This window comes from Leopardus geoffroyi, chromosome B3 (assembly GCF_018350155.1).
Source record: "Leopardus geoffroyi isolate Oge1 chromosome B3, O.geoffroyi_Oge1_pat1.0, whole genome shotgun sequence".
Lineage (NCBI taxonomy): Eukaryota > Metazoa > Chordata > Mammalia > Carnivora > Felidae > Leopardus > Leopardus geoffroyi.
In genome coordinates this window covers 146,522,182-146,658,557 of record NC_059337.1, presented here as the reverse complement: position 1 = coordinate 146,658,557, position 136,376 = coordinate 146,522,182, and the positions used below count along the sequence as shown (strand labels likewise).

General features: G+C 62.0%; 5 protein-coding genes and 1 long non-coding RNA gene across 8 annotated transcripts; 4 read left to right on the top strand and 2 right to left on the bottom strand.

Moving 5' to 3' along the window:
- Window positions 1-29,835: 29,835 nt before the first annotated feature.
- Window positions 29,836-43,585, top strand: GPR132 (G protein-coupled receptor 132). Of its 2 annotated transcripts, none has more exons than XM_045452183.1 (3): window positions 29,836-29,947; window positions 35,969-36,086; window positions 41,223-43,585. In XM_045452183.1, exons 2-3 carry the CDS (start codon window positions 36,080-36,082, stop codon window positions 42,344-42,346), a joined length of 1,131 nt encoding a protein of 376 aa, XP_045308139.1. In that variant the 5' UTR covers window positions 29,836-29,947; window positions 35,969-36,079; the 3' UTR covers window positions 42,347-43,585. The 2 variants fall into 2 exon arrangements, with proteins under 2 accessions (XP_045308139.1, XP_045308140.1); XM_045452184.1 differs by lacking the exon at window positions 29,836-29,947 and adding an exon at window positions 30,022-30,447.
- Window positions 43,586-55,606: 12,021 nt separating this feature from the next.
- Window positions 55,607-65,800, top strand: CDCA4 (cell division cycle associated 4). Of its 2 annotated transcripts, none has more exons than XM_045452180.1 (2): window positions 55,607-55,802; window positions 63,335-65,800. In XM_045452180.1, exon 2 carries the CDS (start codon window positions 63,341-63,343, stop codon window positions 64,022-64,024), a length of 684 nt encoding a protein of 227 aa, XP_045308136.1. In that variant the 5' UTR covers window positions 55,607-55,802; window positions 63,335-63,340; the 3' UTR covers window positions 64,025-65,800. The 2 variants fall into 2 exon arrangements, with proteins under 2 accessions (XP_045308136.1, XP_045308137.1); XM_045452181.1 differs by lacking the exon at window positions 55,607-55,802 and adding an exon at window positions 61,576-62,007.
- A 5,045-nt stretch (window positions 65,801-70,845) lies between these two features.
- Window positions 70,846-78,064, bottom strand: CLBA1 (clathrin binding box of aftiphilin containing 1). The gene is made up of 5 exons (XM_045452178.1): window positions 77,192-78,064; window positions 75,484-75,629; window positions 73,795-73,924; window positions 72,612-72,725; window positions 70,846-71,646 (listed from the first exon to the last, which is right to left on the bottom strand). The coding sequence occupies exons 1-5, from the start codon at window positions 77,639-77,641 to the stop codon at window positions 71,482-71,484; spliced, it is 1,005 nt and encodes a 334-aa protein (XP_045308134.1). The 5' UTR covers window positions 77,642-78,064; the 3' UTR covers window positions 70,846-71,481.
- A 34-nt stretch (window positions 78,065-78,098) lies between these two features.
- Window positions 78,099-79,527, top strand: LOC123584359. Its single transcript, XR_006705378.1, has 2 exons — window positions 78,099-78,960; window positions 79,185-79,527. It is a non-coding gene; the product is annotated as an uncharacterized LOC123584359 (long non-coding RNA).
- A 4,305-nt stretch (window positions 79,528-83,832) lies between these two features.
- AHNAK2 (AHNAK nucleoprotein 2) lies at window positions 83,833-115,554 on the top strand. The gene is made up of 17 exons (XM_045452179.1): window positions 83,833-83,910; window positions 96,527-96,585; window positions 96,680-96,778; window positions 97,455-97,565; window positions 98,381-98,531; window positions 98,805-98,989; window positions 99,133-100,776; window positions 100,819-101,847; window positions 101,890-102,927; window positions 102,970-103,464; window positions 103,507-104,544; window positions 104,587-105,594; window positions 105,637-106,152; window positions 106,195-108,840; window positions 108,883-110,457; window positions 110,500-111,537; window positions 111,601-115,554. Exons 1-17 carry the CDS (start codon window positions 83,856-83,858, stop codon window positions 115,552-115,554), a joined length of 16,641 nt encoding a protein of 5,546 aa, XP_045308135.1. The 5' UTR covers window positions 83,833-83,855.
- A 1,769-nt stretch (window positions 115,555-117,323) lies between these two features.
- PLD4 (phospholipase D family member 4) lies at window positions 117,324-125,253 on the bottom strand. The gene is made up of 10 exons (XM_045452177.1): window positions 124,744-125,253; window positions 122,800-122,993; window positions 122,248-122,431; window positions 121,986-122,106; window positions 121,473-121,600; window positions 120,704-120,904; window positions 120,176-120,315; window positions 119,868-120,033; window positions 119,683-119,779; window positions 117,324-119,179 (listed from the first exon to the last, which is right to left on the bottom strand). Exons 1-10 carry the CDS (start codon window positions 124,768-124,770, stop codon window positions 118,977-118,979), a joined length of 1,461 nt encoding a protein of 486 aa, XP_045308133.1. The 5' UTR covers window positions 124,771-125,253; the 3' UTR covers window positions 117,324-118,976.
- Window positions 125,254-136,376: the final 11,123 nt, after the last annotated feature.

Sequence of the window (136,376 nt, the reverse complement as noted above, 5' to 3'; positions counted from 1 at the left end):
GCTATGTCTGTCCGGGAAGCTTTGCTGTGAGGCGTTTCTCACGTGCACATGCTCAGACCTGCCCACTCTCCCACCGTGTGTGTTGCAGACATTTCCGCAAGTTCAGGGTCAACTGCGGCTTCCTCCTCTGAACGGAAGTGTTAGACGCGTGTGGTCAGACCCCTCGCTTCGCTGTGTGTTGCACGCTGTTGCCCGGCTGGTGCCTGTGGCTCTTGGCTGATCCGAAGTGGTCGGGTCTGTGGCCTCTCTCCGTGGCTCCGGGGGCCATTCACTTCATGATGGTTCTTCCCCCCCCCCCCGCCCCCCCAGCCGGGACCAAACGAGGCCCTCGAGTGAAGTCGGCAGACGGTCCAGTGCGCGTCTGGTCCCTCTCCGGTGGACGGTGGGTGTGGTTGGTACCTGGCCCCCGTGGGCACCCAGGCACTCGACCTTCGCTGGAAAGGGAAGCAAGGTGGGGCGGCCCTCCCGCGGCTGCCACCGTTTCCCGCGCAAGCCCGAGCGGGGACGCTCTTCTGTGGCCGCGGGAACAGGCCCGAGTCTCACCCCGACAGTCCAGGTCATGGGGCCTCCATCTAGCGGCCTTTGGTCCTGGCTCGGTGGGGTCCCGGAGCTGAACGTGGGGCTGCGTCTTCTGGTTCCCCAAATTCCCAAGTGCAGCAGGAACCGCAGCCTCCTTGAGGGGCCCCAATCACCCCGCGTGTGTAATAGGCCCCCCGGAACCCGTGGGTTAAAACAACAGCCGTTCACGTGTTCGTGTCCTGGGGCGACGCTTCTGGCTGCGGGAGCGGTTCTCCCCGAGTTGTGGCCAGGCCGCCCCTGCCTCTGCCGTCCGTGTCCCCGAGGGCGTCTGAGGGGACTGGGGGCCCGCCGGGGTCCGGCCCGTTCCTGGCGGCCCCACACACGGGCCCGGCGGCTGAGCGGCCCGGGGCTGGAGCACGGCCGTCCTTCCCCAGGCTCCAGCCAGGGCTTGCACTCCGGGGGCAGCTCCCCAGTAATGGGAGCAACAGTGGCAGTCCCCTCGGACACGCTCTCCCGTCAAGCGAGCCGCGAGGCCAGTCTCTGTGGGAGCAGCGAGGCCTCGCCTGAGGGGGGCCTCGGGTGTCTGCGGTCACGTGAACTCCAGCACGGGGCCACGCCGGCCGTGGGTCCTGAAAGCCGCTTCTGAGACTCAGCCGAGGTCCCTCCGAGCTTCCACGGTCTGTACACTCCACGCCAGGAGAGCTCTGTCCCCGAGACTGACTCCTGGCCCCGACAGCACGGGCGGCGGAAGGGACTTCGGCCTTGGGCAGCCGCCCGTGCTCGCCGGGAGCGAAGTACCCAGAAACGTGTGTTTCGGCGGTGCGAGCGGCCTGGGCCTGCACTGTGGTCTAAGACGTAACGTGATGTGGTCGGGGGTTTTGGATGCTGAGCTCAAGGACCAGTCAGAGAACCTCAAGGGTCTCTGGTCTCCCGTGGCCCTGCGTCAATGCATTCCCAAGGGAGACGAGCATCATCGGGGCTGGAGGCTGCCGGTTCCCACACGCGGGATTGATGTCCCTCCCCAGGCCCCTCTGTGAAGGCTGGGGCCCTGATGGGACAGAGCAGGACCTCAGAACTGGGAGGGAAGAAGATTCGGATCGCCAGGACGGCAGGATAATCGTGCTGAGCGGGAACAGCGCCCCGGGTCCCTCGAAGGGCCTGGTCCCGCCGTGCTGGCCGTGTCCACCCCACCTGGGGGGGGGGGGGGGCTGCTCTGCAGGCCGCCCTCTCCGCTCCCTAGTCTGCAATCCAAACCGATCCCGGCAGGCCCCGGGGGACAAGCACAAACCTAACTGGGGAAAAGACGGCTTACACATCAAAAGATTTGCAAGATCTGTCACCTAACGGTCGGGTGACTAGGGCTGAGGTTTCTGCAAGTCCCAGGCCAGTGAGCGTGTGGCCCCGATGGCTTCTTTGGAGATCCGTGCGGTTACAAGGGATTTAGAATTCCACGTTTTAGCTCAGAAGCTGGGGGTGCCCTCACCTTTTAGGGTGGTTGACGGACACCTGAGCCCACGGGCACCCGCTGGCCGAGGCCGGGGGACTGGCGGGGCCGGGCACGACTCAGAGGGAGGCAGGAATCCACAGTAAGGGAGGAAGGGGTCCCCGGTCTCCCGACGCTGCTCCCACGAGGACCCCCCGCGGCGTGCCTGCGGTCAGCGAGGCCCCGAGGGCCCTGGCGAGGAAGGCGCAGGGGGCTGGGGACAGCTCGGGGCGTCCTCTCCAGGTGGCGGGTGGAGGGGCGCGCTGACTGCAATGCCGACGGATGGGGGGCAAACCTTTGGGGAGGGCCAGGTGGTAAAGACAAAAGCAAACATGAATGGATTTGAAAACCAGAAGAGCTAACCCTTTGGGGGCAAAAATCACAAAGAAGCAGAGCGACAGTTAGAAGGCCTAGTCAAGAAAAGGAGAGGGGCGCCTGGGGGGCTCGGTCGGTTGAGCGTCCGACTCCGGCTCAGGTCATGATCTCCACGGTCTGTAGGTTCGAGCCCCGCGTCGGGCTCTGTGCTGACAGCGGGGAGCCCACTGCAGATCGTCTCCCTCCCTCTCTCTGCCCCTTGGCTGCTCGATCGCTCTCAAAAGTAAACAAACATTGAAAAAAAATAAAGTTGTGGGCTGCAGACTCTGGTCACCTGAGACTCTGTTTCTATCAACTCTGTCCCCCTTGATCGTGGGCCGCCTTCTCACGCTGCTTCTCCATCTGGTCGTTGTTTACTGCGTTCCAGACACGGTGGTTGTTACGTCGAAAGGTGTCTCGACGACGGGACCATCTTTTAAAAGATGTTGTTTTGCTCTGGACGGCAGTTCAAGTCCCGGAGGACCGTCTGGTCACGTCAGGCTTGGCTGGATGCTGGGTGGGGCTGTTCCGCGTTTGTTCTTGGTCATATGTTGTGGCCTTGATTGTGGAGTGTGTTTCTTATTCCTAAACCCTGGCCTTGCTGGGGTCTCACCTGATCTCCCCAGGTGTCCAGCGGGGACGCTTCCCTCCGGCTGGGCCAGAACACAGTGTCGCCCAGCCCTGTGTCCCCGGCTCGGCCCACAGCCCTGCGCCGCCCCCCCCTCCCCGCCTCTCAGCCCACGGCCCTGTGTCCCCGCTTCCCTGCCCGGTACAGCCTGGACCCCAGGCAGGCGGCTGAGGAGAACCCCCACGCACACACGCGCAGGCGCTGTGTGTTGCGATTTACAAAATGAGAAATCTGCATTTGGCTTTGTCCACGTCCCTGGCACCTGCCCCAGAAGCCCTAGAATCCCCGCGAGGGGGACCAGGGAGGTGCCTTCTGTGATGTTAATGAGGTGGCTCTGGAAACCACTTCGGGTGGGGGCTGGTTGCCTGGGGGCTGTCGGCTTCCTCCCGCCCTGACCTCTGGGGAGGGGACGGCGGCTGAATCTGTCACCCAGCGATGTAACCAGGCCAGCCTACGGAAGGAAAGCTCCAGGAAACCCAAGAGGACGGGGTTCCGAGAGCTTCCAGGTGGGTGAACCCTGCCAGCCGCGTGCCCCGGGTGCCGCGCGCACGGGACGCTCCTGGGTCCCTACGCGTCTCTTCCTCTGGCTGTCGCTCCGTGCTTCAATGCCTCTTGTAATAAAGTGGTTTCCTGAGTTCTCTGGGCCACTTAGCAAGTTAACCGAACCCAAGGAAGGGGCACGAGAACCTCTGATTTACAGCCGGTCGGTCAGAAGCACAGGTGACAACCCGCCCATGGAACGGGCATGGGAAGTGAGGGCCAGGGGACGACCCTTGGGGCCTCTCCAGGTGGTCTGAACTGAGCTGGGTGCAGGACATCCAGCTACTGGGGGGGGGGGGCGTCGCTGGGTGTGGGGAAAAGCACCCCCCCTCCCCCCGCAAGGAAACCGGCATCAGGCTCCCACCACATGCCCGCGTGGCGCGAAGCTGCCTCCTGTCCTCTGCCTGCTGCCCCTCCAGCAGCACTGCACTCTGATGTCGCTTCCTCAGCCCGTGAGGCCGCCGGCCCGTGATTGGGTTCCAACCCTCTGTACCCCGGAAGGAACTCAGGACAAAAAAACAGGGAAGGGGTGCCCGGGTGGCTCAGCGTGTTAAGCGTCCAGCTTCGGCTCGGGTCATGATCTCGCAGTTCGTGGGGCCGAGCCCCACGTCGTCGGGCTCTGTGCCGACAGCTCGGGGCCTGGAGCCCGCTTCGGATTCTGTGTCTCCCTCTCTCTCTCTCTCTGCCCCTCCCCCATTCATGCTCCCACTCTGTTTCTGTGAAAAATAAATAAACTTTTAAATAAATAAATAAAATAATCTTTAAAAAATAAACAAAAAATAAAATCTTTTTAAAAACTGCAAAGAAAGAAATACAATATTAGCTTTTGCAGACGATACGATTAAATATCTGGAAAATCCAGGAGGATCGATTTAGATTCTTTTTTTTTTTTTTTTTTTTTTTTTAGTGTTTATTTATTTTTGAGAGAGAGAGAGACAGAGCGTGAGCAGGGAAGGGGCAGAGAGAGAGGGAGACACAGAATCCAAAGCAGGCTCCGGGCCCCGAGCTGTCAGCCCAGAGCCCGACGCGGGGCTAGAACTCGGGACCAGCGATATCCTGACCCAGGCCGAAGTCGGACGCCCAGCCGACTGAGCCACCCAGGCGCCCCTCGACTTAGATTCTATCACCAACTCTATTTCGGTGCTGCGGCTGCGACAAAAGCAACGTAATTATTGGCTTGGTCTCTACAAAACCAGCTTGTTTGCAGGAAGGGTCCTGAGAGGGAAGATCCCGGTGGCCAGAGTGCTACCTGGTGACAGTGCCCAGGAATAAGGTTAACAAGAAACTCCTAAGATCCAAAGTAAGAGGACTCATACCGCACTGAGGGACACACACGGGGATGTAGCATGGTCCGGGTCAGGAGACTGGGCGTCCTAAAGATAACAGTCTCCATGCCCGGGAATGTATCTCACGGATGTGACTTCACAGGTGTGGAATGAAGCACGTGTGCGATCCATTCAATGGAGGCTTGTCTGCAACCGCAGAAGGCCGGACACGTCTCCGAAGGCCAGCGGGCCGGCTCAGCGAACCGTGGTGCACGTATAGCGGCTGATGTCGCCACCGCGAACAAATATAGCGGCTGATGTCGCCACCGCGAACAAGGCTGCCTTCTAGGGACTGATAGAGGGCCGTCTCCCAGACTGACGGACACGTGAAGGAAACCAGTGTGCGGAAGGTACGATATGCGATCATCTGTGAGCTGTGCGTGTGTTGGAAATTTATAAAAGGTTTGGCTTCAAGCAAAAGAGAACCGAACTTAGCGTGATGTCAACAAATAGCCGTTTATTTCCCCCCAAGAGGCCCAGAGGAAGTGGTCTCCCGGCAGCCCGGCGTTTCCCCTCGGCCTTGTTGCCTCGTTGTTACAAGACGGCTGCCTCTTCTCCCCAAGTGGTGGCCGTGCTCAAGGAGGGAAAGGAGAAGGGAAAGGCAGTTTCAGTCACACCTGTCCCACGTGTTACGGAAAAGCAAATGTTTTCTCTGTCCTCTCCCGGGCCCAGCAGCAGCTCCTGGCTGCAGGGAAGCCTGGGCGGTACAGCCACCAACCAAGGCTGGGGACTGTGTGACAGACAAGGGCAGGGAGACAAGGCAGAGAAAGTGTTGCCGTGTTGGTCATACCGAGGGTGTCTTCAGAAGAACGCATTAGAGGTTGTGGGGCTGGTCGGCTCTGGGAGGGGACAAGCTGTCTGGAGCAGGGCAGCGGGGGCCGACTCTATCCCGTGGATCTAACACATTTACTACCTATGCAAGAAACCAAGAACAATATAATTTTCAAAACAAGAGACCAGTAACCAAACCATGGCTTTAAAAATGCCACATTCCAGGGGCGCCCGGGTGGCTCTGTCAGTTAAGTGTCCGACTTCAGCTCAGCTCATGATCTCACGGTTCGTGGGTTCGAGCCCCGAGTCGGGCTCTGTGCTGACAGCTCAGACCCTGGAGCCCGCTTTAGACTCTGTGTCTCCCTCTCTCTCTGCCCCTTCCCTGCTCACTCTCTGTCTCTGAACAATTAATAAACCTTAAAATATTTTTTAAAAAAGCCACATTCAGAAACTTTTTTTAAAAGTGCTCGGTAGTGATTGGGTTGAAGAGAAATTCATAAAGTAAATCCCCAAATGCACAGAATTTAAGAATAAAGGAGTTTCTTTTTTTTTTTTTTTTTTTTTCAACGTTTATTTATTTTTGGGACAGAGAGAGACAGAGCATGAACGGGGGAGGGGCAGAGAGAGAGGGAGACACAGAATCGGAAACAGGCTCCAGGCTCTGAGCCATCAGCCCAGAGCCTGACGCGGGGCTCGAACTCACGGACCGCGAGATCGTGACCTGGCTGAAGTCGGACGCTTAACCGACTGCGCCACCCAGGCGCCCCGTTTTTTTTTTTATTTTTATTTTTTTTTTTTTTAAGAATAAAGGAGTTTCAATGTAAAATTTGTGGGACACGTTTAAATAGTATTAGAATCAACTGTATAGCTTTGTTAGAAATAAAGAAGAAAGGAAATAAAGATACAGACTACGATGGAACAAAGACAAAAACAGAAAAGAAATCGTGAGGAAGTCAAAGCTGGCTTCAAGACTGATGGCAAATAACAAAAGGAACAACAAAACGTAGGACAAAAGGGAGAATTAACTATAGCTGTATGAGAGTTATTGTTTTTTATTCTTTTCAACATTTATTTATTTTTTGAGAGACAGAGACAGGGTGTGAGCAGGGGAGGGACAGAGAGAGAGGGAGACACAGAACGTGAAGCAGGCTCCAGGCTCTGAGCTGTCCGCACAGAGCCCGACATGGGCACGATCCCATGAACCGTGAGACCATGACCTGTGCCAAAATCAGGAGTCAGTCCCCCAGGCACCCCTGTAAGAAACATTTTGTAAAGAGTACACACCAATAAATCTGAAAACCCAGAGTTATAGAAAATTTAAAATACTGAAACTGGGACCAGAAGAAATAGAAAGCCACAAGAGTCTAATAATCATTTGACAATCACAATAATAGCCAAACCTCCCCACCAGCACGCACACGCCTCCCAAAGCCCCCACCCTGCGGGTACCACAGATGAAATCCACCAAATCCTTGGGGACAGATAACCCATAGGACATATAAGTGTTCCAGAAAAAGAGAGAGAAAAGTGGTCCAACCCATGTTATGAAGCTAGTATAGAGATAGTCTAGGAAGCACTCGATCAGTGAATTCTACACCAGTTTTAAAAATCCTAAAGTATTGGGGCACCTGGGTGGCTCAGTCGGTTAAGGGTCTGTCTTTGGCCCAAGTCATGATCTTGCCGTTTGTGAGTTGGACCCTTGCATTGAACTCTCTGCTGTCAGTGCAGAGCCCACTTTGGGTCCTCTGTCTCCCTCTCTTTGTCCCTCCCCTACTCGTGCGTGCTCTCTCTCTCTTAAAGTAAATATTTTAAAAAATCTCAAAAAAACCCTTAAAGTATTAGCTAACTAAAATCCAACGGTGTGTTAAGGTCACACAAACTTGATATCAGGAATGTAGGCGTAGTTCAAGTTAGAAGATTTAACACAGCAATTCACTAGGTTAAAGAAGGAAAGTCAGATCATTCTTACATTGATGCAGATTAAAGTATTTGACAAAGTTTAATGCATACTCATTATTAAAAAAACAACAAGAAACTTAGAAAATAAGAACCAGAGGGAATTTCCCTAATGTGCAAGTGTTGTCACAGCCAAACCTGGCAAATGTAACAGAAACACATTACGCATAACATAAGAGTGTTTATTCTTACAATTTCTGTTCAGTGTTATTCTGGATGTCCCACGTGATAAGACAAGAAAAAGAAATCAGCAATTTAGGGACTAGATGGAGGGAGACCAAATTATAACGTCATGTATTTTCAGATAACATGGTAACTCACACTGAAATGCCAAAATAATCAACAGATTAACTAGTAGTACTATTCTGAGTTCAACAGGGTTGCTTTGATAAAAAACAGTAAGCAGAGTTCCCCTAAGTCACTGGAAAAAAAGAAACAGGAAAAATGTTACTTAAAAAATATATGGCTGGCTCAGTCAGTAGAGCACGAGACTCTTGATCTCGGGGTTATGAGTTCAAGCCCTGAGTTGGATGTGGAGATAACTTAAAATAAAATCTAAAAAAAACCCCATATATATATATATATATATATATATATATATATATATGTATATATATATATATATATATATGATATTCCGGAATTAATTTGGAACCCACAAGTCCTTTATGGAGGAAATCCCCCTAAAAACCCCCAAAACTCGAACTATCCTTCCAGGCCTTAACAGGAGACTGGAATAAACGCCATCTTTCTGGCATGTTTGTGGGTGGGGCCAGGCTGTGAGGCCCATGCTTGCCAGGCCTAGCACCTCACTCTTGTGGGTTTGGAGGCCTGCGGGGGCTCTGAGCAGTGGAGCGGGTCATGGTCCCTCTGGGTCTGTCTTTGATCCCCGCTGGCTCACGGCCGGATTGAGTTGCCCTGGACCCCAGCACCAGCCTCCATGGGTGCTGGGACCTGTCCTTTCCTAAGGATGCCACTCCCATACTGGCCTCTCCAGGAACGAGAGGCCCTGGCCCCTCTACCCCACATGGCTGGTCACGGGTCAGCGGGCTGTGTTGGCATTCTCTGCTCAGCTCTTCATGGCTTGAACTCCTGAGAGAGACATCCGGGTGGTGACCAGGCCTGCCTGGGTTCTTCTCAGCCTGTGAGGAATGCCAGGGCGTGCTGGAGCATGCCCACCCACGGCCTGGCTCAGCCGAGCTTCTGTGTGTGTGTGTGTGTGTGTGTGTGTGTGTGCGTGCACGCGGTGGGTTTGGGGGACCTGGGGCTGACCCTGCAGAAGAACCAGAGTCAGCTCCTCCCTGAGCCTAAAGAGCGGGGGTGGGGTGGGGGCTTGAACTCCCAGGGGCATTTGGAGCAGGCAGGCCAGGGGGTGTTCCCTTCTGCTCAGCTACGTGGACCCTGGAGTTGCTGCATGACACCCAGCCAGTCACGAAAACTCTCTGGGGTGCTGCGCCCAGCCAAGGGCCCGGCCCTGGCCAAGGGTCCTGTTCTGTGGACTTTGGTCCACAGAGGCTCTCCCTCTGCCCTGGGCTCAGACACGGGACGTGCAGACGCGGCAGGCCCTGGGGAGGCCAGAGGGTTTCTCGGTGATTCAGATGCAGCCTGGGCCGGGGGCAGGGAGAAGGTGTGGGGCTGTGGGGGGAGCATGCCAGGGATGTGTGAGCATAGACGGAGGCAGAGGAGGGCAGCGGCCGGACGGGCTTTGCACAAGAGGCCACGCCTGAGCTCTGGCAGGGGAAGGGAAGGGTGGGCACCGGAGGGGGCGCTGCTGAGCAGAGGCTCCATGGGAACTCGAGTTTGATCTGGGGGCTCTGGGGAGCTACGGCCAGCTTTAAAGCAGACTGTCAGATGTCTCTTGGCGGGTAGCCAAAATGGAGGGGGTTTCGGGGAGCAGGAAGGGGAGGGGGCCGGTGAGGAGGGGGACTGGAGTGTAGGAGGTTGAGGTCAGAGGACGGAGTGAAGGAGGTGCTCAGTGATGGGGCCTGTGGGTAGGATCCTGAGAGAGTCCCGAGGCTGGCTGGTGGTCCCATTGGGGGTCAGGAGTCCCGGGCACATACGTGGGGGCTCCACGAGGTCGTCCAGGAGGGTGCCAGGTCCCAGCGACAGAAGAGGCTGGGGAGAGGCCAGAGGAAGCTGTGTGCCTCCAGGGGTCCCGTTAGTAGGGTGTCAGGCTGGCACAGCTTTGTCAGCCGCAGCGGAAGATCACTGAGTCCTTACTCACCTCTAGAAATCTATCTTGATGACTCAAAATTCAACCAGTGATGGACAGTGATTTTCACTGCAGAATTATCTGGAAGCCACCTTAATACCCAACAATAGGAGATTTATTCAGTAAAAACTGGTCCAACCTGAAAGATGGATTATTCTACGACCCTGTACACCACACCCTCTCCATGTCTGTTGGGCTGGTCTTCCTAAAACTCACACTTGACGATGTCAGTCCCCCCTGCTCAAACACCTCTGTGGCTCCCCACTTCCCTCAGGACCACGTGGGAGCCCAGCCTCCTCCATGCTGACGTCCACAGTTACATTCTGCTTGGGGAGGGGGGGGGGGGCACCTTACCTGCTGATCTGTTTGCTTCTGGGAGCCCTGTCCTGTGCCTTTTAAGACCCACCGGACTCCCCCTGCCCTCGGAGCACTTCCTGCCCAGGTGAGCCGGGCCTAGGAGTGAGGGCCCGCCTGGGGCCTGAGGACGGCCTGCGGCCCAGCCGGCCCTCCAGCCCACCCCCAGGCCCAGCCGTCTCTGGGGGGCCCCTCACTTTCCCCCAGGGCCCCGGATCCGTCCCGGTCTCCCCAGCCCTCCACGACCTCGGCGAGAGTCACGGCCCTCGAAGGCAGGAGGGGTGCGGCTCCCAGCGGACCCGGGGCGCCGGCAGCTAGGTGTTAAATGAATTAACAGGGGCCCGGAGGCGGGGCTGAGCGGTGAAGGTCAGCCGGTCGGACACAGCGTCGCGAGCCCCCGGCCCGCTCTCACCTCCTGCCCCAGGCCCCGCCGCGCCCCGCGCCAACCTGCTTCCCTGACCACGCGGGGCGCCTCACCCTTGCCTCCGCGCCCGGGCCCTCCCCGCTCACCCCCCCTCCCCCCTCCCCGAGCCCGCCCCCGCAGGTCCCACCCCCCAGCGCGCCCGGGCCACCGCCCTGGGGGTGTGTGTGTGTGGCGGGGGGGAGGGGGGTGTGCTCCGGGACGGCTTCACCCCTTCCCCGGGGCCGTCCGTCGGCCCGCCCCCGGCCCGCAGACCCCTCCCGCAGCTCCCTGCCCCGCCAGGAATGCAGGAATGCGCGCGGGGCCGGGGCGGGGCGCGGGCCGGGGGCGGCCGCCGGGCCCGCAGCGACACGCTCGGGAAGCCGGGCACGGAGGCGCGTTCGGCCGCCCGCCCCGCCCCGGGCGCGTGGAAGGCTCCGGACACCCCGTGGGTCCTGCCACACTCCATTCTTCCACTTGGGCGGAGGCTTTGCCAAGAAGCGCGCCTGCACCCAGGGGACCGTGCCTTGCCCCCTCCTCCAGGAAGCACTCCCCGTTTGCAGACCTGAGGACCTGGCCCGGCTCCGCCCCTCTCCCACATCCCCAGGGGAAGGCACCGCCGTTGGGAAAGGACACCCCAGGTCTCTGGCAGGGCCTGGGAGCCAGGCCTGACCAGGTGGGCAGTAGAACAGAGCCTGAGTCCCGCTGAGACACACGCAGGGCCCAGACGTGGGCGGGAAGGTTCCCCAAGGGCCAGGCTGCTCGGGCTCGGGGCGCCTGGGCGCCCCCCTTTCCGCAGGTGGTGCCCTGCTGGGGTCCCTTCTCCCGGCAGCAAGGGGTGGATGGAGCGGGTCCCAGACAGGCCTCTGGGGGAGGGGGGGATGCCAGCTGGCGACGTCCATCCGGCAGGTGAGCAGACCTAGGACGGAGCCTGGCCATCCTGCTGGGGCCTCTGCCCCTCAGGAGCCCCTGATGAGACCCGACCTGCTTGGGGCTTTGAGCCTCCGCTCTCTCACCCGGGCTCAGAGGGCGGCCCCTCGTTCCAGACTCAGGGGTGCTCAGCGGCAGTGACGCGGGGTGCACGGAGTGAATGGGCCGTTGTCACAGGTTCAGGGGGGCCATTCCAGTCAGGAAACAAGCACAGAAGAGGGGAGGCCGGTGGTCTCCTGCGGGGCTGGCTCCCCTGCCATCAGGGATGAGGCCCCGGACGTCCCGGGGCCCCTCCTGGTACTGGCTGGTCCAAAGCCCTGACCAGCACGAGGCGCCCCAGGGGTCGCAAGAGGGGACGTGGAGGTGGGAGGTGCTCAGAGGGCGGCCTGGCAGGTAGGGAAGAGTCAAGGCCAGGTTCCCCACCCCACCCCCCCCCCGGGGCGGGGGCAGGCTGGGGGAGGGGCAGAGCGCTGCGGCACTGACAGGCTGCAGGTGGGGAACAGACCCGGGCCCACAGGTGAGGGGCCAGGACCGCCACCCAGCTGGGAAGAGGGGGGTCAGGAAAGTCCCGGGGCACCCGCCTGGCCCCCCCCCCCCCCGCTTCCCCTGTGGCCTGGCTGGCAAGGCCCGGCGCGCCCGGCTCCCTGGAGCTGGCAGGGATCAAAGGGCGGAAAGCCGTCCTCCGCCCTCGCCCACTGAGACAGGAATCCGTGGCCCCAGGGGACGGAATCCACAGCCACATGCCGGGTGCCCTGGTGGCCACGAGGCAAGGGCGGGGCAGGGCAAGAGCGCCAAGACTGGCACCACAGAGCGTGGGAACCAGGCCTCCGCCGGCTCCCAGGTAGGCGGCGCCCTCCGCCGCCCGGCTGTGGCCTTTGCCCCTCGCGCCCTCCCTCGAGGGCCTCAGCAGGACCGGCGAGGGGTCCACCTTGCCAGGAGGTGGGGGTTCCTGGGGAGGGTGGGGACGCTCTGCTGCCGGGCAGCGGGAGGGGCGGGGGGCGGTCGCCATCGCTACCTGAGCCCTGACCCCCACCGAGCCCTCTGGGCCCACAGGGGCAGGGAAAGCATCTCGGGAGAGGGGGCCATCCCCGGCAGGCGTCATCACGCGGAGCACAGGATGCTGGCACACTCACACGTGCACACACACGTCCACACACAGCCTGCGGCAACTTGCTCTCTGGCAGGAAGGCGGCCTTGCCTGTCTGGCTGCAGCCCCAGAGCTCCCTGGGGGGGTGGGGAGGGGTCAGTGCGCGTCTGGCCAGAGCTGAAGCTCCTGTGGACCCCACAGGGCAAGGCCACGGCCGCAGAGACATGCTGTGCCCGGTGGGGGTGGAGCCCTGACCCCCAAGGGCACAGACCAGCCAGGCGTCACCCTCTGCCCGGGGGGTCGGGGGTCGGCCCTTCCCACCTCCCACCCCCACCTCACAGGTGAAGAAATAGGCCCAGAGAGGTCAGGCGACTTTCCCAGAGTCACACAGCAAGGTAGTGGCGACGCGGCAGATTCAAGGCGAGCTCGGTGAAACCTTGAAGACGCAGACCTTAGGCTCCCGAGAGCCAGGTGGGTCGCGCCCCTTCTCTGGCCTCAGTCTCCTCGCCTGGGAAGTAGGCTCGCAGTGACCACCTGGCAGAGCTCTCCAGGAGCCTCTCCTCTGCTCCCAGGCCCAGCCCAGCCCCCAGCTCAGGGGTCCTGATGCGCTCTAACGCTGCACCTGAAGCAAGCGCCCCCTGGTGGCCATTGATGGTATGAAGCCACCCGTCCTCTGTGCTTGGTGATGGTGGCACAGGTTGAGAAGGCACCTGAGGAGGGAGGGGAAGGAGTGGGCCTGGGGGAGAGGGGCTGTGGGGGGGCCACAGGGCACAGGGGCTCCTGGGCTGGAGCGGCGTCCCTGGGGGCTCGCGCATGCTACAGACGGAGGGCCTGGGGACAGCGTCACTCCCCCTGGGGCGTCCGCAGGGCAGGCTGCAAACACCAGGTCAGGAGCTTGGAGCAGATCCTGTGGGCAGCTGAAGGCCTCTGGGCCCGACGGACTCATCCCAGGGTGGTTGCAGGGGAAACAGGGCCTGGGGCAGGGTCCGAACTCCAGAGGAGGGCAGCCCCAGCTATGGGAGCTGGCAAGGCTCCCGGCAGATGACCCAAGGGCCCCAGGGGCGCTCAGATGTGGGGTGTGGTCAGTCTGAGGCCTCCAGGCCACCAGGCTGGGGGAGGTGGAGGCCAGCCCTCGGGGCCTTCAGGAGATCGGGACATTGACCCCTCTTCAGACCTTAGTACCAGGTGGCCTTGGGAGGCCTCCCCCTGCCCCTCCTCCCTCCGAGGCCCACCCTTTCCCGTCCTCCGTGGCACCTACCGAAGCACTGGCCTGGGAGGCCCACGGTCCGTGAGTGTGTGGATGGGACTTTGCTAAATGAATGAATGAAAGGGGAGCCTCGTGTGGGGGTCCCAGTCTACCCTTTGCGCCCTGCTCGTCCCAGCCTGGGGTCCAGCCACCGGCCCTGCGCTGCCCCTCCTGGTCAGAGCCAGTGGGCCGTGACGGTCGAGCACTGAGGAATCTGGGGCAAGAAGGACGAGGCTAGGGTGGGTGGGAGGCAGGGTCATCGGCCCAGCACCCCCAGCGTAGGGGTAGGGAGGCAGAGGAGCCATGCGGGGTGGAGGTCACACGGGCACAGGGTGGGCGAGGCAAGTCCATGGGGCCTCTCTGGCTCTGGGCAGGGGGCTGAGCCCGGGTTCAGGCTGGGGGAAGGGGCAATTCCTGCCCAGTCTCTGGGCCCAGGGCAAAGGGACGAGTCTTGGCTCGTATCTTGCCTTGTGGCCCTTGCTCCTTAATCTACCGTCACTGTGAGGGTGGTGAGGCACCGGCTGGGGTGGGGGCAGGTGTCATGGCAGGGACAGGAGGAGGCTGAGAAGCAGCTCTGGGGAGGGGCTCCCGACTTTCCAGCATCCCCTGGGGAAGGGGCTCTGGGCACCCTTCTGGCCTCGGCAGCGAGCATCCCACCCCCCCTACACCCCCACATCCCCAGCTCCCAAGCGTGGGACTTCCTCCCCGGACCCTCAATCCTGAGTGCCCCCACCTGTCCTGTGGCCAGTAAGCTTCCTGGGGACAATGCGGGGCTGGCCCTCCTTCCTGGGCCCTGTTGTCAGCTGGGACCCCTTGGGTGAACATCTGTGCTTGGGGCTCAAGCCTGCCTCCCCCTGGAACCGGGTGCCTCCTACTTCCCTGGACCCCGGATGAGAATGTGCTCCTGGTGAGGGTGTGTGTGTGGGGAGGCTGGGCAAGCCCGAGGGGCCAGCGCCTCCAGGGGCTGGCACATGAGAAATGCTTACGCAACTCCCCAGCTAAGGAGTGGGCTTGGCAGAAGTGTTCGTGTGCGTGTGCACGCGTACGTACACGCACACACACCCGAGGGCAGACACGTGCACGGAGGTGAGCACGCGTTCACACCAGCACCTTCACACTCACGAGAACGCGCGTGCATGACACACGCGCACCCCACGCACGCGTGTGAGCCTACCCAAGCCTGAACCCGGGGGTGGGGGTGGGGGTGGAGGGTTGGGGGGAGGGGAGGGCAGGCGCTCGGTGGCTTTGGACGCTGAGTGCTTCCTTTCTCTCCATAACTGTAACAAGAACTCGCTTCCTGAGCGGGCACCAGGCACCTCTCCCCAGCTCCAGCGGGGTTCCCCCCCCCCCCGCCCCCGCAAGGCTTTGGTGGAAGTAACGCCCTTTGCACAATGGGGACACAGAGGCACAGACTTTTCGGCCAGGTGTCTGGGCTGCAGGGCCCTGGGGGGAGGGGTGGGGGCCGCCGGCTGCCCCCGGGACTTCCAGGCGCGTGTGTCAGCGCGCTCGGCTTCGCCCCCACGGCCCCAGACGGCGGTTTGGCGCGGAGCGCTGGATTCCGAGGGGGCGGCGTGGCCCCAGGGCTTAGGGCGGGGTTGGGGGCCCGCCCCTGCACCCCCAGAGCGCCCCGGCAGGAGCGGGTCTCCGCCCGAGCCGGAGCGCTCGCCGTTTCCCCGGGAGGGAGGCCCGGGTGTCCGCAGGGGTGCCACGAATTCTCACCACCTTCGGGGCAGGCCCTGCCCTGCGGGTCGCGGGAGGAGACCCTGGGGCTCGGTGGCGATCCCCGGGGTCGCAAACGCCCGCGCGCTTGGGCGAATCCCCGCGTGCGTTGGGGGGCGGCGTCTGGAGCGTGAGAGCGAACCCAGTTGTGCCTCGATTTCCGCATCTGGAAAACGGAACAGCGGCCGCTCTACCCGAGCTCCTCTGCCAATAAGATACGGCGGCGGCGGGCGCCGTGCGTGCCCCCAGGGGTGCCGCCTGGGAACCAGGGCGCGGCCAGCCCTCCCGGGCCAGTCCTCGAGCCCCCCCTCCCCCCGCCCGCCCTTCCCCGCCCCGGCAGAGCTCAGCCAGCGGCCACGACAGGCCCCGGCGCGCTCAGGCCGGCTTGGGTGGGGGGAGGGCAGGGGGTGGGCACCAGGAAGCCCCCGGCCAAGCCAGGAGTCTGGGCAGCTTCGGGCAGGAGGGCTGGGGCGGTTGGGGCAGGGGTGCGGGGTGTGGGGGCTGCAGCGAGGGGGAGCAGTCCGGGAGGGGTGAGCGGAGGGAGCCCGGAATCTCTGAATGCGCAGGGCGCAGGGAGCCCCGGGACCCCTCCGCTCCCCTAGGGCAGATGCCCCCTCCTGACCACCCCCACTCCCCGTACCTCTGGGCTCTGCACGCTCCTTTCCTGCTGGGGAAACCGAGGCCCCGGGTGTGCAGTGCATCTGGCGGGAGCAGGGGCTGGAGGCGAGGGAGTCGGAGCAGCGGAGGGGTCCCGAGGAGCCCCCAGGAGCCGGTGGGGGGACGCGGGCGGCCCTGGCCGGAGAAGCAAGCCCTGAGCGCCAGCGCCGGGCCGGGGGTCGGGGTGAGCCCGCGCGCGGCCGGCCGGGAGCGACCCCGGAGCCGTGCCCGGAGGCGCAGTGCGGGCAGCCGCCAGCAAGTGGCGGGGCCGAGCCGGTTGTGGCTGCAGCTGGGCCCAGGAGGGGGCCGGGGAAGTCCCAGGCGGCTGTTCCTCCCGGTTCCTAGGAGAAAGGGGGTCCCTGCAGCCGGGAGGGCTGAGCCCGGCAGGCCGAGCTGGAGGAGGGGGAGGTGAGCCCTGGGCTTAGCTGGGGAGTGGCTGAGCCAGGAGAGTGTCGTCTGGGACTAGAGGCTCCTGCCCTGAGCCTGGGGGTCTTTTGATCGGGGCTGGGCCGCCGCGAGGGCACATCTCCCACCAGGGCCTGGCCACTCACAGATGGGGGTGCCACTGAGCGTGCCCAGACCGGCCGGCCCCAGGCCGCTGCACGTTGTGTCTCCCTTCCCAGGCACTGTGGCTGGGCAGGAATGTGGGCCAGGCTCCCATAGAGCAAGCACTTAGCCAGGAGGTGGGGTGGAGGGATCTGGGGGTCAGAGGCGCTGCACAGGTCAGAGAGAGCACAGGAGGGGCACTGAGGGCCAGACCTCTGTGCCTTGGCCCGCTGACCCTGACCTCAGCACCCCTCCCTGGTCTATGGTTTGGGGAAATGTCAATCACAGGGGAGAAGGATCTGGTAGGCTTTCTATCTGAAGGTAACCGTAAGCGGGGGATTCCCTGAATCACGAAGAAAAACTTTCCAGCTGGCTTTCCAGCAGGTGGCAGGGCCTGAGTCATTAGTGGTTCGCCGTCCGTGGGCAGCCTGGGTGGGGGTGAGGGAGCCCAGCTGTCCGCAGTAACCCCCTCACCCCGTATCAAAGCTCAGCCACAGAGCCAGCCCCGCGGCACTGTGCCCAGTGGGGGCTTCTCCCCCCCTCCGCCCCGCCCCCGGATGTTGCCAGCCTTGTGCCAGGAGACCCCCCGCCCAGACGCCTGCCTGACCAGGCCAGCTCCGTGGAGGGAGGAGGGGTGGGGTTGGACTCCCCTCTTCCAGCCACTGCCTGGGCCCCTGCCACCACTCAGAAGGAGTATGAGGTCATGACGGGAGCCAGGGGGCTTTCCAGCCTCAGGCTGCCAGCAGCGTCCCTTCTCTGGACGTGGGGGCAGAATTAGGGGTCAAAGGAGAGGGGAAAGGGGGCACCTGGGTGGCTCAGTCGGTTAAGCGTCCGACTTCAGCTCAGGTCACGATCTCACGGTCCGTGGGTTCGAGCCCCGCGTCGGGCTCTGGGCTGACGGCTCAGAGCCTGGAGCCTGTTTCCGATTCTGTGTCTCCCTCTCTCTCTGCCCCTCCCCCGTTCATGCTCTGTCTCTCTCTGTCTCAAAAATAAATAAAAACATTAAAAAAAATTAAAATAAATAAATAAATAAATAAGCATAAAAAAAATAAAAAAAAAAAAAGGGAGAAGGGAAAGGCCAGGGGGGTCCTAGATACTAGCCACTGCCGGCCCCTCTTCTCCTCTTCCGCTGGTGTTCTTGGGGGTAGTCAGGGCCAGGTGGGGTGCAGGGATGTGGGCCCTCACTGTCTCACGGCAAATGTGGCAGCTGTGGGGATGTGGGGAGCAAGGGACGGGGCAGGTCTGTGTCCCCAGGGAGCCCCAGGCTGCCCCTGGCCCCTCTGTGCCCTGCTTGCCAGCCCAGACTTTGGGCTCAAGTGATTGCTGTGGCCCCTGGAAGCCGCACGGTGTGGCTGCCGCTCACGGTTTAATGAGCGTGATCAGGAAGCAGGTGACCCGTCACTCCAAGTCGAGCCACGAGGACCCAGGCCCTGGGCTCACAGGGCAAGGTGCCCGCGGTAACATCCTCTCCGTCCTGAGAAATGTACAACCGCTTGATGGCGGGAAAAGTTGCCAGAGACCCCTGGGTCGCGGTTGGAATGATACTTACATGGAGCAGCTGAGGCAGGTGTATCCAAACCTGAATCTACACTTTCACAGAACACACACTCCCTTCGGTGGCCAGGCCCCACCCGCCTGCCCCTCTCCTGCCCACCTCACTCGCGCCCCGTGTCCGTCGACACCTCTGTCTTTTGCCTAAGCTCTTCCCTCCACTCACCCCACGGGGCTCGGCTTCGGTGTCCAAGAACCCTTTCCTGAGCCTGTGCAGTGAAGGGTCTGGGTGGTCCACAGCCTGCAGTCCCAAAGAAGGGTCTGGCCCGGCACCTAGAAAGCAACCTCTGAGCCTTTGGAATGTCGGAGACCCCTGTCCCTTTTCTGGTCTGGAATTTGTACCCAAGAAGAGGCAATGCAGGCCCTGGGGGGGGGGGAGGGGTGCGGGGAGGAGGTGGCCATGGGCAACAGCCGTCTGTAGCAGCCCCAAGGATCCAACCACAGGACCTTTCTCTCGGTTTCCCATTCACCGGGGCACCAGAGGTTCTAAGACAGAAGGGAAAAGAGGTATCGACGTCCTCTGGAGCTAAGTAAAGGGACAGGGGCCTGGGTTTCTAAGAGGAGGAGGGCAGTTCCCAGGGTGACAACAAGGAGAGCAGACAGTTGCTAATTAGATGCTCGCCCTGCCACGTGGATGGGTCACGTAAACTTTCTCTCTGATGACCACTCTTATTCTGGGAAAGGCTCCCAATTTAGATTCTTCTAGGTATTTAAGAAAGGGCCAGAAGTTCCTCCTGAGGCCACAGGGTCTTGATTGCCTTCGGCTCAAAACAGTTCTCATACCAAAATGGCACAGTCTGGGGACACTTGGCCTGAACGCCTTCAGATCCAACCATCCCTCCCTCCTTCCATCCAACCATCTCCCTTGTATTCCCCCCTCCATCTAACCATCTATCTGTCAACCACCCACCCATCCCCTCGTCCTTCCACCTGGCCATCTCTCTATCCGTTCACTCCACCTCTCCCTTCTCCTGTGACCCCCGCTTCTTATCTTATCGTGGGGGACTGGCTTCAACTGAGAGCACCTTCCAGGCCCCGTGCCCTGGTGACTGGGAAGCCAAGAGAAACGTCCTGCAGTTGGATCCTTGGGGCTGCTACAGACGGCTGTTGCCCACGGCCACCTCCTCCCCGCACCCCCCCCCCCCAGGGCCTACATTGCCTCTTCTTGGGTACAAATTCCAGACCAGAAAAGAGGGCGTGGTTCCTGTACATACAAAATTAATTTGTTTTTCTTCTGTCTTTTTAATCTGTCTCCTGTCGATTTTATTTGTAGACCAGCCGGAAGAAGCTTTGAAGGGTAGAGGACACTTTTTCCTCCCCAACAGGTGGATGGAGGAAGTGCGGACGGAGGGATGTGTGAAGGAACAGGTGCAGAGCAAGGTGCGAACTACAGGGTGTTAAGAGTGAGCATAGGGGCTCTCAGTGTGTGATCCTTTTAACTGGGCTGAGTGTTTGAAAGTACAGGCCAGCGCTGGGGAAAGTTTTATAGATGTGCACTATAACACATACACTCGGACTGCTGCATAGCCCACAAGCTAAAGAAGAGATTGTAATGAGAGATTTAAAAGACCCAGAACCGCATGGTAAGGAGACAGTGCGTCTGCGGAGGGGAGAGCGGTAGGGCGGCCCCTCCGGGGAGCCAGCACAAAGCCTGCATTCGGGGGGGGGGGGTGGAGGAAGTCTCAGGATTTGCAAGCTGGGCCCCCACCTCGGGAAGCCAAGCAGACGGCCCGGGTGAGGCGGTGGCTGCAAAGGGGCTTGAGGCAATTCGGGGCATGATGGAGACGTTTTAATCTGTGGGGCCAACACTTACCCAAACGCATGCATTTGTCAAAAGTTGGAACCACGTCCTGGACAGGGTGAACCATACGGTGTGTAAGCTATCCCCAATTTTGTAAATGAAATAAAAAAATGTTGGGAGGAAAAACAGAGGAAGCCCAAAGAAAGTTGGAAACCAGAGATAAAGGCGTGCCTGGGTGGCTCAGTCAGTTGAGCGTCCAACTCTTGATTTTGGCTCAGGTCGTGATCCCGGGGTTGCGGGGTGGGGCCCCCACGTCAGTCTCTGCACTAGTCAGGTTCTGCACTAAGCACAGAGTCTGCTTGGGATTCTCTCTCTCTCTTCCCTCTCCCCAGCTTGTGCAGTCTCTCTCAAAGTGTGTGTGTGTGTGCGTGTGTGTGAGAGAGAGAGAGAGAGAGAGAGAACCAGAGATAAAGGTAAGATTGGAGGGGTGCCTGGGTGGCTCAGGCGGTTGAGTGTCCGACTTCGGCTCAGGTCACGATCTCATGGTTCGTGGGTTCAAGTCCCGCATGGGGCTCTGTGCTGACAGCTTGGAGCCTGGAGCCTGCTTCAGATTCTGCGTCTCCCTCTCTCTCTGCCCCTCCCCTGCCCTGTCTCTCTTAAAGATAAAAAATAAACATTAAAAACATTATTTAAAAAAAGTAAGACTGGAGGTCCGTGAAATAGCGAACAAAGCTGCAATAGAGGTCAATGAAGACAAAAGTTAGTTATTTGAAAAGTCAAACAACCAATGGAAGAGGCCGGCGACAGAAGCAACCAGAAGGGTCAGAAAAGGCACCAAGGAATGAGATGCAGTATTAAAAGATGATAAGCCACAGGCAGGAAGTGTCTGCAAACGTAAATCAGGTAAAGGACATGTATGCAGAACGTGTGAAGAGCTCTCAGGGCTCAACAGTGAAGAAACGACCCAATTTAAAAACGGGCCGCAGATGTGAGCGCGGTGCCGAGGAAGGCGCGCGGCAGGAAGGAGGCCCGTGAGCGCAGGAGCCGTTCCCCACCGCGGGTCATTAGGCGAATGCAAATGAAAGCCACCGAGCGGTCCCAGGGCCGCCAGCTAGGACCTAGGACGCCCCCGCGCGCAGTGGCGGCCGCGAGGGCTGAAGATGTGCGGGGGTGTGGGTGGTGCAGCCGCCGTGGTCCCCGTGGGACGACTCCGGAACCCCGTGCCCAGCGCTCGCTGGAGAGGAATGAAAACTCACGATCACGCATCCTCTACAGCAGCTTCCTTTACAACCACGAAAGACGGGAAAAACCACGGGCATGTGGATAACACACCGGTCCGTCCATGAGACAAATGCCATCCAGGCCCGAGAAGGAGGGCGCTACTCACCTGCCAACCACGGACGGGTCTTCACGCGTTTTCGGTGGGAAGCACGCCGGATTCACAGGCTGTACAATTCTGTTCGTGATGTTCTGGAAAAGGCAGGAGCAGAGAGAGGGGGAAACAGACCAGCGGTTGCCAGGGCTTGGGAGCGGGGGGGTAAGCACCGACCCACAAGGGGCTGCAGGCCGAGGGGGGGGTGGGGGTGCCCCTGTTCTGTGTGGTTCCCCTGTGGCGGGGACACAGCAGTGTGCCTCTCTTAAGACCCGTGGGACCGAATACCAGTGTGACTTCTACTGTTCGTAAATTAAAAATTTTTTAAATGCAAAAAAAAAATCAATTCCAAACAAGGGTGAACAGGAGAATACTGTAAACAGGCGTATGTCAGCATTTCTGGAAACACAGACGAGACAGACCCATTATTAGAAAAATAGAAAGAAAAAGCTTGACTAGTCCTATGGTCAGCAGATCCATGGAAGCGATGGTTCAAAGTCGTCCGTGTGGACGCCTGGGTCTGGCAAGTGCGGATGTGGAGGTGGCAGAGAGCGTCGTCGCAGCACAGCAGCCCCGAAGCCAGCGCGGGGCCAGCGGTCCTGCCCGCGCGTGACGGGTCACCCTCTGCTCCCGCAGGCAGAAGAGCCAAGGAGCGCCCCGCCCCCGCTGTGGCCGCAGCCTGGACGGAGGCCTGTTCCCCTGTCCCCACCCCACCCCCACCACACTGACCGGGCTCTGAGGTGCGGCCTGGGGCCGCGGACAATGTGCCATCACCTCTGCTGCAGGAAAACCTCGGGGCTGGACGGCGGGGGGGACCCCGAGGCACCCAGGGTGGCGTGCAACCTCCAGCAAGAAAGGAACATTTTCGGTGGCGCTGGGGCGGCTTCTCGCGGGTGGCGGCCGGGATGTTCGTTTGCTGAGCGGGGGTCACACAGGGAAAGCAGGACGAGGGGGCTCTCCGTGCAGACACAAGCCGCGTGGGCGTCCCAGCGAACCGACCCGAAAGGCATCCAACGTGGCAGGAGGAAGGAAGACTGTTTGCCGACGACGGGGTCCCGCGTGTAGAAAACCCTCCAGGTGTCACGAGAAGCCTGTTCCAACAAGCGCAGCCGGCGAAGGAGCGCGACACAAAGGCGGCGCGGGGGTCCCGCGGCATTTCCGGCGCTCGTGGCCAGCTCCCGGAAGGGAACTTGCGACATCAATTTCCTCTTGGATAACATCAAAAAGAATGAAATACTTAGGAGTTAAGGTATCCAAGGAGACCACAGATTTGCACAGTGGAAAGAAATTACGGACGACGTGAGTATGTCCCAAGTTCACGGACTGGGAAATGCCCGTGGAGTCTCGAGGGACCCCCAGTGGGGAGAAAATTGACAGGGCGAGGGGCGGTGGGGGGGGGGGGGGGGGAGGGGGGGCAGGCCCGGAGCAGACCGGTGAGGCTGGAGGCCAGCCTCCCAGCTCGCAGCCCCCAGCCCTGCTTCTGGGCTCAGGGGCTCCAGACGTCCCCCTCCCCGGGGGCTGCTGAGGGCTTCGCAGGTGACCCCTCACCCCCATCCCCCCCCCCGCCCCGCCCTCACACCCCCCCCCCCCCCGTTTGACCCGCCAGGAGCCGGTTCCTGCACACGTGATGGTGTGCAGGTGGGTGTGTGGTGTGTTTGTGTGTGCACACGTGTGCAGCCACGCATGCGTGTGAAGGTGAGCAAGGCCTGGTCTCCGGGTGGGTGCTGGCGGGGCTGGGGTGGAAGGCTTGACCGAGGCCTCTCCCCCTCCCCCCTGGGCGGCAGGTGAGGGGCAGGAAGTGGACACGGCGCCTGCCTCTGGCCTGGATTTTCTATGAGGGGGAGAAGCGGCCCCTGCTGCCCCCGGGGGAGCCTGTCAGAGCTTCACGCCTTCCCCCCGCCCCCCCCAGCATAACCTCTGCCGTGGGCCAGCCTCACCCCTGCACCCCCGCCCTCTGGCCTGGCCCCACCTCACCACAGGCAGCTGACCTGTAGTGCCCTGAGGCCCCGGGTCTCCTCTGGGCAGCCCTCCGCGCCCCCCCGGCCTAGCCGTCCCCTGGGCAGTGCCCAGCTCCTGCCTCCGCCTCCCCTCCTGCCCGTATCCAGTGGGTCCCCGCCCCTGCTCTTCTGTCTCCTGGTGCGGGGGCCGCAGGCCTGGACGCCGCCCTCTGGCTCTGCCCTCACCCTGACGAGGCAGGGCAGCGTGTGACGGAGCGCTCGGCCCCTCACAGAAAGGATCTACTCGCCACCAACCCCCTCCCCCGGGAGACCCTGCAGGCCCAGGGGGCACTCACCCCTCCCAGCCTCACTGTCCCTGTCCCTCTGCCCCGACGCCCTTCCAGGCCCCAAGTCCTTCTGCAATGCTTCTGGTCGCACTCCCGGGGTGGCCGCAGCGGCCTCTCTCTGGCGCCCGCTGACGTGAGGGGGCCCCCTCCGCGGGCTGTGGGCTCCCGGAGGACCCGCCTGGTCTCCAGAAGCTGCGCAGGGTGGTGCACAGGGCAGGGGCTCTGTAAGCACCCCGGCCTGGCATCCTGGGCCCCCTCCCCGCCATCCCACCCCCCCAAGCTGGGCGTTACCAGACTGCCGAGACCTGAGGCTGGCTAGAAGCCCTGCAGAGGAAACCAGATTGCTTCCTGTGTGAGTCGTAGTGTCAGATGTCAGCAGTGTGTTTGCAGGGGCTGCTCTCTAGGAGGTGTCAGCCAGCTGCAGGGGCGGGGGGCGGGGGGTGGCTAGCCGCAGCCCCCACCCCACCCCACCCCTGGCATTCCCCGCCCGAGGGCACTTCTGCTTTTCTCTGTATTGCAGAGGGTGCAGGCGGGAGGAAGGCTCCGGGTCCCAGATGCCACGGGCCGGGGGAGGCAGGAAGGTGGGGGAGGGGGGTGGCCGGGGACAGGGTCGCATCCAGGCTCCCAGGCAAGCCGCCCTGGCTGGGGGCGGGGGGGGGGGGTGGGGGTTCGGCGGGGGGCGGCGCTGCGGGCCAGGGGCCTCCTCTCTGCAGCAGGCGGCCTGTGTGCCCGGCCTGCCCTCCTCATGGGGACGGGGGCAGAGCGGTTCCCAGCCCTCCCCTGGTGCCCACAGGCCGTCAGGCTCTCTGGAAGCACCATCACTGCCAACGTTTGGGGCCGGGTACTTCTTTGTGGTGGGGGAGGGGTGTTCTGTGCATTAGGGGACGTGTAGCGTCACCCATGGCCCCCCAGCCCCAGACGTTAGGAGCGTCCCGCCCCAGTTGTGAAACCAAGAATGTCCCCTTGGGTGAGACATTGTCCTGCCTGGGGACCACCGGGGAGGCCCTGGCCTGAACGTGCTGCAAGGGGGCGATGGTGGCCGGGGGTCTCCAGAGGCAGGAGGAATCCGGTGGGAAGGACCAGGTTTTTGTCTCCCGTCTGGGGCCGACCTCGGCAGTGTGGGGACTGGAGGAACGAGCCGGAAGAGAAGGCGCTCCGTGAGCCTCACCACCTGGCCGCCTGGACAGCGCTTCCCGAAGTGGCCAGGGGAGGGACAGCAGGCGGGGGCCTCCTGGTGCGTTGGGGGGATTCTTAGGTCCTTTCGTGTCCCGGGGCGGCGCGGCGCCCTCCGGCACAGTCCTCCCCGAACGGCCTGGTTCTGCACCTTCACGCGCAGCTCGCGGGTGTGCCGGTCGCCTCTGTCCCGCCAAGCGGGTGGCCGTCCTGCAGCGAGGGCCCACGGTCGCCTGCCGTGCCCCGCCCCCGACAGCACCCAGGACGTGAAGACCTCCGCTCTCTTCTGATGCATATTGTTTGCCACTTGGTCTGCGACCCCCCGGGACAGGTTTTCTTGGGCGCAAGGGACCCTTTGTGGTGCCCCAAACGCCCCATAATCCGAGGGTGGGCGTCCTCCTCCGCCCACCCGGCAGCAGCTCTGACGTCAGGAGGCTGCACCCACGCGTAATCTTTTGAGACTGGTTCCCACTGACGGGGAGGACGCTCAGGGCACGGTGGGCTCGGGGGCACCAAAGTGGATGGGGTGCCGACCCGCGGCCCGTGGGGCTCGCGGACTGAAGAGACAGGCGGACAGACAGGGCCGACGGCTGGTCACAAGAGCAGGGTCCGGTGTGGCTGTGACCCCCTCTGCAGGGCTCCGGGATCCTCTGCGTCCCCAGCGGGTAGAGGCGACACTGTGTGCCCCCCCCAAATATCACCCGAAGTGACACTTGATGCTTCCTGCTGAACAGCTGGTGGCCCTCGGAGACTCCGGGCTGAGCCACGAGGCTATTCGGCATCACGACCTCCCCCCGGAAGGGTGGACCTCTGTCGGTGCACACAGAGGCCAGGAGCCACGCCCATCCTGCTTCCGGAGGCTGGACCACGGAGGGGTCGCGGGGGCCTCCCCTTGTCCATCACGCCCCGGGGGCCTCCCCCGGACGCCCCTCTCCCCAGCTCGTCTGGTCCCTAGGCTCCTCCGTGCTTTTCCCAGCTCGACCCCTTCTGGTCCACTTTCATCCCAGGGCCTGCCGAGTGCACACCCCCCGACCTTGCCGGGTCGAAGAGAAGCTGGTGACCGCGTGTGCCCGAGGCAGCGTCTGTCCCCCTCTCTCTTAGGCATCGGCAGACACAGCAGAGATCACGCCTTCCAGTCTCCCCTGCAGCCAGGCGTGGCCACAGCACCGCATTCCCCAGGACGCAGGGCTGGAAGGACTGGGCCAGAAGTCTGGGACGCCTCCTTACAGGCGGGGGCCCCACCATCCTCCACTGTCCTCCTTCCTGATGCGTGAAATACAGCTGTGAAGGCCGGAGCTCAAGCAGCCACCTTTGACCACGAGATCAGGCACCAGCTTCCCAAGGCTGGGGACGCTTCCGTGTCAGCTCCGAGAGAGAAGACCCCTGTGTGTCGAGGGTGTTTATCCGTGGGGGTGGGGGCAGCCTGTCCTGGGCTGAAGGAGGGTTTATGGTTCACACTCAGCGTGTGGCCCGGTGGCAACGAGGGTTTCAAAATCACTGAGCTCTTGAGATGGCCCCTCTTGGAAGCCCCGTTGTTCCCCCGCCTCCTCCTTCTCAGGGCCACTCTCTTCAGAGCCGCGTCTGGGGGAACTCCTGTCCTTTTAGGAGGAAGCCCCCGCAGCCCCCTGCCTTCCCCTCCTCCATCACGACGGCCGAAGGCGGCAGAGCCACAGGAGGGTGGGGAGACGCGAGGAGTCGGGGAGGCTGGAAGGACCATTCGGAGCCGCAGAAACTGAGCATCCCAGCAAACAGGACCAGGCGTCCGCGGACAGACCGACGCCCACGACAAGGGAGGGTTTGTGCCAGGCACGTGGCGTGGGCAACCGACAGAGAAAGTGCACCTCGAGGGCAGGTCTAGGGACACAGACCGTACGATCAACCCCACAGAGGCAGCGTGGGCAACTGCTCAGATTTGGGGCAAGTTTGGCATCTTTCAGAACGATGACCGCGCCTCACGGAGACACGCTGGAGATCCGGAGACCCGTGAGCCTCGTCCCCCAGGCCCCGGCAGCCGGCGGGCGACAGCAGCCCAGCGTTTTTCGACACGGGAACGGACACGCGAGGTGCGGTCCACCCGCACGCCGGGCGTCCCGACACCTGCTCCGGCACGGGTGAGCCCTGAGGACGCTACGCCGAGTGACACACGCCCGTCACAGGGGGACAAAGCCTGTCTGAGCCACAAATAGAAGGTCCCCAGACTGGCCAGCTTCGCGGACACGGACAGCAGAGTGATGCCGGCCGGGGAAGGGCTGTTTGTGTTTCACGGGGACAGGGCTTCAGCCTGGGACCTTGGACGTGTCCTGGAGGCGGTGGCGGCAGTGGCCAGTGTGGACGTACTCAGTGCCACTGAGGCATACACGGAGAAGCGGTCGGAACTGTAGGTTTTGTGATACCTATGACTTCCCACATTCAAACAGACCGATGAGTCCTTAATGAGAGAGAGAGAGACTCTGAGTGCTCAGCCACCTCTGGAGAGCTTCGCCAGAGGAACATCCTGGGTGACGGTGCCTCCCACACACGCCGGCCAGCGGATACGCGTGGAAGCGTCACGGAACTGCAACATCGGCACTTAGCACAGCAGGTGAAATGTTGCCTTGGCGGGACTCCGAGTGACGCTGAGGGTCCCAGGGTGAGCGAGGAGGGGAGGGGAGGCGGTGAAGAGGGGAGGGGAGGCGGTGAGGAGGGGAGGGGAGGCGGTGAGCCTCTTGTGTTACCACACGCTCTGCAGAGGTGCGGCCGCCAGAAACGCCAAACTGCCCCAAACCAGGCGGGAGAACCTCCCTTCCTAGTTTGGGAAACAGGTGACAGAAGAACACGTTCAATGACACCAGAAGGACCCAAGCGAGCAGATCCAACCGGCCGGGTCACTTTAAACCGTCGACCCTATGGGCGGCGGGGGGTGGAGGGGCCCAGCAGATATGGGCGGGGGTGCTCCACCCTCGCTCGGACCCTGGCTCGAGGGACCCGCTGTCAGGCCACGTGGGGGCAACCGGGGAGGCACAGAGCGCGGGTGAGAGGTGGGGTGGCCGAGTGCACTGGGGGGGGGGCCGGAGGTGGACGCGCCCGTGTCCCGGGGGCTGAGTCGGGGGCCTGCGTTCTACTCAGATGCGTGGATGCTTCTAGACCAAGCCCGTCTGAGGTCTTCGCATCTGTTGAATCCAGGTGGTGGCTCCTCGAGGGCTCGTCAGCCTGCCTCCTTTTCGTTACGAAGACTTTAGGACTCGGGAGGAGAATAGACACCCTTGAGTCCCTCGGCTGGGGGTGCAGACCGCCCTGGGCAGACACCCCGAGAGCTGGAGCAGGTGGGAGAGCGTCGTCCCGCCCACCTTCCCTACCTTCTGAGATTCAATCTGAGACAATAGGACCTACTCGAAATGGTGAATGACTTCCGCTTCTGGTGAGACGGTGTGAATGAGGTGGCCCCGATGCGTGCAGAGTCCTTCCGGGTTCCGTGGGGGACCTTCCCAGCAGGAGTCAGGAGCCAGTGACCCCCGGGGGCACTGTCAGGTGGCTACGGCCCCCTTCCCCCCCCCTGGAAGGCAGTCGGCCCTCGGGAATAGGCCCCGGGCCCCTCGGCCAGGTGAGCTCACCCCTGCCTCTCGGCAGCCCCGTCCTCCGCTGAGACCTTCGTCCCACACACGCACGCCCTTCGCTGGGCCGGAGTCCGTGCCCCGGAAGAGGCCCTACCAGCGGTGGGGGTGGAGGGCTCAGCGGACCTAACTTGAACCGGCCGCCGTCCCTGACCCGGCCACCAGGGCACAGAGCCGATGGTGGTGCAGGTTGGAGCCGTGTCAGACCTGGACCCATCAGCGGGGCCGCAGGGGAGCCCCAGAAGATACGGACCCCTCCGCGGAGGCCCGGCCCGGACCCCGCCATCCCCGGCACACCCGGCCCGGTGGGGGCTGTGGCCCTGCTGAGGCCCGACCTCCCAGGCCACCCCGAGCCACGGCCCCACCCGCCGGGGGCCGAGACCCGGGAGGCGCGTGGTGCTCGTGGGCAGTGGCCAGGCCCCAGGCGGGTGTTCCCGGGAGGCTGAGGTGGGCCCTGCGCCCAGACCTGTGCGGACTCCAGGCCCAGCGTCCTAGATACTCGGCAGCCACTCACGCCGAATTGCTGTTCGGGCCGGGCCCGAGCGGACTCCGGCCCGGAGCCACGAGAGCCTGCAGGGTGGCAGGCTGAGTCCCGAGAGTCCCTTAGGGAAAGGGCGGCCTGGGGGGCACCCCCCACAGGGGCCCTCCCGGCCCCGAACACGCCTGGGGGTGCGGCTGCCTTAGATCCGCCCCCACGTACTGTCCCTGCTGCAGGGCTGGGCACGGCCACCCGAGAAGTGCGGGGGGCCCATCCCTGCGCCCCCTAGACCGACAGAGTCAGGACCGGGTCAGGCCTTGGCAGTGGGGGAAGGCAGCGGATCACCTGCAGCCCCCTAGCGTTTCCCGAGGAAAGTGGGGTGGGGGTTTGGATTGCGGGTGCCTCGGCCTGGGGTCCTGTAAACCGGACGGGGAACCGGCAGCTGGGCCCGCCAGGGCGGGGCGGCGCCTCGGTGCAGGACGCTGTGTCCCAGGGAACCCGTGGGGCCCCTCACAGAGAATCCCACCGGCGAAGTCCGCTGCACCCAGCCGGGATGAGCTCTGGGGCCAGACGCAGAGCCAAGGACAGGGCGCGCAGGCCCCTTCCCTCCAGCGGGAGCCCCGCCCCGGGCACGGGAAGTGAGGAGGGAGGTCACCCTGTGAACCACCGCCAGGGGAGGGCGCACCGGGGGCCAGGGCAGGAGCCGTGTGTCTGGGTCAGCTACGCACCAGCGGTCGCCCCAGCTGCTCCCGCCTGTGGGCCGAGCCAGCTGGGAAGGTCCTGAGCAAATGCGGAGCGTGTGGCCTGTGTCTGAGGTTGTCACCGCCACGAGCCACAAGGAGAAGTAGGTCTGGGCTGCTTCCCTGCATCTGCCTCCAGGAGAGTTCAAGGCGCCAGGCGGATGACGGACGCCCCAACCCCGCCAGCCATCCTGGGCCCGCCCGTTTGCAGTTAGGAGAGTTTGAGAGAGATCTCTGGACCCCTGCTACTTCCTGAAAGTTCACAGCCGAGCATGAGGTCTGCCTCCCTGAGTAAGTCGTGGGCTCCATGTGCTGGGGAGCGAGCGGTCGGCAGGGGGGCGCCCGGACAGGTGGGGGGCTGGGGTGGTTTGTTGCCACAAAGGTGGGGGCTTGGTCGAGGGTCTTAACCTGGGGTCCTTCGCTCGGCCTCTTCCGAGTTCTCGCGGTGGTCGCTGCTCCAGGGGGCCGGCGAGTCGGAGCTCGGAGGCAGGTTCCTCTCCGGGGCGGGGAGTGGCACTTCCTGGCCGCTGTGGGACCGCGGCTGATTCTCAGGGTGTTTGGCGGGTGATATACAAAGCGCCTGGCTCCCTGACCTCCAGGGCTGCTGGGGCCACGTGGGCATGAGGAGGACAGGCGGGACAGCGGGGTCTCTGCTGGGGCGACAGTCAGCCTGGCCGCAGGGCCTGGTCCTGGGGCCCCTCAGGACGCTGTCCGGTGTGGGGCCAAGGCCAGCGGGGTGTTCCGTATCTGCCGAGAGCCGGGACGGGGAGTGAGACCCCACGTTCCCCCAGGTACGTGTGTGCCCAGGAAGGTGACAGGATGGTTTCAGGGGACCTGCCAGGAGGAGGGGGGAGGCAGCCACCTGGGGCGGAGGGGGACACGTCAATAAAGACGGGTGGGCGGGGGGGGGCATCAAGCTTGTTGCCAAAGACATGAAATGAATTAAGACAATTTTTTTTTTAATTTTTTTTTCAACGTTTATTTATTTTTGGGACAGAGAGAGACCGAGCATGAACGGGGGAGGGGCAGAGAGAGAGGGAGACACAGAATCGGAAACAGGCTCCAGGCTCTGAGCCATCAGCCCAGAGCCCGACGCGGGGCTCGAACCCACGGACCGCGAGATCGTGACCTGGCCGAAGTCGGAGGCTTAACCGACTGCGCCACCCAGGCGCCCCAAGACAATTATTTAAAAAAAAAAAAAAAAAAAATTTTTTTTTTTTTCAACGTTTATTTATTTTTGGGACAGAGAGAGACAGAGCATGAACGGGGGAGGGGCAGAGAGAGAGGGAGACACAGAATCGGAAACAGGCTCCAGGCCCTGAGCCATCAGCCCAGAGCCCGACGTGGGGCTCGAACTCACGGACCGCGAGATCGTGACCTGGCTGAAGTCGGACGCTTAACCGACTGCGCCACCCAGGCGCCCCAAGACAATTATTTTTTCAACGTTTTATTTATTTTTGGGAGAGAGAGAGACAGAGCATGAACGGGGGAGGGGCAGAGAGAGAGGGAGACACAGAATCGGAAACAGGCTCCAGGCTCTGAGCCATCAGCCCAGAGCCCGACGCGGGGCTCGAACCCACGGACCGCGAGATCGTGACCTGGCCGAAGTCGGAGGCTTAACCGACTGCGCCACCCAGGCGCCCCAAGACAATTATTTAAAAAAAAAAAAAAAAAAAATTTTTTTTTTTTTCAACGTTTATTTATTTTTGGGACAGAGAGAGACAGAGCATGAACGGGGGAGGGGCAGAGAGAGAGGGAGACACAGAATCGGAAACAGGCTCCAGGCTCCGAGCCATCAGCCCAGAGTTCGGGGCTCGAACTCCCGGACCGCGAGATCGTGACCTGGCTGAAGTCGGACGCTTAACCGACTGCGCCACCCAGGCGCCCCAAGACAATTATTTTTTCAACGTTTATTTATTTTTGGGACAGAGAGAGACAGAGCATGAACAGGGGAGGGGCAGAGAGAGAGGGAGACACAGAATCGGAAACAGGCTCCAGGCTCTAGGCTCTGAGCCATCAGCCCAGAGCCCGACGCGGGGCTCGAACTCATGGACCGCGAGATCGTGACCTGGCTGAAGTCGGAGGCTTAACCGACTGCGCCACCCAGGCGCCCCAAGACAATTATTTTTTCAACGTTTTATTTATTTTTGGGAGAGAGAGAGACAGAGCATGAACGGGGGAGGGGCAGAGAGAGAGGGAGACACAGAATCGGAAACAGGCTCCAGGCTCTGAGCCATCAGCCCAGAGCCTGACGCGGGGCTCGAACTCCCGGACCGCGAGATCGTGACCTGGCTGAAGTCGGACGCTTAACGACTGCGCCACCCAGGTGCCCCTAATTTTTTAACATTTATCTTTGAGAGAGAGAGAGAGAGAGAAAAAGAGAGAGTGGGGGAAGGGCAGGAAGAGAGGGAGACACAGAATCAGAAACAGGCTCCAGGCTCTGAGCCATCAGCCCGGAGCCTGACGCGGGGCTCGAACTCCCGGACCGCGAGATCGTGACCTGGCTGAAGTCGGACGCTTAACCGACTGCGCCACCCAGGCGCCCCCCAAGACAATTATTCTTAAGGACACTCAAACCCCAAGGTCGGGAGACCTGTGCTCTACTCACTGAGCCAGCCGCGCGCCCTCGCAAATGAATTTTTAAGACTTTCACTTAAAATCTATGCGAGGAGGGGGTGCCTGGCCGGCTCAGTCGGCGGAGTACGTGACCCCTGATCTCGGGGTCGTGAGTTCGAGCCCCACGCTGGGCTGTAAAGCCTACTCAAAAAGAGTCTATCAAAAGGGGAAGAGTAGCGGCCTGGCCACCGGGCGTGGGAAACACACGTGGTCTGTGTGCCATGAGGGCCGGGAGTGCAGAAACTCCCAGCTGGGACACAGAAACGAAGTCGGGGCTGGGTGTGAGAATGCGGGGGACGTGGAAGAACCCGAAACGTCCAGCAGCGTTCGTGAACCGGCCCCAGAAACCACAGACGATCCCCGGGGCTTTCAGCAACGTGTCGGGACGGGGGCGACAGTCAGGGCGGGGTAAAGACGGTGTGTGTCCCGTGGCTGTGCCTTGGGGTCTGTTTGAAAGTCCTGTCGTCAGAGCTGAGGAATATATTTGAGAAGCTGGGGGGACGGGCTGCAGGTGTGGCACGTGGTGGGAGATGCGCTCGTTCAGCGGGTTGTGTTGGAACAGCGGCCGGTGAGGGCGCTCGCTGGGAGCGGAGCCGGGAGACCAGAAGGAGCCGCGAGGGGACTGGAGCCAGCTGTCACCGGAGCCCCGGTCAGGCTGGGGGGAGGTGGGGCCTGTGGGCCCCTGGGGATGTGGAGGCGCAGGGTCATGCCCGGGGCTGTGTGGCTGTCGTAGCTCCCCGAGAGAATAGACCAAGGACAGAGCCCCCCCCCCCACCCCCACCCCAGGCCACCAGGCCCAGGCTGGCATTCCAGGCATGGCGGGCTTGTCCCTTCCCTGCGTCCCTGGGCTGGGAGCCGCCAGCTGGGTGAGGCCTGGCACCTGCAGCGGGCCGTCCCGCGGGATCTGTCACTCCGCCTGCCCCACAGCTGACACCCGCCTCTGTGGGTCCCCACGGCCGCCCGCACATGCGGTGGCTCTCGGAAAGAACTGGCCACCGTGCGTGACCACGAGCTGCTGTGGAGGGACACGGGGAGCCACCCCCGCCGCTCTTGGCCCCTCCCCACCTAACATCCAGCCCCGCGGGACGGCCAGGGTGCTCTGCGGCGGGTGGGGTGGGGACGCCGAGAGGGCACGGCCACTGCCACCCTGGCCGTGCTGGGTGCTGCGGCCGGCGCCCCCAGCCCCCACGCAGGCCTGGGCTGCCCCGTGTCCCGGCCACCGGGATGATGCAGGGACCCGCCGAGGTTGGGCAGGAGCAAGGCGCTGGCCGGCTCTGGGGCTTGCTCGCCTTCAGGGGCGGGGGAGGGGGGGAGCACAGGAAAGCAGCAGAAAGTAGTGGTGGCGGGCGGGGGACGACGGAAAACGGGGTCACCGGGTCCAGGGAGGCCCTGGGACGCCCGTGGGCTGAGATCCGGAGCCATGCATCCACGGGGCAGGGAGCAGGACAGGCTGTGGGGGAGGAGGCGGGCCGCACTGCCGGTGCCTGCCGGTCAGGGAGGTGGCCCGGACCTGGACACGAGCACCGGGCCCCCGCGGGCCACGTGAGCACGCTGCCCCAGGACCCCCCTCGCCCCGCACCCGTCTGCTCTCCACGCGGCCCCCGCAGGCCTCAGCTCAGAGGAGCGCGCTGTTTTGCTCGGGCACCACTTCCTCCGGCGTTTGCAGAAGCGGCTGCGACAGACCCCACCCCTCCCCGCTCCTGTGTGCGCGGGGGAGACCGGGCAGTGCGGCCCCCGGGGACGGGCTCAGCCTCACAGCTCCCAGAATACTCGAGAGTTAGCGTGAGGGCGGCCGGGCCCGGAGCCCCTGCCGCAGGCAGCTCACCGTCGTGAGGGAGGAACTCGGGCCCCGGGGCTGAGGCCGCTGGCACCCACGCTCCCGGGGCTGCAGGACGTCCTGACGGCTTCCGGGTGGCCTGGCGTCCCCGCAGCTCCTCCGTTGGGGGCCCCCCTTAGTCGGGCCCACCCCCTCACCCCTGGCCGGCCGGGGCTCCGTGCTGGGGGGTTGCGCCACGCGGGCCCTGCTGGGTCACAGCCGGGAGCGCCTTAGACCATCTCCTGCGGGGGGCAGGGCCTTCTAGAACAGGCCACAGACCTGTCAGGGAACTCCCGGGGGCCGCCCCCCTTGTAGGGCCTTCCCAACTTGCAGGGGGCTGACCCGAGACCTGGGGGCGGGATGGGCAAGGCCCAGCGGCGGCCCTCCGGGCCCACGCCTGCCAGCGTGTCTGGGAACGTGGGCTCAGAAAGTCAACGTCACTTGGGAAACAACCTTCTAGACTCACCTTTGTTGACTTCCAGGAGCTACTTTCTGTAGCTTCAGGCAAACCCTGGCTTCCTGTGACCTCTGACTGCTGGAAACACGCCGACAAGGGGGGCTGGGCGGGTAATCTACCGCACTCTTAGGGTGCACCTCCCCTGCCCAGGCAGCTTCGGGCGGGACTGGGGCCAGCACAGCAGCCCCTCTGGGCCCAGCCTCTGCCCCTGCAGGACAGAGAGCCCCATGGGCCTGCCTCACGGAGCACAGCAGGAGCCCACGGCCCCTTGGGGCTCCGGGCGTGCCCCGCACACTGTGGGAGCGTGGGTTTCGAGCGCTCGCCTTCTCCCAGACCCTCTCTGGCGGATAAGGGCGCCTCTGGTTAGGGAAGGAAGTATCGAGATACGGTGCCGAGGACGCTGTCCCCCACCTGCCAGGGCCCTGCTGTAGCTCAGGCCCCTACAGGCATGGTGGGCGCTCTCCTGGGGGTCCTGGTCCTTTCCGGAGGGGGGAGGTGCCGTGACATGCCTGCAAGTCACACGCACTTCACATTTGGGGTCATTGTTTCGCCAGGGGAAATTCCTAGAAAGGATTTTACATGATCCAAAGTTAAGCGCGTCCCAGACTTTTGGAAGCATGCTGCACAATCGGGCCCAAAACATTCGTGCCGGTTTACGCTCCCATCAACGCAGTAAAGACACCCGCTTCCTCACACTTTCGCCAACGCTGAGAATTAGAGTCCTTTGTTTTTGCCAGCCTGATAGGCAAGAAAAGACTGCCCTTCTGACGTTGATGTTCGCATTTCTTTGATTATAAGTAGAGTCGAGCACTTTTTGGGTTTTTAGGAGCTGTTTGTTACGTCTTTTGCAAAGTATCTGCTCATGGGCTCCGAAACTTCTTATATTCATTCATTTTTAATTTTTTTTTTTTGATGTTTGTTTACTTTTGAGAGAGACAGAGACAGAAGGCGAGTGGGTTGGGGCAGAGAGAGAGGGAGGCACAGAACCTGAAGCAGGCTCCAGGCTCCGAGCTGTCAGCACAGAGCCTGAGGCAGGGCTCGAACTCACGAGCCGTGAGATCATGACCTCAGCCGAAGTCGGACGCTCAACCGACTGAGCCACCCAGGCGCCCCAAAACTTCCCATATTTATTGATTTGTAGATGTTCTTTGTATATTGAGGATCTGCTGTTATATCTATATATATCAAAACATATCTATATATCATATATAGATATATCTATATATCATATATATCATATATCTATATATGTCCTGTATATCATATATATATCATATATATCATATATAGTTATATCTGTATATCAAAATACAAGACTTGACACATAACAAATGCTCACTAACGGTTGAGTCATCTGTTGAATGACTTAATTTCTGATCTAATCTGATTTTCCTAAAGCCATTCCGTCCTACTCTTTGTCCAGGTCACTTTGAACTCTTGGAGCAAACTGCTCAGTAGGATCGAGAAGACACGTGACATGTACTAGAAACCGGAGTGCGTGTTAGAGCCTCTCTGAGATCGGAGCAACTCAAGTATGCCAGGTGAGCCCCCTTCGCGTCTCCGTCGACTTTAACCACTTCGGAGGGACTGCGAGAATTTTTCTAGAATGCACGTCACCTCAACATGGGGGTAATTACTTCAGAACTTAGCGTGAAAAATAGCCTTGTCTAAAAAAAAAACCGTCTCCGAAACAATAAAGGTGTAGGGTCTCCATCAAGACACAGGGAAGCATCTGTTTCTTTGCTCTCGAGGCGCTAGGAAACACCGGGAACAGGACCGCGAGGGACCGGGGTCTCCTCTCATGCCCATCTCTGGCCAAGTGCCGAGCCCCAGAGCTGTCACCTGTCACCTGTCTCCCGCCCTTTTCCCAGGGGGTCGGGGCCCTCGTGTGCGCCTGCGGGGGGGCGGGGGGGGCAATTGACAAGTGGGCCCGACAGCGCCCAGGCCCCCGTGCCTCGGACCCTCGCCGGTAAATGGGGATGGCTGTGCCTGTCCCGGGGAGGGGGCGGGGAAGCCACCTCACACCCATTAGGACCATTAGGACGGCGACCCTCACAAAACAAAACACCAGAGTGTTGGCGAGGACGCGGAGAGACCGGGTCCCCGTGCAGCGTCGGTGGGAACGTTAAGCTGGCGCGGCCGCTACGGGAAACAGCCCAGTGGTTCCTCACAAAGTCGAAAACAGAACTGCCGTGTGATGAGCAATCCCACTACGGGTATTTACCCGAAAGAAGTGAAAGCCGGGTGTCGAAGTGACGTTTGCACGCCCGAGTTCTCGGCAGCATGCGTCCGAAAGGGGGGGGGGGGGGTGGAAACGACCCGGGCCTCCATCGACGGAGGACCGCGTGAACGCACGCGGCCCAGCCTTAGCGCCGAAGGACGTTGGGACACTGGTGGCGGCAGGGACGGGCCTTGAGGACCTGAAGCCGAGCGAGGGAAGCCAGACGTAGAAACACAAATCCTGCGTGACCCCACTCCTGCGGGGGCCTGGGGGGGTCGACTCCCAGGGACTGAGCAGAACGGGGCGCGGGCGCTGCGGGGGCCGAGGGGACTTCGGGTTTAACTTCCGGTTTAACGGGGACGGTGTGGCAGTGTTGCAAGCGTCCCCAGCGTCTCCTGAGGAACTGAAAGGCAGGGGCCAGGGGCAAAGGCTCTGGTAAGCGAGTGTCACCAGGAAGGACACAGACGTTCGTTTCTGTGACAGGTCCCAGAGGAGGCGGGGGAGGGAGGACGGGGTCCAGGGTGGCCCCGGGCGCAGGTCGGGCGGTCAGAGGGGGCCCAGGAGAGCAGGCTGGGCGGGAGAGGGAGGTGCCCGGGACGCGGCAGCTTCCTTCCCCAAGGCGGGTCCCCAGACAGTGCGTGCGTCTGCAGTGTCCCTGTCGCTTACAGCTGGGGGCTCACGCCTGACGGCACGCTTCGTCCTTGTGACTCGTCCGCCCGCCACATCGCCTGCCCCTCAGGAGCACCGGTGAGGGAGGGCAGTGAGGACCCACCTCGGGCTCCGGCAGCTTGAGCCGGGGCTCAGGGCTGTTCTCCTCACTGGCTTCTTGCTGTTGGACGGGGTGGTGACTCAAAGGTCACGCCTTCCTCCAGGGGCCCCCGTGTCCGGGCGTCTTCCCAGTTGAAGGGTGAAGGGACACTAGGGCACTCCCTGGGGCTCCCACTTCCCATGCGGTGGCCCGTCGGCCAGCCTCAACACGTTCCTGCTATGAAACACCTCAGAGCTGGGTCACACATCGGCCGAGCCCTGTGAAAGCTTGTCTGAACTCTCGAGGGGAAGGAAAACCCTGAGCAGGGGTGGGGAAGGTGGTCAGCGGCACCGGGCCGGGTGGGTGTCCGAGGCTGTGCACCGACGCGGTCCCTTCCGTCCCGGGGCGTTGGGGTCCCCAGAACTCCAGAGCCCTGAGCGTCTCTGGCCCTCAGACTTCGTGTGATGCCACGTGATGTTGACTGTCCCCTGTCACTGAATCTCAGTGAGAATCGGCACAGGGACATTCACAGGCCTAAGACGGCACAGAGGCCGTTCTACGTTTACGCCCTGACTCGCTGCTGTTCGTTGCCTAATGGGCAGGGACGGCAGGTGAGCCGTGGCTCTGGTGCGGGAGTGGGTGTGGGGCTTGAAAGGGGTCACCTGCATACGGGACCCCAAAGGACAGCCCTGGGCAGTGAGGGCTGGAGTGAATCCGAGGATCCCTGCCCGCTGCCTGCCAGAGCTCGGATGGGGGTCCCAGGTGACTGGTGACGGGAGGCGATGCCCCTTCCGCTCAGGCGATGCCCGCAGGTAATGCCCAGCAAACGTGGGCTCAGAACCACCTCCCACCTTCAAGGGAGCCGGGCTGTGGCGCGTGGGCAGGGGCCAGAGGGCTAGTGCCTCGGGGTTAGAGCCCTCAGCCCTCGGTGCCAGCTGCTGGGACGGCCTCATGGGTGCGACAGGGGCACCTGGGGCGCGTCGGGGGCACGCAGGGCCCGGACTGAGCCAGAGGCCATCCGGCCAGACTTGGAAAGGAGCCAGATGGAGTTTCCAGGAATGACGGCTGTATCACTTGGACGAGTTAGACACCGGTGAAGGGACCCCTACCCTGTAGCTGGACACCAGCAGGCTCCTTGGATGGCACGGGCCAAGGGGGCCAAGGTGGAGGAGGCCCCACAGCGAGATGAGACTCGTGTGTCCGACACAGCCGAGCAGAGCCCCGAGGGCGAAACCCGGGGTCCCTGCACTCTGGTGGGATCGACACATTCTCGGATTCCACAGGTCCGAAGGCAGGACAGCCAGACCGACGGGTGACTGCTCCCCGCTTCGGAGGCCAGAGGACGGAGCACAGGGCGTCCATGTGCTAAAGCCGCAGGGGACCCCTGGGTGAAGAGGGTGTCTCAGGCGGACCCGCGGGGGCTCCTACCAGCAAGGTCCTGTCCTTGGCAGAGGACGTCCTGAGGCAGGACGAGGGGTCTCAGGAGGGCGGCCCAGAGGAGGCAGGTGAGCCGGCAGGAGCCCGGTCGCCGCGCGGCTCGTCGCACAGGGCGGGCGACAAGGCCAACGTGCGAAGCTAGAAACGCGCGACCCCCACGCGACTGGAACCCTGGGGGGAGCGGTGCGTCGGCCAGTCGGGCCCAGAGAGATAGCGCTCGGGGCTCCCGGGCCACACGCTCAGGAGGGTGCAGACTCTGACGAGCTCCGGACACACGGAGGCACACAGTTCGTTTCCAGGGTAGTCTCTGAAAACCTAAAAATAGACTTGATAATAACTTCCAAATGAGTAGAGGCGGGAAACAGAATTTAAGAAGTAAACAAATCCAGAAGATGTGTTTGCTCACTTGGCGGGAAGGGAGAGTCTGTCCTAGCCGCTCTCCTTGGCTGGTGGAGGGCTGCCGTCTCCCTGTGTCCCCACACCGTCTTCCCCACCCGTGTCCCTGTGTGCGAATGTGCCCACTTAATAAGAACACGGTCCCAAGGGATTAGGGTCCACCCAAATGGCCTCATCTGAACCCGGCCGCCTCTGCAAAGACCGGCCCCAAATACAATCATGTTCTAAGGTGCTGGGGTCAGGGGTCCCCCACGTCTTTTTTTTTGGGGGGGGGGTGACACAGCTCAACCCATAACAAAAGACAAAAGGGGAATAAAAGCAAACAGAAAAAGCAGACAAAAGAGCACAGAGTAAGGTGGAGAAAACCAACAAAACCATATCAGTGATGTCAAGAGTACAAATGGATTGCAATCAGTAACTGAGAGGCAGCGAGCGTCAGATTTCTAACTCCAGTCGGAAATATCACATCCAAAACATAAGGATGCAGGCAGTCTGGAAGTAGAAGGTGGGGAAAAAAATACCAATGACTACTCATCGAGAGAGAGCTGCTCTTTTTATATTAAGTACTAAACAAAGACTTAGTATTAAAAGCATTATTAGAAATTACACTGCCTTCCTGTGGTTGTGTTACAAATGACTACAAACATAGAGGCTTATAAATGCCCATCTTCATAGTTCGGGGGATGAGAGGTGAGAAATGGGCTAAAATCAGGGTGTCACAGCCACGTTCCTTCTGGAGACTCAGGGAGAAGCCGTTTCCCTGCATGTCCGGCTCCCAGAAGCTGCCTGCATCCCTGGGCTGGCAGCCCCTTCCTCCCTCTTCAGAAGGGCCAGTGGCCCCCACGTCCCCACATTCCGGGACCCTGTGACAGCACCGAGCCTGCCCCGGCAATCTACGGCAGCCTCCCTCTTTTCCTAGTGCCGGGCAATTCACAAACCCAATTCCATTTGCAACTCCTTTTGCCACGGAACCAGAGTTGCACATGAGCCAGTCAAGCTGCTAGATTCACAGGTCCTGGGATCAGGATGTGCGCGTCTTTGGGGGGTGGGGGCGTTATTCCGCCTACCCCAGAGATAAAGAGACCATGACATAATGGTACAGAGGTCGATTCATCAGGAAATCAGAACCTTTTTTAACTCACACGCGCCAATCAACAACGGCTTAAAACACATAAAGCAAACCTTGAGAGAACTACAAGAAGTACACAAATCCCCCATCACGACAGGGGGGTTAATCACTTTTCTTCATAACTGATGGTTGAAGCAGGCAAGATGGTGCTGTGCACGAGCCGGGGTCAGGGGTAGGGGTCAAAGCATGAAATCTGCTAGAGAAGGGCGGCGGGGGGGGGGGGGGGCACCCAGACTCTATTGAAAATGTGCACAGAAGAACACTCACTCAACAATTAAAGAATACACTCTGGGGGTGCCTAGGTGGCTCAGCTGGTTAAGCGCCCGACTTTGCTCGGGTCATGATCTAGCGGTTCGTGAGTTCGAGTCCCGCATCGGGCTCTGTGCTGACGGCTCGGAGCCTGGAGCTGCTTCGGATTCTGTGTCTCCCTCTCTCTCTGCCCCTGCCCTGCTCACATTCTGTCTCTCTCTGTCTCAAAAATAAACACTAAAAAAAAAAAAAAAAAAAAAGAATACACTCTGTTTTCCGGCACACAAGCGACCCTTTGAGAAATGACCTCCGTGAGTTACGAGGACTCGGCGTCGCACAGCCCGTGGGCCGTGACGCCGCCAGGCTGGAGCCCAAAAATCTGACAGGCATTTGGAGAACCCTTAAACGCCCGGTGCCTCTGGTCTGGAGCGAGCACGAGTCGTATGTTCTCTTGGTTCCCAGGCGCTCCCGTCCTCACGCTTGTCTCTGTCCCACAGGGAACGACACCCTAGTCAGCGGCCCCGTCTCGGCGACCCCGTTTCCCGGCACGGGCCCCTGTAACGTGTCCTTCGAGGACAGCAGAGTGGTCCTGGTGGTGGCATACAGCCTCGTGTGCCTGCTGGGCTTCCCGGCCAACTGCCTGACGGCGTGGCTGACGCTGCTGCAGGCGCGGCAGGGCAACGTGCTGGCGGTCTACCTGTTCTGCCTGGCGCTGTGCGAGCTGCTCTACATCGGCACCCTGCCCCTCTGGGTCGTCTACATCCGGAACCAGCACCGCTGGACCCTGGGCCCGTGGGCCTGCAAGGTGACGGCCTACATCTTCTTCTGCAACCTGTACGTCAGCATCCTCTTCCTGTGCTGCGTCTCCTGCGACCGCTTCGCGGCGGTGGTGTATGCCCTGGAGACCCGAGGCCGCCGCCACCAGAGGACCGCCTTCCTCGTCTCGGCGTCCGTCTTCCTCGTCGTCGGCCTCATCCACTACCCGGTGTTTGAGATGGAAGACGGGAACACCTGCTTCGAGACGCTGCCCACCAACACCAGGGTCGCCAGCTACTGCTACTCCCGCTTTGCCGTGGGGTTCGCCATCCCTCTCTCCGTCATCGCGTTCACCAACCAGCGGATCTTCAGGAGCATCAAGCTGAGCACGGGCCTGAGCGCCGCCCAGAAGGCCAAGGCGAAGCGCCTGGCCATTGCAGTGGTGCTCATCTTCCTGGTCTGCTTCGCGCCCTACCACCTGGCGCTCCTCGTCAAGGCCATCGCCTTTTCCTACTACAAGGGAGACCCGGGCCCCATGTGCGCCTTCGAAGCCAACCTGTACACGACCTCCGCGGTGTTCCTGTGCCTGTCCACGGCCAACGGCGTGGCCGACCCCATCATCTACGTGCTGGCCACGGGCCACTCGTGGCAAGAGGTGTCCAGGATCCACAGGGAATGGAGGAAGTGCTCCGCGAGGACAGATGTCGTCAAGCTCACGTGTTCCAAGGACTCAGAGGAGGCGCCCCTGCCCACGACGCTCACTAACGGCCACACGATCCCCAGGATCGTCGAGCCCCTGGAGCCACAGCTGCGTGCGTGGGGCTCACCGTGCACCTTGGAGAGGCCGGGCGAAGAGTCCTGTTGAGCCCGCGTGGGAGCCCAGGAGCAGTGGTGTGGCTTCCCCGTCCGCTGAGCTTGCCAATGAGTGCCCGCGGCGCTGGCCGAGAAGCCCCCCTCTGGGAAACCTGCCAGGATCTCTCGTTCCTGGAGCCACGCTCTCCGTCGGCCCATCAGGGTCCCGGCCCCCCCCCCCAGGCTCCCCCCGCCCGGGCCGACACAGGAGGCAGCGCACCCAGGCAGTGCGTGGCTGGCAGGCCGGCCTCTTCGTCCACACACATCCCGGCCGGCTCACCCGGCCACTAGCAAACAGCAGAGCTGTGGGCGGGGGCCGCGTGCCTGCCCGGTGCCCGGTCACACGCAGTGATGACTTTATTTCCCGTGCTTTTCTGCAAGCAGTGCTTGGATGACCGGATAGTAGAGCAGGGGACCTTTGTCCTCCGTCTCAGGATGCCCTTCCCGCAGGGCCAGCTCGCTGTGGGACAGCCAAGGCCGACGAGGGGGCAGGAGCCCAGGCCGGAGGGCCCTCGGCCGGGCCGGCTCTGTGCCACGCAGGTCTGAGGTCGCGGGCTGCCGGGGACTCCTCGAGGGAGCCGTGGGCTGGGGCGCCAACTGCTCTGACTTCAGCAGGGCAGCCGACGGGCCTCCTGTAGGGTGGCCCGGGTCGAGAGTGCCGGTGGACACTCGGCTAAAGGGTCAGACGCTCAGCTAAAGAGGCCCGGAGAACGGCTGGGATTCATTCCTTCACGTCAAGGCTTCCCGGCCTCAATGCCAGGGGAGAGGCCGCCGAGGGCTTGCAACGGGGGGGGGCTCAGGAGTGGGCAGGTGACGGTCCCAGGCCTCCAGCCCCTCCACCAGGTACGGATGGAGTGTGGGTGGAGCATGGAACCTGGTCTGCCACGGGGCCCGAAAGTGGGCTCCCTGAAGACGCACAGCGTCGGGTCACGTCCGGGCTCGTCTAGGCCGGGTCACGTTGCTGCCTCGGTTTCCCTATCTGTAACAAGGCCAACGACACCTACCGCACGCTGACCCACCACCTGTCCTTCGGGCACTTCACACGCACCTGCAGCTCACGCCTCAAACAGGAGCCCGGCGGGCTGGGCGCCCAGCGTGGGGGCCTGGGCACCCCGGGTACCCCCGAGCTGTGCCGGGCCGTCGTGTTACATTGTGGTCTCGTTTCTGTCAGGCAGCGGTCGCTGTCCGTGGTGGTTCTTTGTAGTGAGAGCCATCGAAAAGATACACTTGGAAATAAAAATGCGAAAATACACGCCCGTCTCAGGTGCCTTCCTAACGAAATAATGCCACCTTCCCCTTTTCAGGTACGTGTTTTCCTCTAGGGCTGTCTGGGGGCACCAAGCTCGTGGGAGGGGTATGTGCCCAGGCTCTGGGGTGACGGCTGTGGCTTCAGGGCACAGTCCGGAACGCTCAGCGCTGGGGACGGAGCCCGGTGTCCCCGGACGGGGCGCTGGGAACGGAGCCCGGAGCCCGCGAACAGGCCCACAAGGCGTCCATGCTGAGCCCGGGGGCCATAACCACTCAGCACAGACTGAGCAGCTTAGCACCAAACTTGTTCTCTCCGGCCGCCGTCGCGGGGGCTGGCCGTCCAAGACCAAGGTGTCTGCAGGGTGGGCTCCTTCTGGGGGCTCTGGGGGGGGATCCCTTCCAGACTCTTCTCTCAGCTGTGGGCGGTGCCCGCCATCCCCGGCCCGACTCCCGCGTCAGCCTCCGCGTCCGCGCCCTTCTCCTCTGGGACTCTCCGCCTCTCCTCCCTGTCCCAGGGCCACGTGCTGGGCTCCAGTGGCCGCGGGGCACGGGCACAGGGGCGCTGGCTTCACAGCTGTCCCGGCCCAGCGTGCTCCGCTTCCTGTCCTTTGTCCTCAGGGAGCTCAGAGCCTGCACCCCTTCCCCGTGGGCACCAGGGTGACCAGGCTGCCCGAGGGCCCCCGGCCGGTACTGCTTTGGCGGGGGGCGGGGGGGGGCGGGGGGGGGGCTTCCGGGTCTTTCCACACCTCAGCATGAGAGGCAGCGTGGTCCCGGTGCCTCAGTACCACCCCAGGAGCGCGTTCCGGACAGGAGAGAAGGAACAGACGGTTGGCTTTCGCCGGCATGTGGGTCTGAGCTCTGTGCTAGGGGCTCTGTGGGGGGTGTCTCCTCTTGTCACCATAGGTCGCTGACGGGAGGGGGTGGGAGGGTGGGGGGGTGGGGACTGACGCCTGGTGGAGCGGCTGGAGCCGGGGTGGGCCGGGGTCTAGGGCCGGGGGTGTGACCTGCAGGGTCCCCTTCCCTGGGGGTCTCAGAGGGTGTCTGCAGTGACAGCATGGGGACCCATGAGATTAGAAAATGAATACGGGGAGAGACGGTGACCACTGGGGACAAGGAGAAGCTCTGTGCTGAAGGCCCAACCAGCTCGGTGTCCACACTAAGACACTACGCAATCCACACCCCGCAGTGTTGGCTGAGGGGCTGCTGGGGGGGCCCAGGTGGGAGGGGCTGGGCTCTGGCCACGTGCCAGCTCCGGTGTGGGCGCAGGAGCGCCCGGGGAGCGAGGCCGGCCCTGCCCTTGAGGGTGAGATCTTGGGGGCAGGAGGCAGAGGGCACCAGGCCCGAATCCCAGCTGGACAGGGACAGCTGGGGACGTGGTGGGCACGGGCTGGCCTGGTCCGTCCCGTCCGCCTGGCTGTGCTCCCCTCCTTGAAGATTAGTGATAGTGTCGTCCTCACTCGCTGACCGCAGACCTCTCATGTTTTCATCTGACATGTGCTGCTTCCAGAAACTTCTCTGGTGAGCAGTGGGGCTGTGCTGGTGAGCAGACCAGATATCCAAACATGAGACCTTCACTCACCCCCCACCATGCCCCCTCAATTTCCCGACTCACCCTACCCCCCACTCCCCTCCACCCTCCACCTTCTCATCCCCCCACTTACTCCCCCACTCGCCCCCCCCCCAGTCCTTAACCCCCTCTCCCTCTCCCTCCCACCTCCCACTGCCTCACCCATTCACTCCGGGGCCCCCTGTCCCCTCTTCCATCTGTTCCCTCCACGAAATGCTCCCTTGGGCGCCGGAGGGAGGAGGGACGCCGGCAGTGAGGTCCACCCTCACCGTCCCGAGGCCAGCGCCCCAGGTGGGAGCCCTGAGACCCCTGCAGGGTGGCGCCCCCCCTCACCTGGAGCCCACCACCCTCACTCCGAGGCCCTTTTCCCTCAAGCGTGTCCCCAGGTGGGGCCACCCGCTGTTTGCTCACTACGGCCTTCCCAGCTCCCTGGACACGGCCTGTGCCTGAGTAGTCCCCTCTGGTTCCTCGAGGGACAACGGGGGCCGGATGGCCACGTGTGTGGGCGAGCTCCGTGCCAGCTGGGGAGCCCACATAGAACCCTAACATAGGACCAACCTACCGGGCACCCTCTGTTCCTGCCCTGACAAATACACCAGCACGTCAGGTGCGGGTGGGGCCCCTCCTCCGCCCACCCCACCCTCCGGGCACTGCTGGTGGCTGTGGTCCACAGGTGCACGCCCCGGGTGGACCCCGCAGGAGAGGCCGGAAGGGCGCAGCTGGGAGTTCCGGGCCCCTCGGTCCTCAGTCGGTCCAGCAGGGGTGGCATGTCCCCGACCCCGAAGCCTCTTGCCCCTGGGAGGGGTGCGAGCAGGCTCTCCTGAGTGGTGCGCAGGGAGTAGGCGGGGCTGGCCGTGGGACATGGGCTCCTGAGGACAGCTCGCTTTGGCCAGGTCACTCCACCCTGTGTCTTCACTGTTTGGGGAAATGCCTGCAGGGCCGCTGGGGACATTAACTGAGATCATGTATGTCCCTGGCTTAAGCTGGCCTGACACAGGGTGTCTGCTCTAAGTAGGTTAGACACTGTTCTTGGGGTCCTGGGAGGTGCCAAGTTCGCGGCGGCCCCTGCAGGTGCCGCGTGCGAGCACCAGGGGGCAGCACGGCCCCGTGGGCTCTTGTCGTTCTAAGGGAGGAAGGCGCAGGAGGCCACCGACGGGGCCGCGGAGCCCAGCCGCCTGGGCGGAGGGGGGTTGCTGACCCGGAAAGCCTCCTGTGCGCAGAGCTGAGTCTAAGGAGAGAAACGACCAGTGGCCTTGAGCCCTGGCGACGAACGACAGCCACTCCATCACTGACAGTGCCATCAGTCCCCAAGCCAGCGGCAGGGGTGGGGCTCAGGACTGGGCTCCGGGAGGGGCGCCCTCGCGGGTCCGGGAGGGGGCAGAGGCCAGCAGGGCAGAGACTCGGCGCCAGGGCAGCGCGCGGCGGCAGTAAGTCCCCCCGGGAGGCACCGCCGCCCGCCCTGCGCAGAGGTCACAGCCCTGGCACCCGGCCGGCAGGACGGAGAGGGGGCGGCTGCTCCCGGAAACAGCCTGGCGGCCCCCCAAACGGCTACTCAGGCGTCGCCCCCGGCCGGGCAGAACCACGCCTGGGGCCTCCTGAGGCTGCCGGCACCGTCCACACAGGGACGCGCACCCCGAGGTCCACGGGGCACACTCGCGATGGCCGGAGGGTGGAAACAGGCCAGCCAAATGAGGTCTATCCCCCGGTGGGGACGTGGCTGAGCCCAGAAGAGTGAAATACCGACACGCTGCGTGCACCGCGGACCGACCGGACGGCAGCTCGGCCTTGGACGGACCCCGACGGCAGCTGGGCCACGACGGACCCGGAGGGCAGCCGGACCACGGGCGGACCTCAAGAACAGCACAGAGAGACAGAAGCAGACGTGAAAGGCCACGGGAAGTAGGATTCCATTTCTCTGAAATGTGCAGAACGGGAAAATCTGTGAGGGCAGAGCAGGTTCAGAGTTGGGAGGGGCGGTGGGGGGTACAGCTAAAGGGGACAGGCTTCTTCCGGGGGGGCTGGTTGCACATACCTGTGACTGTGGCAAAACCACGGACTCGTACCCTCAGAGAGGTATGTTGTATGGTATGTGATTATGTCTCGATGAAGCCGTTTGAAGAAACAAAGACGCATCAGACTGTGGCCCCAAAGCCCCTGAAGGGACAGTCTGGGGCCACCATGGCTCAGAGGGGGGCGGGGGGGGGCTGAGATCCTCGGCTCCCGTGGCAGGGAGAAACCCAGATGCACCCCCCACGCCCCCGCCCAGTCGGGTGTGGTTTGAGGCAACAGGGCGGCAGAGGGGGCCTGGCAGCTCAGGATCTGCCTCCCAGCAGCCTCAGCCCCGAGCCGTCAGGGGGGAGGTCAGCAGGGCACCTGTTGTCCGTGCTGCTCAGGAGACTGTCCCCTCCCTGCGTCATGATCATTCCTGACCAGCCTGGGGGTGAGCAGCCCTGCCCTGCCTGTCCTTTTGCCCCCGGGTTTGGGCCCAGGGTGGGCTCTGATTTCTTAAATGTCAGCCTACATCCAAATCACTGAGGGGCCCCGTTAAACACAGAGGGAACCCAAGGGCACCCGGGTGGCTCAGTCGGTTAAGCGGCCGACTTCGGCTCAGGTCATGATCTTGCAGTTCATGGGTTCGAGCCCCGTGTCGGGCTCTGTGCTGACAGCTCAGAGTCTGGACCCTGCTTCGGACTCTGTGTCCCCCTCCCTCTCTGTTCCACCCCACTTGCACTCTGTCTCTCTCTCAAAAATAAATAAAGATTAAGAAAACAATTTTTTTAAATACAGAAGGGACCCAGCCCCACGGCTCCTGAGTCAGAGCGTTTGCATCTGGGAGACCCTGGCTCATGTCCACACCTAGAGAGCCTTTGAGTCTCAGCCCGATGCCATCAGAACGGCGCATATCCAATTTCGACCAGTGAGAGGTGGGCCTGGAACTCAGTTTGCCTCCTGGAGGAAAGGCTCTTTCCCTGGACCCGCTTCAAGGCCAGGTGCAAGGTCCGGAGCTGCTGCAGTCACTCTATGACTGTGGGCAAAGCCATGGAACCAGAAAGCCCGTACCAAGGGGAGGGCCTCCGTGCCCTGCACCTGCCATCCCACTCCTTGGCCGCGTCAGGGCCGGCGACGTCGTCCTGCAATACCCCCCTGCTCTGTGCCCGGGGCCTGCCCCCCTCAGAGGGCATGGCAGCCGCCCCACCCAAACCTCCTCTCCTTCTGCTCTCTCACACTGGCACCCGCCTCGGCTTCTCTGCGATTTCACAGGGATGCTATTTTCTTTCCTGTACTCTCACACCCACGTTTGCTCTTACAAATTGCCTGTGATACCTCCGTGCAGACAGCTGGGGTGTCACGGGCCCTGCTGACGCTCGTCCGCCCCCTCCCCCACCTCCAATCCTGTTCTCCTCCCTTGAGATCATCACGGGCTGTGCACCTTTGCAGACTCCTCCAGACTATTCCTAAACATTGACTTGCCTACATAGGCACCCGTGGAAACTACGTGGGATTGTTTTTGCTTTTATCCAATTCTCCATTTTGAAATAACTTCCAATCTGCAGAAAAGTGATACACTTAGTACCAAGAAACCCTGGATATTCTCTCTCTTTACCTAGGTTCCCCAACTGTCAACATTTTATGGCATTTTCCTTATTATTCGCTCTCTCCTTCCATACAACTATTTATTCCTGCACCGTCTGAGAATAAGGAGTCTCTCCTGCATAAGCGTAGTGCAGTCTGAAAAATCAGGAAATCGCCACTGATCTAACATCCCCACCATCTTGACAGGCTGCACGTCTCTCTGCAGAATGCCCCCTTCCTTAGCTGTGTCTGTGTCCTGTGCTTTCTGTATTTCTGTGGGGCCCCCCGGGAGGCGAGGCTGTGTCCTTCCCCTCACGTCCCGCCTGCCGGAGGCCCTGAGCGCCCAGCCAGCCAGCACCGCTCGCGTGAGGTCTCGCCACTTGGGTGAGATAACACCTGCCAAGACCCCTCCCTGTGAAGATAACTGCTGAGCACCTTGCACTCCTTAGTAAGTAATTAATTAGTAAGTAACTAATTAGTAAGTAGCTACGAAGCAGTTCATAGGGACAGCGCTTGTGATTTCTTTGACGAGGCTGGGGTTCCCTTCCCTCTTGGGGGTGTACCTTCTTACATCTGGACTGATGTCAGCACGGATTCTGGGCTGCCGTCCTACTCGAGGGCCTACCGTCCGCAACTTTCAGTGGGGATCCTGCGTCCTTGGGACACGTCGTTTTGTTTAGGCACTTCCTTACCTGCTGGTACAAGATGCCGAGCTCACTCAGCTCAGCCTTTTCCCGGAGGGGCCCCAGCTCCTCTCAGCGGAGAGCAGTGCGAGTGAGAGCCGGGCCCAGGGACGCCTGCTGTCACCAGGCGGCACCGTTTCCAGAGCGGGAAGATCTGTGCGTGTGTCCACAAACCCGCGTGCAGACCCGTATGTTAAGCTGAGTGTCCTCTGCTCTCTCCACCTTCCCGACACCCCAGCGCTGGGCTGAGCTGCATTGACGCCCTTCTCCATTCGTTCGGGGATTTTCCTGTGCGGTCCCCAACAGCCAAAGGCTGGTCCCCACGGCGGGAAAGGGAAGGAGGAAAAAGGGAGCGGAGTGCGAAGACACGGCTGATTTGGGGGAGTGGGCTCTCCAGGGTGGTTGGAGGGTCCTGGCATGGGTCCGAGCCAGGAGGTGGCCGTGGGCAGACCGAGCGAGGGCTGCAGATTGGAGGCAGAGATGAGCAAAAGCGAGGCGTCGGGAGGACCCCAAGGTCTTTGGCGGAGTGGTGAGCAGCTGATTGAACCAGTAAAGGGAACAGGATGCTTTGGGTGGGGGGGGTCAGACTTCCATTTCAGATGTGTAGGGTGTAGACAGAAGTGGTTTGAGGACTGGGCCCTGGGACACTGCAACGTCTGGAGGGGGGAGAAGAGGAGGAACCAGAGATGGGGTTCTGCAGGGGGGGCCCAGGGAGGCCCAGAGGAAAAGCAGGCAGGTGGGCCAACAGGCCTCTAGGGGTCCCCGAGATGGGGCCACCCAGTGGCTGACACGGATGGTGACGGGGGCACGTGGGCATAGCTAGCAGTTACCCCTGTAAGGAGACCGAGGGCCCCTTCAACAAAATCAAGTCCCAGCCCTCCGAGGATGCCCACCTCCAGGGCTCACCCTTGGAGGTCATGCGTGGAGAGGCAAGCCTCAGAGGTGTGTGTGGGGGGGGGGGGGGGGGAGCGGGTGGGCAGAGGGGACCCCGAGGGTCTGGTGGCATCTGTGAGTTCAGGCACCGTGTGGCCTGTGTGCACCCCAAGGTTATGCTGGGGGGACGGGCTGCCAGGGGCATTTTCAGGGTGCCGGTTCATGACCCTCTGCCTGCCCCTGAGGCCTGGGCCCACACAGAGGGGAGGGTCCCCCTGCTCGGCTGGTGCCGGTGGCCTCAAGGGAGATGCCCGGCCCCCGCCGACCGTCTCCCTGGGCACCAAGGGGGTGTGGGCTGTTCGCCTGGTCGGGAACACAGAGGCCGGGGAGCTGGGGGTGGGATCCGCACGGGCAGAGAACAGCACGGTCCCCGGCCAGAGACCCAGGCAGAGGAGTGGCGCTGGCCGGGGCTGGGCGTGCGGGGAGGAGACGAGGGGCCGAAGGCAGACGCGCTTCCTGTCCACCTGGGCTCCCTGGGCCCGGCTCACCCGCGCCCCCTTCCCGTGCAGCCCCAGAGAGTTGGGCGGATTTCTGTCCCTGCGGCACATCCAGCCCGTCTGTGATGAGGGCGGCTCTGAGCAGCACAAAACTGAACGACATAAAGGAAAGCATTTCTCAATGTCATCCTTTCTCTTTGTTCTCATTTCCGTAAACAACAGAGTACGACAAGGAAACTTCCAGGATTCTGCCCACCTGAGGACGCTCGTAGGAAAGGTTCGCAAGTGACACACTGATGCCGGCGGCAATGTCCCCGATGTCGACATCCAGCTGACTCCTCAAAGTGTAAGTGTAAGCGTGGCCGCGTCCAGAGGGCTGGGCGATGAGGCCGGACTGGTGAGGTAAACCCCCTGACCTACTTTAGCTGGCAGCATTTGTGTCCCCTGCCCAGTCCCCACCCCCTCCAGCAGCAGACAAGAGATTCTGGGAAAGGGGGTGGGGGGGTCAGGGTTGGGGTCCAGCGAGGGTCCACACCAGCAGGTGGGCCTGGAGCATCCCTGGGGCAGGGCCACACGGCTCACAGCCTCGGAGTCCCCTCTATGCCCGGGCCCGTCACCCCCCCACCCCACCCCCACACTGTGCCCGGGCCCGTCACCCCCCCACCCCACCTCTATCTACCTGCCAGACAGGAGCCGACAAGTGGACCCCCCCAGAGCGTGGTGCCAGGCGAGCCCACGTGTCCCAGAGTGCGAGGGGACAGGCAGGGGCTGTGGCTCCCCTCTTTCTGCCTGGACGTGGCCAGGGCATATTCAGGGCTGGCTCTGTAGAGGGGGCTCTGCCACAGGCCGGAGAGCCACATGCACGGTTTTCTTTAGTACAGAAGAGACTGGATTCTTTGACCGGCTCAGACACACATGTGGTAAGAAGTCCCCAGGGTTAAAGGCAGACATGAGGCTGGAAGCCGACCTGGGCCCGTGGCCAGTGCATCGCCTGGGTTGGCCGCTGGGGCCCGCCTCTGTGGACCCTGCCCTAGACGTCTTAATCGGCTTCTTGATTGGAGCACGAGTGGAGAATGTCCCCAGCGGGACCGTATCAAACAAACGTTAGCCACCTTCACTCAGACCAAGTATGGACAGTCTCGGGGTCCCAGAAATCTCCCCGGGGCCTCCCCCAAGCCCACTGTCCCCTTCCTCAGAATGGCTCCACTTGATCTGAGCTTTGCATCTGTGGAATGGGCGTGCGCTCTGCAGTCTGGCCTCTTTCTCTCGATGTTCTGTGCTGAGATCCAACCATGCTGCCCTGGGCAGTGACGGCTTGGCCGGCGGTGTGGCCTGGTGGTGCAGGCCCCGCCCCTCATGCCCATTCTCCTGCTGGGGGCGCTTGGGTTGCTTTCCCTTTGGGGCTGTAATGGAGAGTCCCTTCTGTGGGCATTCGGGTACAAGTGTTTTTGTGAACGGGTGTCTGTCCCACGGTTCTCCGGAGCGGCCGTCCCAGCTCACAGTGTGGCCGCCCTTCTCCACGACCTGCTGGCTGTCCCTGGCCCTTTGCCTTTCCGTACAGATTTTAGAATCAACTTGTCAGCGTCCACGCAACCAAGTGAGGGATTCGGAGGGCACTGAACTGAAGGTAGGTTTGAGAGAACCGGTATCTTTACGAAGGTGAGTCTCCAGCGGGGGCCCCACCACTTTCCCCAACTTGAACAGCCACTGACCTCCCAGCAGGGCTTTGCGCTTTCCAGGGGCGGTTCTTACACATCTGTAGTTAGATTTATCTGGTGCCGATGTTTTTGGTGCTTTGCAACAGTACCATTAAAACATTAAAGACTCCACACTCAGCACGGAGCCCAATACGGGTCTCGATCCCACCACCCCGGGATCATGACCTGAGCCGAAATCAAGAGTCCGACGCTCAACTGACTGAGCTACCCAGGCGCCCCTAAAGAATGTTATAGTGGCCTGTTACTTGCGTGTATAAATATGATTATCTGATGGTCATGCTTAAATCTTTATTCATTTGATCCATCACCTGGAGATTTGCTATGGACGGAATTGTGTCTCCCTCAAATTCCTCTGTCCAAGTCCCGGCCCCCAGTGTGATGGTCTTTGGAGGCAGGGCTTTTAGGAGGTAATTAAGGTTAAAAGAGCTGGGAAGGCAGGGCTGCTGGCTTCAGCACAGGAAAAGCTCTCCCTCTCTTCCTTCCAGTCCCCTTCCGGGCACTCCTGTCCCGTCGTGGACACCAGAAACCAAACCTGGATGGCCGAACGCTCCCCTTGGCCTTCCAAACTCCAGAACTGTGAGAACGCAAATCACGAGGGTCTCAGTCCCCAGTCTGGGGTCTCTGGTTTCGGCAGCGCTCCAGGCTAAGAGGAGGTTCTGTGGATTTTCTACATTCGAAAACCGATCTTCTGGGAATAATGACTCCAGTTCTTTGCAAATCCTTTTCCTCGCCTATTTGCCACCCCCAGCCCCCTCCCCGCACAACGTCCGGTAGAAGTGTGGGAGCAGAAATCCGCCCCTAACTCCCGATCCCAGGAGGAAGCTTTCACTGTTCCACTAGTCACCGCGGCACTGCCTGTAGGTTCTTGTAAATGCACTTCACTTCGATGGAGTGAGCCCCCTTGTTGTGTAGCAGAAATACGGGCCTTGCCCAAGGAGGGGTCTGCTCTTTGCCCCTGGTCCCGGGAGGTGATCCCGAAACCCCTGGGCTGTCCTGCCTGCGGTGGCGAGTGTTGGAGGGGGGTGCAGGGACCACACCACAGAGCAGAATACAGGGAGGGGGCCTCAGATCACTTGGTGTGGAAGCCCCAGGCGTGGGGCCCTCCTGGTCCCTGCCCCATGAACTTCTTCCCCTGCAGGAGTTTAATGGGCACACTTTCAGTAATAGACCGCGACTATAACTTTCAACCAGTTCGGTGAGTCTTTGTACTGAATTATTGAACTCACGGTGGTCCTGGCGGCCCCCAACTTGCAGCGCATGTCGGAAGTGAGGGTGGCATCGTGCACTGCTCCTAACCTTGCACTTGTATATTTAGTTTGCTACGTGTCTTATCACGGACGTGGGCTCATGTCATCAGGTGATTCTTCTCCACCTATGGAGATTTTCAGCTGTTTTTCTTCCTGCGTTTTATTAACGTCGGGAATTGTTTTGGTTGGTTTGGAACGTTAACCTTCTGTCCGCCGGAATGACCCTCACGTGGCTGTGATGGTCGTCTTCTCACGGGGCTGGAGTTGCTGACATTTTGGTGGGAAGTTGACGAGGGCTCGGCCTGTGCTCCCTCCCTCTTGCCACCCCCACCCTTTCAAGCTTTCGCATCGGGGCGATGTCGGCCCTCTCGGTGGGAAGACTTCCTTCCTGATTCTCCAGAACGCTTCGTGTAAGATTGCTGCTACGTCTTCCGTTGGGGTCCTCTTAATACATCCTAGTTCTCCTTGTCATTAATTCTCATGGAGAGAATGAGTGCTGTTTTTAAACCTCTGATAATTCCAGTATCAGGATCACCCGTGAGCCTGTTAGTATTACGTGGGCGGTTTTTTTGTTTGTTTTCCCCTCATTTTTTGGTTTTGTGTCGAGCTCTGCCTGTTTTCATGTAATGCTGAACATCCTGGGTGAAAAAGAGTGGTGGCTCTGGGTACCCTTACTCCAGAGATGTTTGATTTTTGCCCATCTGATAGCACGAACGGCATCTAGGGTAGTCGAATATGCTCGGCTCGTATTCTGAGGCCCAGCACCGGCCTCTTCACCAGTTAGGCACTGAACTGTGCCCACTTTCTATTGGTTCGTCCACCTTGCTTTCACGTGTGTTAAGGGGCGCGTGGCATATGGCTAGGAGCAAAATCTCCCCCTAGCCTTTCCACTGTTTGACAAACGGACATTTTAAGTTTGTGCAGTCCCACTGGTCACAGCCCGTAGTCCCCCCACCCCAGGGCTGCCCTACCCTAAGCGGCCTCCCTACATCTCCCCTCTCCCCCTCCCAGATGCGTTCTCCACAGCGACGCTCTCCCAGCCCCCCTCAGAACCTGCCCCTCTTCCGCACAACCCTCCGGTGATCTCCAGCTCACCCCCTCCCTTAAACCCCCTTCCTCTCCAGCCCAGAATTCTCTCCCTCTTCCACGCCCCCTTTTTCCCAGAGGCCCGTGTGCCTAGGGTGCCCACCTCACCTTGGCTTTTCCTGACAGCATGAGGGGCACCACACTCACAGCCAACCCCCCCCCCATCACGTGACACAGCAGCCCCAGAAGGGCTTTTGCTGCCTGTAACTGCAGCCCTGGCCTGCACAACAGCAATGTTGGTTGAATTAACAGTCAGGATTTGCTCCTCTATTTACCTTTTCCCCTGAGAAAATTTTTTAAAAACCTCCCCTGCTTTGGACTTTCATGGTTTCACTTCTTACATGAAACCCGGGAAGTTCCTACAGTAACCTGGGCTGGGTGGGTGGGGGGGGAGCTGCTGCCCCTTGCTGCTCCCCCCTCCTCCCACAGCTCTGACTCCCCCCTTCCCTCCCCTCCCAGCCCACAGCTCTGCCTCCCCCCAGCTTCCACATCCTCCCTCTCCCATCCCCCCCCTCCAGCCCACAGCTCTGACTCTCCCCACCCTCTCCTTCCCTCCCCTTCCAGCCCACGGCTCTGACTCCTCCCACCCAACCCTCCCGTCCCCCCCCCCCCCCTCAGGCCCACTGCTCCGAGTCCCCTCACCCTCCCCTCCAGCCCCAGTCTTCTCCCGCCACGCCCCGCCCCGAAGGCCCTGCGCCGGCGCGCTGGGGCCGCGCGCGGAGACCTGGGAGCGGACGGGGGCGGGGCGGCCAGGACGCGGGCCCCCCAACGGCCAACGCGGCCGCGCGGGAACTCGCGCGCCGGGCCCCGCCCGCGGTTTGAACGGGAGGCCCCGCCCCCGCACTCGGCCAATCGGCGGGCGGGGCGGCCGGCGCCATGGCGACCCTTTGTGGGCGCGGAGAGGCCCCGCCCGGCCCCGCCCCGCCGGCCCCGCCCCTCCCTCGGCGGCGGGCTCGGGCGCGGAAGGCGGCGGCCAGGTGAGCGTCTCGGCGCGGGCGGCGGGCTTTGTGCGGCGGCGGGCGGGCCTGGGCGCCCGGGGTGGGGGCTGCGGGCCCCCGGAGGGAGGCCGGGGTCGCGGGGGCGGGGAGGGGGCGCGACGCGGGCCGCCGGCTCCCCCCGCCCGTCCGCCCGGAGGGCCGTCCGCCACCTGGGAATCCCCCCTCGTGCCGGCTGCCCTGCGCTACTGGCGTCCGAAAGTACTGCCTGCGCTCCCCCCTCCCCGGCTCTCATCACGCTGCGGGCTTTTTAAGAGGGGGAGCGCGAAGCGGGGTCGGCGGGGCCGCTGGGGCGGTGCGGCCTCCGAGGGCAGCCCCCGCTGCCTTCCTGCCTTGGACTTGGGAAGGGTCCGCGCGGGGAGCCCGGCCGACTTGAGTTTCCAGCCCTGATCAGAGTCCCCGCGCTCCCCTCCTCGCCCTCGTCCGTGCTCATCTTTCGCCCCTTCCCCGGTGGTGCGGGATGCCCGCGCTCCTGGGTTTCCTCCTAGCCCGCCTTCCTCACGGAGTGAGTGGGTGGCTGGCCGCGCAGTGCTGGTGCCTCATCCCAGGTCCTCTGGGCAGCACGGGTTCCGCTAGTAATCTGATGCCCTTCCAGGATGGCCCAGCCGGGGCACCACGCTCAGGAGCCCTGGAGGGTAGCGAGGTCCGCCGCAGCCCGGGAGGGTCCACTTTCACTTCTTTTCCTTTGTTTCTGGGTTTGACTTGCTTGAAAAAGGAACGCTGGGGATATTTCGCAATGGCTTCTGCCCCCCGTTCTGTAGCAGACCCAGCTTCTTTTAAAGCTGGCAGGGGAGTTTCAAGGAGCTGATGGCGCCTGCCCCCTGTGCTATCCAGCTCTAGCTGCGTGGGCAGTGGAGGCGGGCATCGGGGAAGGGCGGGGTGGGATGTGGGAAGAGGAAGGTTCCCAGACCCCGGTTGGGAAACTCTTTTTCAGTCGGCTCCTTGTGGCTGCCTGCGGTGGCACTCAGGTGTGTGGGGTGGTGCTGGGACTAGGAAAGGGATCAGAAACTGTTCCACTAGTCAAAGGCAAGCTTGAGTCCACCTCTCTGAAAGCCTGTTGTCTGCAAAATAGGATCGCCAGGGAAAGGTTACCAGGTTACCAGGTAACCACAGTTTGCCAGGAGATGCGCTGGTCCAAATCCAGGGTTTCCCAACTGTTTCCTCCTCTGGTGGCCTTTATGTCGCATGCACAGGACAGCAGGACCGAGCTAACTGTTGTTTTAAAACAAGAAAGAAATTGCCTGTTTACAAAATTAAGTTTGATGTCTCATCAACGTCCTGCATATAACTACTCTTTATTTTCAAGTTTTGGCACGTTTTACAATTGAAGTTGAAGTTCAGAATAAAAAGTCAGTTATGACTTTTTTCGAGGTAGAATGGCAGGTTTTATCCTGGGAAGAGGGCTGGGAAGTTTTTTTTCAGCTTGCTAATGGGACATATTCCATGTAGAGGGAATCTGTGTATCGTTCCAAGTCGCAAAAGTCCCCAAAATTCGCTTGTTAGTAATTGCTGAAGGAAAGCCTCAGACGGTGATGATGAACCCACAGCTGGACTCCCAAGCAGCGCTTCTCAAGACTTTGCCACACTTGCTCTGTCGTCCCATTTTCCTCCGGTGAGGTATTTCAAAGACAGTCTGATCGTGTGCCAGAAACGGAGAGTTCATGTTGGTCTGCCTGAAAAACCTGAGTGCCATGAGCTGAAGGTCGTGGTGCAGGGTCAGGTCTGAGCAGGTCTCAGCAGTCTGTCCCCTGCGGCCCCAGCTCTTCTGCTCGGAGTCTGGGGATCTGCATTTTCCACCGGCCTCGAGATTGCTGGCCACACGTTGTGAGAGCAGCTGCAGGAGAGGCCACTGGCCAGGAAGGGTGAGGGGTCCACCAGGCCAGGCTCCCCTTTGTCTTGGAGAGGGGGCCCTGATTGGGCGGACACAGCACCCCTCCCTGGCTCCACCTGCCACATGGAACCACTCAGTCTGTCGTCTTCAATTTTTTCTGTTGGTCACCCCTTGTTCTGGAGGCTGCTGTGCCTTGACCACGGGGTTGACACTGCTGGCCTGCTTGTCCATGGCTCAGGAGGGTTTGAGCAAAACACCATTGACCCTGAGGAGTTGATGGGGTGTGACTCAGCAAGACCTTCTGGCTGTCTGGAGTGGACAGAGGTGTGTAATACGGAGGTTTGTTGTGGAAACATGCTTGTTATCCAAAGCACCTGCATCGCAAAGCGAATTTCCCCATAAGAAATACCGGAAACTCAGATGATTCGTTGTACAACCCAAATATGTTCATATAAAAATGGTTACGGTGCTGTAATACAACATAATAAAATGCAGATTACAAAGCTAAATTAACCTGCCCTTTGAAAACCCTCCTGGCTGGTGTGAGGGGCACAAGAGAGGAGGGTTGCTGTGTAGGACGACTTTGATCACTGACGGAATCACTGCTCTCTGTTGGCTCCGTGGAATCTTCCGTGCAACTTCAACAAAGAACCTGTCCGATGACCTAGAATGAAGCAAAGCATTCCTGAGCTCCCTCTTGGATGGAAAAGCAAAGGACGGTCCAGAGGTGCTTTGAAGTGACAAAAATACACAAGTGCCAGTTGTGGGCACCTTCCAACGTCCTGAAAAATCACTGATTTCTTCCAAACACCGCGGCCTGAGACCGAGCGTCTGAGCATGGGAGATGATCACCCACAATCCCACAGCGAGTGAGCAAGAGAGAGAGAGAACTATTGGCTAGTTGTGATCATGTGACATCTGGCGGCACGTACTGCTCATATCGTAGGACGCCGCTCGTGTATCAAGTTAAAATTTATTCGAAATGTTTACTGGTCTTGCAGAACAAGTTACTCGCGGTCCAAGGTTTTACTGTCCAAGGTACAGTAAAACTCACTTAATGGTGAGTCAGGTTCTGCAGTTAGGACAGCCTGGGAAGTCTGGGGTCTCGCGTCCTGTGTTCAAAGGGTCAGGCGCCCCAGGCCATAGTCATGGGCTGCCCAAGAAGCTGGGCTTGGACCAGTCCAGCCGGGGGATCTGTGGGCTCACCTCCACTGCCTTCAGAACCATATTGTGTGCTGTGTCCCAGACACAAACGTAGGAGGGTGAGTCTCCCCGGCCGCCTTCTGGGCTCGGCCTGACGCATCACCCTGCCACAGGCTCTGGTGGCAGCCCAGTGGCTCTTGTGATTGCATGTGCTGCCCTCGAAGTCCTTCTCAAGTCGCAAGTCTGCCAGCATTTTCTTGTACGGAGTATAACAAAACCTAACAGTTGCTCAGGATTTGGCCCATTTGAAGCCAGTAATTCGAGTGACTCTGAGCATATACTGGTCCTAGCATGCTGATCCAGGCACTTAGTGATACATGGGAGGCAGTGTCTAAAATGGTTGGGATTCACATTAACGTAGCCTGCCCCCGTCAACTCGTTTACGTGTTTTTCTTTATCAGGCCATCGCTTAATACGGTGAAATGAACAGTTATTACTTGTGCTGCTCAGTGAATCTGACGAATGCCATTCTCCTGTCCGGATAGGGTGCATTTCCGTCGTCCTGGAGAGTTCTGGATAATCTCATCTCCTCCACTGGCAGCCCCTCTGCTAGTTTGCACCTTAGGTTAGCTTTCCCTTTTCCAGAAGTTCACATGAGTGGAGTCGTACGGTACCTGTTTCTTTGGTCTTGCTTTGTGATTGGGCATAGCGTTTGAGGCCCATCCTTGCTGTTGCATAGACGAGTGTGGATTTTGTTGCTGGGGAGCGTTCTGTTGTCAGACACACCACAGTTTACCCATTCGACTTGCTTATTTTGAATCTGAAAATAATGTTTACGTCTGGGGTGGTGACACAGGGTAATGGCAGAGGCACGGAGGAGGAGCTGGGATAATGGGCAAGGTGAAGGGGAGCTTCCAGCGATTGTGAAAGAACCATACAGAAAAACCTGGTGGAGGGTGAACTGACTCGGCCTTCCCAGAGAGCGGCTTGATAACGTCCATCATGAGCCTTACAACGGCCCCTACCTTTTTAAGACCTCGTAGAAACTCCAGAATCAAGTGCTACAAATACCAACATCCAGGGTTAGAGCGTAGCATCACTGTGAGCAGTGTGAATGTCAGGGAACAAGGCTCTGTTCTTCATAGCGACGCACGGCCGTCGGAGGTGATGGTGAACCTTTACACGACATGGAAAATGTGACCAGCAGGAAAGCAGAACTCGCCACGAGCTCTCAGATGCACAGAGAAGAATGTGCTTAGGACGATGCTAAGAACCTGCGTGATAACTGGTTCTGAGGGGTGGGGCCAGGGTGGTTTTTGTCTTCTATTTTCTTCTTTTTTTTTTTTAACATTTGTTTATTTTTGAGAGAGAGTAGGAGCAGGGGAGGGGCAGAGAGAGGGACACAGCATCCAAAGCAGGCTCCAGGCTCCGAGCTGTCAGCACACGGCCAGATGCAGGGCTTGACCCACAGACGGTGAGATCATGACCTGAGCCAAAGTCGGACACTTAACTGACTGAGCTGCCCAGGCCCCCTGTCTTGTACTTTCTGATACTCTTCTCAACCATCGACAATGAGCTGCGGAGACAAATGGAGGCACCCATGTGAGAAGAGCAAAAGCTGTTTACTGGACGCAGTTGCAGCCAGGGAGTGGGTCACTGCCTGGCTTGCAGCTACTCGGGTAGCTGCACTTGGCTACAGACGGCCGAGTGGCAGCACTGCCTCCTGGAACAGGGTTCCGGGGCCCGGTGGGCCTGCAGGCTGGGGGAGCAAGGAGCCCTGGTGGTTTTATGGGGAGCACGTTTGGCCTTTCTAGGAAGTGGGGACAAGTATTAGGGAAGCCCTCAGTTATTAAAGTCCTTTCCTTGGGGCAACTGTGACAGAAGTCATTGGCTTCCTGGCCTGTCATTGGAGATAGAAGTCTGACTTCCTGGGCTGTGTTAGCCTTAAAAATAAGTCAGTTATTTTACCAGCAAAAATGGGTGTATTTGGGAATAACAGAATAGCAGTTCCAGGTGTGAAAAATAGTAGAAGGAAACGCCGTTTCAAATGGCATCCGGAGGTGGGCAGGGGAGCTCTCACAGTCACTGCCACTGCAGACCCAACAGGAAGAGATGCACCTTGCACTCCGGTACTGCCTGTTAGTGTCCCAGCAAGAGAAAAGAAGGTTTCCTCCTACCCCGGCAACCGCCCAGCCAATGAGAGATGGTTGCAGCCCAGCCAATGAGAGGCCGTCCCAGCTCAGCCAATGAGAGATGGTCACAGCTCAGCCAATGAGAGGCCTCTATACTTCGAATTCCCAGTTTATTCCAATAGACTTTGTTTACAATAACCCCATTCCCTAGCCTCTTCTCCCCCCCCCATTAAAAAAAAAATACCAATTGAAATTTTGTTATTCCCAAATACGCCCATCTTTTGCTGGTGAAATAACTGGCAGGTTTGTTGTTGTTGTTGTTTTTTGTTTGTTCTGTTTTGAGAAAGCGTGTGCAAGCAAGAGAAGGGCAGAGAGAGAGGGACTATTAGGCTACGTGCCCAGCACAGAGCCTGACTTGGGGGCTCAATCTCACGAGCGGAGCCAAGATCAAGAGTCAGACCTTTGGGACGCCTGGGTGGCTTAGTCGGTTGGGCATCTGACGTCGGCTCTGGTCATGATCTCACGGTTCGTGGGTTTGAGCCTTGCGTCAGGCTCCGTGCTGACAACTCAGAGCCTGCAGCCTGCTTCGGATTCTGTGTCTCCCTCTCTGCCTCTCCCCTGCTCATTCACACTCTCTCAAAAATCAGTAAACATTAAAAAAGAGAGAGAGAGACCCTTAACTAGTTGAGCCACCCAGGTGTCCTGGAAGTTTTATTTTTAAAGTTAACAGGACAAGCAAGCTTTTTCAAAGCCATAGGCAAATCCAGCAAAGGAGAGTAAGGAGGTAGTTTGGAGTAAAGGAGGAGGAGGAGAAAAGCGGGAGTTCAGGGTGGTGACTTTCTCATTGCCTGAGTGGCACGGGTGCTCAGGTCCTTGTGGGGGAGGCAGTGGGCTCATTTCCCTGCGGGGCCTATAACTGGCGATTCTTCCTGGGATCGGACAGTGAGCGGTCCTGGCTCCCCCTTCCAGCCTCTCCGTTTTAGTGAGTTTGTCTTTGTTTTCTTAGCTGGTTGCTTCAGGGAAGGGTTGGGGTCCTGGATGGATCTAGCGACCGTCCTCAACATACGGTCTTTCAGAGCAGGTATGAATAAGGGCTCTCTCTGGGCGGTTCCTGCTGTGATGTGTGTCTAGCTCGGTCTGCGGCCGCTGTTGACCGTCCCGGCGAGGCTGGCCCCGAGTCCAGCCTGGGCGTGAGAGGCCCCTGCTGGACCGACAGCTCACAAACTCGCGTCTCGGGCTTGCAGAGGACCCCTGAGGAGAGGGAGGTGGGCCCCCAGGGAGCCGGGTGCTCGATGTGGTGCCTTGAGCTCTGCGAGCTGTGCGTCTGTGCTCCCGGCTGCCCCCGTGGTGGTGCTCACCCTTGCCGTGCAGGGCCAGCAGGAGAGGCAGCCCAGAGTCCTGGTGGTAACTCGGGCCACTTGAGTGAGTTTTGTTGGGCCCTGAATGAAGTCGGTTGTCATCCGGGTTTGGGATTTTAGAGTTGGTTGAAAAGAGAACTAAAAGTTAAACGTGGGGGGCGGGGGGCACCTGGCTGGCTTGCTTGGTTAAGCATCCAACTCTTGATTTCGGCTCAGGTCACGATCTCGCGGTTTGTGAGTTCGAGCCCCGCTTCGCGCTCTGCGCTGACAGCACAGAGCCTGCTTGCGATTCTCTGTCTCCCTCTCTCTCTCTCTGCCCCCTCCCCTGCTCCCACTCCTCTCGAAGAAAAAAAAAAAAGTCAAAGAGATACAGTGGTTTGCCACAGAGGAACCCTAGACACTTAATTCCCCCCCCCCCCGCCCCCTCACAGGTTATCTTGTAGTTTGACCTAATCTTACATTCATTCTCAGTGTACTCATCCATTCTAAGTAAGTGACTTTTACAAAAGTGATGAGAGAAAAAACTTGTGTAAAAGTTGTATTTGCCGCCACAAAAAAACCTTGACTTCTGTACCACCAGCAGTGAGTGAAACCTCTTTCGTGTGTTTTGGTGGTAAACGCTTTAATTCACCTGTTTACAAACCGCTGATTCAAGTAAGTGTGAGCCAGGTGCTGTGGTGGAAACGGTAGAGAGTTTCAGAGACTGTGGGTAAGTCCGACCTGTTTGCTGTTCTGGGAGAAGTAGTCTGGGGGGGTGGGTAAGCTAGGGTTACTTAGTGTTTTAGGCTTTTTATTTGGGAGGAATTGTAGACACACAGGCCCTCGGGGAGAAATGATCTGGAGGTTGCACCTTCTCGCTGTTTAAAGAGGGTGCCGGGCGTGGCCGTGCTGCAGGTACCTAAGGACGCTCACGGAGGGGGGAAGGGGTGGCCGCGGCAGCCCCCGCCCGAACCCCCACCTTTGACGACTGCAGACCGAGTCGGGGCGGGGGGGGGGGTGTCTGGGGGGGACTCTGGAACGTGCTAATCGGGGCCGCCTCGCTCTCCGCAGGGCAGGATGTTCGCACGAGGGTTGAAGAGGAAGAGCGCCGAGGACGCGGAGGACGCGGACGGGGGCGTGGCGGGCGTTCCGGCCGCCCCCTCCTACACCCTGCAGCGGCAGTCGCTCTTGGACATGTCCCTCGTCAAGCTCCAGCTGTGCCACATGCTGGTCGAGCCCAACCTCTGCCGCTCGGTCCTCATAGCCAACACGGTCCGGCAGATCCAGGAAGAGATGACCCAGGACGGGACCTGGCGGGTGGTGGCGCCCCAGGCCGCAGGGCGGGCGCCCCTGGACCGCCTCGTCTCCACGGAGATCCTGTGCCGCTCGGGGCGGGAGCAGGAGGGCGAGGGAGACGGCCCCCTGCCAGACCCGGCCCCGGGACAGGCCCCGAGGCGCCCACAGAGCAGCCCCTGGGGACTGGACGGCCCCCGGGAGGGCAGAGGGGGCTTTCAGAAGTCGCTGGATCACATATTTGAAACGCTGGAGAATAAAACCCCCGGGTCCGTGGAAGAGCTGTTTTCGGACGTGGACAGCTCCTACTACGACCTGGACGCGGTGCTGACCGGCATGGTGGGCGGCGCCCCCTCCGGCCCGGGGCTCCCCGCCTTCGCCCCCGCGGCCGCCGCGCCCCCCAGTTCCACCTGCAGGTCGGATCTGGGCGAGCTGGAGCACGCGGTGGAGATCCTGGTGGAGACCTGAGAGGGCGGCCGGGCCCCGTGGGACTCGTGGCGGAGGGGCCCCTGCGGCCTCCGGAGCGCGTGGCCTGGGCGTCTGCGGCTCGGCCCCTGGTGTGTCTGCGACGGGGAGAACGTTCCAGAACAGCGTCCCGTTGCCCTGTGCCCTCTGTCCTCCTCCAGCGGGCCGGGCAGTTTCCTTCCGGCCAGCCACCCGAGCCGGCCTGATGCCCGCCGGCCGGCGCCCTGGGTGCCGGCCCCTCTGTCCTCCGTCCCGCCGCAGCTCTGTGCGGGGCCCGTCCCCGGCTCGGTGTCCAGCCTTGTGTAATTTTAGATAGGTGACGTTTTTTAAATTAAGTTTTATATGTTTGGGGCAATATTTTGTCTTAAGATCTATTTTTTAAACTTTTTATACTTTTTTTAGATTTTGTCAGCTATTCAAAGTATATTTTTCCTATAAACGTTTTCTGCTGCTACACTAGGAACTTATAACCTGAACAGTTGCAGTTGGTGTATTTCATTGTTTAAGGTTTAAATAAGGACTTTGTTTCGGGTGGAACTTCGGGCAGCTCCGTGTAGCGCACGTGTGTCATGAATTTCCACTTCAGGTCGGTGCGAACCTTCTCCGCGTCCTCGCCGGGCGGAGCAGTGCCTCTTAGTCTCCAGTGTCCTTACCGGCTCCACTGTGCCGGCTGTGTCTTCGTTAGAATCCCATGCGGATTCTGGGGGGTCTATTTATGCCTATTTATATGTAAGTGTTGGAGAAGGGCCCATCCTGTCCACCGGAGACCTCGGGGCGGGGCCTGAGGCGGTGCCTTCAGAGGATCCGACCCTCGACCCTCGCGGCCCCTCCCGTGCCCCTGCGGTGTTCCCAGCGCCACTGGGCTTTCCCTGTGCCCCCCGCTGTCGAGAGTCCCCCCCCCCCCCGACGGTGTGAACATTAAACAAGGGGAACTCCGCTCAAAGGGAGTCAGGAGGCCAGAAGGGGGCTTTCGCTCCGCACCTGCGGACCTCGAGAATTGCCGGTCACAGACCCTACAGAAGACCCCTGAACGGGAAGGAGTCGGTGCCAGCCCCCACGGGAAAAGATGCACATTTGCTCTCCCACCAGAAACTGACGGCCCGCGACCACTCAGCCAGAGAGAAGCCCTCGTCACCCTGGACCCCGCTTCTCTCCAGTGGACTTTGGTTCAGAGCAGCCCTCCCGGCTCCCTCCTTCCTCCGTAAGTGACGTTCCTCCCGTTGGTTGCTTGGGCTTGCCTGTGGTTCTCCCATAGCTTGCTTCTCCCAGGTCACAGTTCTGTTATTCCTGAATCAACCTAGTTTGCTGGTAAAATAACCGACGTTTATTTTAAGGTCAACACTAGCCACACTGGTGTGCACGGAGTCTGCCGCGTGCCAGGTGACACTAGTGCTGGGACAGAACTGTAAGGTTAAGTCCGGTTAAGTCCAGAACTCAGGAAGTCTGGACTCCTGCCATGTATGGCTTCTCAGTCCCGAGGGCAGTCGATGGTGGGGTTGGTGGGGCGGTGCCACTTAAGTGGGCGCCGGTGCACCGTGTCTGCACCCCTGAACCTGCCCTGGCCGCGGGGAGTGGCCAGACCTTCTGTATTGTTTTCACTAGTTTACAAGTAAGACTGCGCTCACCCCGTCCCACCCCTGCCCAGTTGCTGTTTCTCATGCTTTTTCTTCCTTACCCAGCCCTTAGCCAAAAAGGTTTGTTTTCTCTCATGCATAGGACCATTCTTTAATATCAGTCGTGTATACATCACTTTATTAAAAAACGATCCAACAAACAAAATGGAAGTGTGTTTATTATCTGCTTCGTTATGCCACGGCATAATCCTCGAGTGGATCTTTTTCGGCTGGATTACCTATTTCGCTTGTGTTAAATATTTTCACCTTGCTGAGCAGACAGGCTTCTGGTTCAGCACCCCTCCTCTCTCCCAGTTCCCCGGGCAGGAGCAAGGGCAGCGCCCTCGGAGGAGCCAGTGGTGGGATGCGACATCCCACGGGTTGCTGTTTCCTTCCGATTTTGAAAGTACTTTTGCCTCGTGGAAAATAGAGTGTATGTGTTTTATAACCAATAAACCTGAAACAATGTGGAAATTAGTAAGGGAACTTCGTTTAGGATGGAGTCAGGAGGCCAGCAGGGGGAGTTCTCACGGCCACCATTCCTTGCCCGCTGCAGACCCAATGGGAAGAAATGCGCCTTGCTCATGGATACTGTGTTACTCTCCCAGCAGGAGGAAGGAAGATTTCCCCCTCCCCTGGCAACAGCCCAGCCAATGAGAGACCGTCCCAGCTGAGCCCAGGAGAGATGGTCATAGCCCAGCAAATGAGAGACTGTCCCGGCTCAGCCAATGAGAAACCTCAATACTTCCCACTTCATACTTCCCAGTTTACTCCAATGGATTTTTTGCTTACAACAGTCCGTCCCACCTGCCGCTCCTCTATAAAATAGCATCCTCCCCTCCGCGGGGTTTGCTTTTGGCTCTGGGGGAGAGCTTGCTTGTGTTGTACTGAAATTCTGTTATTCCCAGGTAAATCCATCTTTTGCTGATAAAATAACCGCAGTTTTATTTTTAAGGTTAACTAGTATTTTGTGTCTGTATAGCATTTTTTTAAACGTTTATTTTTGAGCAGGAGAGACAGTGAGCAGGGGAGGGGCAAGAGAGAGGGGGAGACAAACAATCCGAAGCAGGCTGCGGGCTCTGAGCTGTCAGCACAGAGCCCAACGTGGGGCTTGAACCCACAAACTGAGATCATGACCTGAGCCGAAGTCAGACGTTCAACCTACTGAGACACCCAGGCGCCCCTGTATCATTTCTTTATTTTTCGGTCTTGGTAGTAGTTGCAGTGTCTGTCTGCCCAGCTTTCGAAAGTGTAGCATTTTCTGAAAATGTGGACCATGGTGCACTCCAGGGGAGGAGCCAAGCAGGGCCTTCGGGGCCCCCACCTCCCTGACAGCCAACCCTGAACTCCCAGCCCTTACCAGCGCCCTTTTCCCCTTTGCTCTTCTGATGGTCTCCCAGCTGCCGCTCTCGTTCCAGAGGCTCCCTCCTGGTGCTTGGTGGCCTGGCTGTCCTGGGCAGGGCCAAGTATGGGGGGGGTGCTGGCCCTCGGTCATCCCAGTCATGCTGGTGGACACCCCGACTCCCCTAGAAGCACCTGAGCTTCTCCGCTGAGGAGCAGAGGCAGGTGGCTGGTTGCTGAGGACGGACCTAACGTAAATGCAGGACTCAGGCCCTGTAAGCGCCAGTGCGGACATGGTCACGTGTTTTATAACCGTTGCAGGAGGAAGGTGCGGGGACCGCAGCACGCTCAGGCTGCTGTGTTCACCCCACCTGTCCGTGCAGCTCTGCGCTCTGAGTCAGGGAGGTGGTCATCAGCACCAAGACCATCCTCCCAGGGAGAGCAGGAAAACAAGGAGAGGAGCCTGGGTCCACAGTGGCCCCCAGCAGCTGCCGGGCACCCTGAGTCAGTGGCCTGTGGCCTGACGCGCCCTCCTGCAGGGGGTGCCTCTTGACCCTGTGTCCCAGGATTCACCTACCCCAAGGTCAGGGGTGGGGCAATATCAGGGGCCTGGCCTAGTTCTGTAGCCGGAGCCTGTGTGCCCAAAGCCCAGGCCTCATGGTGAGGATGGAGACGTGGGTGAGCTCCCTGCCCCATGGCCATGCTGTGGGGGCCGCCCAGTGGGTACGGGGGTCACCCTGGTGAGCGTGCACACATGTGCATGCACGTGTGTGTGTGTGTGCACGTGTGTGTGCCTGTTGGGCGAGGCACCCAGGGGGTGATTCCCTGGGGGTGGCTTGGGGTTTGCTTTTCTGTCCTGGACTGTTGTTCGTGTCCCCCAGATTCATATGTTGAAGCCTAACCCCCGGTGTGATGGCGTCAGGAGGGGCCTCTGGGAGGTGCTTTCCCGCTGTCCCCCTCCCCCCCCCCCGCCCTGGAGGCGCACAGTGAAGGGGTGAAGTCGGCTGGCCGTGAACCAGGGCAGCCCCGCGGGTCTCCAGCCTCCAGCCCTGTCGGAAGGAACTGTTCTAGCGCCCGAGCCGCTGAGACACAGCTGAGACACGGTGTCACCCCTGGCGCCTGCCCGTCCCGTAGGACACCTCCCGCGGAAGCCGCCTGCATCCTGCACTCGGGGCCCAGAGCCTGGGCCTCGGCCCCCTGTCTTCCTTCGTGCGGACAGCACGCTCTGGGGGGCCCGGCGACGGGGGGCGGGGGGGCGGGGAGGCCACGGGGGTCTCAGAGGAAGCGGAGGAAGGCCTTCCTGGAGGACAGGACGCACCCTCGAGTCGGGGGGCCGGCGGCCTCTGTGCCTGTTGCCAGTGGCGACCGGTTGCCACCTTCGTTCTCTGCTTTTTCCTCAAAGACTCTTAGAGCAGATGTGAGATGTTGAGACATCTTGCCGGTGAGTACATCCTAGACCTCAGAACCGCAACCCCGTGTGGCGGTGAGGAGACGGACACTAATTCCTCCACACCGGCCCCCGCAACGTGGAGCTCCGTCACCGGGGTGCCGCGTGCCCCTGAACTGCGGGGACCGATTGGTGGCGGTTCGCGCGGGAAGGGACCGGCGCCGCTCTGCCCGGCTCGGGTCCGGCAGTGGAGCGCAGGGTCGGAGAGGGTCTGTCCTGCTGGCTGGCGGGGGGGGGGGTTGCCGGTCACCTCCTGTGTGTCTGCGTCGAGCACGGGCCTTGGCTCCCGTCGTCGCCGCTCCCCGTTTGGGTGGCTTCTGCTCTCGTGTCCGTTCTTCGAGCCTACAGCTCTCTCTCTCCGGCACCTTGACGTGACAGCCCGGCCGGTGGCTCTTACGCTGGCCTCGTTCCCTGATGCGCGCGCGCACGATGGCCGTCCCCTCCAAGCTGTCCCTCCCGCCGCCCCGTTTGGGTGCCGCACCTCCATCCTCATTCAGTTTAACCTGAGGAGCCCGCCCGCATCCTCCCTGCGGGAAAGGTCTTGGCCATTAAATCCTCGAATATCTCTCCCCTTTGGCTCCGACTCCTGGTCCGCCCCGCAGACCCCGGACACTCGGTTCTGTCTTCCTCCCCATTCTGGTCTGCGTCCTGCCCGGATGTTTCCCGGTGACCCGTCTTCGCTGGGCCCTCCTGCAGAAGGACTCACCCTCGAGGTCACGGCCTTGACTTCTGGCATCTCCATTCTTCTGTTTGATCATTTCCACGTCTTTCGCGTGTGGCCCGCTTTTCCGCTGGATCCCTACCTCTTATTTTCCGGTCTTTGGCTTTGCCCGCCTGGCCCTCTCTGCTTCTGCTCCCGTTGACTGGGGATCAGGGTTTTGTTGCATTTGGATCGTCTTGCGAGGTTTTCCCGAGTGCCGGGCGTTTGGATGAGGGGAGCAGAGACTGGAATGTCTCACAGTTAGCCCGACAGGTTCCTGGTGGGGCGTGTCCTCCTCACCTGCCGTTTGGCTGGGTCTGGGCCCCGTGGCAGCTCGGTGAGTGTCACCCGGGCCTCGAGGTGGCAACAGGGCAGCACTGGTGAGGCGCTGGCCGTCAGCCTGTTTCCGAGCCGGGCGCCATGACCTCAGATCACCGGACGCTCCCTCTGCCCCCGTCCCAGGTCCATCCACCCCACTGCTCTTCCTGGCCCTGGCGGACCACCCTCGCCCAGGGCAAGGGCCCGGCCCCGCCACTCCTCCCAGAGGGGGCTCTCGGTTTCTGGCCCCCACTTCTGAGAGGCTGGCTTCTACTTGGGGGTTTTCTGCAGGCTGTACCCCCCTTACACCCACTCTTACCATTGCGAGCCCTCCGCGAGGGCTGAGAGCCGCAGGCCTACTGGGTGCTGGCCCTCGAGACCCCAGACTCCGCCAGCAGGCCGGGCGGCCACCCCAGGGTCCTGCCCCGCCCCTGGGGGCACCGAATTTAATTACCGTAGGCTCCTGTGTGTCCTCAGCTCTGTGATTATTTTGAACCCTGACTGTGTAGCGAATGGGGCATGTTCTGGTCAGGGTGACAGTGGCAGCCTCTTGGGATGGGTGTCCCTGAGTCAGGGGACTAGGCCCCCAGCTTGAGCAGACTGGCCAGACATCAGGACAGGGAACCAGAGCCAAACTTGGTGTCCACTTGCACGTGGACCCAGGGACAGGGACAGCCCTCCCTCTGGCTCGGGGACCCGGACGCTGGGCTGGCTGGGGCTCAGGGGCGGTCACTTTTCTGAGGTCTGTGAGGCGCTGGCTTACTGGCAGTGGGGCGGGGGGCAGCATGGGGGGTTCAGTGCCCGCGTCTGAGAGGGACTCTGGGTGGCAGGAGGCAGGACGCAGAATGGCCTATTTTAGCTTCAGGTCTGACTTTAACCAGAGGCTGGAGATGACGGCAGGGCCCCAGGAGGCCCCAAGGTGGTTCTGCCCTTTGGTGAAAGCAGTGTGAGGACATCTGTGCCTTTTTCTGGCTGAAAATAAAAAATCAGGGCAGATTCCCAGGCACTGAAAAGAAACAAAACTGTTCCCCCTTAACATGAACCTCAAAACCACACGCAGCCTGGCGGAGGGTGGCCAAGGACCCACTGTGCTGGTCCTCCCCGTGACAGGTGACATCTGCCAGTGTGTCCCCACTGCTGACCAGTGACCATGTCCCCAGTGCTGAGCAGTGTGTCCCCACTGCTCACTCTTTGGGTCTGACACCTGGGTTGACGGAGCTGGCATCTGAGGCCAGCCCCCTGTTGTGGTCTCCCGGCCACCAGTGTGGCCTTGGAGGGACAGAAAGGTCTTCTCTGCCAGCCTGGGGTCCCCAGGCCTCTGCAGAGGGACGGGGCCGGGGCTTCCGGGCAGGCACAGGCTGAGATGGCAGGACTCTGGCAACAGACCCACACAGCAGATGAATCGGCGGGAACATGGGCTTATCCAGGCCATTTTATTTAATAAAATTTTACAAAACTCAGTGCCTCTGCCAGAACCAGAGAACGCTCGCTTGCTCGGGGTTGGAGAGGAGGGCTGATGCAGAGAGAGGCCGCTGGATGGCAGTGGTCCAGGTGAGCACTCCAGGGGCTCTGGGGAGACCACGGCTTGGCTTTCCTGCCACGTGGGCCCTGCCCAAGGTGCGCCCGAAACACACTCAGGGCTTCCTGGGCGCTGGGACGGCTGTCTCCTGGTGACACCCCCCACCGAGAGCCAGGCCACCCGGGTGCGCCCCCCGCAGTGCTCTGCCGGCAGCCAGACCTGGAGTCCCTCACCAGGCAGAGGATCCCCGGTGCCACCCGGGTTCATGTGAGGCTGGGGCGGAGCTCCTGGGGGGCGTGGGGTGCCTCCTTCCTGTTGGGGACAGCTCTGCAGAAGGACATACTCCTAAAGCGGTCAGACCCCAGTGTGCGCCAGTAGGCGCGGGAGTGGTTTGCACAGGGATCCCGGGAAACCGACTTGGGGTTTGAGAAACTCCCCCACAAAATAGTTCTGGTTTCCAGTAGCAAACTGCGCCAGTAAGAAAATGTACACTTTCTCATAAAAATACCAAGGACTCCCGTCTTAGCAAACGTTACTATTAAACAAGGTCATTTTTAGGTTACGTGGACTGAAAATCTTCTTTTTCCGTGGAACTGGGACGTACTGGCCGCTGCTGCGTAAGGGGGTCTTCAGAAAGAGGCTCCACGCAGTCAGGCTCCCCTGTCTGCCGCCGGAGGGCCCGGAGAGCTGGCGTGGGAGGAGGGGCACGGTCAGGGTGTGGAAGGGCCAGCGGACCCGCCGTCTCGGGGGCCGGCCTGCTGCGCCCCGCCCCGCGGGTCTCTCTCTCCTGTCCTCACCCGGTCAACGTGAACGCGCACGGGACGCCGCCGACAGCTCCCTGGCTTCCCGCAGAGCAAATGGGGCACCACGCCGGGAGGACGGCCAGGCTGTGTGCCGGGGCCAGGGCCACATGGGGCCTCCTCGACCCGAGTGATTCTACGACCCCAGCCCGTGGCCCCCCCAAGCAGCCGTGGGCCCGTTTCCTACGAGGGGGTCACAAGGCCCTTGTGCTGTGTGTCGGGCCCTTCCCGCGCGTTTCCCGCAGCGTCTGTGAACCTCCCCCTGCACCTGTTGCGGACGTGTGGGCTACTGTGAGTGGTGCCGCTGCGGAAGCTTCTATGTCTCGCTGCTGTTAAGATGGTCCCTGCCTCCTGCCCTGTGGCATTGTCCAAAGAGCAGGTCGACCAGCGTGCTTGGGCGTTGCTGCAGATGGCCCGTGCGACCAGGCGACAGCGCCCTCTCCCGCGCTCCATCCGGCCCTCCCCAGCACGCACTGTCCCCCGTGTGCCGCTGCCCGCCTGGGGCCGGGGGCCTGCCGAGCTGACCCCACCGGTGCCCCAGCTCCTGGTACCGGAGGAGAGCAGAGGCGCCCTCACTCCCAGGAAAGGCTTAGCCCCGCCCCCGCCGCCGCTTGGCCCCGCCCCCTCCCCCCCTCCCCCCAACCTGCTGCCCGGTGGAGCCTGGCCGTCCTGTGGTTTCCCTGCGGCCACCCGCCGCCCTCCAGTTCCCCTGGGAGACCTGCCCCCACCGGCCGCACCTGCCCAGGCTGTGGGAACGCGCCTTTCTCACGAGTCCGCGGCACTTAGGTGGGAAGTGCCAACACACACCCACGCGGCCAGCACGGCCCACGGCCTGTCCAGGGGCCGGCTCACCTGGGTGTGGACCAGGGCCCTGCGGGGCTGCGCACAGACCGTGCGCACACCTAGTTCTTCAGGCTCTTGGAGGTCGGAACGTTCCAGAACGTGACCCAGGTCTCCAGAAAGGTCCTAGTGAGACAAACCAGTGTCAGCCAGCGAGAAGGAAGCTAAAAGGCCACTTTGCTCTCTTCGGTAACTCAGAGCCCTCTGGCACAGTGCCCTGGAATACTGCCACATGGTGACTTGGTCCCCATCCTGCTGGCACCCGGCCCAGGGCCACCCTGTCCCTCCAGGACTGCAGGGCCCCTCCACCTCCTCAAGTCAAGTCTTTCGCCGCCACCTCCAGGGCGAGCCCCCAGCCCTGGAGCTGTCCCACCTCGAAGCCTCCGGTTCAGGAGGCCGCCCCCTTCCCCGGCCTCCTGGCCGCTTTCCTCGCACGAACACAGCGCCAGGGTGGCCTCGGGGCCCCTCGCTTCCCTCCTGGCCGGCCCCACAAGGCCCCTCGGCCAGGACAGCCTCGGGTCCCAAGGCCCTGCCTTCGCTGAGGCCTGCGAGCCCTTTAGGTTTCCCGCGTTGGAACATTTTCATAACACGTAAAAACGGAAACGCGTCTCTGCCCAGTCCGCTGCCAAAAGATTGGTCTTGCTGCGTGCGATTTGCGTCTTGGCTCACTCGCAGCCGGCCCTCCCGCTGCAGCCCAGGCCTCGCCAGCCTCTCCCCTGCCGCCCCTCTGCTCCAGCTTTGCTGGCTCCCAGCTCAGGTGCGAGGGCCCCACCTGGTGGCTAACCTCACACCTCTGCCTGCTGCGCTCCGGCCGCAGCTCCAGCCCCCTCCTCCACCCTCCCCTCCTCAGGGGAGCCCCCCCCAACCCGCCTGCCGCCCCCCCACCATGCCGTGTGTGTCATCGCCTTCTGCCACAGCCCCTCCTCACTGCGCGGCGAGGGCTGGGCCGCGCGGGGACATCCGTCAGCCTGGCGCAGGGCAGGTGCCTAATGCCGAAGCACTGACCCATCTCGCCCCTTCCCTGCCTCTGCGTTCCACGCTCCCCCCACCGTGCTGGAAACCAGTGAGTCTTCTCTCCCACCTGCTGTTTCCTGGCAACAAGGTCCCCTACCCCCCGGCCGTGGCCTCAGGATGGCCTGCCAGGTCGCTGCAGAGCCCGGCTGCACCCCCGGAGTCACAGCTACACCCGCATCACCTTCCGGGCAGCATCCATTCCGAGAACAAGCAACAAGTTTTCCTGGCACCGGGACTCGGTCCAGAGCCATCGGGAAGTGGATGTGCTATCTGTGTTCTGAAGAGCTCCCCAGAGCCTCCTGGACTCAGAACTGGAAAAGAAATGCGTTAATTAAATTAATTGAAAGGTAACGAGAAAGCCTTCAGAGGAAAAGCAAAGACGGGCAGTGGACCTTTGCAAATCCTGAGAGCAGAGTGTCCCCTGCAGAAACACCAGGCCGTGTCACCGGGCATTTATTCAGCCAACACCTGCTACCCGTCACGCCTTCCCTCCTCTCCTGCTTTATTTCTCCCCTGAGAGCACACCCCTGGCGCTGCCTGACTTCTCGTCACGACTCAGTGTCTCCTCCAAGCGGTGGAAGCTCCTAGAGCCCGGTGCTCCTCTGGTTTTGTTCCTCAGCAGCTGGGGGACCGCGAGAGGCACTGGGTGCCACAGAGACACTCGAAAACCAGGGGCAGAGCGACGCTCAGGGGACGAACCCCTGGGTGTCTCTCACGCCCCGTCCACGGTCACGAGCCATCCCCCCACCACGTGCCGTCCACGATTTCTAGCCCCCCCTTCAACCACGTGCCGTCCCCGGTTGCTGGCCCAGCTCCCACGAGGCAAGGGGAGGTGTGCCCACGGAGAACCACAGCAGGGGCGGTTACACCAAATGCCCACATCATTCCCAAGTAGTCCTCTTGCTCGCACACCCCAAGGTACCCCCCGCCTTCCATCCCACAACCGGGCCCAGCCCTGCCAGACCTGGCCCCCGGGACCACCCGCCCTCTGGGTGTCTGAGGCTCACGCTGCCACCTGAGGCCCCTCTACCTGCCTGCTGGCCCGGACCACACCTCGGCGAAGCACCACGTCCGCAGGGCGTACGGCCCTCTGGGCCATGGTGGTCACAGCCCTCTGGGCTTCGGGCCTCTGTCCCCAGGCCTCTGCGGGGGCTTCCCGGGGCGGGGCGGGGGGGGCAGCCACCGGCTTGGACCCCAGGAGTGGCCTATCTGCAGAGCTCCCTCTCTGACAAAGAGGCATGGAGGGGCCAGGGGAGCCAGCTCCCGCCGACCTTCACCTCCTGCCGTGGCCTTGGCCCAGTGGACCTCAAACTTTCCCGCCAGGACACACCACCCACTGAGCGGCCCTCGTCCCTCTGTCAGTCCCAGTGGAAGCGCGCCTTAGGCAACGGCCTTCTGCAAACAACCGCATGGTGACTCCTTTAGGAAGCCGGTCCCCAGGGCGGCCAGCCTTCCGCTCCGCACCAGATGCACACAGGCTGTCAGGAACGTCCCTCCAGGGCGCTGGACTGTTTTCTTGGGGGCCCAGGACCATTCGGTCAGGTCACCCAGGAGGCTCCTGTGCTCACGGCCCAGGCCCCCGTCCTTTCCGCACCCTCAGCATGTGCAGGGAGGCACCAGGAGCTGGCACTTGCCGCCCGCCTTGCCCCGGGTGAGCTGATGGGGATGGAGGGGGCCACACGTGGGTCTGAGAGAAGGGACCGTGGCCAGAGCATCAACCCACATGCCCCTCTGTCCGTGAGGGCCCCATGGCCCCAAGGTTGTGGGGACTTCAGGAGAGACGGGCTCCCGATAAAGTTCCGCTTTATCAACCAGAAGCATAAACTCAGAGTTGCCATGAGAAATGTTAGCTGCAATTTAAGTTCATTACCCCAGTATGTGTCCAGGTCCACAGCCAAGTTTTCCCTCACTGCTCATTTCTAAGAGGCGGTCTAAGGGGGAGACACCTTCAGTTGCCTGCTGGACTGGTACCTCCTGAAAAGCAAACCTGAAAACATCCTCATAGCTGAGAATGAGCTGAAAAGAAGAGAGAAACACACGGGCGTTAGAAGAGATACATTACAGGGTGCCCGGGTGGCTCAGTCGGTTAAGTATCTGACTTTAGCTCAGGTCATGATATCACGGATCGTGAGTTCGAGTCCCACATCGGGCTCCACACTGATGGTGCAGAGTCTGCTTGGAATTCTCTCTCTCTGCCCCTTCCGTGTTCTCTCTCTAAAAAATAAATTAACAACAACAACAAAAAAAAAGACTAGAAAAAATACATTACATCACCTTATACCAAATACATCATTTTGGCGTAAATGAAACGTGTGATGATTGTACCATTACTGTTACCAAAACAGGACACGCTTGTTCCCATGGGGTGTGGGACAGCGAGATTAGGGCGCAACGCTCGAGCTTCGTCAGACACGGGAGAAAGAGGCACTCATAAAAATGTGTTTCCCGCGTGTTAACTGGCTGGGAAATCTACCCGCACGACAGTAATGTGGCATTTCCTGGGAGATGATCTGGGGTTGGAAAGGTCAGGGCGTGAAGCCCTGAAATGAGGGCTGTCTGAAATCCAGCAGGAAGTGACAGGTGTGCACGCTGGGAGGCTGGGGGCGAGGGCGGGGGTGCAAGCCGACAGGGCTGGGAACCCAGAGAGCTGTTGGAGATGTGCGTGCGCACGGTGTATATATTGAGGTCAGTGGGGGTGGTTTTCTGCATTCACCTAGCGTCTCCTGCAAAGTTCACACTATCCTCAGATTGTTCCCTGACCTATTAATCACGCTGGAACACAAGCCCTGTTTCCAACACAAGTGGCGAGCAGAGCGGGCCCCATGCACAAAGGGGCCCGTCAGAGGCTGGGGAGAGCCCAGCTGCTCGGGAAACACACAGCTCGTCCCTAGAACCAGTGGAACCTTTCCTCTGGTCCCTTCTTCATCTTACTCCCTCTGTTCTCGTGGAATCCAGGGTTAGCCCTTGGGAAGAGACCGTAGAGGAAGAGAAGCCAGGGGCGGAAGAGGAAAACAAGAAAAAGCCGCCTGAGATGCAGTCACAGGAAAGGTTGACCTGGTCAGGTCGGGAAGGGCAGAGCAGGGCGCCCAGGGGATGAGGCCTGGGTTCTCCGGGCCATCCCCAGCACCCGATCGTCACACAGACTGCACATGACCCTTGGTGATGCTGTCTAAACAGGCAGACTGACAGCTGAGACAAAAAACTCTCTCCCAAGTGCCCGACCTGAGGCCAGGAGAGCACAGCTGGGTTGAGGGCAGCCAGATGCTGGAGGCCTAAGGAGGGGACGGTGGGCCCACGGATCGTAGAGGCCTCAGGAGGGGGGAGGCAAGACGAGGCCGATGTGCCCGACCCCGGAGGGGTGGGCACAGAAAGCGGCCCAGTTCCCGAGTCCCCCCAGGCGCGGTCCCCTTCTGCAGCCTCGTTCCTTCCCTGTGTCAGGAGGCCAGCCAGCCAAGGACGAAGGCCAAGAGAGAAACAGGCCTCCTGCCTGGCCAGCCCACTGAAGCTGGAGGCCGGCGGCGTGTAGAGCGCTCGCTGTGCCACACGGCGGCGGCGGACACGGGGACTGGCAGAAATACCTCGGAGGCGGAGGTGCCGGGGGTCCCGGCCGCCCCAGGCCCGCCCCGCTGAGGCTGGCCAGAACCCCGCTCCTTTGGAGTGGAGGCCGCGCTCTGCAGCCCGCGTCCCGCGTGTCTGTCCGGGAGTTCAAAGGGTTGGGAGAAGTGTGGAGACTTGGCTGAAGATTCCTGAAAGCCTTCGAACTCCCCCCAGGCGCTGCTGTGCTCCCCAGGGTCCGGAGTGCTGACCGTGCAGGCGGAAACGCCGTCGCCGCCCCCGGAGGTCCTGGGGGCGCTCCTCACGCACTGCGCCCCCGCTCCTCTCCGCCTCCCGGGCGCCGGGCTGGCCCCGCTGTCTCTAGAGGCCCGGTAGAGGGACACCTCGCCCGCTCCCTCGTTGCCCGCGCGCGGAGACCCGCAGACAGGGGGCGCGTGACCGGGCCCTGCCCCCCGCCGCCGCTGGCCCTGCATTTCGGCGCCGCCGGGCCCGCATAGACGCCGCGGGGAGACACCCACACCGCCGTGCCGGGGCTGCCCAGCGCTGCACCGGGCGGGGGCCGGGGGCCGCCGGGGCCTCCTCGGCAGCGCGGGAGGCCTGCTGTGTGGCCAGGGTCGCTGTGGGACCGACACAAGCCGCCCGGGGGCAGGGGGCCGGAGCCGCGGCCCGGCTTCCTCCTGCACGCGCCCGGGCGGCCGGTCCAGCGCAGCGGCGTGTCCCGGAGCACAGGAGTCCCCGAGAGCGGGGGCGGCGCGGGGCCCTGGGTCCCCGCGAGGGTCCGGCCTGCAGCCCACCTCGGCCGCTCCGCCGCCTCTGCCTGCGCGCGCGGCGGCCGTCCGTCGTCCCCACGCCCGCCCGTTGCCTGGCAACGGAACGCGCCAGCCCCCGCGCCGGGCGCCCGCCGCCGTGACGTCACCGCCCCGCCCGGCCGCCGCTGCGCCTGCGCCGTGTCCGCCCGGCCCCTGGCCTCCCACGAGGAGGGTCCTCGGTTCAGTTGGAGCGGCCCGGCGTCCCTGGTGCCCCCGATTCCGGACCCGCGGGGGTGCCGTCTCCACCGCCCGGCCGACCCCCGAATCCCAGAGCCTAGCTCCTCCTGCGTGAGGGCGCGTGGGGATCCGCCGCCTGCGGGCCGGAGGAGCGACGCCAACACCGGGCACAGCAGGCCCAGTGTGGGGCCTGGACAGCCTGCCCCTCCTGCTGCCTCCCGCCCCGGGGCAGAAGCACCGAGGGGCCAGCTTGGCCCTCCCGCCAGCCCCTCCCAGGCAGGCCAGGCCGGTCCCCATCTGACCCCACCCCAGGCTCCTGACACCCACCTTGGTGAGTCAGCTTGACTCCAGCCTCCCCAGCGCCATCATCAGATGCCTGAGCCTCACCGCGCTCCCCAGTCTCCCCCGCCCCCCCCCCCAACGTTTCTCCACCCTGTGACCTCCTTGGGCCCTGTCCTGTTTGCATGAGTCGCCCGCTCTCCCTGGTCCTTCCCAGCCTAGCTATTGAAGTTTTAATTCTGAAAATTACCAGATGAGATCATACCTGACCCCTGGGCTGCAGCCTCCTGTCCCCTCCCTTCCCCTGAGCCAGCAATGCAGTGTGCATGCGATGCAGTCAGACTGCCCAGCTCTGGACAGACACCTACCTGATGACCCTGCGGGAACGTGACCAGATGCCAGCTCTTCTGCCTCGACGTCACCCCGGGGACAATGTTGATCCCAGGCACTCCTGCTGTGTACCCACTGCGTGGACCCCCCTCATCCATTGTCCTTGCCGTGCTCGTAGTCCAGGCAACTGGAAAGGGGTAGGAGAAGTGGTGCCGTCGTGTACAGGTGGGGAAACTGAGGCCCAGGCCCAAAGGCCTGAGTGAGAAGTGTTGCTGGGGCTGGGACCGGCTCTTCTAAGCTCAGCAGTTTCCCGCACCCTGTGTGGACCTCAGTGAAGACTGAGGAAGGCACAGTGAGCTTCAGGGTGCAGGCGGGCTGGTCTGCATTCCCCGGCGTGGTCGCCGAATAACGCCTCCCGCAGGCGTCCGCGTCCTGATGCCCAGAGCCTGTGAATATGGGACCTTACGAGGCACGAGGGACTTTACAGACTAGATTACATTCAGGCTTTTGAGATGGGGAGATAGTCCCGGATCATGCTGTTGAGGCCGACGTCCTTACAAGTGGGAAGCAGGAGGGTCGGAGTCTGAGAAAATGGAGAGACAGAAGCAGAGGCCAGAATGACGCAGGGCTATAAACCCAGGGATGCGGGCAGCCTCTCGAAGCTGAAGGGGACAAGGAAGTTGGACCTCCCCTGAACCCCCCCGGGAGGACCGCAGTCCCACCGAGGCCTGGAACCGTTAGGGAATAAATGCAGGTTGGTTTAAGCCACCGTGTGGTTATTTTTTCCAGCGGTCGTGGGAGACTAATATATCCGGTGACCCCTGGCTACTAAAAAGGTGCTGCCTTGGGGGAGCCGAGGCTCAGGAGGTGGCAGAGGGGACTCGCCATTGGGTGCTCGGCGGTGGGGGAGGGGGGTGCAACCCAGGTGCTGACAGGTGGCCCCTGGCTACTCAGGCCAGCGTCCAGGCAGGCCGGGCATGAGACGTGGGGGCACAGGCTGAGGGCCAGGCCTCCAGCTGGGTGGGTGGGGCAGGCTTCTGTTCAAGTTTCAAAGGCTCACCTGCTGGGGAGACTGGTCAGAGGGAGCGTAGTGCCTTTAAAGTAGGCATGCGGGAGGCACAAGCAGGACTCCCTGGAGAGTAGCGGAGGGGTTGGGTGCAGTGTGGTCAGGAGGAAGAGCCTGTGTGGCCCCCCCCACCTCCTCTCGGACACCTCCGTCCGCCCCTGATCTCCAGCCCCGCTGAACAGGAGTGGTGGACAGCTTCTCCACCACCAAGCTAAGCCTCAGGAGGAAGGGGCCAGCCTCCACTTGGCCCGGAGCCCCACGGTATCGTGTGCCTCGCAGCACTGCCTGATGAAGGTAGGGAGGCGTCCCTTGCCCCCGGAAGCACCTGAGTGTCCTGCTTCTCTGGGGTTCTTGGACCTCAAGGAGGCCACCTGCCCCCAGGCCTGGAGCAGGCACTCAGCTTGCGGGAGACTGAGGCAGTTAGAGGCCAGGGGTCAGCAGACCCGAAGCTCCCCTGCTCCCACCTGTATCAGGACCGGATGGGGGGTGGGCAGATGGTGGCCGACAGGGTCCTAGATGTCCCACCACCCGGTCGTGCCTCTCGGGCTGGGCCGGGCCAGGGCAGGGACAACGGCAGAGCTATTTTTGTTTATGGCACTGCGGCAGCCGCAAGGAGACATCAATCATTGATGTTCTGGGCCTCCCTGCCCACCAGAGAGGCTCGGAGAGCAGCCAGCCAGGAGGAGCGAACTCTGCTGAGGGGCTAAGCCTGTGGAGCCGGCAGCCACGACTCCTCATCCCGGCCCCACCGGTGCCCTGCCTCCTAGGCTCTGGTTCCCAGGTACCCAGCCTCGGGAGGCTGCGGGCAAGCCTGAGAACCCTGACTGGCAGGCTAGGGCCAGGGCCGAGGCGTGGCCCCCAGTGTCCCCGGTGCGGTGGTCCCAGGGAGGAGGTGGAGCCCGTGTGGCCAGCAGGAGACAGCGGGGGTCGCTGCAGAACCACCACATCCCCCGCCCACCCCGACCCTCAGATGCCACGTGGGGGCCGCGTCTGGGCCGGGGGTGGCTATGAGTTGAGCCCAAGACGCCGTGCTGGTGGGAGGACAGCAATTTCCGAGCTGTGTCCAACTGCCGTGGCCTTCCCCAGCAAGGCATCGGTCCCCAGCAGGGCCATCAGGACGGGGCGGTAGCTGGGCGTGACGACAGCAGCTCCTGGCAGCTCAGGGCTCTGCGGCAGGCTCACAGCCAGGCTTTGGCTGGGGGGCAGGGACAGGAGGGGAATGGGGGGAGCGGCAAGGCTGGGCTTCCCAGGCTCTGCCTGGGCAGCGTCCTCCCCTGTCTCCCCTGCGATCCTGGGGCCAGGCTGGGGCTTCTGAGGCGTCGGCAGGTGGGAGGAGGGACTGGGCCTGGGGAAGTGGGGCCCAGTCGGGCTGGCCCTGGGTGGGTGAGGGCCAGTGTGTGGGCCGTCTCCCTGTCTGCAGGGGCAGCTTGCCATCACTGGTGCACACAGCTGAGGGGCCAGGCCCTCCTAGAGGTGAAGTGGGGCCCACAGGGGGCCCAGGGGAGTGTGCAGGGGTGAGCATAACAGGTGAAGTCAGCTCTCCGCTGAGAGCAGGAAGGAGAGGGGAGGGGGAAGCCTCTGGAGCAGGAGTGTCCTGTCCACCCCCACCCTGAATCTGGGGCCCTGAGCCAATGCCGAGCCAACTCCCTTGCTGCAGAGTGAGCAAGGCCCGAGGGTGACAGTGTAAGCCACCCAGCCCCCACCAAGGCCAAGGGCAGAAGTGGCCCCAGTCTCCCCCAGGCCCTGGCCGGTCAGGGGTCCCAAGGACCACCCGCCTGCAGAGGGGCTAGCTGGGGGCCAAGTGGGACCCTCCTCCTGGCCTCTGCTTAGGCAGGGCAGCCCCCTGGCCTCCCCACCCAGGGCGCCGTCATCCCCTCCCCCACACAGCTGGTAAGAGCCACCATAGCCCCACATGCATCGTGCTGGATAATCAGGACATGTCACATGGAACGAGACCGCCTCATTTGGACAGGGACCCAGGGTCCACACGACTTTACCAAGGTCACTCACCCAATGGAGCAGGGGAACACAGAGCTGGGTCTGTACCCCAAGGTCCCTGATTATTCAAGACCGCTCCCTTGTTCCCAGGCCCCCACAGCCAGACTCACATATGCAGACAGGCAGGCAGGCTGAGATCCCAACAGATCTGGACAGATGCTGGACACACTAGGGACACAAACAGCCCTCCCTCCCTGCACCCATGAGCGGCAGGGCAGGGCAGAACCTCAGGAAGAGAGGAGAGCACAGGGTCCCTGGCTCCAGGGCAATGCTGCCCAGCCCAGGACAAAACACCGGGGCAAGAAAGGTGAGACCCACAGCCCGTGGTCTGCACCTGAAGGACAGGGCTGTGCCCCACTGTGGCATGGGCTCAATGGATGGGAGGCTGCCAGAGCCTCTTCCCAGAAGCGATGCGCGTGCCTGTGTGACCCACTGCTGGAAGGCTGCCCGGCTGCGGCCTGGCTAGCGGGAACTGGCATGCATGAGTCATCCTGCCAGGCAGGCTCACCTGGGCCCCACTGGCTGGGGGAGTCCGGGAGTAGAGTGCACGTGCGCGTGTCTGTGTCCTGTTGTGCACATCTGGGCACATGGGCCCGAATGGGTACACGGGTGTATGTGTGGGCGTGGGCGTGTGCCCGTCCACCTGTCTGTCCCGGCACCACCAGCACCATTCCTAGGAAGCCCGCAGGAATGGTCCTCCTTGGTGGCAGCTATGCTTCTCTGGGTCTGTGCTGGCCCAGGCCCCCCAGCCCCAGCCCCAGCAGGACCCACACCTCTGAGGCGCCCTTCCCCAGGTCTACGTCAGGCTGGACTGCAGCTCCCTCCCCGCTTGGTGGGAACAGAATTCTCCTGGGCGTCTCCACTCCCTGCTCGTTCGCCCAGGAGAGCGTCCTCCTGCACAACGCCAAGCTGGGGACCAGGCCAACCCACAGCCGACCCCACTCCAGTCTTCAGCAGGCCCCCTGCCGGCTTCTGGAACATCCTGGGTCCTTGTCTCCTTCCTCATGTTGCTGCTCTGGCCCAGCCCCCACTGTCTTGCAGAGCTTCTGACCTGCAGCAGTGTCCCCAGGGACAACCCCCCCCCCCCCCGCCCCTCGTCCCAGCCCCTGGTGGTCTTTTCAAAGCTCTCTGACCAGTCTTGCTGCTCCCTGCCCCACGGCACCTGATTCTCAGCCCTGTGAGCTAGCCTGGGCTCTCTTACCCTGCCCTGCGCACACACACTACTCCGGGGTCTGGACTGAACTTCCCGCACTCCTGACGTCCTAGCTTAGACTGACCCCTTGGGAGCCTGCCAGGAACCCCTCCCCATGCACCCCCAACACCGTGCTAGCCGGCAGAGCACACCTCTAGACTGGGAGCCCCCAGGGCAGGGCCAGTGAGGCCACATCACACGCCCCTCGCCTCCTTGGGCTCCCGCGGCCTCTATGGCCCCCAGGGCGCCCCGCCCCCCAGCTGAAATGTCCTTCTCTGGGCTGGGAGGTAAGACTGCGGGGCGCGGGTCCAGTCCGGGAGCCTAGGCGCGGCGTGTGGAGCCCCCTCCCTGGCAGGGGCCCAGAGTCCACTGTCTGGACCCAGAAAGGCCAGCTGAGGGCGCGGGGCCCGCCCGCCGCAGGGGTCGGGACTGGCGGCTGGACGCGGGAGGGGCGGCGGCGGGGTCCCGGGGGGCGTGGCCGGGCCGGGAGGGGGCGTGGCCCTGCGGGCTGCAGCCAATGGGCTGGATGGGGCGGGGGCGGGGCAGGGTCCGGGCGGCCGCGGGGTCCCAGGGGGCGGGGCCTGGAGGGCTGCAGCCAATGGGCTGAATGAGGCGCGGGCGGGGCGGGGCGGGGCGGGGCGGGGCGGGGTCCGGGCGGCAGCGGGGTCCCGGGGCGCCGGCTCCGTCCGCAGTCAGAGGCTCGCGGCCCGCGGCAGCGCCAGCCAGCGGAGGCAGAGCGCGGCGCCCGCCGGCTACCCGGCCGCCCGCGCGCCGGAGCCGAGACCAGCGACTGGACGCGACGGGCCGCCGCCGGCCCGCACCGCCCGGCCGCCGCGATGTGCGACTGTTTCCACATGGTGCTGCCCACCTGGCCCGGAGCCCCCGGCAGCGGTGCGCCTCCTCTCCGCCTGCAGCCCGCTCCCCTCGGGAGGGTGGGCTCCGCGCGGGGCCGCGCGCCGGGCGGGTCGGGGTGGGGCGCCTCGGGGACCGGCCCGGGCTCTCGCGCGCGGTCCTGCGCCTCGGGCTGCTTCCCTCCTGCTGCCTCTCTCCTGCCTCTCTCCGTCTCTGCCGCTCACTCCGTCTCTCCGGGTCGCTCGCTGACTCATCCCTACCACTCACTCTGTCGCTCCCCGCCTCGGTCACTCACTATCCCTGTCTGTCTTTTCCGTTCTGCCACCGTCCCCCTGCTCTAACCCTCTGGGACGTCGTCTTGTCCCTAGAGGCGGCCGCCTGGGGAGGGCCGCACGGGTGAGTGGGGGCCGTGGGTGACCAGGCGTGGGGAGCTGCTGCTGTCAGGCTTGCCCTCTGACCTGCTCTGGGAAGAGCAGCCTGGCTGGACCCCGAGTCGGGGCTGTTGGCCTTGGTCCAGAGTCCCATGCTGGGCTGGGTCCACAGTGTGTGGCCTCTGTGTGGCTTGGTCACCGGCTAGGTGGTGGCAATGAGGGGGCTAGACCCGAGGTCTGAGGCTTGGTGAGGGGCCTGAGTGGGGTCAGAGATCAGGCCACAGAGTAGCCCAGTGCTGGGCAAGGGAAGGCAGGTGTTGCCCATGGGGCAGTTCCCACTCCCCACGCCTCTGGCCACAGAATGGGAACTAGGAGCTCTTTGTTACCTGTCTGTCCCCGCACTAGGTCTGGTTCCAGAGGTTGCCTGTCTCAGCATCTTGCAGGGCAGGGTGGGGTGAGGCAGGGGCAGTTCCTGCAGCTCTGGGTCAGTGGTGCGGCAGCCACACCCAGGACATCTGGCCAGTTGCCATCTAGGGGGGGCTGGGACCATGCTGCAATGGTGCAGGCCGGTCCCCACCGCTCAGGGTCACAGAGGTCGATGATGACAGTGGTGTGCTGAGACAGAGGGGCTCTGGGGGCCCCTCGGCCTAGGCACACCCCTCCAGCGGCAGCAGGAGCCCCCATGGGCCCTTCTGGTGAACACGGCTGACCTCCTGTTTGGGCCCCCCTTGTCTGGGGGACAATGATGGCCCCCAGCCCCCTCGTCCTGACTGTGGCCCCAGCCCACATCCTGGGGGATCTGCTGCATCACAGGGAAGGAGGGGCCATTGCCCTGCCTCCAGCATTCCACACTGGCCTCTGCCACCCCCCGCCCCCCGCCGCCCCCCCTCCCCCCGCCCCTGCTCACAGGCTACCCAGAGGCTCCCAAGATGCAGGGTCTAAGGCCACCTCATCCGCCCTCCTGCCTTGAAAAGGCCTGTTCGGGCACCCCTCCCCAGCCGAGACCTCCATTCTCTGCTTTGACTGGTGGTTCCCCGGCCACCCCTCACGTCCTGCCTACAAACCCCTCTGCTCTTAGGGAATGAGGTCAGTGGTGAGACCTACTGGGTCGGAGCCCCTGGGGGTTCTGTCTGCTGTGCAGATGGCCAGGCCCTCCCCCACCCTTCACAGAAGCTAGGGAACGAGCATCCCTGATAAGGCCCCCTGGGGGCTGGTCCACATCTTCCCAGCTGGCCAGAGGTGGACAGGTCTTGCTCTGCCCTCGTCTTTCTGCCCAGTCCAAACCTGCCCTCTCTGGCCAGTCACGCTAGGTCCTCTGAAGACCCCTCCCAGAGCCTGCGTGCACGTCTAACCCTCAGCCTGGGGAAGGAAGCCAACCACGTCCAGCCTGCAACCGGAGGCTGCCCCCTCGTGGCTGTGCCAGGAACACGCCGCTCAGGGATCCGCCCAGGCTCGGGGCGCCTCAGCCAATCCGAGGCAGCTGGCCCCCAGCTCCTTCCAGGCCCCTTCCCCTATTCCCATGTGGGGAGGGGGCTCCACCTGGCTGCACTGCCCCCACACAGGGCATCAACCGCTTTGCCCTGTGATGGGCCCCAGCTGTCACATCCCTTCCTATCCCAGGGACGGCCAGTTTCTTCCCAAGGTAGAGCTGGGTCCTGGGCAACTAGACTGACAGGGAGCGCCCTACTCCTGGCCTGGGCCCGCCCCCCCCCACCATGCCCACCCTGAGAAGCCCCCACCAGGTCCAGGGAGGCCTTGCTTATAGACACACACCATGAGGGGGATGGTCTGGGTGGTCTCTTCTTGGTGGGGGGCCGTGGTAATGCAGGGGTCCTTCCCAAGAGCGTTGCAATGTGGGGCGTCCCTGTGGTGGCCTCTGCACGGCCCTGGGCTTGGGGCTCTCAGGAGCCGCGGGCAGTGCCTTGTATCTGTGAACCGGAGTGACCACAGCTGTCCGCAGCAGAGGCTGGGCAGAGGGCTGTGTGGCCAGGGAGGCCGAGTGCCAGCGCCGGTGGCTAGCGTGTCTATGCTGTCCGCACTCATGGCTTTGCCCTCGGTTGTCCGCACCGGCACAGGGCTGCGCTCCCATTTTGCAGACAGGGACACTGAGTCTGGGAGCGACGAGGCCGAGCCCCACACCCCCCCCCCCCGGAGCCTCTCTGCCTCTACGGGGGCCAGAGAGGCCACACCACACTCTCAGTGCAGTGATGTCTGGCAGGTGCTGGCTCTGCCCTACCCCCCAGGCAGTGCTCTCCAGTGCCCCCCTCCAGCCTAAAGTGTCCCTGGCAGGGGCGGGCACCAAGGAGGAGGCAGCAGAGGTCGTCCTAGGCTGGGGTACCGACCCTCCCTGAGCTTTAACGGGCGGATTTTCTAAGCCACCACTGGTGGTGGCAGATGTGTTCCTGACGGCACCCTAGCTCTTCTCCGTGTGGAAAACTGAGGCCACACAGCCTGCTCCTGCCCCAAGGTCTCAGGGAAGTGGGTGGGGGAGGGCCCAGCTGTGCTAGGAGGGTCCCATGCCCCAAGGCCCCCTGCCTCCCCTGCGTCCCCACTCCACTGGGGCTCACTGTGGTCGGGCAGTGAGCCTGTGGCAGGAACGCTCTCATGGCCTTCCCTCCCTCTGGCTGGGCTCTTCCATCCCTGGCTGGGCTAGGAGCTGCCTCTTCCAGGTAGCCCCCTGGCTTGCCGGGCCCACCCCCCACTCCCCTGCAGATTCCAACCCTCTCTGTATCCTTTCCCCCTTGACTGCCCTTTGCTGAAGGCTTCTGGGTTTCAGGTTCAGCCTGGGGCGGGCTGCCTGGGGGTGGGGAGAGGAGGTGTCTGGGAGAGGAAAGCAAGCAGGCAGGAGGGCCGTCCCTGTGGGACGAGATGGGGCCAGGCAGGAGGGGGGACACCCCTGCCCTGGGGTGGCATCGGGCCCCATCTCCAGATAGCTTTCTGGAGGGACGCGGCACCCACATCACCGCCAGGGGACTGATGGACCTGTGGGCAGAGAGCCACGGGGAGAGGCTCGCTGGCGGGCTCCCGGGCCCTGCTGGGTCTGGGGTGGGAATCCTGACCGGGGTCTGTGAGCTGCACCGCCGTCCGCCCCCCTCCCCGTCCCCCCCGCCGCCCCCCCCCCCCCCCCCGCCGCCTGGGCACATCGCCGGGTGTGGGTGTCAGAAAGGAGCAGCCGGGGATGGGACTCGTGGGGTCCTCGTCTGGGCCTCACCTCCCTGTCAGCACCCTCTGCTGCTTGAGGGGCCTCCCGAGCCAGGAGGCTAGTGGGCAGGAGACCCCATTTGGCCAAGTCATGCCCCCTGTGTTTGGGGCTCAAACCCCCTGCCGGCTGCCGCTCTGAGTGGGGTCAGCCTTGGGCGACCTGCGCCAGGCTCTGGTGCTCTGCCCCTTCCTGCGTCCTACGACCTACGTCCTGTTGACGCCCTCGTTCCCCAGAGCGGCGTGGGCCCCTCCCGGGTGGGGAAGAGGATGGCCTCCCCCCCCCCCCCCGGGCTCCCTCCCTGGCAGGCCTTACTCCTAGGTGGCACCAGCACCTCGGGGGTCTTCTGTGACACGCCCTGCTAGGAACGCCGTGCCTGGGCCTGTCCTCCTCCCCCGTCGCCCTGCCCGGCCCTGGACAGCAGCTGAGCTCCCACGGTGGCTCCGAGTGGGAGCCCAGGGTGCAGGTGGCTTTAACCACCTGTGCAGTGGGCATCAGCACACGTGTGCTGGGCAGCCTGGCCCTCATCAGACCCCCTTCAGCTGCCCTAGCACCTGCCTGGCCATGGGGGGCCGGCAGCGGGGGGCCGGCAGGCGGGCAGGGCCTCGCACCGTGGCCCTTACCGGCCGGAGAGCCGGGTGGGACCCCCATGGGACTGGACACTATCCCGGGGACGAGGAATGAAAGGTCTTGCCCCTGCAAGGCCACCGTGGTCTGGACCCAGAGCCCTGTATGTCCAGTTCTCCCATCTGGCTGGCACCTGTGTGGAACCACGGGCAGGGGAGCCGCCCGCACACAGCGCTGGCCACGGGCCACACGTGGGAGAGAGTCCAGGGTCCGAGCTGGGAAAGCACTCCGGGCAGAGTAAGCAGCATGTGTACCCCTGGGGGCCTGGAGGGGGGGTGTCGGGGAGGGGAGGGCAGGGCTGCAGCCTGCGGGCTGCCGGGGAACCAGGGCTATGGCAGGGCCCAGGGCCTGCGGCCGGCGGATCGGGAGGCTGGGGACGTGGCTCTGTGGGTTTGGGGCACCCGGGCTCAGGAGAGGAGGGGCGGGGGTGACCCTGCTTCTCCTCCGGGGAGGCTCAGCCCTGCCCTGGGGGAGGTGACATCTGCTGGGTGTCAGGCAGGAAACAAAGAGCTCCCAGGTGAGGACCGTCCGGGCCACCAGCTTTCCTGTCTCCCTGGACATAGAGTCATCTGTGACCCTTAAAGTTTTAGGCACAGGGGAGGCTGGGAGAGGCCTGGGTGCCGTCGTTCCTTCCCGGACTGGTGGCCCACCCCTGGGCTCAAGAGTGCCCGACGCCCCGGGCCCAGGCTGGCCAGAGTCTCCTTCCTCCCTGGGATCCCCCTTCCCGGCACCACACCCCAGGCCACCCCTGGCTTCTCCTGTTCTGCTGTGGGGCCTGCTGCCCTCGGCTGTCCCCAGAGCCCCCAACCTTGCTGATCCTGGCCTGTGGTGTCAGGCAGGGGTGGGTGCTCGGCCGCCCCACTGCCTCCTCCCCGGGGCCGGGCCTGACCCCACACTGCCCTGGAACCCCGTGTGGGTCCCTCAGCTGTGCAGGCCTGCTCCGACCTGCTCGTGGGGTGCAGATGCCAGCAGCCAGCCGGGCCCCACCCCGCGGGGCCGTGGGGCGCGGGGCGGGGCGGCTCTGGGACCCAGCGAGAGATCTGCCGATCGCACGGCAGGTGCGGTCCTGCCTGGGCCTGCCGGGGCTCCTGCAGCCCGGTCGGGCCTGGGGTCCGCGTCTTCCCACCCGCCCCTCGGTGCCCAGCGTGGGAGCTGAGTCCTGGGGCCGGCAGGGTGAGGTGACCAGATGTGGCAGACCAGGCAGCCGGAGCTTTGGGGAGCAGACGACTGGGGTCTTCAGCCACCACTTCTAGCCAAGTGACTGGGGAGGGGGTGACAGATGCAGGTTCCTGGGCCCCCAAGGCACCCGCCTGGAGAGGTGGCAGCAGGGCTGGAAGGGTGGCCGGGGTCAGGCTGCCCCAGGGGGACTCGGCGGGTGAGCAGTGCCCCGCCCCCCTCCCTCCCCGCCCCACAAGGTCACTTGCTCGCCCAGGGCCCTGGGTGGGCTGGGTCCTTCCCTGCTCTGGCCTTGCTGGTATCTGCTGTGGAAGGAGCTGGCTGTGCCCTGGGCCGGGGCCTCAGCCCAGAGGGGGCAGGACTTTGTTGGAAGGGCCTATGTACGCCTTGGGCTGTGCCTCCCCTGCCCTGCACCCCCTAGCCTGGCCAGCTTCCTGCAGGGAAACTGAGGCGCGGGGCCCAAGAAAAGCTTGCCCGCAGCGTCCTATCTGACATCTGCATCTGCGTACCTGTCTACACAGCAGGACTGGACTGGACTGCACGGGCGGGTGGTAGTGACTCAGACATCCCTGGGCGGGCGGGCGTTTCCTCTCCCAGTCAGCTGCTTGGGCTGGGGCGGGGGCGGGGGGGGGGGGCTCTGGGGGGAGGGGCGGGCTCCCCAGCTCCTTGAAGCCCAGGGGGAGGGACCTGGCCCAGCTCCGGGCCTGTGAGGGGGCCGCCCATCCCTCTGGTGGGGCTCCAGGCAGGCCTGAGGAGGAGGAGGCCAGGGCCTGGCAGCAGAGGAGGGCTGTGGAGGGGAGGGACCCGGGAGGGCAGCTGCAGGGAGCACCAGCTGGGACCTTCACTCCTGGGCAAGCTGGGAGGACTTCTGAGCTGGGTAAGCCACAGCGGCCGTGCTCTGTACCTGCCCCTGCCCCCTGCCCCCTGCCCCCTGCCCCTGCCCGCTGCCCAGGTCCAACCCTTGGGCCCCTGCCCTCTTCACTGCCCAGTCGGTCGGCCTGAGGGGGCTGGGTGGGGGGCTCGGGCTGGGGGAGCACGGCTGTTATGTCCCTGGCCCTCTGCCCTGCCTCAGCCCCAGCCCTCCTCAGGACAGGCATGTCAGTTCACGGCAGCCAAGGCTGTGGCCAAGCATAGCCACTGCCATCCCAGGACAGGCAGGTCCCCAGGCTGGATCGTGAGGCCGGGGAGGGCTCCTCAGGCAAGGCCAGCTCCCCTGCAGGTGCCGCGTGGGCAGTGAGGGCCTGCAGGGGTGGGCGGGATGTCTGGGGGGTCCTGGCCAGTGAGCTCAGAGACAGAAATAGGCTCGGGCCCACCAGTCCCATCTGGATCGGGCGGGACTGTGGGGGCCTTTCCTTTTGGCTGCCGGGCCCTTTGGAGCTGATGGGCTGGTGTGCCCCCCCCCCCATGCCTCAGTTTCTCCAGGTGCAGAAGGAGAGACGCTGGGCCCACCGTTGCCCGCCTAGTCCCACAGCTCAGGGGCGTCCTCAGACTGGGTGGGACGTGCCCCTTCCCAAGAGATCTGCCCTGCTCCCCGTCTCCTTCCTGCACTAGCCCTTATTATGCACCTACTGTGTGCCGGGCTCTGAGCGCTTGGGGCCAGAGATGAGGCGGGGTGGCCACCCTGGGCCCGTGAGTCGGCAGAGGAAGCAAACGTGAGAAGTTCCCCGGGCCGGGGAGAGAGCCCGGTCTGGGGTGCGGCTCCAAAGGTCTGGGGCCCAGGCCTCTGCAGGCAGGACTGAGGGCGTCCTGGGGCTCCGCAGACGGGGTTGGGCATCTGGGGGCGGGACAGGGTGGTGTGGAAGTGTCCAGCTTGCAGCTGTAGCAGCAGCGGGGTCGGTGGGCCAGGACCCTCGCCCCCAGGCCAGGGCAACCAGGCAAGAGCCGTGGGGGCAGAGGCGGGAGCCGAGCTGGCCTCCCCAAGCAGCGCGGTTACCCTGAGCAAGTCGGGAAGGGGGGCAGGCCCTGGCTGCCTGTGGGTGTTGCTTCGGGAAGTCTGAAGGTCTCATGACCAGTCAGCCGAGCCCAGCACTTTCCTCGTGAAGTTCCAGGATGGGGTGAGGCCCCAGCGTGCCGTGTGCCCGTGTCGGTCCTGGGCTCCAAGCCCAAGGGCAGTGTCCCCTGAGGGGAGAGCTGACTCAGGCGCCCCCATGGCTCCCTGCGTGGCTGGGGGGCCTTGCCCGGGACTGTGTACCCGTGCTCGAGGGAGGGTTCCCGAGCCAGGCACACACGTCAACACCCACGGTCTCATAGGCGCATGCACGCACGCACCCACCCGTGATGGCTTCTCGGGCCACGGTCCGGGTCCCCGTTTGCAGCTCTCCTCCCTGCCTGTCCCAGATCCCCACTCCCACCGCTGCCCTGGCGGCACGCAAACCCCCCCTCCATCCCTGGCCCGCCTGGAGGGCAGCCAGTCTCCGTGCAGACTTGGGTTTTGTTTCAGCAAAGTTGCCCCACCCATGGCTGGCCCTGCTCTGGACCCTCCGAGCACCCCCACGGCCGGGGGCTGACAGGGGAGCCCCCAGCATGGTCCAGAGCCCTACGGGCAAGGTGAGCGCGGGGGAGTCATCCTGGGCAGACACCCCACTGTCTGCAGCCCCCTGTACCTGCTCCCCCTGTCAGCTCACCTCACCTTGACCCACTTCCTTGAGCCCCGCCCTAGAATATTCCAACATTCTAGGGAGTGAAACTTTTCTGCTGACCCAGGTGCGTACTCCCTTCACCCCTCACCCCAAGTCCTGAGCCCCTCCTCCCCGACGCTGGGTACAAGCACCGGCCCCAGTTGGCTGTTACAGTCACATCTGAGGCCATGGAAGGGTCAGGGTTTGGGGCTGGATGGACGCGGCAGGGCCCCGAGCCAGGAGGAGGCCGGGAGAGGGCCTTGGGGGGGACACCAGGTGCCAGCAGCCAGAACCGCTGGGCTGGCTCAGCCTGTCGCCCCTGCAAAGTGGGGGTGACTGTATTTTTAGTAGCCATTGTTCGAGACGACCGCCGGGGCTGGACTGTCCACAGAGCCTGTCTGTGGGGCCGCAGGGGGCAGGGGGCGGGTCAGGCGGAAGGACAGGACACCTTCCCCTGCAGTCACCGCTGAGGGGGGCCCACGGGCATGGGGGCCGGTGGGACAAGGCTCTGGGGGGCACTGGGGCCTCCTCCCTCCCCGGGGTGCGGGCCCAAGGCTGGCAGTCTGCTGGCATCAGACAGGCGGGATTTCCTCCTTCCTGTTTGTGCGTCCCTGGGCCCGAGCGGGCCAGCCAGTGGCTGTGCCTAGGGGGGTGCAGAAGGGCCTAGAGCCCGAGCCCGGCACCTTCTGGCACCTCCGTGCGGTGCGGCCTGGGGCCGAGCGAGCCACCTGTTAGAGCCCGCTCTTCACCCTGCAGGGGTGTGGAGCCCGAGGGGCTGTGGTGAGGCTGGTTCCCAGCGAGGGGTGTGCCCCGGCCTCCGTGCTGTCAACACCTTTCCTCACCCGGGCCCTGGACGCCCACGGGACACTCCTGGAGTAGATTTGGGGGTGCAGCTTCTCAGGGCCGGGGATCCCTGCTGCACCGCGGGAGCCTCCCACCGCCGCGCGCCCCCATCCCACCCACCCCACCCCCAGGCACAGGGCGCCCAGCTGGCAGGTGGGGGGTGGCCCTTCCCAGGCCTGTGGGACTCCGCCCCGCTGCCTCTCCAGGGACACGCCCCGCCCCGGGTTTTGTTGTGTGACTCAGGGAAACGGCTGGGCTGCGGAGGCTCTGGGCGAGGACGGGCGGCCGCGGTTTCTGGGCGGGCCGGTGACACCTGGCGGAGCGCCCCCTGAGCAGCCTCCCCTCCCCCCACCTCGCCTGATGGCCCGGGCCGCACCCCCGACCAGACCCTTCCTCTCCCCACGCGCTGCTGGCTGGGGTGGGTGGGCACCCGTGCGTCCCCTCGGCCCCAGCCGTGTCACCAGAGCTGGTGTGAGATCAGTGCGTTTCCTCTCGGGATGTTTAGTACGATTCGGGGGCGCCGGGCTCTGCTGTGTGTGTGGAAAGGTTCTGAGCTGATCGCTAACTCGCCACAGAACCGTCTGGTCCGCTCTGCAGCGTCCGCAGGGGGCTTGTCTGCAGATAATCCGGCACGTCTGAATGTGCACATTCACGGGCATCAAGTTGATGATTTCCTCATTTCAACTTTATGTAGAATTTTAGAGATTCTCTTTTTAAAAAAATTGTTAATGGTTATTTTTGAGAGAGAGTGGGGAAGGGGGCACGTGGGGAAGGGGCAGAGAGAGGAGGGCACCCAAGATCGGAAGCGGGTTCTGAGCTGTCAGCACAGAGCCGGACGTGGGGCCCGAACCCACGAACCTGGGCCGAAGTTGGACACTCGACCGACTGAGCCGCCCAGGCGCCCCTTAAAGATTCTTGATCGGGGAAGAGTACAAATCCTAAGCGTGTGGCTCGATGCATTTTCCCCAAGTGGCCACACGCGTGTCCCCAGTGCCCCTGTGGAGAAGCAGCTGCTCGGGCGCCAGAGGCCCTCCCCCCAGGCTCGGCCCTCCCCAGAAAGCTTGTCACGTGAGTGGGCTTGTGCCTGACGGTGAACGGCACAGACTAGACTTCCGTCTGCCCTCCTTTATCCGTCACGTCGTCGCCAGAGAGCACTCCATCGGACAATTAGCCACGGTTTCTCCTCGTCCCACTGCCGGTGGACATTTGAGACTTTCTGGTTTCTGGTACTACCATGGTGCCAGGATGGGCATTTCTGTACCTGTCCTTTGGGGAGTGCATTTTGGGGGGCATGCCCTTGGGTACGGAGCTGCTGGGCCGTAGAGCAGGGTGGTCAGACTTCAGTAGCTACTGCTGGCGGTTTTCCAAAGTGACTGTGCCGGGGCACCCAACGCCCACATCAGGGTGGCGTTCCCGTCGCCCACGTGCGGGACAGCTCTCTGGGAGGTCCCCCTTGCCCGTTCCCGCCGTTCCCACCGTTCCGCTGTGGCAGTGGAGCGGTATCTCGGAGCTCCCACTGGCCGCTGTCCTGAGGGCCCAGCACGCCGTGCACCTTTCCGTAAGTTAATTCACGGCTCGGCGTCGTCTGTGGTGAGAACTTGCCTTTCCGAGTTCTTCTCGCCCGTTCTTCCACTGGGCTGTCTGTCTTTGCCTTTTGTGTTGCCCGGATTCTTTGGACATTTCGGGTAGGAGGCTGTGGTTTGGTAAGCGTGTTGCAAATCTCTGCCCAACCCGTGGCCTGACTGCTCACTCCCTCAGTGGTGTCTTTTGACCAACAGAAGCTCTTCACTTTCGCGTAGGCCACTTGGCCGTTTCCTTCAGGGAGCGCGCTTTCTGTAGGCTGGTTAAGAGTCGCTTTCCTACCGCGAAGTCATTTCTGTTTATCTCCTGGAAGCTTCACTGTTAAGCCTTCCACTTTGGAACGACAATCCCCGCGACGTTAATACTTTCTGTGGCGGACGTAAGGGTTGACGTTTTTCTGCACGGATCGCCAACAGACCCAGCGCCAGGGACTGAAAACACCTATCCGTTTCCCACAGCTTCGTGTCTAGGAGTCTGGTTCTGGGATCTTTGCTCTGTTCTGTTGGTTTTCATTTTAATTGGTTTAATTTGTTCATTCATTTTAAATGTTTATTTACTTATTTTGAGAGAGAGTGCGCATGGGGGAGGGGCAGAGAGAGAGGGGGACACAGAATCCGAAGCGGCTCCAGGCTCCGAGCTGTCAGCACCGAGCCCGACGCGGGGCTCGAACCCACGAACCGCGAGATCACGCCCCGCCGACTGAGCCGCCCGGGCGCGCCTGCCTTGATTTTTGAAGCGTGGTTTGCTGGACGCGGGATTCTTGCTTCACAAGGTTTTCCCCTGAGCAGCTTGGGTGCCTCGGGCCGCGTCCTCCCGGCTCCCAGGGCGTTGGGCGTGAACTGTGCGGCCGAGCCCGTCACAGGCGGGTCTCGCTTCTCTGGCCACTTTCACACCCTTCTCCTCCTCTTCAACCCTGTGGCCCGGATGCGTTGGGGGCCGGGCCTCCCTGTGTCTGGCACGCTGCGACCGCCGCGTACCGTTGGAAACCACATTTCCTCCGCGTCTTTCTCTCTCTCCTTTCCTTCGGCTGCTCGTGTGCCGCTGGGCTGAACGTGGCCCCGCGACCTCACGTGCGCTTTTGTTCTCTTGAACCTTTTTTCCTCTGTTCTCCAAACTGGACAATTTCTTCTTCTTCTTCTTCTTCAAGTTCTTAGTTTACTCATCCTCTCGGGAAACTTCTCCGCGATTTTCAGGAATCACCAATGGTCCCTGCAGACTCTTTCCTCCTCCCTGTTGCTGGCGCCCACATGGCGTTTGCAGACCTCCTGACGTCCTTAGCTCTGTTCTTGCGTCCCTTTCCCCGTTTTCCTTCGTGTACAGGCCGTGTCTTACGAGTCCACGTTTCGGTTCGCTGTTCCTGCACGATCCAAGGGATCATAAACCGCGCCACCATCAAAATGGGCTCTGAATCCAATACAAAGATGATTCTGGTGTGGTCTTGTCCATCTGGCTCCTTTTTCCCGAGTTTCTGTCTTAGGTACGGTCGCCTTTCCGGGGTGAGAAGCATCAGTGACCAGCTGCTTGCGCTGAAGTCGTCGGGCGGTCGTGAACTTCCTGGTGCGGATCATTGCTGTGTGGTTCACGATTGCGGCCGAGCCTCCCGCCGCCAGGGGGCTGAAAAGACCAAAGTGGCCAATTTCTCTTCGCTTTCGAGTTTTTCGATTCTTTCTTCTGGCATCTCAGTTCTGATATTGAGTCCCAGTAGTACATTTTTCAACTCCAGAATCTCTGTGTAGCTTTGTTGTCACTTGTACGTCTTTGCGACGAAGTCTCTTCACTAAGCCATCGTACTTTCCATTTCTTGTGGCTGCTTGGAAGTCTGTGCTCAATCCAACACCTGTGGACATTCAGAGAATTTCCAGCACTTGCTTGTTCCTCCGTATGGATCATACTTTGCCGTTTCTTTGCGTGTCGCATAACCCTCGGCTGACTGCTGGACACCATGGGTTCCGTACCGCGGCAGCCCTGCACCCCGGCCTCCCTCGGGGCTGGGCGCGTTCTTTCCTGCGTGTTTGCTTACTGACTTTCTTGGACTAAATCCGTGAAGTGTGCCTTGTCTGAGCTCCCCTCGTGCCGGCTCTCTGCCATCCGGCCTGCGCGTGCCCTCAGGCCCGGCGTCCGGGATGGGGCCACGTGTGCACGAACACGGTGCATAGACTCTCCGGGGCCCCTCCCCCCCGGGTCCGCCATCTGGCCTCCACACCCCCGAGGCCGCACTGACTCAGCCTCTCTCTCCGCAGTGTCTGGCCGGCAGCTGCAGTCTGAGGACCCAGATGCAGAAACGGAAGAGGACCCCTCTGTAAGCAAGGCCCGGAGGATGCATGCCCTCCCGACACAGCCCCCGTCCTTTGGCGGGCCTGGGCAGAGCCCCCCTGATTGTCCTCTCCTGCCAGGTGACCGAAGGGCCGGTGGACGAGATCGTCCGGCCGAGGCCACAGGGGTCCTCGCCGGTCTACGAATGCACTGCTGAGGGTGCCGGCTTTGGACTCCCGGTAAGCCTGCCGGACGGAGACCCACAGGCTGAGGGAAAGTGCGGGTGGGGGGCCACAGGGGACCGCGTCTCCTTCGTCGCCCCGTGTGGGCAACTGGCACCATTTATGCAGCCACACGGCCCTGCCCTGCCCTGCCGCCCCCTGGGCCACAGTTCCAGCCGTTCCCACATCCTGACCTTCTGTCCCTCGGGACCCCTCCCTTCAGGCGGCCGGGACACAGTTGAGATGGCACATGCGTGCGTGTGTGCGTGCGGGGGAGGACAGCCCGCACTCTGGACGTGCACACACGCCGTCTGGGGGAGGAGGCCCGGGGGGAGGCCGGGGAGGGGGCCCGGGGGGCCGGGGGAGGCCCGGGGGGAGGCCGGGGAGGGGGCCCGGGGGGAGGCCGGGGAGGGGGCCCGGGGGGCCGGGGGAGGCCCGGGGGGCGCCTTCTTGCTAAATTCTTGTTTCCTTTTATTTCCTCCTCCCCCTCCGCACAAAACCCCAGTTGCTGTGGGGTTTGCCCTGGGCGCGGGCGCTGGGGCCTGGGGGCTGGGCCCGGTCGGGAAGCACCAGGGCCGAGGGCCGCCTCCCCGCCGCCCCACGCGCTTGGCTCCCTGGCACGCGGCACCGCTCCGGGCCCCCCGCGTGCTCGGGGCTGGGGCAGGTGGGTGACCCCTGGCACCTGTGCCTGCAGGGGGAGGACACAAGGAGAAGGCGGGCTTCCTCGGGCTCGGGGGGTCGGAGGTCCTGGTGGAAGCGAGACTCGGGAGACGCTCGAACGTTTTCCAGGATGAGTCGTCGGCAGGTGGGTGTGGCCGCGCCCGAGGGTCGGAGTGAGGGGGCCCGCTCTGGGGGGGTGGGAGTGGCGGGTCGGAGCAAGGAGAGGGACTTGCCTGTCGCTTTTGTCAGGCCTGGTCTGCCGGCAGGGGCTCCAGAGGCTGGTCCGGGCTTCCCCTGACACCCACGGGGGCGGGGGCGGGCAGGGACACCGGGCCGGTAGAGCCAGGCGCGTGGGCCTCGGTGTCCCCGGCTGTGTAATGGGTGCAGCTGCTTCACAAGCCAGGGGCGAGGCTGGGTTCCGGGGGCTCCCTGTGAGGAGGGCGCGCTGCCTCCCGAGGCGGCCTGCTCTGCCGTCGGTGGGTCAGCACCTCTGAAGCCAGCTGGGACCGGAAGTGTCCGCTGGGTCTGAGGTCAGGCTGGCCGCAGCGTGTGCCGTGCGCCCCGGGGGCTCCTCAGAGAGTATCAGCCACGCTGCACGTCATCGCTGCCGGAGTGTGTGAAGAAGGAACGAGACTTTGGCCGCCCAGCCGGAAGGCCAGCCTCCTCGGCCCCGTTGGGCCTACGGGGCTGCCCCCGAGTCCTGGCGGGTGGGGGTGGGGGTACGAGGAGGCCGCTCCCACCGGAGCTTGCAGCTTGCAGCTTGCAGCTTGCAGCTGGCTTCCTCCGGAGCTCGGACACACAGCCTGGGCTGTGGCTGGGGGCTCCTCCTCTTCCCCACGTCACCTGGATGAGGGGCGGGACTCTGGGGTCCCCGTGTGCAGGGCAGGGGGGCTCCCAGCACCAATGGCCACAGCGGCACAGGCCGATGGTCGCCACGGCCCCTGTGTGCTTCTGATCCAATCCGTGCAGGAGGCGACAGAGGTGACGCTGAGGACTGACGTGGAGGCGGGAGCCAGCGGCTACAGCGTCACAGGGGGCGGGGACCGAGGGATTTTCGTCAAGCAAGTGCTGAAGGACTCCTCCGCCGCCAAGCTCTTCAGCCTAAGAGAAGGTGCCCTGGCCGCCCCACCCCTGCGGTCCCCACGGGTCCCACCAGGACGGGAGGGCCCCGGGGCTCAGGACGCCCCCGAGGACCCTGCCAGGCCCTTTCGGGCTGAGCCGGGCTTGCTCTCTGTGCGGCTGGGTGGCCTCCTTCCCACGCAGGGCTCCGTGCAGGGTGGGCCGGGCTCCCCGTCAGGGGCCCCTCTCACACACCCCTGTATCTCTGGAAGGAAGGGCGAGAGCGGGGAAACTGAGGCCAAGGGCCCACTCTGTGTTTGTCTAGGTGATCAGCTGCTCAGTGCAACCATATTCTTTGACAACATTAAATATGAAGACGCTCTCAAAATTCTTCAGTACTCAGAGCCTTACAAGGTTCAATTCCAAGTCAGACGGAAACGTCCTGCCGCAGGGGATGAGGAAGGGGTCTCCGGTGGCGCTCAGCCCGGCCGCGAGGACCGTGAGACGCAGGTGAGGCTGGGCCCCGCCGACCGCCCTGCTCCCGGGACCGAGGCTGAGTGGGGGGCGCCCTCCCCTCCCGCATCTGTCCTGTGAGCCCAGGGCCCTAGAATTCCCATGCGACTGCTGCCACGCTCCCTGTCCTTGTATTTCAGGACAAAGATGTCGCCGACGGGTGCACAGAGACCCCCTCGAAGACTGTGGAAGGAAGTGGAGACAAGGAGAGACTGATCTCCAAGCCCAGGGAGGGCAGGGGCAGGCCGTCCCAAAACGAGAGGCTCTCCTGGCCCAAATTCCAGTCAATAAAGACCAAGCCCAGGTCAGGGCCGCGGAGGTCACACAGCTCTTCAGAGGCCTGTGAGCGAGGACACCCACCCGACATGTCCCCCACGAGCACAGACACAGAGGCCCAGCTCCCAACAGAGGAGCAGGAGCAGAAGGCAGGACCGGACGGCCAGCGGAGGAGAAGGTTCCTGAACCTGCGATTCAGAGTGGGCTCAGGGAAGGGTCCAACACCGGGGGCGAGGCCGAGCACAGAGGTCCAGTCCGGGGTCCTAGAGGAGGCAGCATCCTGGGATGACAGCCAAGAGGGCGCCAAGGCCAGCACAGACAGGACGGTGGAGGGACCAGAGGGGACATCAGCTCTCACTGCCCAGCAACCCGTGGAGCCAGGCCGCCCCAGCGAGGGAGCCTTGGGGGACGGGGCCAGCGTGGCACCCAGGCGCCGAAGAAAGACAAAGGAAGTGAAGGACCAGGTCGACTCTGTGTCAGATGGGAAACCCGGGATGGACTCAGGCCCAAAGCCTGGTGGAGACGGCCACAGAGTAGCCGTCCAGGGCACAGTAACTGGGATTGCCACCTCGGCTCTGCAAGGCAAAGTGGACACACAGGGCCGCCAGCCGGAGTTCCAAATCCAAATACCCGATGTCAAAACGCCCAGCTTTGCATTCTGCAAAGAAACACTGCCAGACAGAGAGGCGGGCACAGCAGCACGACTGCAGGGACCCAGACACGGAGGTCCTACAGCAGAGGCCACGGGCATGAAAGAGTGGCCTGACCACAGACCGGGGCCACAGGTGGCCGGAGAGCCTGCAGGGCCCCTGACAGAACGGGAGGAAGGAGGAGCAGAGGGAGCTGAGGCAGGGCACGGAGAGGCACACGCCGAAGACGGGGACACACACGCACAGGGCAGACAGGAGAGGAAAACTAGGTTCAAATTCAAAACACCCTCATTCGGGTGGTCTCCGGGAAAGGACATAAAATCAGGTCAGGAACAGGACAGAGAAATGGAGAGCACGCTCACCATTCTGACCGCACAGACAGGTGCCAGAGTCAAACAGTCAGAACGCGAAAAAACAAAATTACACACAACTGAGCTAGACTCAGGAGCCACAGAGGGAGAAACAGAGGGTGTTCAGACAACTCAAGCCGATGTTACTCTGGGAGAAAGGGAGGTGGCCGCCAGAGACAGCAAGTTCAAAATGCCCAAGTTCAAGATGCCATCCTTTGGTGCCTCGGCGCCAAGCAAGTCCTTGGAGGCCGCGGTGGACGTGTCCCTGCCCAAGATCCAGGCGGAAGTGTCCCTGCCCTCCATGGAAGCTGAGGTCAAGTCCAGTGATGTGACCGTTGAGCTGCCATCTGCCGACCTAGAGGTCAAGACTGCCATGGTGGGCATGAAGCTTCCAGAAGGCCAAATCCCTGAAGGGGAGCTCCAGGAACCCTCGGCAGGAGCCGGAGTCAAAGGGCACCTGCCCAAGGTGCACATGCCCAGCATGAAGATGCCCAAAGTGGACTTTAAGGCACCCCAAGTGGACATCAAGGGGCCCAAGTTCGACATGAAGGCCCCCCAGGTGGACATCAAGGCACCCAAGTTGGACATCAAAGGACCCAAGGTGGATCTGAAGGGCCCCAAAGGGGAGGTGAGCGCCCCTGACGTGGAAGTGACCCTGCCCAGTGTGCAGATGGACGTCCAGGGACCCACTGCCAAGCTGGAGGGTGACGTTACCCTGGGAGACAAGGAGGTGGCCGCTAGAGACAGCAAGTTCAAAATGCCCAAGTTCAAGATGCCTTCCTTGGGTGCCTCAGCGCCAAGCAAGTCCTTGGAGGCCGCGGTGGACGTGTCCGTGCCCAAGATCCAGGCGGAAGTGTCCCTGCCTTCCATGGAAGCTGAGGTCAAGACCAGTGATGTGACCGTTGAGCTGCCATCTGCTGACCTAGAACTCAAGACTTCCACGGTGGGCCAGAAGCTCCCTGATGTTCAGGTGCCCGAGGGAGAGCTCCAGGAGCCCTCAGCAGGAGCCGGGTTCAAAGGGCACCTGCCCAAGGTGCACATGCCCAGCATCAAGATGCCCAAAGTGGACATCAAAGCCCCCCAGGTGGACATCAAGGGGCCCAAGGTGGATATCAAAGGACCCAAAGGGGAGGTGAGCGTCCCTGACGTGGATGTGACCCTGCCCAGCGTGGAGATGGATGTCCAGGCACCCACCGCCAAGTTGGAGGGTGACGTTACCCTGGGAGACAAGGAGGTGACCGCTAGAGACAGCAAGTTCAAAATGCCCAAGTTCAAGATGCCATCCTTCGGTGCCTCGGCGCCAAGCAAGTCCTTGGAGGCCGCGGTGGACGTGTCCCTGCCCAAGATCCAGGCGGAAGTGTCCCTGCCCTCCCTGGAAGCTGAGGTCAAGACCAGTGACGTGACCGTTGAGCTGCCATCTGCCGACCTAGAGGTCAAGACTGCCATGGTGGGCATGAAGCTTCCAGAAGGCCAAATCCCTGAAGGGGAGCTCCAGGAACCCTCGGCAGGAGCCGGAGTCAAAGGGCACCTGCCCAAGGTGCACATGCCCAGCATGAAGATGCCCAAAGTGGACTTTAAGGCACCCCAAGTGGACATCAAGGGGCCCAAGTTCGACATGAAGGCCCCCCAGGTGGACATCAAGGCACCCAAGTTGGACATCAAAGGACCCAAGGTGGATCTGAAGGGCCCCAAAGGGGAGGTGAGCACCCCTGACGTGGAAGTGACCCTGCCCAGTGTGCAGATGGACGTCCAGGGACCCACTGCCAAGCTGGAGGGTGACGTTACCCTGGGAGACAAGGAGGTGGCCGCTAGAGACAGCAAGTTCAAAATGCCCAAGTTCAAGATGCCTTCCTTCGGTGCCTCAGCGCCAAGCAAGTCCTTGGAGGCCGCGGTGGATGTGTCCGTGCCCAAGATCCAGGCGGAAGTGTCCCTGCCTTCCATGGAAGCTGAGGTCAAGACCAGTGATGTGACCGTTGAGCTGCCATCTGCTGACCTAGAACTCAAGACTTCCACGGTGGGCCAGAAGCTCCCTGATGTTCAGGTGCCCGAGGGAGAGCTCCAGGAGCCCTCAGCAGGAGCCGGGTTCAAAGGGCACCTGCCCAAGGTGCACATGCCCAGCATCAAGATGCCCAAAGTGGACATCAAAGCCCCCCAGGTGGACATCAAGGGGCCCAAGGTGGATATCAAAGGACCCAAAGGGGAGGTGAGCGTCCCTGACGTGGATGTGACCCTGCCCAGCGTGGAGATGGATGTCCAGGCACCCACCGCCAAGTTGGAGGGTGACGTTACCCTGGGAGACAAGGAGGTGACCGCTAGAGACAGCAAGTTCAAAATGCCCAAGTTCAAGATGCCATCCTTCGGTGCCTCGGCGTCAAGCAAGTCCTTGGAGGCCGCGGTGGACGTGTCCCTGCCCAAGATCCAGGCGGAAGTGTCCCTGCCCTCCCTGGAAGCTGAGGTCAAGTCCAGTGATGTGACCGTTGAGCTGCCATCTGCCGACCTAGAGGTCAAGACTGCCATGGTGGGCATGAAGATTCCAGAAGGCCAAATCCCTGAAGGGGAGCTCCAGGAACCCTCGGCAGGAGCCGGAGTCAAAGGGCACCTGCCCAAGGTGCACATGCCCAGCATGAAGATGCCCAAAGTAGACTTTAAGGCACCCCAAGTGGACATCAAGGGGCCCAAGTTCGACATGAAGGCCCCCCAGGTGGACATCAAGGGGCCCAAGGCGGATCTGAAGGGCCCAAAAGGGGAGGTGAGTGCGCCTGACGTGGATGTGACCCTGCCCGGCGCAGACGTGGACATCCAGGCACCCACCGCCAAGTTGGAGGGTGACGTTACCCTGGGAGACAAGGAGGTGACCGCTAGAGACAGCAAGTTCAAAATGCCCAAGTTCAAGATGCCATCCTTCGGTGCCTCGGCGCCAAGCAAGTCCTTGGAGGCCGCGGTGGACGTGTCCCTGCCCAAGATCCAGGCGGAAGTGTCCCTGCCCTCCCTGGAAGCTGTGGTCAAGACCAGTGACGTGACCGTTGAGCTGCCATCTGCCGACCTAGAGGTCAAGACTGCCATGGTGGGCATGAAGCTTCCAGAAGGCCAAATCCCTGAAGGGGAGCTCCAGGAACCCTCGACAGGAGCCGGAGTCAAAGGGCACATGCCCAAGGTGCACATGCCCAGCATGAAGATGCCCAAAGTGGACTTTAAGGCACCCCAAGTGGACATCAAGGGGCCCAAGTTCGACATGAAGGCCCCCCAGGTGGACATCAAGGCACCCAAGTTGGACATCAAAGGACCCAAGGTGGATCTGAAGGGCCCCAAAGGGGAGGTGAGCGCCCCTGACGTGGAAGTGACCCTGCCCAGTGTGCAGATGGACGTCCAGGGACCCACTGCCAAGCTGGAGGGTGACGTTACCCTGGGAGACAAGGAGGTGGCCGCTAGAGACAGCAAGTTCAAAATGCCCAAGTTCAAGATGCCTTCCTTCGGTGCCTCAGTGCCAAGCAAGTCCTTGGAGGCCGCGGTGGATGTGTCCGTGCCCAAGATCCAGGCGGAAGTGTCCCTGCCTTCCATGGAAGCTGAGGTCAAGACCAGTGATGTGACCGTTGAGCTGCCATCTGCTGACCTAGAACTCAAGACTTCCACGGTGGGCCAGAAGCTCCCTGATGTTCAGGTGCCCGAGGGAGAGCTCCAGGAGCCCTCAGCAGGAGCCGGGTTCAAAGGGCACCTGCCCAAGGTGCACATGCCCAGCATCAAGATGCCCAAAGTGGACATCAAAGCCCCCCAGGTGGACATCAAGGGGCCCAAGGTGGATATCAAAGGACCCAAAGGGGAGGTGAGCGTCCCTGACGTGGATGTGACCCTGCCCAGCGTGGAGATGGATGTCCAGGCACCCACCGCCAAGTTGGAGGGTGACGTTACCCTGGGAGACAAGGAGGTGACCGCTAGAGACAGCAAGTTCAAAATGCCCAAGTTCAAGATGCCATCCTTCGGTGCCTCGGCGCCAAGCAAGTCCTTGGAGGCCGCGGTGGACGTGTCCCTGCCCAAGATCCAGGCGGAAGTGTCCCTGCCCTCCCTGGAAGCTGAGGTCAAGACCAGTGACGTGACCGTTGAGCTGCCATCTGCCGACCTAGAGGTCAAGACTGCCATGGTGGGCATGAAGCTTCCAGAAGGCCAAATCCCTGAAGGGGAGCTCCAGGAACCCTCGGCAGGAGCCGGAGTCAAAGGGCACCTGCCCAAGGTGCACATGCCCAGCATGAAGATGCCCAAAGTGGACTTTAAGGCACCCCAAGTGGACATCAAGGGGCCCAAGTTCGACATGAAGGCCCCCCAGGTGGACATCAAGGCACCCAAGTTGGACATCAAAGGACCCAAGGTGGATCTGAAGGGCCCCAAAGGGGAGGTGAGCACCCCTGACGTGGAAGTGACCCTGCCCAGTGTGCAGATGGACGTCCAGGGACCCACTGCCAAGCTGGAGGGTGACGTTACCCTGGGAGACAAGGAGGTGGCCGCTAGAGACAGCAAGTTCAAAATGCCCAAGTTCAAGATGCCTTCCTTCGGTGCCTCAGCGCCAAGCAAGTCCTTGGAGGCCGCGGTGGATGTGTCCGTGCCCAAGATCCAGGCGGAAGTGTCCCTGCCTTCCATGGAAGCTGAGGTCAAGACCAGTGATGTGACCGTTGAGCTGCCATCTGCTGACCTAGAACTCAAGACTTCCACGGTGGGCCAGAAGCTCCCTGATGTTCAGGTGCCCGAGGGAGAGCTCCAGGAGCCCTCAGCAGGAGCCGGGTTCAAAGGGCACCTGCCCAAGGTGCACATGCCCAGCATCAAGATGCCCAAAGTGGACATCAAAGCCCCCCAGGTGGACATCAAGGGGCCCAAGGTGGATATCAAAGGACCCAAAGGGGAGGTGAGCGTCCCTGACGTGGATGTGACCCTGCCCAGCGTGGAGATGGATGTCCAGGCACCCACCGCCAAGTTGGAGGGTGACGTTACCCTGGGAGACAAGGAGGTGACCGCTAGAGACAGCAAGTTCAAAATGCCCAAGTTCAAGATGCCATCCTTCGGTGCCTCGGCGTCAAGCAAGTCCTTGGAGGCCGCGGTGGACGTGTCCCTGCCCAAGATCCAGGCGGAAGTGTCCCTGCCCTCCCTGGAAGCTGAGGTCAAGTCCAGTGATGTGACCGTTGAGCTGCCATCTGCCGACCTAGAGGTCAAGACTGCCATGGTGGGCATGAAGATTCCAGAAGGCCAAATCCCTGAAGGGGAGCTCCAGGAACCCTCGGCAGGAGCCGGAGTCAAAGGGCACCTGCCCAAGGTGCACATGCCCAGCATGAAGATGCCCAAAGTAGACTTTAAGGCACCCCAAGTGGACATCAAGGGGCCCAAGTTCGACATGAAGGCCCCCCAGGTGGACATCAAGGGGCCCAAGGCGGATCTGAAGGGCCCAAAAGGGGAGGTGAGTGCGCCTGACGTGGATGTGACCCTGCCCGGCGCAGACGTGGACATCCAGGCACCCACCGCCAAGTTGGAGGGTGACGTTACCCTGGGAGACAAGGAGGTGACCGCTAGAGACAGCAAGTTCAAAATGCCCAAGTTCAAGATGCCATCCTTCGGTGCCTCGGCGCCAAGCAAGTCCTTGGAGGCCGCGGTGGACGTGTCCCTGCCCAAGATCCAGGCGGAAGTGTCCCTGCCCTCCATGGAAGCTGAGGTCAAGTCCAGTGATGTGACCGTTGAGCTGCCATCTGCCGACCTAGAGGTCAAGACTGCCATGGTGGGCATGAAGCTTCCAGAAGGCCAAATCCCTGAAGGGGAGCTCCAGGAACCCTCGACAGGAGCCGGAGTCAAAGGGCACATGCCCAAGGTGCACATGCCCAGCATGAAGATGCCCAAAGTGGACTTTAAGGCACCCCAAGTGGACATCAAGGGGCCCAAGTTCGACATGAAGGCCCCCCAGGTGGACATCAAGGCACCCAAGTTGGACATCAAAGGACCCAAGGTGGATCTGAAGGGCCCCAAAGGGGAGGTGAGCGCCCCTGACGTGGAAGTGACCCTGCCCAGTGTGCAGATGGACGTCCAGGGACCCACTGCCAAGCTGGAGGGTGACGTTACCCTGGGAGACAAGGAGGTGGCCGCTAGAGACAGCAAGTTCAAAATGCCCAAGTTCAAGATGCCTTCCTTCGGTGCCTCAGCGCCAAGCAAGTCCTTGGAGGCCGCGGTGGACGTGTCCGTGCCCAAGATCCAGGCGGAAGTGTCCCTGCCTTCCATGGAAGCTGAGGTCAAGACCAGTGATGTGACCGTTGAGCTGCCATCTGCTGACCTAGAACTCAAGACTTCCACGGTGGGCCAGAAGCTCCCTGATGTTCAGGTGCCCGAGGGAGAGCTCCAGGAGCCCTCAGCAGGAGCCGGGTTCAAAGGGCACCTGCCCAAGGTGCACATGCCCAGCATCAAGATGCCCAAAGTGGACATCAAAGCCCCCCAGGTGGACATCAAGGGGCCCAAGGTGGATATCAAAGGACCCAAAGGGGAGGTGAGCGTCCCTGACGTGGATGTGACCCTGCCCAGCGTGGAGATGGATGTCCAGGCACCCACCGCCAAGTTGGAGGGTGACGTTACCCTGGGAGACAAGGAGGTGACCGCTAGAGACAGCAAGTTCAAAATGCCCAAGTTCAAGATGCCATCCTTCGGTGCCTCGGCGCCAAGCAAGTCCTTGGAGGCCGCGGTGGACGTGTCCCTGCCCAAGATCCAGGCGGAAGTGTCCCTGCCCTCCCTGGAAGCTGAGGTCAAGACCAGTGACGTGACCGTTGAGCTGCCATCTGCCGACCTAGAGGTCAAGACTGCCATGGTGGGCATGAAGCTTCCAGAAGGCCAAATCCCTGAAGGGGAGCTCCAGGAACCCTCGGCAGGAGCCGGAGTCAAAGGGCACCTGCCCAAGGTGCACATGCCCAGCATGAAGATGCCCAAAGTGGACTTTAAGGCACCCCAAGTGGACATCAAGGGGCCCAAGTTCGACATGAAGGCCCCCCAGGTGGACATCAAGGCACCCAAGTTGGACATCAAAGGACCCAAGGTGGATCTGAAGGGCCCCAAAGGGGAGGTGAGCGCCCCTGACGTGGAAGTGACCCTGCCCAGTGTGCAGATGGACGTCCAGGGACCCACTGCCAAGCTGGAGGGTGACGTTACCCTGGGAGACAAGGAGGTGGCCGCTAGAGACAGCAAGTTCAAAATGCCCAAGTTCAAGATGCCTTCCTTCGGTGCCTCAGCGCCAAGCAAGTCCTTGGAGGCCGCGGTGGATGTGTCCGTGCCCAAGATCCAGGCGGAAGTGTCCCTGCCTTCCATGGAAGCTGAGGTCAAGACCAGTGATGTGACCGTTGAGCTGCCATCTGCTGACCTAGAACTCAAGGCTTCCACGGTGGGCCAGAAGCTCCCTGATGTTCAGGTGCCCGAGGGAGAGCTCCAGGAGCCCTCAGCAGGAGCCGGGTTCAAAGGGCACCTGCCCAAGGTGCACATGCCCAGCATCAAGATGCCCAAAGTGGACATCAAAGCCCCCCAGGTGGACATTAAGGGGCCCAAGGTGGATATCAAAGGACCCAAAGGGGAGGTGAGCGTCCCTGACGTGGATGTGACCCTGCCCAGCGTGGAGATGGATGTCCAGGCACCCACCGCCAAGTTGGAGGGTGACGTTACCCTGGGAGACAAGGAGGTGACCGCTAGAGACAGCAAGTTCAAAATGCCCAAGTTCAAGATGCCATCCTTCGGTGCCTCGGCACCAAGCAAGTCCTTGGAGGCCGCGGTGGACGTGTCCCTGCCCAAGATCCAGGCGGAAGTGTCCCTGCCCTCCATGGAAGCTGAGGTCAAGTCCAGTGATGTGACCGTTGAGCTGCCATCTGCCGACCTAGAGGTCAAGACTGCCATGGTGGGCATGAAGCTTCCAGAAGGCCAAATCCCTGAAGGGGAGCTCCAGGAACCCTCGGCAGGAGCCGGAGTCAAAGGGCACCTGCCCAAGGTGCACATGCCCAGCATGAAGATGCCCAAAGTGGACTTTAAGGCACCCCAGGTGGACATCAAGGGGCCCAAGTTCGACATGAAGGCCCCCCAGGTGGACATCAAGGGGCCCAAGGCGGACCTGAAGGGCCCAAAAGGGGAGGTGAGTGCGCCTGACGTGGATGTGACCCTGCCCGGCGCAGACGTGGACGTCCAGGCACCCACCGCCAAGTTGGAGGGTGACGTTACCCTGGGAGACAAGGAGGTGACCGCTAGAGACAGCAAGTTCAAAATGCCCAAGTTCAAGATGCCATCCTTCGGTGCCTCGGCGCCAAGCAAGTCCTTGGAGGCCGCGGTGGACGTGTCCCTGCCCAAGATCCAGGCGGAAGTGTCCCTGCCCTCCCTGGAAGCTGTGGTCAAGACCAGTGACGTGACCGTTGAGCTGCCATCTGCCGACCTAGAGGTCAAGACTGCCATGGTGGGCATGAAGCTTCCAGAAGGCCAAATCCCTGAAGGGGAGCTCCAGGAACCCTCGGCAGGAGCCGGAGTCAAAGGGCACCTGCCCAAGGTGCACATGCCCAGCATGAAGATGCCCAAAGTGGACTTTAAGGCACCCCAAGTGGACATCAAGGGGCCCAAGTTCGACATGAAGGCCCCCCAGGTGGACATCAAGGCACCCAAGTTGGACATCAAAGGACCCAAGGTGGATCTGAAGGGCCCCAAAGGGGAGGTGAGCGCCCCTGACGTGGAAGTGACCCTGCCCAGTGTGCAGATGGACGTCCAGGGACCCACTGCCAAGCTGGAGGGTGACGTTACCCTGGGAGACAAGGAGGTGGCCGCTAGAGACAGCAAGTTCAAAATGCCCAAGTTCAAGATGCCTTCCTTCGGTGCCTCAGCGCCAAGCAAGTCCTTGGAGGCCGCGGTGGATGTGTCCGTGCCCAAGATCCAGGCGGAAGTGTCCCTGCCTTCCATGGAAGCTGAGGTCAAGACCAGTGATGTGACCGTTGAGCTGCCATCTGCTGACCTAGAACTCAAGACTTCCACGGTGGGCCAGAAGCTCCCTGATGTTCAGGTGCCCGAGGGAGAGCTCCAGGAGCCCTCAGCAGGAGCCGGGTTCAAAGGGCACCTGCCCAAGGTGCACATGCCCAGCATCAAGATGCCCAAAGTGGACATCAAAGCCCCCCAGGTGGACATCAAGGGGCCCAAGGTGGATATCAAAGGACCCAAAGGGGAGGTGAGCGTCCCTGACGTGGATGTGACCCTGCCCAGCGTGGAGATGGATGTCCAGGCACCCACCGCCAAGTTGGAGGGTGACGTTACCCTGGGAGACAAGGAGGTGACCGCTAGAGACAGCAAGTTCAAAATGCCCAAGTTCAAGATGCCATCCTTCGGTGCCTCGGCACCAAGCAAGTCCTTGGAGGCCGCGGTGGACGTGTCCCTGCCCAAGATCCAGGCGGAAGTGTCCCTGCCCTCCATGGAAGCTGAGGTCAAGTCCAGTGACGTGACCGTTGAGCTGCCATCTGCCGACCTAGAGGCCAAGACTGCCATGGTGGGCATGAAGCTTCCAGAAGGCCAAATCCCTGAAGGGGAGCTCCAGGAACCCTCGGCAGGAGCCGGAGTCAAAGGGCACCTGCCCAAGGTGCACATGCCCAGCATGAAGATGCCCAAAGTGGACTTTAAGGCACCCCAAGTGGACATCAAGGGGCCCAAGTTCGACATGAAGGCCCCCCAGGTGGACATAAAGGGGCCCAAGGCGGACCTGAAGGGCCCAAAAGGGGAGGTGAGTGCGCCTGACGTGGATGTGACCCTGCCCGGCGCAGACGTGGACGTCCAGGCACCCACCGCCAAGTTGGAGGGTGACGTTACCCTGGGAGACAAGGAGGTGACCGCTAGAGACAGCAAGTTCAAAATGCCCAAGTTCAAGATGCCATCCTTCGGTGCCTCGGCGCCAAGCAAGTCCTTGGAGGCCGCGGTGGACGTGTCCCTGCCCAAGATCCAGGCGGAAGTGTCCCTGCCCTCCATGGAAGCTGAGGTCAAGTCCAGTGATGTGACCGTTGAGCTGCCATCTGCCGACCTAGAGGTCAAGACTGCCATGGTGGGCATGAAGCTTCCAGAAGGCCAAATCCCTGAAGGGGAGCTCCAGGAACCCTCGGCAGGAGCCGGAGTCAAAGGGCACCTGCCCAAGGTGCACATGCCCAGCATGAAGATGCCCAAAGTGGACTTTAAGGCACCCCAAGTGGACATCAAGGGGCCCAAGTTCGACATGAAGGCCCCCCAGGTGGACATCAAGGCACCCAAGTTGGACATCAAAGGACCCAAGGTGGATCTGAAGGGCCCCAAAGGGGAGGTGAGCGCCCCTGACGTGGAAGTGACCCTGCCCAGTGTGCAGATGGACGTCCAGGGACCCACTGCCAAGCTGGAGGGTGACGTTACCCTGGGAGACAAGGAGGTGGCCGCTAGAGACAGCAAGTTCAAAATGCCCAAGTTCAAGATGCCTTCCTTCGGTGCCTCAGCGCCAAGCAAGTCCTTGGAGGCCGCTGTGGACGTGTCCGTGCCCAAGATCCAGGCGGAAGTGTCCCTGCCTTCCATGGAAGCTGAGGTCAAGACCAGTGATGTGACCGTTGAGCTGCCATCTGCTGACCTAGAACTCAAGACTTCCACGGTGGGCCAGAAGCTCCCTGATGTTCAGGTGCCCGAGGGAGAGCTCCAGGAGCCCTCAGCAGGAGCCGGGTTCAAAGGGCACCTGCCCAAGGTGCACATGCCCAGCATCAAGATGCCCAAAGTGGACATCAAAGCCCCCCAGGTGGACATCAAGGGGCCCAAGGTGGATATCAAAGGACCCAAAGGGGAGGTGAGCGTCCCTGACGTGGATGTGACCCTGCCCAGCGTGGAGATGGATGTCCAGGCACCCACCGCCAAGTTGGAGGGTGACGTTACCCTGGGAGACAAGGAGGTGACCGCTAGAGACAGCAAGTTCAAAATGCCCAAGTTCAAGATGCCATCCTTCGGTGCCTCGGCGCCAAGCAAGTCCTTGGAGGCTGCGGTGGACGTGTCCCTGCCCAAGATCCAGGCGGAAGTGTCCCTGCCCTCCCTGGAAGCTGAGGTCAAGTCCAGTGATGTGACCGTTGAGCTGCCATCTGCCGACCTAGAGGCCAAGACTGCCATGGTGGGCATGAAGCTTCCAGAAGGCCAAATCCCTGAAGGGGAGCTCCAGGAACCTTCGGCAGGAGCCGGAGTCAAAGGGCACCTGCCCAAGGTGCACATGCCCAGCATGAAGATGCCCAAAGTGGACTTTAAGGCACCCCAAGTGGACATCAAGGGGCCCAAGTTCGACATGAAGGCCCCCCAGGTGGACATCAAGGCACCCAAGTTGGACATCAAAGGACCCAAGATGGATCTGAAGGGCCCCAAAGGGGAGGTGAGCGCCCCTGACGTGGAAGTGACCCTGCCCAGTGTGCAGATGGACGTCCAGGGACCCACCGCCAAGCTGGAGGGTGACGTTACCCTGGGAGACAAGGAGGTGGCCGCTAGAGACAGCAAGTTCAAAATGCCCAAGTTCAAGATGCCTTCCTTCGGTGCCTCAGCGCCAAGCAAGTCCTTGGAGGCCGCGGTGGACGTGTCCGTGCCCAAGATCCAGGCGGAAGTGTCCCTGCCTTCCATGGAAGCTGAGGTCAAGACCAGTGATGTGACCGTTGAGCTGCCATCCGCTGACCTGGAACTCAAGACTGCCATGGTAGCCGACAAGCTCCCGGAGATTGAAATCCCCGAGGGGGACCTCCAGGAACCCTCGGCAGGAGCCAGACTCAAAGGGCACGTGCCCAAGGTGCACATGCCCAGCGTGAAGATGCCCATAGTGGACCTTAAGGCTCCCCAGGTGGACATCAAGGGCCCCAAGTTGGACGTGAAGACCGCCGAAGTGGAGTTGAGCAACCCTGACATGGATGTGACCCTGCCCAGCGTGGACGTGGACGCCCGGTCACCCAGGACTAAGTCAGATGTGGATATGTCCTCTCGGAACCTGGAACTGTTTTCTAAAGGAAGCAAGTTGAAGGTTCCTAAAATCAACATTTCTTCTTCTGGTCACCCCAGTAGTAAGTCCTCTCTGGTCTCTCCACCTGTTGAGGGAATTGCCAAAGATGTTGACCTCAGTCCTTCCTCCGGCCCCATGCATCCCGTCGTACGTGCTCGTGATGAGGGTGCCGTCACAGTCAAAGGTGACGTAGGTCTCTCAATTGGGAAAGATGGAGGTCGAAGCAAAAGCAAAAAATCCCATTTTAAACTCCCCAAAGTCTTTTCTCCACCTGGGAAAACCCCTAAAGTGTTCTTAGCTTTTGGAGGAGATGTTGCCATGCGTTCGCCTCCGAGTGAGTCTGCCCACGGCGGGTCCCCCGGGCTGTCCAGTACTTCTGAAACTTCCCTGCCGGAGTCCCGGCCCGGCTGGCTCAGTGGTCCCCGTGGGGATTCCTCTAGCCTCATTCCCGGTGAGGACGTCACACTTACAAAGTACCAGGTGACCATCCCCCGTGACCCCGCCTCCCCCGAGCTGCCCTGTGTAGACCTGTCTGGGTCCCAGGCGGAGTCTCAGTTGCCCAGCGTGGCCGGTGCCGTGGACTCCCCATCCAGCGAGAATATTCTGCTGTCCCGGCCTGATGGCCACAGTGGCCCAGTGCACACCGTATTTCCTGAATCTTATGGCCGCGTGACTTTTCCTAAATTTCATCGACCAAAGTTCCACCTGTCATCCCCCCAATCAGCAGCTGGCATGGCGGAGCCCGGAGCTGCAGAGGGTGTCCCCGCCCTGTCCCCTCCCCTCCCTGAGTGGGGACCGCACTCCTCGGCCAGGGAAGCCACGGGGTTCCCCTGGCCGGGCAGTCAGTTGCCGTCTGCAGGTGTCTGTGTGTCCACGGTGGCAGAGGGACATGTGGGCACCGCGGGGACATCAGCAGTGGCTGGAGGGGAAGCCCCAGCCGGAGACGCGGAGCCTGAGGGCAGGGGCGGTCCTGTGAGAGCACCAAGAGTCAAGCTTCCCTCTTTCCGCTGGTCCCCAAAAAAGGGGGCGGAGTCCAAGGCAGCCCCTGGAGCCGCCCCGCCACCGGGGGTTTCCCTGCCACCAACAGCAGCAGGTGAGGATGTGAGTCTTGGGCAGGAGGGAGAGAAGGGGGTGGTCAGAGCACCCGCCCTCGCCCTACTGAAGGTCTCACCTCCCACAGTGACGGCGTCCACAGGAGGGGCCGGCGGAAGTGGCGGGGGCGGGGGTGCAGGTTCAGCAGCTGGGCCCCCAGAAGGAGCGGACGTGACCCTCCACCCCGCACGGGCCCACGCTCCCGGTGCCCGCTTCGTCGAAGACGCGCTCAGACCCGCCGAGGCCCCGCCGGAGGCGAGCCTGTCCACCCGTGGCCCGTCCCTTGGAGACAGCAGCAGAGAGCACGGTCTCGGGGACAGCTCGCAAAGCCAGCTTTGTGGGGAGGTGATGGCCCCCGCAACAGAGGTCCCCCTGCAGCCGTCCCGGACAACCCCAGATGCAGCCTCCCCCACGGAGGGGAGCCCAGCGCGGGAGGCGCCAGCGGGAGTCACCCCGGCCGGCCCCAGGGACAGCTGGTTTAGAATGCCCGCGCTGCGTCTGCCCAGCTTCAGGCGCCCCTCCAAGGAGAGCCCTGGGTCTGCAGGGCTGGGGGCTCGGGGGCCCGCGCCTGCCACCAGTGCGCCAGGGGAGGGACAGGCACCGACCACAGTCTGGAGTCAGGGTGTCCCTGTTCCTGAGTCCGAGGAGGAGACAACTAAGTGCCCGCGGCCGCTGGAGGCCGGTGCCGACGTGGGAGCCACTGGCATCGAGGCTTCTCACACAGATGTTCCGCAGAGGAATCGAGACCTTCAGGCCCCTGCTGCCGGCATGTCCACTCCCGAGGTCAGGGTCCGGCCAGGCGCAGGCTCCCTGCCCCTCCGGGTGTGCGGGACGCTCGCAGAGCCCCACGGGCCTCCAGGAGAAGCAGGCCAGCACCCCCTTGCCGGGACCGCAGCAGCGCAGGGCCCGGCCGGGGGCCCTGAGGAGCCGCCTCCCCAGCCCGAAGGCCCCCTCAGACTGAGGGCCTCCAGTACCGACGTGCCGTCCCAGGTTTCCGTGGTCAACGTGGGTCAAGTCTGGGAGGACTCTGTGCTCACTGTCCAGTTCCCCAAGTTAAAGGTTCCGAGGTTCAGCTTCCCAGCCCCCGGTGCGGAGGCTGACGTTTTCGTGCCCCGTGTCAGAGAGCTGCCGTCCCCACAGAGCCATCCTGACACCGCCCTGCTCGGGCAAAGCGCCGGCGCCCGGGACGCCGGCGTCCTGAAGGCGCCCGAGGCCGTCTCCTCAGAAGCCGCCCCCATCTGTAAGGTCAGGGTGCACATTCAGAGCGCAGAGGCCGAGAGCAGGCAGGTCACCGTACAAAGCACGGTGACAGCCATGTACACGGAGCTCTCGGAACCCGAGGCTCTTCCCGCCCGGATCGTGCGGGAGTCAGAGGTCCCTGCGTCAGAGGCCCAAACGCCTACCTACGGGTTCTCCTTACTAAAGGGGAGGGTCCCTGAGCCCACCGCTCGGTCGCAGGCACACGTGGTGACTGCGGACCCTGGGCCAAGAGGGCGCCTTCACCAGCCAGCCCCGGGAGCAGGACCTGTTTCTGGAGACCCGCAGCCTGACACCGGAGAGCCCTTTGAAATTCTCTCTCCCGATGGAGACGTGCCGGGAATGCCAGTCTGCTCTTCTGACGTCCACTCTGGCCATGGGCGGGCAGACAGCTGTTCTGACGAGGAGCCCGCGGAAATTCTCGAGTTCCCGCCGGAAGAGGGCCGGGAGGCGGCGGCTGCCCTGGCAGAGGAGGACGGGGCCCCCAGAGCAAAAGCAGAAGGTAAAAGGTCCTCCGGCCTGTTCCGGTTTTGGCTCCCCAGCATCGGGTTTTCTTCCTCTGTCGCCGAGGCCGGCGCTGACCCCCAGGCCGAAGCCCCGAGACCCGCTCCGGTCCAGACGCAGCCCGAGGCGCGGCCGCCGCACCCGCAGGAGAGAGCGGGCTGGTTTCGATTGCCCAGGTTGGGCTTCTCCTCGTCTCCCACCAAGAAAAGCAAGAGCGCGGAGGCGGAGGCGGGTGCGGCCGAGCAGCACCTCCAGGAAGAGGCAGGCACCTTCTTTGACGCCCGAGAAAGCTTCTCCCCCGAGGAGCAGGAAGAGGGGGGGTCGGCGGAGGCCGCGGGCTCCGGGGCGATGGTGGCCTCCGCGGCGAGAACCGAGCTGATCCTGCTGGACGGGGACGGAGCCGCCAGCCGGGCCCCGGAGCCCAGGCCCGGCAGCGAATGAGGGCCGGGCAGGGGAGACCCTTCCCCGGAGGACGGGCGCCCAAACGAAATCCCGACGCAGAGGCCCCGCCGCGCACCGGGCTCCCGTCCCGCGGCCCACGGGACCGAGGCGCCGGGCGGCGGTGCCCGGACGGACGTGGCCCTCCGGGGCGGGAGCCCTGGGGGGACCCCCGGGGTAGCGGGGCCGCGGAGGGTGTAGAAGTAGTTTCGCCGTCCCGCCCCGTCTCAGGTGGAGTCTGGCGCCTTCCAGGAAGCCCCCTGCCTGCTTGCCTGTCACGAGCTCACTCCCGGCCTCACCCAGGCGAGCTTGGGGACGACACGTGACACACACACGCACGCGGGGCAGAGAGAGGTGGCTGCGGGCGGGTGAGCCCGCCTAGGGGGCACCCGTCCGTGCCTGCACGGCCCCGCGCGGTCCCCGAGCCCCTGCGCACACACGCTGCCACCAGGCCTCCCGCGGAAGCTCCCTGGCTGTCCCCAGATGGGCAATAAAGGACAGGACGCACCCACAGCACTGGCTGCGAGGTCTTGTGTTCCGCTCGCGCCCCCCACGCACGCCCAGAACCAGTCTGGGCCGAGTTGCCGTAGGAGAGAGTTCGGGGGGATCTTAGAGAAGACCGCCTACCCGCGTGTCCGTCAGATCCTTCTCGAGTCAGCGGCTGTGAGGGACCGAAAGGAAGGAGGCGCAGGCCGGGAGCTCAGTGTGGCCACGCTGCCACTGCTCGGCGGGAAGGACAGGGACAGAGCAGGGCAGGTGGCTGCGGCAGGCCGTCTGGGAGGCCTTCCTTCACCTCCTTCCCAGCAGCCACGGGGAACACAGGGCGGGGGCAGCAGAGTGAGGCTCCAGGGTCCCCCACCCCCGTGTCAGCTCTCCACCCCCCTCCGCTGCCCGCGGCGCTCGTCTGGACCCAGGGCACCCACCGACTCTCCCCTCCCTCCTTGCCCCTGCTGGCTCCCGGAGACCCGCCACCTCGCCCCCTGAGGGGAAGGGCTGCTCTCGGCTGAGGGGAGGGTGCAGCAGCGAAGGGCTGGGCTGGGAGCCCCCCACGCAGTGCTGCCCTGGCAGGGAGGAGCGGGGCTGGAGCGCTCCCCCTCGCCCCTGCGCACACGGGCCTTTCCCTGTGGCGGGCTGGGCGAGCCACCCAAGTCAGGGGATGTGAAATTACGGCAAGTGGGCACGAGGCCTCTGGGCAGTTCATGAATGAGGACGGAGAAGGAGGTCGGTGGGGTCTTTGTCCCAAAAGTCCAGGGAGGCCATCCCACGGTCCGGGCGCCGGCAGCCTCCCTCTCCTATCCGTCCTGCAGACACGGTGAGTGGGGCCCTCCCGGGGACCCCGCCGTGGGGGTCTGCCTGACTCCACGGGGGTCTCGCCTCCCCTGAAGCTGGGGTCAAGGCCCGAGGCCCCGGGGCCCTGGCGCCGGAGGCGGGAGGGGCCGCAGAGTCTCCTGACGGGGCCTCGATGCTGCACAGACCCACCCAGGCTGCGTCCCCGTGCTGCCACAGACCGGCGGCCGAAGACGATGTGCGTTTAAGACCTCCCGGTCCCTCCCTGTGGGTTGGGGGTCCGAGCACAGCTCATCTGGGTCCTCCGCTCAGGGCCCCACAGGCGGCGAGCCGGGGCTGGGCTCTCGTGGCTGGCACCGTTCAGTGGGGCAGCTCCGTGTGCCCGGGGCACCGTCAGCGCCCTGCCGCCCCGGCCTCGGCCTCGCGGTTTGCTTTCTCACGCCCGCAAGGAACAGACTCCCAGCAAGACGCCGGCACAAGCTTGTGTTGCACGGTCACTGCCGCACGTTCTATTGGCTACAGGCGAAGGCAGGGGTTCCTCACCCCCAAGCGGAGGGGATCACACGGGGGTGTGGGTTCCGGGAGGCAGGGGCGTGGGGGCCATTTTAGAGTGTGTCCACCACCCCCCCCCAGAAGCAGCCGCATCGAGGCCCCCCGGGGCGTCTCTTGAGGCTCGTCAAGCTGGGTCTCCCGTGGGGTCTGCTTTGGAGCCGGCCTTCAAGCCTGCCACTGAGGTGTGGCCACCCCTTCCACTGGCTGATGGCCACCAGGCCACTGGACCCGTCATCCCAGCGTGGCCTGGGGCACAGAGCCTGGGGACAGGCCCCGCGCTCCGAGACACACAGGAAGCAGAGGGCAAACCCACACTGGCAGCCGTGGAGAGCAGAGCGGGTCTCGGATGGGGTCTGCTCCCGAGGGGAGCTGCCGTGCGGCACGTGAGCCCGGGGTGGGAGGCTGGGCAGCCGCTGGGGCTTAGCTGGGTCAAGTGCGGCCCACACGCAGACCAGCTCCCAGAGGCCCTGGACGCCTTGCAGGGCCACGTGGCCCCCAGGCACCCCCCCCCCCCCGGACGCGTGCAGGGCTGGGCGGGGAGGCGGGCTGGGTTGGGGGGCCCTCTTCACCGACGAGGATGCGGATGTGTAAGGTGCCCCACCCCAGCCCGTCTGGCTCTCTCCGGGGCAGAGGGGACCGGGCGAGGCAGGGAGGAGGAGCCCCAAGATGTGGGGAGAGGAGGATCTGCTAACCACTCCCTTAGGTCCCTCGGCATCCAGTGTCCCTTGGACCACTGAGCCAGCCCCGAGCGCCAGCCTACGGCGGCCACAGGGTCTCCATGGGCCAGGGGTGGCTCCAAAGCCTTGGCCAGAAGCCAGGAGGTGACGGAGGCCGGGGTGCCCGGAGACAGGCCTCTGGTCCGGCAGGAGGCCGGGAGCCGAGGGAGGTGTCCGACAGGGTTCAGACCCTGCCTCTGCGGTGTCGGCCTCCGCCTCTGCAGGGCAGCTCCCAGGACAGGGGGCTCCAGCCCGCGTGCATCCAGGTCGCCACCCTGCCCCCGCCCCCTGCTCAAAACCAGGTTCTCTGGACGCTGCCCGGAGTCCTGGACCCCCTACGCACCAGGACCACCCCATGGGCCCAGGCGCCCACCTCGCCTCTCCGAGACCCGCCCTCACCGTCCTGGGTCCCCCTGTCCCGGAACCTGCCCCTGCCCTGTCCCCTGGTTCCTGTGGGCAGGGACCGGACAGCAGCGAGAGTCAGCGGCTCTCACGACACACGGGCAGACAGCAGCTTCACCCGGCAGCCGTGTGGACCCTCACAGGGTCGGGGGTGCTGAACTCCGACCTGGGGCCAGCGGGAGGGGGTGCAGCCCATGTGGGACTCACACAGAGAGGCAGGGAGGTGCAGGGGGCCTCTGAAGCAACCCGCCTTGTGGGTGGGGACTGTGGCTCTCAGATCAGGGGGGAGCATCCCGGAGGGCTCTCTGCAGGAGGTGAGGCTTAAGAGGGGATGGTTCAGAGAGCTGAGGGCTGGCAAACAGTTTGCACCCGCCAGGAGTTGGGAAGTCCTGGCCCTGAGCGGGGCTTGTGAGGGTGGGGACAGGCCACCGGGAGCCATGGGGCCGGGGAATCAGGTGTGGCTGGGCCTCAACCCTGCCAAGCGCAGTCCTGACCCTGGGCTTGTCCGTCCAGGCCCACGGCGTAGGGGGAATCCCAGTCCCGTTCGAACAGGTGCCGTAACTGCTCCTGCACGGTGGGCACCCCCGGCCGAGCGCGGGAGGCCCTCTGGCTGACCACCAGGCCTGCCCCTGAGGTGCTGCTGAAGTAATCTTCCGACCAGTTGGAGGTGCCTGTGGGGGGCGGGGTGGGGAAGAGTCCCTGACGACCGGGCTCGCACAGGGCCTCTGCCGCCTGGCCCAGGCGTGTGGCTCAGTCACAGCTTCGGGGACAGGTGTGCACGGCCGCTGGCGTCCCCTCAGGTGCGGCTGGGGGCGGGGCAAGGGCCCCTCGTGGGTGAGGCTCCACCCACAGCCTCCTGGGACGGGTCGGACTCAGGGCTCTGACAACCCTGTGCTCAGGACTCGCCACCTGCCCCTGGGGCCGGGTCGCAGCGGGGCTGGCCGCCTGGTCCTCGGAGCCCCGCCGGGCACCCTAGCCCTCGGCCCTGAGGGGCCCCCGCTGGACAGAAGGGCGGTGTCGCCTTCGGCACCCCGGCCTGGCCACGCTCGAGGGCCACGGCCCCCTTCTGTGGGTTTATGTGGCCCCCGCGTCCCGTACAGTTGGCACCCGGAAAGGCTCGAGGGCCCGGGGATGCCCAAGCCCGAGCCCACCGCCCACCGCCCTCGCCGCTCACCTATGTAGGCCGCCTTCTCTGTGACCATGAACTTGCTGTGGTTCACCCTGCTGAACGGGATGTTGGAGTGGTTCCTCACGGGCACGATGAAGACTTTCTTTGGGGAACGGAGAGGGGGCGGGTCAGGAAGGGGCGGGGCCGCCCCGCCCCCCGCGTCCCGTCCGGCGCAGGGAGTGGGCGCCCACCACGTCCACGGAGACGCCGGCCTCGGGGTCGCTGAGAGCCTGCAGGGACCGCAGGCCGGGGAACATCCTGGGGTCTGTGTGCAGCCAGCAGCTGACCAGCAGACGCACGCGCACGCCCCTGTTGAAGGCCGCTGTCCGCAGCGCGGTGTCCAGAACCGGCCAGTACCTGGGGGAGGCAGGGTCGGGGTCTTGGGCCGGCGGGGTCCCTGCCTGCCAGCCGCGGGCGGGCAGGGGCCCCCGCGGGACGGGGGAACGGCAGCGGAGGCGTCTCCGCCCTGCAGGGCCGCCGGGCTCCCCCCGGACCCCACCTGGCGGGGCGGCTGAAGCGCGTGGTGGGGAAGTACTCCATCACCGAGGCGTAGATGAACTCCTGGGCGCCCCCCATCACCGCCAGCAGCGCCTCCAGGTCCCCGGTGCGGCCGTGCGGGCAGAGCGGAGGAGGCGACGCCTGTTCGGGGAGGGCGTCCCTGAGGGCACGGCCGGCCGGCCCCCGGCCGCGCGCTTTCTGGACCTGTGACCCTAGCGTGCGCCCCACCCCCCGCCCCCCCCACCCGCGCAGGCCTTCGGGGGCTCCATGCTGGGTCTCCTCCTCCCCCACCCTCCCTGGTCCCAAGCCGAGGCCCCTTGAGCCCACCCAGCAGTGTGCTTGGAGCCCCCCCCCCCCAGGACCCCAGGGCGCCCTGCCACCTCCCAGGCTGCCTGTCTCCCATGGACGGTGATGACTGGCATCCTCCCCTGCAGCTGGGTCCCTCCCCTCCCCCGCCCCCCAGACCGGTGCCCCGAGGACCTGCCCCAGACCTCCCTGGGGGTCTGGCCGGCTCCTCAGCCCCTCTCACCGAGAAGTAGGCAGTGGTGGGCACCCCCTCAAAGCGGTCCCGGAGGGGCTGGAAGCGGTTGATGTGGGACGAGAGGTTCCGAGGCCAGGCTCTGGGGAGGACGGCCTTCGGCGCCCCCAGCACCCAGTAGGTCTGGAAGGTCTTCTCCAGGTCCCGGGCCAGGCGGCTGCAGTTGTAGATGATGACGCCGAGCTCCTTCACCTGCAGGGACAGGGCAGCGGCTGCGGGAGGCGGCCCCGGGGTGCGCGTGTGCGCGCGTGTGGCCCCCCCAGGCAGAGCGCAGCCACCCCCCCCCCCACTGGCAGGGGGTTCAGGCAGCGTCACCCGCAGGAGCCACGACGGACAGCGTGCTCGGGGGAGGCGATGAGGTGGGGGTGCCCAGGGCCCCCGGCTCTTCTCGCGCACTGGGTTCTAGTAATCAGAGCGACACACGCGTCTCGCAAAAAAACCAGGAAATGCGTAAAATCGTTCTTCGTGTCACGGTCCGGCCACAGACGCAGCTGTCCTTGCCGCCCCCGTCCTTGCACTGGGTTTCGACGTGGTCCGCAGGTGTCCGTGTAAGTGACTGGCACGGCCTTCCCTGGGGCGCCGTGGTGTTGCCCAGTGTGAGTCAGCGGCTGCCGAGGCCCCTGCCTCCTGACCCGGCTCTGGCGACTCCCCGCGGGGCCCCGCTTGATGATGAGCTGCAGGGGACGTCAGGCCGAGCCCCCCGGAGTGTGGGCGGCGGACAAGCTCTGGGTGGTCTCCCCGCGCTGGGCTCCGGACCCACCTGTGTCAGGGAGCGCCAGTCCATGTTGGCACTGCCCAAGTAGACGTGCCGTGCGTCCACGACCCAGAATTTGGAATGCAAGACGCCGCCGGTGAGCTTCCGCAGGGGTACGTACCGCACCTGGGCACCTGGCCGAGAGTTCGGGGCGCTGTGGCGAGGCTGGCTCTCAGCCCTGTACGTCGGGTCTACGTGTGGACCCTCACGTGGGTCCTGAGCCGATGCCATCAGCACCCCCACTTTACAGGTGGGGAAATGGAGGCGTTGACCGGCCCGGGATCCCTCCGGGCAGCCCAAGTCCAGAGCCCAGGGTTGCACGGATCGCGCCCATGGCCGCTTCCTCCCTGGCTGAGCTGCCTGCCCGAGCCCCACCCTCACCCCGCGCTCCGCCCCGTGGAAAATGACCCCCCGGCCCTGGCCGCCCGCCCTCCTGGCGACCGAGGGGAGCAGGGGCAGCCTTTCCCAGCCTCTCCCCTTGTCCCTGGGCGCAGAGGCCCGGGCCGGGCGGCCGCCTACCTTGGGCTGCCAGCACCCGCAGGTCAGTGGACGTCCTGGCCAGCGACGGGCTGCTGGTGGCCACGGCCAGGGAGACGTTCCTGGCCAGCCGCTGCTGCAGCTTGCTCAGAAGGGCCTCTCCCTGCGGGGCCGGGCCGGCCGTGAGGGTGACCCCCGCCGAGCCGGAGGGACCCAGACCTTTCCCCAGGAGCCCGCCCCGCACACCCACGGCTCAGAGCCGGAGACACGTGCCCGGAGGGGGCGGGCCGGGCCCCGGTCGTACCGGCCGGGAAGACGAGTCGTTGACCCCGATGTCAGGCCCCGTGAGGGACCAGTAGAAGGAGGCCACGTGGATGGTCTCCTGGGCGGCATCCAGCAGCTGTGACCAGGCCTGGGCGAGGGGCTGGGCAGATGGGCTGCCGGCCGCGGAGGGCAGGTCCTGCGGGATGCTTTCCACGAGGACAAGCCTGCAGGAGGGGCACAGGGGCCAGTGTCCCCTCCGTCTACCTCTGTCCCCGCCGGCCGGCCAGCCGAGCCGGAGGGGCCGCTGCCAACGTGGGGCCCCGCTCAGGCCCAGGGTGCGTGCAGGGGGTGCCACCAGACTGAGCCGCTGGAGGGCTGTGGGCCGGAGCAGGGCTTTGGGTCTGGGCCGCCTACGGGTGCGGAGGCCCTTGGAGGCGGCCCAAGATGGCCCCGGGGCAGGGCTGGACCGGAGGTGGTGAGTGGACGGGCTGGGCTACGCGCCGGAAGCGCAGGCAGGTGGGAGCAGGGGCGCCACCCCGGGGCAGGGGGCGGGGGCGGGGGGGCGGGGTGGGGAGCCGAGAAGCCCACTCACCGGCAGGAGTCGTGCTGCTGCTGCCGGGCCCCCCCTGGCAGGGGCTCCTGGGCCGGGCTGGAGCCGTGGCCCCGGGGCCTGGTGGGCCCTTCCTCGGGGTGCAGCTGGCCCCAGGTGGGGGACAGGTGCCCTTGCCACAGGAGGTAGGCCAGGGTCATGGCACCGAGCCACAGCACAGCCAGTGCTCCCGGAACCTGAAGGGGAGAAGGGTGTCACTGTGGGGTCCCCAGATGGCGTGGGCTGATGTGGCCCCTCCGGGGCCCCTGAGAGGACCAGGCCTGCGGCGGGGTGGGGCCCAACAGGCAAGGGGTTGGTGAGGATGACACTGAGCAGGATGGCACTGTGCCGGGGGGTCGGGGGGCCTGGGGCGCACTCTGTGACCCCGTGCTGTCCCCCAGGCCCCCCGGAGACAGGGAGGCGCGCAGGTGCAGAGCCCCCTGCTGGTCTGGCCCGGGGCTCGGCCGGGCTTCAGGGCCCCCTCCCCTGGGCCCCCGGTTCCACCGCACTGGCCTCTGTCCCATGGGCTGTGGCGTCACCGGGAGCTCCAGCCCCGCCCGGGATGGCCCCGCGGTGCCCGGGCAGCTGGGGCCCCCACAGAGGCCTCCCCGCTCCTGCCCAAGGCGGCGCCCCGCTGCCCTCCCCCTGGGCGGCCTGGCCTTCAGGTGGTGGTCTCTGTGCGGAGGCTGAAGAGCAGGCATGTGTGCGTGTGCGTGCGTGTGTGCGTGCGTGTGTCCGTCTGCGCCTGGGACCCGGCCCTCGGGCTGTTTTCCCCTCTCAGTTCCCCTCTCGGGGGGTGTCGGTGTCTGAATCTCGGTTCCTTCTTTCGGCCACATGTGAGCCGAGTCCCGGAGTCACTTCTGCTTTCAGCCGGGCCCCCCTTACAGACCTTTAAGTGGCCGCACGGGCTCTGTGGGTGGGGCCAGAGGAACCTGGCTCGGCCTCCGACTCCAGCCTGGGGTTCGCTCTAAGGCCGCCCCCCACGGGGTACCCTGGCCTGCCTCAGTGTGGGGAGCGGTCGGCCGCACGAGGCGTGTCTGCCCTGAGCCGGAACGCGAGGGGGCGGTGGGGACCCCCAGAAGCCAGAACAGGGCCTCAGGCAGAGCCACGGAGGTCCGACACCACGGCCTGCCAGAGTCCCCCGGAGGGGAGCTCGGGGCGTCGAGGTGCCCCCTCCACCTGGCCGAGCTGAGCTCAGGGGCTGCCCCTACCGCCCCTCCCCCCCAACCTCGGGGATCCGGGTCCACGACCAGGCCTTCACTCTCAGGAGAGGCAGTCGGTGTGAAGTCCGGGCTGGGGACGGGGCCAAGGCGGCACCAGGGACATCCCTGCACACCCTCCCCGGCTGCACCACACGGAAAAGGGCCTGTCCCCCAGGTGTCCCAGGCAGAGGGCAGCTCAGAGCCCCAGGGCCCCCATCCGGGACTTGGAGCTGTCGCAGGCCCCACCCCACCCTCCCCCCCCCCCCCCCGGCCACTGATGCCCAGAGCACATCATCTCCTCTCGGCCACTGGGAACAACACTGGGAGGCCGGCCACGCAGGGCGGCCCTGGGCAACTGCAGCGCTGGCGACCTCACGTCCAGGGCTGGGCAGAGGGTGACCCGCTAGCACAGTGGGCGGGGAGACCCTGCGGGGCAGCTCCAAGCACCCCCGGCCCCGCGGCAGGCAGCCCCGGGACCCTGCAGGTGTCAGAGGTCAAGGCTGGAGGCGTGGACTTCCTGCCCTGCGGGGCGCAGAGCGTGGGACGAGGCTGCCTGGCCCAGGCAGGGGAGAGGGCCTGCCGTCCGCTGGCCGGGACGCCCCGAGGCCCTGCTTCTCCCGGCTGCACAGGCCGGAGGGGGAAGGGGGGGGGGCCTGGAGACCCCCGGGCCCAGGGCTGCTGGCAGCCTGCTTGCAGGGCCCTCCGCCTGGCTCTCCCGCCCGGCCGTGGCGCGGCTGGCACTTACCCCTGGGGCTCCTGCCTTGGCGTTCATCCTGCTCCAGCGGCAGACTGCGGGCCCCCAGCTCTGTGAGGGCGGGCGGGTTCCGGCGGCCTCCACCCCGGCCCACCTGCCTCGTCTCTGTAGCTGCTGCTTCCCCTTCTGGCCACTTCCTCTTTGTCCTGAGTACCTCCCTCTGCACCCCCCGCAGACATCTGGAGCTGGGTGAGCCAGCCGGGGGTGGGGGGGGTGGGGTGAGGGCCTGCAAACTTTCACCTCCAGAGAAAATCTGCCCCTCCCGGGGGAGGCACTCTCTAGTCACAGGCTTGGGTATCGGTCAGGCTTGCTGCTGGCCACAGAGACCCGAGGAGGCCTGATTGTCCCCTTCTCTCTCCCACTAACCAGGTTTAGGGGCTGGTGGCCGGGAGACGGGGTGGGCTCCACGGCCACTGGGAGCCAGGTCCCTCTAGCTCTCAGCTCCCACTCCCTAGCAGTGACCACAGCCTCGTGGCTCCACAAAGGCTGCTGGAGTTCAGCCATCACCTCCGCATCCTAGGGGCATGAGGGACATCCCAGAAGCCCCACAGGGCACTTCCACTTATGTATCAAGACTGAAACAAATAGATTCCCTACAGGATCGCCACACGAGTGCCGCCCCTCACAAGAGCAGCGACTCCTTGATGTTAACGGGTCATAGTTCTGGTTTCTCTTAGTCTGTTCAGGCTGCCATAACAAGACAGTGAGGACCGGGGGGCGGGGGGGGGGGCTGGTAAACAGCACACACCTGCTCCTCACAAGCTCTGGGGGCTGGGAGAGCAAGGTCAAGGCGCCAGCAGGTAGGGTGTCCTTGCGAGGGTGTCCTGGCTCGCCTGCTGTGTCCTCGAGGGGGGAGGGGGGGCTCTCTGCAGGCTCTGTCCTGAGGGCACCGATAGCCTCTCGGGGGCTCCACCCTCCTGCCCTCCCAGCCTCCTGCCTCCTGCGAGCCCACCTCCTGACACCATCCCAAACCCATCCTCCCGCGCCCCTCCCCCTCCCCTTTTCTCCCCCCTGCGAGCCAGAGGGGGCAGGGATGGCTGCGGGGGCTGCAGCCGCGGGTCCCCCGCTAGGGACGCAAAATCTGTGCTAGGAAAACGCTCGGCCCCGCTCCCAGCAAGCAGCCCAGGGCTGACACTCTGGGGCCACACGTCCAGCTCCTCAGTGGCTTGACCCAAGCAGACCTCGGTGCCCTTCCCTCTGCGTCGGCTCCGAGGACCCTTCTGGGAGGAGCTTTCCGGCTCGGCCGTGACATCACAAGGCTCTTTCTTTCTTCTCTCGTTTCTTAGTTTTGTCATGTCCCCTCCCCCGTCTTATTGAGAATATAACTGACACATGCCGTTGTATTAGCTTCCGGGGTGAACACGACTGATATTTCCAGATGCTGCAAAGTGACCAGCGGGTCGGGTCACCCCCCACCACACACGGTCAGTGCTTTGCTGTGACGAGAGCTGACACCCACTCTCTTAGCGGCCGTGCTCGCCGTGCTGCCCGCCACATCCCAGGACCCATCTGCCTGGCGACTGTAAGCGTGGCCCATGGCCCCCCACGGGGGCTGCTCCCCCCCACCCCCACCCCCCAGCAACCGGGGCTGTTCTCTGTTTTTGTGAGCCCGGTGTTCTCAGACTCCACCCAAGGGATCGACCCTCCGGTGTTTGTCTTTCCCGGACTCCCCTCGGGTCACGGGATGCCCGCAAGGCCCAGCCAAGGTCACCGGTGGTGGGATTTCCTTCTTTTTCGTGGCTGAGTCGTATTCTGTTGCCTCTCTGAATGCACACCACATCTTTTTTTTAAGTTTATTTATTTATTTTGAGAGAGAGAGAGGGGGAGAGAACCAGCAGGGAAGGGGCAGAGAAAGAGAGAGAATCCCAGGCAGGCTCCGTGCTGTCAGCACGGAGCCCGACGCAGGGCTTGATCTCATGAATCTCGGGATCATGACCCGAGCCGAAACCAAGAGTCAGGCACTCGGCCGACAGAGCCCCTCAGGCGCCCCCCACACCACGACTCCTTGACGCATTTGTCTGCGGGTGGACGCGCAGGGTGTTGCCCCCGTGTGCTGTCGTGAAGAACGCTGCAGGGGACGTGGGGGGCGCGCGGCTCCCCCAGGACAGAGGCTCCCCGTCCATCGCCAGGTTTGCTCCCCCAGCCGTGTGTGTACTTGTATCTCTTTCCTCTTACGTGGAAAATGCTGGTTCCCACCAGCGTCGCTACGATTATTTATTAGCTTTGGCTCGTCACATCTTTACCACGATGTCCAAGGAGCAATCCTAACGTCACCACTCCGTGCGGCCGGGCTGGTGGGCAAGTCCCGCCCCTTCGCCGGGACTGCCTCGCGCTCCGCACGCACCTACTGACATCACCCGGGTTTCTCTCCCTGAACCTGTTAGTGGAGCGGGTCAGGGAGTTTCTCGGGTGTAATTTCCCTCGGTCTCCTGGGAGGGCCCCATACGAACCGCGTTCACGCGCGGTCGGACTGGGTGCGGCGGTAACGGACTTCAGCTCGTCCATCCGTGCCCACGACCGTCACTCGTCACACTCCTTTCTCGTCCCGCGTCGCCTGGTTTTCGTATTTAAATTATATCAGAGTCCTGGAATGGATTAGGTCCGCACCCCCTTCTCCCCTTCTCCCTACATTTCGAAGTTTGTAAAAACAGGCTAAAATACCCCTTTTCATTTGCGGGGAGCCTGGGAACCTGTCGTGATTTTTCACATCTTTGTGGGAAGGTGGTCAACCATTAGTTCAGTTTCTTTAGTGGTTACAGGACCGTTCAGGCTTTCTGTTTCTCTGAGAGTCACATTTGGCAAATGATATTTTTCTAGGAACGCGTCTCTTTGTTCGCTCTTACGAGCCGTGTGGACAAAGAGTGTGCATAACGCCGTCCTCCTCGCCGCATCCGTCCCCCACGCCCACGGTGACGCCCGCTTTTCCTTCCACACACTGGCCTTTATGCCTCTTGTCTTTTCTCCCCCTTGGGAGATCTTGTCAGAGTTCTGGCTATTTTATTAACATTTTTTCAAGAAATCCACTTTTATATTTTTTGTTTCTATGATGATTTCACCTTGTATTGTATTCATCCTTCTGCCTCCTGTCATATAGTTTATCTTTCTGTGGTTATTTTTCTGCCTTAAGCTGGATGCTTGACGCCTTAATCCCCAGCTCTCTTTGCTGCTACAACTGTTTAAGGGATCTGTTTTCTTTTTTTTTTTTTCTTTTTTTTTTAACGTTTATTTATTATTGAGAAACAAAGAGAGACAGAGCATGAGCAGGGGAGGGGCCGAGAGACAGGGAAACGCAGAATCTGAAGCAGGCTCCAGGCTCTGAGCCGTCGGCGCAGAGCCCGATGTGGGGCTCGAACACATGACCCGTGAGATCACGACCTGAGCCGAAGTCAGACGCTCAACCGACTGAGCCACCCAGGCGCCCCTAAGGGATCCGTTTTCTGCAGAATTCTGCTTTCGCTGCGTCCCACCATCCCCTATGTGGGACCACCAATATTTACCTCTGAATATTTTATTTTTCTGTCACTCATGAATGATCTGGAAATCTGGTTTAGGGGCACCTGGCTGGGTCAGTCGGCACGGCGTGCGACTCTTGATCCCTGGGTTGTGAGTTCAAGCCCCGCACTGGGTGTAGAGATTATTTAAAAATAAAATCTTAGGGGCGCCTGGGTGGCTCAGTCGGTTAAGCGGCCGACTTCGGCTCAGGTCACGATCTCGCGGTCCGTGAGTTCGAGCCCCGCGTCGGGCTCTGTGCTGATGGCTCAGAGCCTGGAGCCTGTTTCAGATTCTGTGTCTCCCTCTCTCTCTCTGACCCCCCCCCCCCCCGCCCCGTTCATGCTCTGTCTCTCTCTGTCCCAAAAATAAATAAACGTTAAAAAAAATTTTTTTTAATAAAATCTTAAAAAAAAAAAAAAAAAAGGAAATTTGGTTTCAGATTCCCAAGTGTCATGTGAAGCTCCTTCTGTCGCTGATTTGCAGCCTCCTAGCGCTGGGGCCAGAAAACAAGGCCCGGGCGGCACTGGGTCCTTAACCTCGTGCGCACGCATGTGCTGTGGCTGTCTCTGCTGAGAACGCGGCCTCCGCTGGGGAGGGCCTGGGGTCTGCATCCGTCTTTGTGGGGCTCGTGGACGCACTGTTCAAATATTACGCGTCATTTCTTAACAGTCTGTGGCGCGGGGCCACGGAGATTCCCACGTGGACTCTTGCTTCCCGCAGCGAAGGCGGTACTTCAGGTGACTACGTCCCCGACTGGGCCACCTGTCACCACGCACTGCTCGCACTTTCCCGAATAACGGATTCCGTCTGAAAATCTATGTTGTCCGATTTTAATTTAGCTATGCCAGCTCTGTCCTGATTAATACTGGCCTGGCTTTTTTTTTTTTTTTTTTTTTTTTTTCAACGTTTATTTTTGGGACAGAGAGAGACAGAGCATGAACGGGGGAGGGGCAGAGAGAGAGGGAGACACAGAATCGGGAGACACAGAATCGGAAACAGGCTCCAGGCTCTGAGCCATCAGCCCAGAACCCGACGCGGGGCTCGAACTCACGGACCGCGAGATCGTGACCTGGCTGAAGTCGGACGCTTAACCGACTGCGCCACCCAGGCGCCCCTGGCCTGGCTTTTTAAAAATATCCTTCTACCTTAGGCTGGTGCATGTTCCTGTGTTTCAGATCTGCGTCCTACGAGTAACAGAGCGGGGGCGCCTGGGGGGCTCGGTCGATTGAGCCTCCGACTTCGGCTCAGGTCACGATCTCGCGGTTCGTGGGTTCCAGCCCCGCGTCGGGCTCGTGGGGACGGCTGGGAGCCTGGAGCCTGCTTTGGATTCCGTGGCTCCCCCTCCCTCTCTGCCCCTCCCCCGCCCGTGCTCTGTCTCTCAAAAACGAACAAACATGGCAAAAGCCCTCCTTGTCTGTGGTCTTCTGGAATGGTCCGAGGGTGCCGCTAGGGCAGGCTTCTCTCCTCACCCCGTCGGCAGACACCGCGTGTGCCGAACGAACGCGTTTACCGGTTTGCTGGGCGCCGGGCGGCTGCCACGGCAGCACCGATCGCCTCTGTTCTGGAGGCCCGGGGACCCGCGTCGGGGGCGGGCAGGGCCGGCTCCCGGGAGGGAGACTCGGCTCCGTTTTGCTGCCCCCCCCACGGCGCGTCGGCTCCCCTCCCCTCCGCGTCGCTTCGAAGGCCGTCCCTGCGTCTTTGGCCTCCCGTCCTGCGGCCCGGGCGCGGCCCGGTTAGGTTGCTTCGCATCCGTCCGCCGTGGGGCTCGGGCCTCTGAAACCGGAGGATGCGTGCCGTGGTCATTTCTGGAAGGTTCTCAGCCGTCGCCCACTGTCTGCGCCCTCGCGTTGTGGCGCTGGCGTTCCGTGAGCGCCGAGCCTCCTGCCCGCGCCGCCGCGCGTCTCCACCGCCGCGGTGGCATCGGGCCGGTTTCCAGCCGCCACCCCGCCCGCCAGCCGAGTCGCGTCTCCGGCTCTGTGCACCGGCCGCTCCGCGTTGTCTTCGGCTTCCGTTTCTTGCCGCAGCCTTTTCTTCCTCCCGCCCACAGCCCGGAGCCGATGCGCCTCCCTGGCCTCTCGCTGGGCCCCGGGAGAGATTTCCCGACCCTTCCCCTGCGCGTGCAGACTTGGGCGCCCTCAGCTCGGAGCGGGGGTCTTGATGTCACCGCTGCTGTTCCTGGGCACAAGCCCTGGTCTGCCGAGCCTGCGTGCCCGCCCCCGACGGGCGGTTCTGGGCCCGCGGCTGCCCCCAGAGGCCCTGCGGCGCTCCCTGACCGTCCAGCTTCCAGTTCCCCCTGGACTCCTGGTACGCGGGGTTTCCCTCTCTTTCTTAAAATCTCAGCTTTGCGTCCGGTTCCGATTTCACGTTCAGCTCACGGTTCTAGGTGTTCTGGTCGTCAGAGGGGAAGCAGAAAGCGTGAGGGGCTGAGGAGCCGGGTAGGAAGGCAGAATGCGTCGGGCAGACTCGCCAAGCCAGGGGGGAAACACCGCGGTCCAGCAACGCCGGGGCCTCCAGGACTGAGGGTCCAGATCCTCCAGAGAAAGAGGAGCAGACCCTCCGGGCCGGTTTTCCTCCTGAGCCACCTGCTGACTCGTGTGCTGCACGGGACACGAGCACAGGGGGGCTCCGGAACTTTACCGCTCCGGGGACGCGGAGTTGAGCTCGGGGCGACCTTCAGAGGAGGCGGGCGCTGGTGACGTCACGCGGCTCACAGGTGGGACTCCTGGGGACTCCCGGAGAGCAGAGCCCCGGAAGGACGGGCAGACAGGAGGCAGAGCAAGGCTTGTCTGCAGCTCAGTCCCTGAGTGGATCGAAGGGATCCGTCCCTCTCTGGGGTGATCCTCTCTGAGAAGTGTAACCTCATCCACAGGATCTCTTTTTGTCCCCATTCACAATGTCTGTCACTTTAAATTCAGAGGCCCTGGGGGTTTCTGGCTCAGTCAGTTAGGTATCTGACTTGATTTCAGCTCGGGTCATAATCTCACGGTCGTGAGATCAAGCCCCATATCTGGCTCGGTGTTGAGCTTGAAGCCTGCTTGGGATTCTCATTCTCTCTCTCTCTCTCTCTCTCTCTCTCTCTCTCTCTCAGAAACAAACACAAAAGGGTCACCAGACATCAAGGGACACCGGGCTGGCTCATTCAGAGGAGTGTGTGACTCTTAACCTCAGGGTCATGAGTATGAGCCCCACACTGGGTGTGGAGATTACTTAAAATAAATAAACTTACAGGGCGCCTGGGTGGCTCAGTCTGTTGGGCATCTGACTTTGGCTCAGGTCATGATCTCACGGTTCATGAGTTCAAGCCCCGTGTCGGGCTCTGTGCTGACAGCTCGGAGCCTGGAGCCTGCTTCGGATTCTGTGTCTCCCTCTCTCTCTGCCCCTTCCCCTCTCATGCTCTCTCTCTCCTTCAGAAATAAATTTAAAAACATTAAAAAAAAATTTTTTTTAAATAAATAAACTTAAAGTTAAAAAAAAAGAGTCACCCAGACATCAGCACATCGAGCCAAGAGGAGAAGCAGGGGTCAAGTATTGGAGCTATCAAACAAGTTTGGCAACAGTTGTGATTAATATGTTCAGAACAACAAATGGCAAGATGGGAACTTTCACTTGGAGAAAGGAGACGTTCTTTTTAAATCAAAGAAACTCTAGAATTAAAAATGAAATAACCACAGTAAAAAGTGCGACGTATGGGTTCGCAGCCAGGACAGAAGTGCAGGAGGCCTAGCGAGCTGTGACGTAGACACAATAAAAGATGAACACAAGGAGGAAAAATGCATAGAAAATGCGGGAAAGAGCATGACAGACACACAGCACATGCACACAGGTTTAACGCATGTATAAACTGAGTCCGAGCAAGGGGAACTGGGAAATTGGGGCAGAATTATATCTGAAGAGGGATGGCTGAGGCTTTCCCCAAACTGGCGAAAGGCCAGTTCGAGAAGTGCCACACACCTCAACACAGAGGAGCGCAGAGATGCTCCTGACTGTAGGCAAACCACCAAAAAACTAAAACGAAAGAGAAAACCTAAAACAGCCAGAAAAGAAGACACCATCTAGAAAGGCAGCAGTAACGCGTTTGACCTCTCCACACAAGTAAGGAAATCCAGAAGACAACGGAACGGTGTATTTTAAGTGCCAGAAAAAGGTAACTGCCAACTTGGAATATTACATCCAGGTGCCAAGTGAAAGGAAAAGGCAAAATAAAAACATTTCCAAACACTCCCCACTCGAGAAGTAGAGAGATTTCGTCACAGCAAACCTATATACCAAAACCAAAAATCTCAGTGATGGTCTATTGGAAAATGACCCCAGGTGGAAACGTGGAAATGCGGCTGAAAAGAAGAGTGCAAATATGTCAGTACCTTTAGGGCATGTTGACTGCAGAAATCAATAAGACAATTCATTGTAGGGTTTATAATATTTGCGGAGTTAAAATGCCTGCTCGTAACAGCACATAGGTGGGAGAGGCAGACGGATTTAAAGAGCTGGAAGGTCTGTATGTGGTCTAGGAAGTAGCAAAACTGCAAACTCACACTGGGTCCTAATAAGTGAAAGATAAATTTTATAATTGAATTTTAGAGTTGTGAATTATTTTGTAATTGCCAGGAAGCAGTAAAAAGAACAATTCACATTAGACCATAATAAGTGAAAGATGGGTTTTATAATTGTTTGGGTACCTACTAAGAGTATAACGAAAGCATTACTAACAAGCAAATGGGGAAACAAGCAAATGGGGAAGAAGAAGAGGAGGAGGAGGAGGAAGGGAGGGAGAGGGAGGAGGAGGAGAAGGAGAAGGAAAAGAATACTTGATTAATCCTAACACAAAAAGGGAAGAAAAATGGAATAATAGATATAATATAGCAGATTTAAAGTTAAATATGTTGGTAATTGCCAGGAATCTACTAAAAACACTCCAACTAAAAAATAGATATTGTCAGACTGAGTTTTGTAAAACAAAATCTACAAAAGTTTAAATAAAAGGATGAAAAAGGATGTTAATATAACACCAACCAGAGAAAAGCTAGATATATGGATATCATACCAAGTAGACTTTAAGGCAAGAAAAGTAACTCAGGATAAAGAAGACTTCATGATGATAAAAGGGCTCATCAACCAGGAATATAGCAACTAAATTGTACGCAACTAATAACATAGCTTCAAAACACATAAAGAAATACTGATGGCACTGAAAGGAGAAATAGATAAATCCACAATCACAACGGCAGACTATAACACAGCCCTTGGAGCAACTGGTGAAATAAGCAGACAAAACATTACTGGATATATTTGAAAATAAAGCTGATCAAACTGATAAAAGACGGAAAATATATGGAAGTATATATATTCTTTTCAAAGGCGCATGAAACATTTATCACAACTGTCCATATTCTGGACGAAAAAGCATACTCTATACCTTTCCAATGATCGAAATAATTCAAAATATATATTCAGACCACAGTGGAAATAGGCTAGAAATCAATTACAAAAGAATAATAGAAAATCCTCAAATGTTTGATAATTTAGCAACACATATCTGAATAACTCACGGGCCAAGGAAGAAATCTTAATGAACACTAAAAATTGTTTCACCCAAATGACAATGAAAATACAATATATCCAACTTCATGGGATCAGCTAAAGTTGTCTTTTGAAGGAAATTTGTAGCCTGAAATCCATATATCGGAAAAGAAGGAAAGCTGAAGATCAATGATGATCCATCTCACAAAATAAAGAAAGAAAGGAAAAGGGGAGGAAAGAAAGCTTAAAACAGGGAAGAGAGGGGAAAACTAACAATAAGCATAAAATACAGAAGAAGAGCAAAATTGATGCGACAAAAAACAAATGTATCATAGAGAAAATTGATGAACCCACCCAAGCAGTTGGCTGTACAGAAAGAAAAATAAAGTGGGTAGACCCCAGCAAGACTGAGCGTGAGAGAGAGAAGGTGTGAATCACCACTATTTGGGGTGAAAATGAAACAGCACAGAAACAGACCCTCAGACCCCAAAAAGATGACAAGCAAATATTGTGAGCAATTTTGGGTCAATACGTTCACTTTCCATCATCAGTTTTTTGAATCCTTGTTGCAGTATAAGGTACCCGTGTGGAGGGCAGAGATATTCAGGTGTGCGACTCAATGGATCTTTTTGTATACATGCACCTGTGTAACCACCACAGAAATCAGGACGGAGGACGTTTCCTCAAGCCCTCCTTGGCCAATACCCCCCTCCAAGAGTACTGGTGTTGACTTCCACGGCCATGGCTTAGTTTTCCTTATTTTCACGACACAGCGCATAGATTTGGCACCTGGCTTCCTTTGTCTTGGTTGTGTGTGCGGATTCATCACAACGTGTGAGGTTCCGTTTCGTCACAGTGTACTATTCAGTGCGTGAACATACCGGAAGTTACTGATCCATTCCATTCCTGATGGCCACGGAGGTCGCTTTTAGCTGCTTATGAGTGAGGCTGCTGTGGGCGTTCTCGTGATGTCTTTTGGGGATCACCGCACTGTTTCCCTTGGGTGTAGACCCAGGAGAGTTGCTGGGTCATGGGTAGGCATTGGGTAGCTTTAGTAACTAGTGCTGAGTTTTTTCCAAGTTTGTCAAGCTGTTCCACTCTCCCCAGCCTTGACAGGGACCCTCGCTTCAGCTCTGCTGGTCGTGCTGTGCTGTCTCATCATGGTTTTACCTTGCGCTTCGCTGATGACAGACGAGGTGGCACCTCTTTTCACACAGTTCTCCGACCCTCTGGGCTCCTCACGTACAGCACCCGCTCAGCTCTTTTGACCGTTTTTTATTGCGTTGTCTGTCTTGTTCTCTCTACTTATAGGACCCATGTATTTTGGATACGGATTACTTGCTGAATCTAGTTATAGGTAATATCGTTCCTTTTCACACTTAGAGGGATCTTTGGATGAGTAAGTGTTCTTAGCTGAGCTAGCCCAGTTTAAGAAAAACTTCCCTTGGGGGGTGGCGCCTGGGGGGCTTAGTCAGGTAAGTGTCTGACCCTTGATTTCTGCTCAGGTCATGGTCTCACGGTTCGTGGGATCGAGCCCTACGTTAGGCTTTGCGCTGGCAGAGCGGAACCTGCTTAGGACTCTCTCTCTCTCCGTCTCCCTCTCTGCCCCTCTGCTGCTTGCGCTGTCTCTCTCAAAACTAATAAATAAGTATTTTTTAAAAAACTTCCTGTAGCTGCTGATTCTTGTGTCCTATTTAAGAAATCCTTGTAACCCCAAAGTCACAATTTTATTTCACCTTCTAGATGTTATGTTGTACCTTTGACATTTGGATTAGAAGTCTGATGACATCCTTATCTTTGTTCCTCTACATGTAATACATCTTTTTTTTAAGTGATTTTAAGTTTGCTTTTTTAGAGAGAGACAAAGCGGGGGTGGGGGGAGGGACGGAGGGAGGGAGAGAGAGAATCCCGAGAAGGCTCTGCGCTGTCCTCCCAGAGCCCAATTCGGGGCTCGAACCCACGAACCATGAGATCATGACCTGAACCGAAGACGGATGCTTAACTGACTGAGCCCCCCGAGTGCCCCTGTAATAAATCTCTTAAAATTTAATTTTTTATTAAGACTTTACTTTTTTGAGCAATGTTGGGCTCACGGTAAAACACTGGGGAGAGGACAGTGATTTCCCACCTGCGCTACGCAAGCCCCCTGTGTCGTCGGCGTCCCCACCACAGTGGGACGTGAGTGCCCTGGAGGAAGCTACGGTGGCCTGTCATCATCGCCGGGGCCTGTGTTTACAGGAGGGCTCAGCCCGCACGCACGCCCTGGGTCTGGGCCAGGGTACAACGACATGTACCCATCTGCTATCAGGGCCTGCACTGGCCGCGCCCGGTCCCTCCCTCCGCAGCGCCAGCCCCCGGAAACCATGGAGCCTCTTACTGTCTTCGTAGTCCTGCCTTTCCAGAACGAGTCACTGCCTGCTTTTCAGTCCTTCCCTGTCACGGAGTCTCAGCTGTTGACTTGCGGTGCGCTTTGGTGATCACCTTCGTTTGCGCCTGCCTTGGGGTTCTTATCACATCCATCAATTTATAGCTTGTATCCAGTCTAGGCATCTTATGCCGTCATTTCTTTGGACATTTTCTTCTCCACACTTTTTCTGGGACCCCAACTACATGTG

Excerpts from the sequence above, each read along its gene's own strand:
- CDCA4 (XM_045452180.1), top strand. The coding sequence starts at position 63,341 with ATGTTCGCACGAGGGTTGAAGAGGAAGAGCGCCGAGGACGCGGAGGAC.
- PLD4 (XM_045452177.1), bottom strand. The coding sequence starts at position 124,770 with ATGAACGCCAAGGCAGGAGCCCCAGGG. Across the intron at positions 122,994-124,743 it reads CCAAGGCAGGAGCCCCAGGG|GTTCCGGGAGCACTGGCTGT; the intron begins GTAAGTGCCAGC and ends TCTCCCCTTCAG. Across the intron at positions 122,107-122,247 it reads ACGACTCGTCTTCCCGGCCG|GGAGAGGCCCTTCTGAGCAA; the intron begins GTACGACCGGGG and ends CCGGCCCCGCAG.
- AHNAK2 (XM_045452179.1), top strand. The coding sequence starts at position 83,856 with ATGTGCGACTGTTTCCACATGGTGCTGCCCACCTGGCCCGGAGCCCCC. Across the intron at positions 96,779-97,454 it reads GTGCCGGCTTTGGACTCCCG|GGGGAGGACACAAGGAGAAG; the intron begins GTAAGCCTGCCG and ends CTGTGCCTGCAG. Across the intron at positions 102,928-102,969 it reads TAGACTTTAAGGCACCCCAA|GTGGACATCAAGGGGCCCAA; the intron begins GTGGACATCAAG and ends AAGGCCCCCCAG.
- CLBA1 (XM_045452178.1), bottom strand. The coding sequence starts at position 77,641 with ATGCAGGGCCAGCGGCGGCGGGGGGCAGGGCCCGGTCACGCGCCCCCT. Across the intron at positions 72,726-73,794 it reads GAATGGATGCTGCCCGGAAG|GACCTTTCTGGAGACCTGGG; the intron begins GTGATGCGGGTG and ends TTGTCTCACTAG. Across the intron at positions 71,647-72,611 it reads GGGCCCTGGTCCACACCCAG|CTCTCCGGGCCCTCCGGCGG; the intron begins GTGAGCCGGCCC and ends CTCCCACGCCAG.